This window comes from Bubalus bubalis, chromosome 9, assembly GCF_019923935.1.
Source record: "Bubalus bubalis isolate 160015118507 breed Murrah chromosome 9, NDDB_SH_1, whole genome shotgun sequence".
NCBI classification, from domain to species: Eukaryota; Metazoa; Chordata; class Mammalia; order Artiodactyla; family Bovidae; genus Bubalus; species Bubalus bubalis.
In genome coordinates this window covers 94,171,308-94,312,082 of record NC_059165.1, presented here as the reverse complement: position 1 = coordinate 94,312,082, position 140,775 = coordinate 94,171,308, and the positions used below count along the sequence as shown (strand labels likewise).

The 140,775-nt window shown below is 48.9% G+C and overlaps 5 protein-coding genes and 2 non-coding genes across 13 annotated transcripts; 2 read left to right on the top strand and 5 right to left on the bottom strand.

The window, feature by feature from the left end:
* Positions 1-6,231: 6,231 nt before the first annotated feature.
* TRNAE-UUC lies at positions 6,232-6,304 on the bottom strand. Its single transcript has one exon. It is a non-coding gene; the product is annotated as a tRNA-Glu (tRNA).
* A 34,997-nt stretch (positions 6,305-41,301) lies between these two features.
* Positions 41,302-76,403, top strand: CERS4 (ceramide synthase 4). 3 transcript variants are annotated; one of them, XM_006046728.4, is made up of 12 exons: positions 41,302-41,507; positions 49,451-49,569; positions 68,052-68,225; positions 70,799-70,916; positions 71,729-71,847; positions 71,949-72,006; positions 72,612-72,662; positions 73,016-73,108; positions 73,304-73,432; positions 73,800-73,906; positions 75,507-75,663; positions 75,910-76,403. In XM_006046728.4, exons 3-12 carry the CDS (start codon positions 68,053-68,055, stop codon positions 76,084-76,086), a joined length of 1,182 nt encoding a protein of 393 aa, XP_006046790.1. In that variant the 5' UTR covers positions 41,302-41,507; positions 49,451-49,569; position 68,052; the 3' UTR covers positions 76,087-76,403. The 3 variants fall into 3 exon arrangements, with proteins under 3 accessions (XP_006046790.1, XP_006046789.1, XP_044804011.1); XM_006046727.4 differs by lacking the exon at positions 49,451-49,569 and having other exon boundaries at positions 41,303-41,507; XM_044948076.2 differs by lacking the exons at positions 41,302-41,507; positions 49,451-49,569 and adding an exon at positions 55,950-56,152.
* A 19,810-nt stretch (positions 76,404-96,213) lies between these two features.
* Positions 96,214-100,924, bottom strand: CD320 (CD320 molecule). The gene is made up of 5 exons (XM_045166698.1): positions 100,706-100,924; positions 97,806-97,931; positions 97,270-97,473; positions 96,825-96,983; positions 96,214-96,669 (listed from the first exon to the last, which is right to left on the bottom strand). Exons 1-5 carry the CDS (start codon positions 100,842-100,844, stop codon positions 96,530-96,532), a joined length of 768 nt encoding a protein of 255 aa, XP_045022633.1. The 5' UTR covers positions 100,845-100,924; the 3' UTR covers positions 96,214-96,529.
* Positions 100,925-104,599: 3,675 nt separating this feature from the next.
* Positions 104,600-111,928, bottom strand: NDUFA7 (NADH:ubiquinone oxidoreductase subunit A7). Its single transcript, XM_045166696.1, has 4 exons — positions 111,787-111,928; positions 111,326-111,375; positions 106,571-106,720; positions 104,600-104,814 (listed from the first exon to the last, which is right to left on the bottom strand). The coding sequence occupies exons 1-4, from the start codon at positions 111,835-111,837 to the stop codon at positions 104,724-104,726; spliced, it is 342 nt and encodes a 113-aa protein (XP_045022631.1). The 5' UTR covers positions 111,838-111,928; the 3' UTR covers positions 104,600-104,723.
* On the top strand, positions 111,913-113,101 carry RPS28 (ribosomal protein S28). The gene is made up of 4 exons (XM_045166697.1): positions 111,913-112,042; positions 112,137-112,184; positions 112,694-112,827; positions 113,025-113,101. Exons 1-3 carry the CDS (start codon positions 112,004-112,006, stop codon positions 112,814-112,816), a joined length of 210 nt encoding a protein of 69 aa, XP_045022632.1. The 5' UTR covers positions 111,913-112,003; the 3' UTR covers positions 112,817-112,827; positions 113,025-113,101.
* Positions 113,102-113,270: 169 nt separating this feature from the next.
* KANK3 (KN motif and ankyrin repeat domains 3) lies at positions 113,271-124,720 on the bottom strand. Of its 5 annotated transcripts, none has more exons than XM_045166691.1 (13): positions 124,650-124,694; positions 123,645-123,817; positions 121,235-121,375; positions 120,845-120,911; positions 118,765-120,054; positions 118,587-118,686; positions 118,189-118,380; positions 118,007-118,091; positions 117,323-117,539; positions 114,821-114,963; positions 114,492-114,692; positions 114,319-114,417; positions 113,271-113,524 (listed from the first exon to the last, which is right to left on the bottom strand). In XM_045166691.1, exons 4-13 carry the CDS (start codon positions 120,876-120,878, stop codon positions 113,447-113,449), a joined length of 2,439 nt encoding a protein of 812 aa, XP_045022626.1. In that variant the 5' UTR covers positions 120,879-120,911; positions 121,235-121,375; positions 123,645-123,817; positions 124,650-124,694; the 3' UTR covers positions 113,271-113,446. The 5 variants fall into 5 exon arrangements, with proteins under 5 accessions (XP_045022626.1, XP_045022628.1, XP_045022625.1 ...); XM_045166693.1 differs by having other exon boundaries at positions 123,645-123,715; positions 124,650-124,684; XM_045166690.1 differs by having other exon boundaries at positions 123,645-123,829; positions 124,650-124,665.
* A 7,470-nt stretch (positions 124,721-132,190) lies between these two features.
* On the bottom strand, positions 132,191-132,263 carry TRNAR-CCU. Its single transcript has one exon. It is a non-coding gene; the product is annotated as a tRNA-Arg (tRNA).
* Between the last annotated feature and the right edge of the window lie 8,512 nt (positions 132,264-140,775).

Here is a 140,775-nt window from a genome sequence, read left to right as displayed (position 1 = left end):
TGAGGGAAGGGGAGAGAGGAGCAACCCAGATGGTAGGGAACAGCATGTGCAAAGGCCCTTGTGAGTTGCATGACTGGAGCACAGGGAACAAAGGGAATGACGAGTGAGAGGTGAGGCAATGGCAATCTATGGGGATTTTCTTGCTATTTAAAATCATCTGGGAGGGACTCCCCTGGTGGTCCAGTGGCTAAGACTCCATACTCTCAACACAGGGGGCCCAGGTTCAATTTCTGGTCAGGGAACCAGATCCCACATGCCTCAACCAAAGATCCTACATTTTGCAACAAAGATCCTGAATCCTGCAACTAAGACCTGGTGCAGCCAAATAAATAATTAAATGATTAAAAAAAATTTTTTTTGATTTTTTAAATTTTAATTTATTTATCTGTTTGTTTATTTTCTTTTTGGCCATGCTTGGTTGTTGTTTCTGGGAGAGAGAGCTTTCTCTAGTTGCAGCAAGCAGGAGCCACCCTCTAGCTGTGGTGCTTGAGCTTAGTTGCCTCTTGGCATGTGGAATCGTTCTGGGACGAGGGATCGAACCCATGTCCCCTGAATTGGCAGGTGGATTTTTAATCACTAGACCACCAGGGAAGCCCCAAAACAATTTAAAAAATATTTTAGGGACTTCCTTGGTAGCCCAGTGGCTAGGACTCCATGCTCCCAATGTGGGAGCCCTGGGATTGATACCTGGTTGGGGAACTAGATCCTACATGCCTCAACTAAGACCTGATGCAGCCAAATAAATAAATAATAAAAATAAAAGATAATCAAATTTTTAATAAAAAAATTTTAAATTTTTGAAAATATCTTTAAAAAGTCAACAGGGAGCCATTGGCAGCTTTTATGCAAGGGGGTGATTGCAAGTGGGTTCTGCAAAGACTGGGGCCACTGGGCCAGGTATGGGTTAGTCCTGTGGGAGAGGGGTACCCACTCCCAGCCCTGCCATCTGCACCCACCTCTCTGGGGCTCTGGTGTTTGCCTCGCCTGTCTCCCAGTGGTCCCATCCACCCCAACCCCAGCTACTGTTGGAATCTCTGCTTGCAGTTTCTTGCCCTGCCCCCCAAGCCTGGAGGATGGCACTAGTTCAGTCAACATCTTTAAAGCACCCATTGTGTGCAAGGAGCTTTACATTTGTTATAACACTGAGTTCCCCCAATAATCCTACCCAGGCTTCCCAGGGGGCACTACTGGTAAAGAATCGACCTGCCAGTTCAGGAGATGAAAGAGACATGGATTCAATCCCCGGATGAGGAAGATCCCCTGGAGGACGAAATGGCAACCCACTCCCATATTCTTGCCTGAAAAATTCCATGGACAGAGGAGCCTGGCAGACATGACTGAGTGATTGAGCACCCATGCAATCCATCAATAATCCTACTAGGGAGGCGTGAAGCCCAAGATCAAACTCGAAGACTGATGCCCAAGGAGGCAATTGGTTAAGTGAAGACTGTTGGTTCTGGAAGCTCAAACACTACTGACTCTCCGAAGATACCCATGAGCCAGGGTAACCTCTGGGTCTTCGGTGAACATTCAGTGAATCAATCAATGGATGAGTGAATGGTGGGCAAGTCCAGTGAGGCTAGCGGGAAAGACTGGAAATTGCCTATGGAGAGGGGTAAGCTGGACCCAGATTGAGAGGGGCCTTGAAAGCTCAACCTGGGGGGTATGGGTATGATGTGGTGGCCGCAGGGAGACATCAAGTGTTGTAGGCAGGGATCTGTTTTTGAGTTTGGACCCAATTGCCAGGAAGGGTGGAGTTAAGTGGGCCTGCCACTAGGGGGCACTCAAGTCTTCCCAGAGATTGTCTTCAGCGCGGCACTGTGGAGACGGTGGCCACTGGCCACAGGAAACAGTGGAGTTCTTGGAATGTGACCAGTTTGAACAGAGATTTAAGTGTGAAATACGCACTGGATTCTGAAGACTTCATAAGACAAAAGAGTGTCGCTTGCCTCACTGATGCTTTTTAAAATATCAATGACATGGAAATTTCCTGGCAGTCCGGTGCTTAGAACTCGGTGCTTTCACTGCCAGATGAGGGTTCAGTCCCTGGTCGAGGAACGAAGACCCTGCTAGCCGAGTGGTGTAGCCAAATTAAAACGTGTGTGTGTGTGTGTGTGTGTGTGTGTGTGCAATATCTAAGTCGTGTCCGACTCTGCAACCCCACGGACTGTAGTCTGCCAGGCTCCTCTGACCATGGAGTTTTCCAGGCAAGAATACCAGAGCAGGTTGCCATTTCCTACTCCAGAGGATCCCTCAGACCCAGGAATCAAACCCGTGTCTCTGGCGTCTCCTGCATTGGCAGGCGGATTCTTTACCAGTGCGCCACCTGGGAAGCCCTATATATATTAAATATGTATGTGCACTTTTGCGGAGAAGGCAATGGCACCCCACTCCGGTACTCTTGCCTGGAAAATCCCATGGACGGAGAGGCCTGGTGGGCTGCAGTCCATGGGGTCGCTAGGAGTAGGACACAACTGAGCGACTTCACTTTCACTTTTCACTTTCATGCATTTGAAAAGGAAATGGCAACCCACTCCAGTGTTCTTGCCTGGAGAATCCCAGGGACGGCGGAGCCTGGTGGGCTGCCGTCTATGGGGTCGCACAGAGTTGGACACGACTGAAGTGACTTAGCAGTGCACTTTGTGCCAAGTGGCTTGAGTCGTGTCCGACTCTTTGCCACCCCATGGACTGTATAGCCCACCAGGCTACTCCTCTGTCCATGGGATTCTCCAGGGAAGAATACTGAGGTGGGTTGCCATGCCCTCCTCCAGATCTTCCCCACCCAGGGATCGAACTCATGTCTCTTGTCTCCTGCGTTCGCAGGTGGGTTCTTTACCCCTAACGCCACCTGGGAAGTCCTATATATTAAACACATACACGTACATATGTGTATCAATGACATGTTGAGATATATATATATCTATATATAGATATATATATAGATATATATATATCAGTGACGTGTTGATGATATTCGGGGCACATGGGCTAAATAAATTATTAAATTTTGTCTGTTTTCTGTTCCACTTTTTTGCAATGTGGTTCAGATGGCATACATGGGTCATATTTATATTTCTGTTGGACGAAACTGGCTTAGAGAGAAGACTTACTGTTTTCAACAGTTGCCGGGGGCAAACTACCCTCTCTTTTTTTCTTATTTTCTCTTATACTGGTCATCCTTCAAGGTGACCATCTTGCAGTGTGTCTCACCAGGTTATTCTTACTCATTGACTAAGAGTACATAACACATAAATAGACCAAAAGTAGAGAGTAAAGGTTACTGTTTCATAAATATAGAATCATATTAGATACACCTTTGTATTCAAGGTATCTTAAGGGAACTGCCCAGACTACCTGCTGAGGTCCTAATTCACTCTTCCGACTTGCTTGATAACCTCCCATGGTGTGGATGAACCATAATTTATTCAACCAAATTCCCATGAACTGGTTTTCCCTTGGCTCACAGGTTTTATTCCCTCCACTACCAAAAAGAAAAAAAACCCTACAATACTCTTTTTTTTTTTCCAACTTCACAGTATGTACCATCTTATTTCATACATGGAAATACGAAATAAGTATTGGACTTATTTCATTGGCATGGACTCTTAACCACTGGACCTCCAGGGAAGTTCCTAATAAATATTTTATACCTATGCCCATAAGTGAAAGTCATTCAGTCGTTTCTGACTCTTTGCAACCCCATGGAGTGTAGACTGCCAGGCTCTTATATCCATGAAATTCTCCAGGCCAGAATACTGGAGTGGGTAGCCATTCCCTTCTCCAGGGGATCTTCCCAACCCAGGGGTCGAACCCAGGTCTCTCGCATTGTGGGAGAGTTCTTTACTGACTGAGCCATCAGGAAAGCCCAAGAATACTGGAGTGGGCAGCCTTTCCCTTCTCCAGGGGATCTTCCTGACCCAGGAATCAAACCGGGGTCTCCTTGCAGATGAGGAGAATTGCAGGTGAATTCTTTACCAGCTGAGCTACCAGGGAAGTGCTACCTATGCCCATATGTGCTGATGATTTATTTCTAAAGGAAAGATTTCTAGGAATGAGATTGCTGGGTGAAGGGCTTATGTATTTTTAATGGAGTTTGTCAGGCTGTAGATATCAATGAATTGACTCTAAAATCTCTTTGAAAAGACAAAGACCCATAAGAGCCAGCACAACACTGAAGAAGAACAAAATCAGAGGGCTGAGACCACCTAATACCAAGACTTTGTATAAAGCTACAGTAATCAAGACGGCATGGAACTGGCAACAGAATAGACACATAAATCAATGTAAACAGAATAGAAAGCCCAGAAACAGGCTCACACAAATGTAGTCAATTGATCTTTGACAAAGGAACACAGGCAATTCAATGGAGAAATGACAGTCTTTTCTTTCTTTAAAAAATGTTTGTTTGTGCACCAGGTCTTAGTTTCAGCATATGAGATCTAGTTCCCTGACCAGGAATTAAATCTGGGTCCCCTGCATGGGGAGTGTGGAGTTTTAACCCCTGGAGCAGCAGAGAAATCCCAGGACAGGCTTTTCAACAGATGGTGTTAGAATAATTGGATGGCCATATGCGGAAAAAAAAAAAAAAAAAGGGAGGGAGAAGAAGAATCTAGACACAAACCTTATACCTTTTACAAAAATAAACTCAAAATGCATCGTAATGAGTTACCTTGAAGAGGCAAATCCATCGAGACAGAAAGTCAGAGGTTATCAGATGCTGGAGGAAGGTGATATAGGAAATTATCGTTTGATGGGTATGGTTCCTGTTTGGGATGATAAAAAGCTCCAGAAATAGTGGTATGATTGTACAACATTGTGAATGCAGTGAATACCACCGAATTGTACACTAAAAAATGGTTAAAGTAATACATTAAGTATTATGTATATTTTACTCCATGTCCCCCACATGTAGAATCATACACCTGGATGTAAAACACGAAACTAAAAAACTCCTAGAAGAAGACCCGGAAACAAATCTAGGTGACCTTTGTTTTGGCAATGGGTTTTTAGATACAGCATCAAAAGCATAATCCATGAAAGAAAAAATCTGATGTTGAAGTTCCATAAAATTAAAAGTTTTGCTCTGCAAAAATATGCTATTAAGACAATGAAAAGACAAGTTGTAGACTGGAAGAAAATACTGCAAAATGCAGTAGCCTCTGAAAAAGGATTTACATCAAAAATAGATGTTGCCAGAGCAAAATAGCACATTTCTGTCAGTCATGCCTGAGAACACTTTTCCCCACAGCTTCACCAGCAATGCGTGTTACAACTTTTTAAAATTTGTGTCAGTTTGAGGAAGTGGCATCTCACCATTATCTCAATTTACATGTTCTTACCCACAGCCCATCTGAACATCTTTTCATCTGATCTGGGGACTTGAATTTACTTTTCTGCGTAGTACTTATTGGGCTTCCAGGGTGATGCTATTGGTAAAGAACCTGTCTTCAATGCAGGAGACATAAGAGATGCGAATTCCGTCCCTGGGTAGGAAGATCCCCTGGAGGAGGATATGGCAACCCACTCCAGTATTCTTGCCTGAGAAATCCCATGGACAGAGGAGCCTGGTGGGCTACAGTCCATGGGGTTGCAAAAGAGTTGGTTGCAACTTATGGACTAACAACAATAACATAGAGACATGAAGTAAATTGGTGGTTACCCAAACCTGAGGCGAAAGGTGAATAAAGCCTGAATGATTAATGGGTACAGAGTTTTCCTTTAGAATGTTGAAAATGTTTTGAAACTAGAGAAAGGTGGTGGTTGCATAACATGGTCAGTATAGCAAATGGTCACTGAATTGTATACTTTGAAATATTTTGTGAATTTTTACATCAATAAAGGAATATTTGAAAAGAAAAGAGGTAAAATGCCAACTTTTCATGTATTCTGGGATATCTTTCTGGATTTTTATGATTTTTTCTTACTCATCTATTTAACTATTTTAACTTCAATTGACTCATCCCCCTATTCATTTTTAACATTTGTCTTGGCTAGTCTTCCATATGATTTTTATCCAATTCAGGAAAAATAATTATGCCTGTCCCATTGGAATGCTTAATGTAATTGTATTAAATTTATAATTTTGGATAACATATTTTATCAATGTCAACCCATCAAAGCAGTGTATGTCTTTCCATTACTTCAGATTTTGCTTTATCTCTTTTAATGAGATTTATGATTGTTTTTCTTTCCTTTTTTTTTGGCCATGCCTCGAAGCTTGTGAGATCTTAGTTCCCCAACCAGGGATTGAACCCAGGCCCTCAGCAATGAAAGCGCTGAGTCTTAACCACTGGACCACCAGGGAATTCTCTAGATTTTATTATTTTTTTAATACAGTATCATATACACTAAATATAGTATAATATTTACTATTAATCTTAGAGTAATTGCCGGGAGCCTGCATATCGCATACCAAGTGCATATTGCATATTGCATATTGAGTGCAGCACTTTCCACAGCATCATCTTTCAGGATCTGGAATAGCTCAACTAGAATTCTATCACTGCCGGGAGCCAGAGTGAGGAACTCCGCCCATGGCAAAGGTCATGAGGAAGGAGGCTCGGCATACGCAAAGGCGGGATCGAGCCTCAGGAGTCCCCCTGGAAATTCTCGAGCGTCTACCCCCAAACCAGAGTCTGCCTACTTTCTGCTTTGTGCTTTCACCTACACCTCTGACTTTACGGGGGCTGTCCCCCACTATCTCTCTCTGAAAAAAGAGTTAGCTTACAGCTCCAGTTAATAATTCCTGGGTGTGACAGTGTTTCAACCTACAAACTTCTTTGGAAATCCTCTAGCCTGCCTGAATAGGTTTTTCTGGCCACATGTAATTGTTCAGAGCCTCCCAACTGTGAGAGGCAGGAGATGTTCTAAACTGTCTAAACACAGATTCCTTTGAGTAGTTAAAAGATTGATTAGAAATTGTATTGGTGAAGGGTTTTTCACTTATTGGGCCAATGTTTGCTGCTAAATCTCCATACCCCTTACCTACTGTGTCCTTGGCAGTGTATTGATTGATATAATGGGTGTATAGAAATGTAAGTAGTGGCCTCAATGTTTGTAACGTTGGACCCTTGAGTTAATTCTTTTCTTGATTGAGCCCACCTCACCTTTGCCCTATAGGAATGCAGCTTTGTCCAATGCTTTTTTGGAGGCTGGCGCCTGACTTTGGAATAATCACCTTTAGAGAAAAATAAGTTTCTTAAAATGTTAACAGGCCTCCGGGCCAGAAGATGATGCAAATCACCTAAACTTTTGCATATGATAAGTTTGTAGGAAGAAAGCCTGGCTTACTGCATGACTCTACCCCTTCCCCCATTATCCTCTATGCATAACTTAAGGTATAAAAACTACTTTGAAAAATAAAGTGCGGGCCTTGTTCACAGAAACTTGGTCTCCCCATGTCGTTCTTTCTCTTCTGGCTGAATTTCCACTGAGTTTTTCTCACTGAAATTTTCTCCACTAAATTTCCTCACTGAGCTATCCTTATTTCAACACTCTTTATATCCTTAATTAACATTTAATTAAGCAATTGTTTCCTGATCACCGATGCCGTCTCTCCTTCGAATACCCTGGATCAGCTGGGGCTGGACCCTGGCAAGTAATTACTTTTATATTTAAACAATTCCTTTCTCTTTTTTAAAAATTTTACTTCACTTTCACTAAAAAAAAGCCTGCTAAATTTTATCAAACAGTACCTGTTAATACGATCTTGTGGTTTTTCTTATTTAATCTGATAGAGTGCTTTTTACTGTAACTCTGGTATTTTGAAAATAAAGCTGTGTCAGACTGTAGCTTCTCTTTTGGACGCATGACAATATTTGATAACATTAAAAAATTTTTTTCTATGTGCTTAGATGAGGTTGATCTGTATATTTCTGTCCTGTCATTATTAAGCTTTGGAATTGAAGTCTTGAATTCATAAAATGCAGTCATAGATGCATTGGGTGAGTTTTCTGTATTTTTCTATGGAGTAGTTTTAATAATTTGGATTGTGATTACGATTATTTAGTTTAGAGAAACTTTCCCAATATAGTTCTTTAATCACCTTGCTAATATGTTTTATTTGAGCAACTGAACTGAACTGAACTGAATATCTTTTATAGTCGTTGACCTAACCAGACGTTCCCCTTGGGTCAGTGATCAGACTGTGCATTTTTCTCAGAAATCATTTCCTTTAGGTTTTCCAGAACATTGCCTGGGCGGCATGTACAATTCTCTTATTTGACTGTTTACGTCTATGCTGACACTTAATCGATTCCAAGGTCCCTAATGGTGTTTATTTTTCTCCTTGCTCTGATTTATAAATTAATCAGTCTGGTACGAGGTAATATTTCATTGGTTTTTAAAGAATCCACTTCCTTTCTCACCCTATTTGACCTTCCCTTCATTTGATTCATTTCCATTTTTCCTTTCTATCTATTGCATCTTCCTAATATCCCCCTTCCCAGGGGCTTCCTTGTTGGTCTAGTTTGCTTATTTATTTATTCTGATTCAGGTATAAGTTTGATCCCCGGTCAGTGAACAAAGATCCCACATGCCTGGCAACGTGGCCAAAAAAAAACAAAACAGTAATTTCTTTCTTCTTAATTTTTTTTGCTCTTAGTCTAATTTGTTAACACAGTTCCTTTATTTTCATTTTCTCTTTTTCTTTTTTTTGGCTGATCTTATTTCGCCCACTAGAGACCAAACTCAGGCTATGGCAGAGACAGCACTCAGTCCTAACCACTGGACTGCCAGGCAATTCCCATATTTATTTATTTATTTTTTCTTTAACAACTGGAAAATTGGGCTCTGAGCATTTCTCCAAGATCAGTTTTATATGTCTCAGGGATTTGTATGTAAAATGTTTTTTTCACTGTTTCTGAATCGTTTACCAGCTCACTTTTGGCCTCCTCTGTCATTCAAGTCATTGGCTTTTGTGGCCGCTGGTCTGTTTGGGGCAAAGAGGATGACAGGGATGTGGAATAGGGATGGGGTTATGAGAGAGGTTATGGGTGGCGTCTTTGTTCTCTTCTTTTATTTCTTTTATCCCTTCCATTCTAGAACAATACTCATCCTAGACAGTTTAGAGTGTATCTTTTTGTTTGTTTCTGATTCTGCAAGATGTATATTTTGCTCTGTGCCTGTTTCCCGTATGCCAAAATGAAGCTGTTCTCTATCTCCCGCTTTGTCCTTTCTCTCTCATTTCTTCCCTTCTCTATTGGCATTTTATTTCAAATAAAATTGCATATTATGTATATTTGAATCAGAATCTGCATTTTTTCCCCTTAAGGTTTAATTCACATAGCATAAAATGCACACAATCCAATTTCAGAACACTTTTATTACCCCCTAAAGAAACCTCACACCCATTGGCAGTCACCTCTCATCCCCTCTTCCCATTGCCCCAGGCAACCTCAACTCTACCTCTGTCTCTGTGGATTTGCCTGTGTGGGCAGTCAAGTAAATAGAATCATGCCACATGTGAATTTTGTTATCTGGCTTTTTTCACTCACCATAATGCCCTCACAGTCATCCACGTTGCACTGTGAATCAACATTTCATGGCTGGATAATATCTCATTGCATGGAAGGATTTTTTATTATCCTTTTATTATCCATTCATCAGTTGTTTCCACTTTTCGGCACCTTGTTAGAAAAGTTTATCCATGTTGCTTCATGAGAGGTATGTCTGTTACCTCCAGCTGCTCGCAGGACTTCTGGCCATATGTCCCCAAGTTTCACCATTCATCTGCTCCGCCAGCAATGAACTGGGTGTGTATGTACATGTGTTAAGTCACTTCAGTCATATCCGACTCTTTGCATTACTATATATTATAGCCCACCAGGTTCCTCTGTCCATGGGAATCCAGGCAAGAATACTGGAGTGGGTTGCCATGCCCTCCTCCAAGGGAACGTCCCGGCCCAGGGATCTAACCCTCATCTCCTGCTTTAACAGGTGGATTCTTGACCACAAGCGCCACCTGGGAAGCCCACAATGGACCCTAGAGCCATTCAAATCCCTGCTAGGCAAAATGATTATACAATGAACTGGATTGTTCCTCTTTTTTATTTTTAGAGCAGCAGATTGCTATTATTGATCTAATCAATATATCTTCTGCTATTTCCCTAATGATAGTTATTCAGTGGGGTTGTGTTACTTTTTTTTTCTCCTTCAATTGCTTTATTTTCCTGGGTTTGTTTATTTTTCCTGTGTTTATTCTGGTCTCTACCTTTCGTTTTGGAGGTTTCCTTAAATTTTATATTTGAATGTGAGGTTTAAGGCCTGACATGGTGGCGGACGGTGGGGTTGGTGTCAGTGGGGAGTTTCACCAAAGGCAAACTTTTCCAGAGGTCTCTCCCAAACGTCAGTCTCTATAGGTCTTTTCTCTGAAACCACTGGGTTTTTTCCAGAGAATACTCTCAGTCTCCTGTGTGTGGGGGTCAGAGGTGCTTTCTTTTCCAGAGAATACTCTTAGTCTCCTGTGTGGGGGGAGCAGGAGGCAGAGGAGAGCACCTTTGGCTTTCTTGGCACCCAAGAAAGTTTGGGGCTTCCCAGGTGGCTCAATGGTAAAGAATCTACCTGCAATGCAGGAGATGTGGGTTTGATCACTGGGTCGGGACAATTCTCTGGAGAAGGAAATGACAACCCACTCCAGAATTCTTGCCTGGAGAATCCCATGGACAGAGGAGCCTGGCAGGCTATAGACCATGAGGCGGCAAAGAGTTGGACACAACTTAGCGACTAAACCACCACAATAGAAGCTGTTTACTTAATACAACAAAATAGCCGGTTATGTTACTAGCAGAATGGATTTATTTAAGAGCAGCTAAGAATTGCAATTCAGGATCTGCAACTGTGATGAACCACATGTAAATCCATTAAAACAAAGAAGAGGAAACTCTTTTATAGAGGAGAAGGGGAAGTTGGGAGAGGCTGTTGTAAATAAAAAGGCCATTGGAGGAAACTGGGAGTTAGAAATATTGTTGTTTAGTTGCCAAGTCATGTCCAACCTTTTATGACCCCATGGACTGCAGCATGCCAGGCCTCCCTGTCCCTCACCATCTCCCCGAGTTTGCCTAACTTCATGTCCATTGAGTCGGTGACACCACCCAACCATCTCATCCTCTGTCACCCTCTTCTTCTGCCCTCAATCTTTCCCAGCATCAGAGTCTTAAAATACCATTCTGGGGAGACAAATTAATGGAAAAATCCATGTGCAGCAGCCAGGCTGACCATGAGAACACCCCAGGCCCTGGAGACAGTCTGTCTGCAGCCCCAGACAGGAAGGATGGGGCTGGTGGGGTTGGAAAGTGGCTGTGCCCTGCCAGGTGTAGGGACACAAGAAACAGTCTTCCCAGAACCCAGAAAAAAGCAAAGAACTATTGCTGGAATTAAGGAGCTTAGCCATGGCTGAGGTATCCTCACCAGTTTGATTGAGGTCAAGGGGAAGGCCTCTGGGGTCATGCGCAGGTGGGATACACTCCCTGCCCATCTCTCTATAGCTCTAGGCTCTCAGTTTCAATCTCCACAACTCTTTTCCTTATTTATGCATTAATATTTGCTTCTATCTACTGATTTAGCTGTGCTGGATCTTCGCTGTGGTACACAGGTCTTCTGTCTTCGTTGAGACGTACAGGATCTTTAGCTGTGGCAGGCAGGATCCCCCCTGAGACGTGTGAACTCTTAGCTGCAGCGTGTGGGATCTAGCTCCGTAACCAGGGAAGGAACCTGGGTCCCCTGTATCGGGAGCTTGGAGTCTCAGCCACTGGACCACCAGGGAAGTCCAGAATCTCCATGACTCCTGATCTCCCCTCTGGAAGATGCAAATAATATTAATCCCGGCCTCCCAGGGTCCCCAAAGGGGCTCAAGATTACGTTTGAGCATGAGACATTACAGACCAACAACAATAATTCTGAAGTAACAGTTAAGAATCAGAAAGTGCTTTCCCTGTGCCAAGCACTGTCTTTCTTCTTGATGTATATTATCTGATCACCACGACATCGCCACAACAGCCCCACACAACCGGTGTTGCTGTCAGGCCATCGTGCAAAAGAGCAAACTTTGTGTTTCAAAGAACTTGAATAGTCCCCTGGCAGAGCTGGGACTTGCAGTCTGCCCTGCAACCCCACAGCCCCCTTGCCTCTTTGAGGGCAAAGGATTTTGTTTTTGTTTTTGTTTTTTTGCAATCTACCCAAGACAACCTGTGTCCTGGTGAAGGGGGGCAGGGGAGGGTCTTCCATGGGGAAGCTTAGACACATTGTAACAAATTATAATCAAGTTCACCCATTGCTACTAGGTCTCAACTTCATCCGACTCCAAGAAGGTCTAGCTTCAGTTCAGTTCAGTCACTCAGTTGTGTCCAACTCTTTGAGACCCCATGGACTGCAGCACGCCAGGCCTCCCTGTCCATCAACAACTCCCGGAGTTTACCCAAACTCATGTCCATTGAGTCGGTGATGCCATCCAACCATCTCATCCTCTGTCATCCCCTTCTCCTCCCACCTTCAATCTTTCCCAGCATCAGGGTCTTTTCAAATGAGTCAGCTCTTCGCATCAGGTGGCCAAAGTATTGGAGTTTCAGCTTCAACATCAGTCCTTCCAATGAACACTCAGGACTGATCTCCTTTAGAATGGACTGGTTGGATCTCCTTGCAGCCTAAAGGACTCTCAAGAGTCTTCTCCAACACCACAGTTCAAAAGCATCAATTATTCGGCACTCAGCTTTCTTTATAGTTGAACTCTCACATCCATACATGACTACTAGAAATATGATTTTGGAGCCCCAAAAAACAAAGTCAGCCACTGTTTCCATTGTTTCCCCATCTATTTGCCATGAAGTGATGGGATCAGATGCCATGATCTTAGTTTTCTGAATGTTGAGCCAAATTTTTCACTCTCCTCTTTCACTTTCATCAAGAGGCTCTTTAGTTCTTCTTTACTTTCTGCATAACAGTGGTGTCATCTGCATATCTGAGGTTGTTGATATTTCTCCCGGCAATCTTGATTCCAGCTTGTGCTTCATCCAGCCCAGTGTTTCTCGTGATGTACTCTGCATATAAGTTAAATAAGCAGAGTGGCAATATACAGCCTTGATGTACTCCTTTTCCTATTTGGAACCAGACTGTTCTTCCATGTCCAGTTCTAACTGTTGCTTCCTGACCTGCATACAGATTTCTCAAGAGGCAGCTCGGGTGGTCTGGTATTCCCATCTCCTTCTAGCTTGTGGGTGTGCAAAGCCGATGCTTTTTCTGATCTCTGGGGACCATGCTGCAGCCCCTGCCATGCCCACCAGTGCCTGTGGTTAGGAGTTTGGGGTTGGTTTCCCAGCAAGAGTGCTCTGTCATCTGCCTGGGAAATGATGAGGGGAGAAGCAGGAATGAGCAAGGGGCCCTTGCAGGCAAAACCTCCTCTCTTTCCAGTCTGAGCCTCTGCCCCCGGGTCTACCCTGTGACCAGGTAATCTGATACTCTTCTATCTGCCTTCTTTTTACTCTGTTCCCATCTGACAGACACTGAAGCTTCTCTGGAGTGGAGAGCCTCTGTGTTCTGGGTGCCAGCAAGTTGCATAAACCCAGGTATCTTGAGAATCTACCCTAGCTGTGGCCAGACCTGGGCAGCTTCAGGCAACAACAGGTCCACTGAAGCTTTGCTGTATGTTGACATGGTTAACACTGACCAGTTACCAGAGACAGAGTTGGCCCTAAAGCGTGGAAGAGGGCATTGCTTTAAAGTATAAACATTTCAGCAGCATTAAGTACATTCACTTTGTTGTGTAATCATCACCGTCTATCTCCAATTGCACAGGAAAACTGGTCTTGAGTTGAATTTTTTTTTTTACTTTAACATCAAACATTGATTGAATTTAAAGTGACTGGATATACATGAAAACGTGCTAGGCACTAAACAAAATGATCAAGACATAGTCCCTGACTTCAAACATACACAGTCAAGCAAATTAATTCCACTGAGTGGGCACAAACACCAAACCTCTAACTTCAAGCATTTTCTGAACCAGATGCACCCATGATGTTCATTTAATTCCTCTCTGTTTGTGGTGTGATAATGGTAAATATAGGTAGAGAAAGAAGCTTCAAAATAAACAATAACCCTGACAAATTAAATGTAGAATGATAGAGATTCAGGAAGAAATGAGCTGTCTTGCCACCCTCTCAGCTTCTCAAAAAATGTTTTCTTCGCTGTTTTGGTAGGAATCATATGTTAATTAACCAGAACAGAAAAAATAAAAAAGGAAAGATAAGAGCTAGAAGGTCAGAATCGAGATCAAGGAAAACGAGCGCAGAAACAAATTATAAGAGAGAGGAGGAAAGAATTTGGAAAGTTAGAAAAGCCAAAATAATTGCTTGTTGTTTAGCTAAGTCGTGTCCAACTCTTGGTGACCCTGTGGACAAATGGACTGTAGCCCACCAGGCTCCTGTGTCCATGGGATTTCCCAGACAAGAATGTTGGAGCAGGTTGCCATTTCCTTCTCCATTAAACTGCATTTTACAGATGGCAAAACATGGAAGAAATTTGGTCCAAGCATACATAGATGGGAAGCAAAAGAATCACCAACGGCTCTCTTTCTCTCTTTAACGCAGCATTGGGCTGCATCATCCAGGCTGGAACAAAGTTCTGCAGCCCCGTCCTGGGCATTCCAGTCTCCGCTGACAAATTCCATAGCTACTTCTTACTGTGCTACAACTTGAACTTCCTTTTTGTAAGTCACGTGGTTGAAATTGATGGAGAGAGGGTGGATGTTGGGGTAACCCAGAAGCATTTGTTCACGTATGTTTTTTTCCCCTAGCACCCTTTATAATTAAAAAAGAAAATCTTAATAATGTAAATAAGAAAAACCTTATTTATTTTTAATTTTTGTATTTTTTTAAGCACCAAAACATTTTGTATTGGGTTCTGGCTGACAGGAAAAACCTTATTTAAAAAGGAAAAATGGAAGCTACAAAAATGGCTCTCTTCAGGGTAGGCAATGCTAGGTTCCATGCCTGAGTTTTGTCCCTGGGTTCCATGTTGGTTTCTGTGATTGGGTTTTATGGCTGGGTTCTGTGGCTTCTTGCTATAGTGGGGTTTGTGGCTGGGTTCCATGGTTGAATTCTGTGGCTGGGTTTTGTGTTGGGTTCTATAGCTAGGTTTTACGACTGGCTTTTATGTTGAGTTCCATGATGGCGTTTCATGGTTGTTGTCATTGTTTTAACCCTACAATTCTTTCCTTCTTTTCACTTAAAAATTTTTATTCATGGTTGCCTTTTGTTCTTGGGCTCTGTGGATGGTTTGGGGCTTCAAAGTCTCTACAGCTTTTGCTCTTTTGCCTGGGAAGTTTCAAGTTCAGGTGAAGATACTGCAAAGACATTTTATAGTATGAAGTAATAAATTAATGAAGACATCCACAGGCTGGATCAGATTTGAATTAGGTTAAAAGTGACCTCTCAGGAGCAAATGCTTTCATCTCAAAGGAAGAGGCGGTACCCAGAGTTTGAGGCCAGAGACTGGGCACAGAGGCAGGAGAGGTTTATCTGGGGTAGGGATTAAATCGGGATGACTGCAGGCTGTATTAGTGCTCTGGGGACTAAGTGCCGTGGGTTTTGGTGCTCTGCCCTCAACCTTATTTTCCCTCAAGTATTTTTTGTAATTGGGGCTTCCCATGTGGCACTAGCAGTAAAGAACCTGCCTGCCAATGCAGAAGACATAAGAGACACAGGTTTGATTCCTTGGTTCAGGAAGATTCCCCTGGAGGAGGGCATGGCAACCCACTCCAGTATTCTTTCCTGGAGAATCCCACAGACAGAGGAGCCTGGTGGGCTACAGTCCACGAGGTCTTGCAGAGTTGGACATGATTCAAGCGACTTAGCAAAACATTTGAATATGTTTAATATGTTATTATAATTAAAAGCCTATTCTAATGTAAATAATACATTATTTATTAATGTATTATTATATTCTCCAGCCAAGAATACTGGAGTAGGTAGCCATTCCCTTCTCCAGGAGACCTTCCTGATCCAGAGATCAAACCCAGGTCTCCTGCATTGCAGGCAGATTCTTTACCATCTGAGCCACCAGGGAAGCCCCTATTATATACATAAATACATAAATAATATCCTGTTATTTGAGGGGTGGGATTTTTTTTTCAGGAAAACATTGGAATGTTCTGGTATACGTTCCTGATATGTGGTCACCTACTCTGTGCCAGGCACTTTTTTTTTCAATTTGGCTGCACCTGGTCTTAGTGGTGGCACTCAGAATCTTAGTCGCAGCAGGCACTCTTAGTTTCGGCCTATGGGATCTATTTCCCTGACCAGGTAGATTCCTTACCATCTGAGACACGAGGGAAACCCTCTGTGGGGTGTATTTCTCTCTAAATAAATCCACTTCTTACCCATCACTTTGTCTCTCACTGAATTCTTTCCGTGATGAGACATCAAGAACCTGAGCTTTATTAAGTCCTGGTGTGTGATCTCAGTTAAAAGACCAAGGGTTCAAGTCCTAATCTGAGTTACACGGTTTCAAAGGGGTTTGCCGCTTCCTGTTCAGAGGCTTGGGCAAAGCTGTCATGAGGATAAAAGGGGCAGAAAAATGAGGGCCCTGTGGAAGATTAGCAGGTAGAGGTCACGGGAAGTGGGAGCCTGGACTTGAGTGAATCCATCTGACACCAGGGTCTCTGCAGGGGTGAGTGCTTTGGCAATTGCCCTCTGCATCACAGGTGCTTGGGCTTCTCTAGTGGCTCAGTCAGTAAAGAATTTGCCAGGAGTTCAGGAGACCTGGGTTCAATCCCTGAGTCGGGAAGAATCCCTGAAGGAGGAAATGGCAACTCACTCCAGTGTTCTTGCCTGGGACATCCCATGGACAGAGGAGCTTGGCAGACTATCAACCATGGGATCACAAAGAGTCAGACACGACTCGGACCTGTTCGTGACGAACTCGGACCTGTTTGTGACTAACACGAACAGGTGCTTGCCCTGTGGAATCTAATATTTCCCTCTGCCCAGGAAAGTTCTGGGTTCCTTTCAGAAGCTGTCTGGGAGCGTTGACCACTACCCAATCCGCCTCAGTTTCCCTGGAAAGCCTCCGTTTCCAGTAAGGGTGGCGAGAAGGGGGAGCAGGGCTCGTGGGCATCCTCCTTCGACTGCCTGATGCTCTTTGCCACACCTCGAGTTGAATCTAGGTAAGAATGCTACCTTTCCAGGATACTGACATGCTGAAGAGGAGGCAGGACCATGGAAGAGTTAAAACAGGGAATTCCCCGGTGGTCCAGCGGTAAGGACTCTGTGCATTCACTTCGAGAACCTGGGTCAATCCCTGGTTGGGGAATTAAGATTCTGTAAGCTTCGTGGCACAGCTGAAATAAAACAAAATTAAAAAACTGTGACTTTTTAAAAGAATTACAGAATGTTGCTCCAACTTGCAGCTTTCAGTATTAATAGCCTTCGGAGAAGGAAATGGCAACCCACTCCAGTGTTCTTGCCTGGAGAATCCCAGGGACGGAGGAGCCTGGTGGGCTGCCATCTATGGGGTCGCACAGAGTCGGACACGACTGACGTGACTTAGCAGCAGCAGCAGCAGAGAGCATTGGCAACATGTACCAATCCCAGGTGGCTCAGCAGTAAAGAATCCACGTTCAGTGCAGGAGACGCCTGTTTGATCCCTAGGTCAGGAGGATCCCTGGGGGTAGGGCATCGCAACCCACTCCAGTATTCTTGCCTGGAGAATCCCATGGACAGAGGAGCCTGGTGGGCTACAGTCCATGGGGTCACAAAGAGTTGAATGCTGACTGAGCACACACACACACACACACCAAGAATCATGTTTGTCTTTTTCAAGCCAATATTTCCACTTCTAAGAATTCATCTTGAATAAATACAAGAACTAGGCAAACATTTGCACATACCCAAAGATCCCCGGAGAAGGAAATGGCAACCCACTCCAATACTCTTGCCTGGAAAATTCCATGGATGGAGGAGCCTGGTAGGTATAGTCCATGAGGTCTCGAAGAATGGGACATGACTAAGCGACTTCACTTTGACTTTTCAAACACATGGTAGTGTTTTTTTTAAAAAAAACATTTATTTTATTGAAGTATAATCGATTTACAGTGTTGTGTTAACTTCTGCTGTATAGCAGAGTGATTTAAATATATGTAAATACATGTTCTTTTTCATTTACTTTTCTGTTGTGGTTTATCACAGGATTTTGAATGTGGTTTCCTCTGCTATACAGTAGGGCCTTGGTGTTTATTCATTCTGTGTATAATAGTTTGCATCTGCAAAGCCCAAACTCTGAATCCATCCCGCCTCCACCCACGGGCAGCATTATTCCAATATTCACTTAGCCAAAGCTTACAGTGCCCAGTTAAGTAAACTGTGATATTATAACATGATCACATTGGCTGCTGCTGCTGCTGCTAAGTCTCTTCAGTCGTGTCGGACTCTGTGCGACCCCATAGACGGCAGCCCACCAGACTCCCCCATCCCTGGGATTCCCCAAGCAAGAACACTGGAGTGGGTTGCCATTTCCTTCTCCAATACATGAAAGTGAAAAGTGACGGCTAGACAGTCATTAAAAATGCTTTTAATGCTTTTTAAGTGCATGAAATGATTTTCTAACGACACAGAAAGATTTTTTTTAACAATATGACAAGTGTGTGTGTTAGTCGCTCACTTGTGTCCAGCTCTTTGCGATCCCCTGGACTATAGCCCACCAGGCTCCCCTGTCCATGGGGTTCTCCAGGCAAGAATACTAGAGTGGGTTGTCATTTCCTCCTCCAGAAGATCTTCCTGACCCAGGGATTGAACCTGGGTCTCTTGCATTTCAGGCAGATTCTTTACTGTCTGAGCCAGCAAGTGTTTTTATATATAGTATTCTAAGGAAAACATGCATGCAGGTAGAAGCCAATATTTTTTTCTAGATTTTTCTGTGATTAAAGATCCCAATGGGGCTTCCCTGGTGGCTCAGTGGTGAAGAATCAACCTGCCAATGCAGGAGGCAAGGGTTTGATCCCTGGTCTAGGAAGATCCCACATGCCACAGAGCAACTAAGCCCATGTGCCACAACTGTGGATCCTGTGCCGTAGACTCCAAGAACTGCAATTAATGAAGCCCGTGCGCCCTAGAGCCCACGCTCCACCAAAGAGAAGCCACCGAAATAGGACGCCTGTGCACTGCAACGAAGAGTAGCCCCTGCTCACCACAACTAGAGAAAAGCCCTCATAGGAATGAAGACCCAGCTCAGCCAAAAAAATAAATTAATTAATGTAATTATTTTTTAAAAATCCCACTGCCAGGAGTCCCCTGGTGGTTCAGTGGTTAAAACTCTGCACTTCCACTGCAGAAGGCATGGGTTTGATCCCTGGTTGGGGGACTAAGATCCCACATGAGGCACAGCATGGTCAAAAAGGAGAAGAAAAAAAAATCCCACAGCCTATGAAGCAATAGGAATTCTCATTCAGTGCTGGTGGGAAGGCAAAATGGTCTAATCACTTTGGGAGACTGTTTGGCAGGTTTTTATAAAACTAAACATATTCTTTTTAAAAATAATTTATTTATTTTGGCTGTGCTGGGTCTTCACTGTTGCGTGGGCTCTTCTCTAGTGGGGTGAGCAGGGGCTGCTCTCTGGTTGCGGTGCTGGAGCTTCTCACCGTGGTGGCTTCTCTTGTTGCGGAGCTCAGCCTCCAGGGCGTGTGGGCTTCATTAGCTGCAGCTCACAGGCTCAATGGTGTGGTGCCCAGCTTAGTTGCTCCATGGTGCGTGGGATCTCTTCCATGGCCCGTGTCTCCTGGGTTGGCAGGCAAATTCTTTACCACTGAGCCACAGGGGAAGCCCCAAACTTATTCTCATCATACGATCCAACAGTCACCATCCTTGATATTCTCCCAAGTGAATTGAAAGTTCTTTCTACACAAAACCTGTGCAAAGATGTTTGCAGGTTTATTCCTAACTGCCAAAACATAGACGCGACCTGGGTGTCCTTCAGTAATTGAGTGAATAAATAAACCGTGGTACATCCAGACAAGGAAATAATATTCTTCATGGAAAAAAAAAAAAAAAGAACTGCATCTTCTCTGTCCGTTCATCTGTTGTTTTGCATTTGGGTTGATTCCATGTCGTGGCTATCGTGAATACTGCGGCAAAGAACACCGGGGTAGTGGTGGTGCTGGTTTAGTTGCTGTCCTAATTCATTTTGAATTATGGTTTTCTCAGGGCGCATGACCAATAATGGGACTACTGACGCACATGCTAGTTCTTCCCAGACGGCGCTAGTGGTAAAGAACCCGCCTGCCAATGCAGGAGACATAAGAGATGTGGGTTTGATCCCTGGGTTGAGAAGATCCCCTGGAGAAGGAAAAGGCAACCCACTCCAGTATTCTTTTCTGGGAAATCCATGGACAGAGGGGCCTGGTGGGCTACAGTCCATAGCGTCGCAAAGAGTCAGACATGACTGAGGCAACTTAATATAGCACTTGTATTTTTTTTTTTTTTGGCTGCTTGTGGGATCTTAATTCCCCAACCAGGAATTGAACCTGGGCTCCCTGCATTGGGAGCATGGAGTCTTAACCACGGGACCACCAGGGAATTCCCAACTACCTGTACTTTCGGCTCAGTTTTTTAATATCATCATTATAAAATTTTTTGGCTGTGCTGGGTCCTCGTTGCTGCTCAGGTGTTTCTCAAGTTGTGGCAAGCAGAGAATATTCTCTAGTTTTGGTGCACAGACGTCTTGTTGTGAAGCACAGGCTCTAGGGCACTTGGGCTTCAGTAGTTGTGGCTCCAGGCTCTAGAGTACAGGCTTGGTGTTGTGGTACATGGGATTAGTTGCTCCATGGCATGTGGGATTTTCCCACATCAGGGATGGAACCCACGTCTCCTTCATTGGCAGGTGGATTCTTTACTACTGAGCCACCAGGGATGCCCTCTGCTCAGTTTTGTTGTGAGGCTACAACTGCTGTAATAAATAAAGCCTATTTTAAAAAATAAAATCCTGGAAACTATATTCAATATCTTATAATAATCTATAAGGGAAAAGAATCTGAAAAAGAATATTAGTTCAGTTCAGTCGCTCAGTCGTGTCCGACTCTTTTCGACCCCATGAATCGCAGCACACCAGGCCTCCCTCTCCATCACCAACTCCCGGAGTTCACCCAGACTCACGTCCATCAAGTCAGTGATGCCATCCAGCCATCTCATCCTCTGTCGTCCCCTTCTCCTCCTGCCCCCAATCCCTCCCAGCATCAGAGTCTTTTCCAATGAGTCAACTCTTCACATGAGGTGGCCAAAGTACTGGAGTTTCAGCTTTAGCATCATTCCTTCCAAAGAAATCCCAGGGCTGATCTCCTTTAGAATGGACTGGTTGGATCTCCTTGCAGTCCTAGGGACTCTTAAGAGTCTTCTCCAACACCACAGTTCAAAAGCATCAATTCTTCGGCACTCAGCTTTCTTCACAGTCCAACTCTCACATCCATACATGACCACAGGAAAAACCATAGCCTTGACTAGACGAACCTTTGTTGGCAAAGTAATGTCTCTGCTTTTGAATATGCTATCTAGGTTGGTCATAACTTTCCTTCCAAGGAGTAGGCGTCTTTTAATTTCATGGCTGCACTCACCATCTGCAGTGATTTTGGACCCCCCAAAAATAAAGTCTGACACTGTTTCCACTGTTTCCCCATCTATTTGCCATGAAGTGATGGGACCAGATGCCATGATCTTCGTTTTCTGAATGTTGAGCTTTAAGCCAACTTTTTCACTCTCCACTTTCACTTTCATCAAGAGGCTTTTTAGTTCCTCTTCACTTTCTGCCATAAGGGTGGTGTCATCTGCATATCTGAGATTATTGATATTTCTCCCAGCAATCTTGATTCTAGCCTGTGCTTCTTCCAGCCCAGCGTTCCTCATGATGTACTCTGCATATAAGTTAAATAAGCAGGGTGACAATATACAGCCTTGACGTACTCCTTTTCCTATTTGGAACCAGTCTGTTGTTCCATGTCCAGTTCTAACTCTTGCTTCCTGACCTACATATAGATTTCTCAAGAGGCAGGTCAGGTGGTCTGGTATTCCCATCTCTTTCAGAATTTTCCACAGTTTATTGTGATCCACACAGTCAAAGGCTTTGGCATAGTCAATAAAGCAGAAATCGATGTTTTTCTGGAACTGTCTCACTTTTTCCATGATCCAGCGGATGTTGGCAATTTGACCTCTGGTTCCTCTGCCTTTTCTAAAACCAGCTTGCTGAGCCACTTTGCTGTGCACCTGAAACTAACATGACATTGTAAATCAATTACACTTCAATAAAATATATATATAAATTAAATTAAATTCTGTTGCCGTTATGCTAAATGAAAGAAGCCAGTCTCAAAAGGCTACACACAGTGTGATTCCATTTATATGACAGTCTCAGGAAGACTAAACTCTAGTGCCAGAGAACAAATCAGCAGTTGCCTGGGGACCACAGAAGAGGAGAAGGTTGAGGTTACAAAGGCACACTGCAAGGCAATTTTGTTGAGTGATGGAACATTCTGTATCTTGACTACTGTGTTGATTTTTTATGAGCATATTCAAATGCACAGAGCTACATAACAAAGAGAAAAAGCCAATTCTACTTTAAAATAATTTTAAAAGATTTTAATACGCTGAAGAAGCTGAAGTTGAACGGTTCTATGAAGACCTACAAGACCTTTTAGAACTAACACCCAAAAAAGATGTCCTTTTCATTATAGGGGACTGGAATGCAAAAGTAGGAAGTCAAGAAACACCTGGCTGCTGCTGCTGCTGCTGCTAAGACGCTTCAGTCGTGTCTGACTCTGTGCGACCCCATAGACGGAAGCCCACCAGGTTCCCCCATCCCTGGGATTCTCCAGGCAAGAACACTGGAGTGGGTTGCCATTGCCTTCTCCAACGAATGAAAGTGAAAAGTGAAAGGGAAGTCGCTCAGTTGTGTCCGACTCTTAGCGACCCCATGGACTACAGCCTACCAGGCTCCTCCATCCATGGGATTTTCCAGGTAAGAGTACTGGAGTGGGGTGCCATTACCTTCTCCGAAGAAACACCTGGAGTAACAGGCAAATTTGGCCTTGGAATACAGAATGAAGCAGGGCAAAGGCTAATAGAGTTTTGCCAAGAAAACGCACTGGTCATAGCAAACACCCTCTTCCAACAACACAAGAGAAGACTCTACACATGGACATCACCAGATGGTCAACACCGAAATCAGATTTATTATATTCTTTGCAGCCAAAGATGGAGAAGCTCTATACAGTCAGTAAAACAAGACCGGGAGCTGACTGTGGCTCAGATCATGAACTCCTTATTGCCAAATTCAGACTGAAATTGAAGAAAGTAGGGAAAACCACTAGACCATTCAGGTATGACCTAAATCAAATCCCGTATGATAAAACAGTGGAAGTGAGAAATAGATTTAAGGGACTATATCTGATAGATAGAGTGTCTGATGAACTATGGATGGAGGTTCGTAATATTGTACAAGAGACAGGGATCAAGACCATCCCCATGGAAAAGAAATGCAAGAAAGCAAAATGGTTGTTTGGGGAGGCCTTACAAATAGCTGTGAAAAGAAGAGAAGTGAAAAGCAAAGGAGAAAAGGAAAGATATAAGCATCTGAATACAGAGTTCCAAAGAAGAGCAAGGAGAGATAAGAAAGCCTTCCTCAGTGATCAATGCAAAGAAATAGAGGACAACAATAGAATGGGAAAGACTAGAGATCTCTTCAAGAAAATTAGAGATACCAAGGGAACATTTCATGCAAAGATGGGCTCGATAAAGGACAGAAATGGTAGGGACCTAACAGAAGCAGAAGATATTAAGAAGAGGTGGCAAGAATGCACAGAAGAACTGTACAAAAAAGATCTTCATGACCCAGATAATCACGATGGTGTGATCACTCACCTAGAGCCAGTCATCCTGGAATGTGAAGTCAAATGGGCCTTAGAAAGCATCACTACGAACAAAGCTAGTGGAGGTGATGGAATTCTAGTTGAGCTCTTTCAAATCCTGAAAGACGATGCTGTGAGAGTGCTGCACTCAATATGCCAGCAAATTTGGAAAACTGAGCAGTGGCCACAGGACTGGAAAAGGTCAGTTTTCATTCCAATCCCAAAGAAAGGCAGTGCCAAAGAATGCTCAAACTATCACATAATTGCACTCATCTCACACGCTAGTAAAGTGATGCTCAAAATTCTCCAAGCCAGGCTTCAGCAATACGTGAACCGTGAACTTCCATATGTTCAAGCTGGTTTTAGAAAAGGCAGAGGAACCAGAGGTCAAATTGCCAATATCTGCTGGATCATGGAAAAAGCAAGAGAGTTCCAGAAAAACATCGATTTCTGCTTTATTGACTATGCCAAAGCCTTTGACTGTGTGGATCACAATAAACTATGGAAAATTCTGAAAGAGATGGGAATACCAGACCACCTGACCTGCCTTTCGAGAAATCTATATACAGGTCAGGAAGCAAGAGTTAGAACTGGACATGGAACAACAGACTGGTTCCAAATAGGAAAAGGAGTACGTCAAGGCTGTATATTGTCACCCTGCTTATTTAACTTATATGCAGAGTACATCATGAGGAACGCTGGGCTGGAAGAAGCACAGGCTAGAATCAAGATTGCTGGGAGAAATATCAATAACCTCAGATATGCAGATGACACCACCCTTATGGCAGAAAGTGAAGAGGAACTAAAAAGCCTCTTGATGAAAGTGAAAGTGGAGAGTGAAAAAGTTGGCTTAAAGCTCAACATTCAGAAAACGAAGATCATGGCATCTGGTCCCATCACTTCATGGCAAATAGATGGGGAAACAGTGGAAACAGTGTCAGACTTTATTTTTGGGGGGTCCAAAATCACTGCAGATGGTGAGTGCAGCCATGAAATTAAAAGACGCCTACTCCTTGGAAGGAAAGTTATGACCAACCTAGATAGCATATTCAAAAGCAGAGACATTACTTTGCCAACAAAGGTTCGACTAGTCAAGGCTATGGTTTTTCCTGTGGTCATGTATGGATGTGAGAGTTGGACTGTGAAGAAGGCTGAGCGCCGAAGAATTGATGCTTTTGAACTGTGGTGTTGGAGAAGACTCTTGAGAGTCCCTAGGACTGCAAGGAGATCCAACCAGTCCATTCTAGAAGAGATCAGTCCTGGGTGTTCTTTGGAAGGAATGATGCTGAAGCTGAAACTCCAGTACTTTGGCCACCTCATGTGAAGAGTTGACTCATTGGAAAAGACTCTGATGCTGGGAGGGATTGGGGGCAGGAGGAGAAGGGGACGACAGAGGATGAGATGGCTGGATGGCATCACTGACTCGATGGATGTGAGTCTGAGTGAACTCTGGGAGTTGGTGATGGACAGGGAGGCCTGGCGTGCTGCGTTTCATGGGGTTGCAAAGAGTCGGACACGACTGAGCAACTGAACTGAACTGAACTGAATGCAAGAAAAGGAAAATCTTGTTGCCAGATATTCAGCTGTCCTCAGTTGACCCAAAAACTCTGCTGTGTTTGGGACTCTGAATCAAGGTGTTACATCTGAACCTGCTCCAAGCTAGAGATTCTCAGAAAAACGCACAAGGCAGCATATCTTACAAATAATTTCTGAGGTCCTCAGCCCACCCAGGCATCCCTCTTTGTGGATCCCCACTTTGTCCATGGGACCCTAGGCCAAAATCTAATGACTCTTCAGATCCAGCAGCACCTTCTTCACCTGTGGCTCCTCCCATGATCCCACCTCACCAAAGTTCCCCTCAGTCACCGTGATGACACTTAGCCAGAAATTGGCACATCTTTTTCCATTCCTTCCTTTCCCTTCCTCCAGTCAGTTGCTTACATCTGTTGACCTTACCTCCTGAATGCCTCCCAAAACTTCTTCCAAAATATCTGCCCCAGAAATGTAGCTGACAAAGAACCTGTGGTCCAGCATATACAAAGAGCTCCTACAAATCAACAAGAAAAAAAAGCAGGAACCCCAAGGGGAAAATGGGCCCCTGCCAAAGGATTATCTCCAAATGGCCACTGAATGGAAATATTTCTTGTGGAGGCAGCAAGAAAAGTGAAGAGTGGGTTTTAAAAGGAAATAACTTTCTGACAAGTACTAAGGAGACAGTTATAAGGACTTTGTTGCAGTGATGTTCATAAGAGTCAAAAGCTAGAAGTCACTGCAATGTTCACCAGTGGGCTAGTAGAGAAATGGAAAAGAGGATGGTCCTGTGATGGAATATTATATGGGTGTGAAAGGGGAACAAAGAACTTCATCCATCTCTGTCTCTACATACGTGGATCTCAAAAAGATACTGCTGAGTGAAAAATGAAGAACCTGTTTGTGATAATAGTGTGATACTATTTATATAAATTAAACACTGAGCTGTGTTGCTTCCACATATATCTCTGCCTGCTTAAGTAAATACAGATCATGAAAGTGGTTGTCCTTGCTGGCAGTGTAGTGATTTTGTTCTGGGTGCTTTCATCTTTCAAGCGTGTCTCCCCACACTTGTCTCCCCGTTGTAGCTCAGTTCAGTTCGGTTCAGTTCAGTCGCTCAGTCGTGTCCGACTCTTTGTGACCCCATGAATCGCAGCACGCCAGGCCTCCCTCTCCATCACCAACTCCCGGAGTTCACTCAGACTCACATGCATTGAGTCGGTGATGCCATCCAGCCATCTCATCCTCTGTCGTCCCCTTCTCCTCCTGCCCCCAATCCCTCCCAGCATCAGGGTCTTTTCCAATGAGTCAACTCTTCACATGAGGTGGCCAAAGTATTGGAGTTTCAGCTTCAGCATCAGTCCTTCCAATGAACACCCAGGACTGAGGGGAGGGGCAGGGCACAACCTTTAAAAGAATGACAGAGACATAGGACATGACGAAAACTGGTTAGAACCAACTAGGTCCGAGATAGCAGAAGATCTGACTTCCGGTATTCCTTGAACCTCATCATATACTCATTGTAACACGTTAGCATCTAAATGACACACCCACCAGCACCATGATGGTTCTGAGGTCAAAAAGTGAGTGGTGGCCCAATTCCTGGAAATCACTGACCCTTCCCCCAAATAATTGGAATAATCCTCCCATTCATCAGCCTATGAAATTACCCAGCTCATAAAAAAACTAACCACATAATATTTTGAAGCTGTCTTTCTTGGTTTCTGAGATGGCTCACACTCTATCTGTGAAATGCACTTCTTTCTAAAAAAAAAAGCCACTTCTTACCTATCACTTCGTCTCTGAACTATATCATGATGAAGCAAGAACTTTAAATTCACTGGCAACAACCGGAGTCCAATGGCCAGAGTGGAATGCTACCTGATAGTCAAGGCAGCCAGGCACATCAGTGTGATGGAGGTGGCCACTGGGGCCAGAGGGACTACAGATGGCCCCAATACCACCATATGTCCATCATATATAAAGAGCTCTTACCAATCAACAAGAAAAAGGCAGAAACAGCATAGGGGAAAATAGGCTTTTCACAAAAGGGAATCTCCAAATGGCCATTAAATTAAAAGATGCTTGTTATCATGAGTCGTCAGGGAAATGCAAGCTAAACCAAAATGCCATGTCACCTACAAGAACAGCTAACATGAGAAAGACCATACCAAGTGATGCTTCTATGCTGCTGGTAGGAGAGTAGAATAACGCAGCCACTTTGGCACACTGGCAGGATCCACAAAGCCTAATTAACACCTACACTAGGAATAAACTGAAAAGAAATGTGGGACTTTTACTCTTGGAAAAACCTACAAGAATGTTCCTAACACCTCTGCTTGTAAGAACCCCAAACTTGAAACCATCTAAATGTAAAAAAAAAAAAATTATCAATAAATTGTGGTAATTTCACAAAATGGAATACTATACTGTAGTGATTTTAAACTGGGGGTGATGTTTACCCCTGAGGGAATATTTGGCCATGTTTAGGGACATTTTTTGGAGAAGGCAATGGCACCCCACTCCAGTACTCTTGCCTGGAAAATCCCATGGACAGAGGAGCCTGGTGGGCTTCAGTCCATGGGGTCGCGAAGAGTCAGACACAACTGAGCGATGTCACTTTCACTTTTCACTTTCATGCACTGGAGAAGGAAATGGCAACCCACTCCAGTGTTCTTGCCTGGAGAATCCCAGGGACAGGGGAGCCTGGTGGACTGCCGTCTATGGGATCACACAGAGTCGGACACAACTGAAGCAACTTAGCAGCAGGGACAGTTTTTAGCTTCCCAGTGACTCAGACAGTAAAGAATCCAACTGCAATGCGGGAGACCTGGGTTCTGTACCTGGGTTGGGAAGATCCCCTGGAGAAGAGAACAGCTACCCACTCCAGTATTCTGGCCTGGAGAATTCCGTGGACAGAGGAGCCTGATGGACTATAGTCCATAGGGTCACAAAGAGTTGGACATGACCGAGCGACTAACACTTTCACTTTCAGGGACATTTTTGACTGTCAGAGCTTGGGACATGTGCTACCATCATTTCATGGGTAGAAGCCAGAGATGCTGTTCAGCATCCTACTTCTTGGACACCCCAAGAAGTATTCAGCCACAAATGTTAGCAGTCAGTTAGAAACTCTACAACCATGACAATGAATGTGCATTATGACCCAGAACAAGGGGGAGAAAACTTGCCAATCCAATGCTGCCTGAAAGAAGGCAGAACAACCCGTCTGCTTCCATTTATAAAAAGTCTGAATGACAGGCAAAGTGGTTCTGTACTACTCAAACTCAGGTTAGGGGTTACCCTGAAGGGGAGCGGTGTGTGCAGCGGGGGCACTGACAGAAGAAGGTACAGAGAAGACATCTGAGGATTGGTGACGTTCTGTCCTCGATCCATCAGGGTGCTATACAAGCTTGTTCACGGTGTGAAAACTTTGTAATGTACATTTGTGACCTGTGCATTTTTTTTTTTTTGGCATGTGTGCTATATTGAAATAAAAGATTCTAAAAGTTGAATATTTTCCCTCTTCCTTCCACTCCTCTGCCCTTTGCAGGCCTTAACAACTGTGCACTGGGTGATTGCCCCACTTCTCCGCAGCCCGTCCTCCAGACAGCAGCCAGGGAAGTTCCTCCCTGCTCTGAACTCCACCATGGCTCCCTATTGCCCTCCCCAAGGTTAGATCCAAGACTTTAAGGACTTCCTGGGCACCAGTGCTGCTTCTTTGGCAGTCTCCTATCCACCTCGTCTCTCTGCTGCTTGCACCATTAAGTTAACGAGCAACGCAGAACATACGGTTCAGACCTCTGGGTCTTTGTACCCACTGTCCTCTGCCTGACTGCCCTGACACACTCTTGCCCTCCAAGATGCCCTTGCTTCGGAAGCCTCCCCCAGCTCTCATAACTGGGGCCAGCTGGCTTTTGGACCAGAGAAGATTTTTTTTTGGCCTTGGCTTGCAGGATTCTACTTTCCTGCCCAGGAGTCTCACCTGTGCCCACTGCAGTGGAAGCGTGGAGTCCTAACCACTGGACTACCAGGGAATTCCCCTTGAGATTATTTTTCTTCTAGTCAAAGCACACACACACACGCACGCACACACACACACACACACACACACAGTCTGTAAAATACAACAGAAGGCATTGAGTACTATGTGAAAGCCTAGACCCAATCCTCAGAATCTTTGTCTCCAGGGAAGCCCCACCCCTCTGGGACTCTCCATGGTAGGGGTGGAGGGTCTGAGAAATTCCCCGGCTTTGCACAAAGACCACCTCTCCCCGAGTGGTAGCAAAAGGGGAAGTGGGGTGAGGTGGGGACGTTTCCAGGGAGGTAAATTTAGGTCAGTCCCCCACCCATCAGCTCACATCCCCAGTCTGGCTCCCGGGCAGACCCCTGGGAGACTCAGCCAAGCCTGTCTCCTGCTATCTGCTGCCTCTCAGCCCATATACCAGGCAGGCTCCACTCAGAGCCACTAGCTTTGCACAGACAGAGTCACTGGCTCACAGCTGGCCGAGCAGGAACACGCTGCCCAGGTTCCAGCCCCAGCTCAGCCATTCACAGGCTGTGTGACTTTGGGCCAGTGCCCTAACCTCTCTGTTTCTCAGCTGCCTCACTTGCAAAAGCATAAGAGTACCCGCCTCACAGGGCTGTTGAGGGATCTGATAAGTTCATTTAAAATAGTGTCTGTCGCTTATTGTCCCATACGGTTTCTGGTCGATGTTATTTTTAATAGATGAGAAATGGAGGGCAGGCACTGCCTTTGAGAAATGGTCAGTAAAGGCCATTTCCCCCTCCCCACTCCTCGCTTTCCTCCTGCCCCAGGAAGGTGCGGAGGTCAAGCTCAAGGTCTGAATTGATCTTTCAACTCTTGACCTTCAGCCTCAACTGTCCAGCAAAGCTGCTCAGTGAGCCTCCCCTACCTGGGTGCTGAGATGGCCCCTTGCAGCTTTGGTGGGGTGGAGAGGGAGGGAATCCTCCTCCTCTTGCCCACTCCCCCTACAGAGGCTGGCCACCATGGGGCCTCCTACCACCCCATGCCTCTCCCCTGGGCTGACACCAGGGACCCTGCACCTCCAGCTCAGACACACTGAATCTCCAGCGCATGCCTGGATTCTCCCGTCCAATCTGGCCTCTTCCCTCCCAACCTGCCATGGCCCTGAGCCCACCACCACCACCGCCCCTCACCCACTCAGGGACACCCACATGGCCGTCTGGCCAGAGAGGGATACCAAGCTAGCTGCACAGTCAAGGCCTGCCCTGTGACCTCCCTCCCACCCCCGTCTCCTTCCTTGAGCCTCCAGATACCCTCATCTCAGGAAACAAGCTTCTTTCACTCTGTTCTCCCCGTGCACCGCCCACGCTGAGCCCTGTGACCCTCCAGATGGCTAATCAGAGCTTGATGCTCTCCTATAAAAACTGGCTGTGGCTCCACTGAGTCTGAGCCCCAGGGCTCCCAGGCCTGAGAGGACAAGGCCGCCTCCAGCAGCCCCCTTGGGTCACACTGGGCTTTTGTTTCAGTGGAACCCCCCGTGGCCCAGCCCCCTGCATCCCTACCCACTGTCCTCCTCGGCTGAGGGACATTCACTCCTTGGGAAGGTTGTCCTGACCTCCTACCCACGTCCTGGACACCCCATTCTCACCCCCACACCCACCCGCTGCAGTGACCTGGAATTACCAGGGGGCCTTCTTATTAGCTTCGGCTCACAGGTCCCAGAGAAAAGCCCCTCCAATTAACAGTGGCCCCAAAACCCCAGGGGGCGGAAATAAAAGGGCTGATTGGAAGGAACCGTAACTTTCTGAAAAAGTGTCCAAATTGTGACAAGGAATTCATTTGAACAAGATGTGGGTTATAATTGAAACTACAGCTAATTCTTGAAACACATTCATTGGACTTTTGGCAAGGAGCATTCCCTTCATAAGCATCCTCCCTTGGACAGCAAGGAGATCAAACCAGTCAGTCCTAAAGGAAATCAACCCTGAATATTCATTGGAAGGACTGATACTGAAGCTGAAGTTGGCGCTCCAATCCTTTGGCCCCTGATTCAAAGAGCCGACTCATCAGAAAAGACCCTGATGCTAGAAAGATTGAGGGCAAGAAAAGAAGGGGACGACAGAGGATGAGACAGTTGGATGGCATGACTGACTCAATGGACATAAGTTTGAGCAAACTCTGGGAGATAGTAAAGGATAAGGAAGCCTGGTATGCTACAGTTCATGGGGTCTCAAAGAGTCAGACGTGACTGAGTGACTGAACAACAACAAATTTCCCTCACAAATTTGTATTTAATAGTTTAGTAATATTCCTGGTGGCTCAGATGGCAAAGAATCTGCCCATACTGCAGGAAACTCAGGTTCAATTCCTGGGTTGGAAAGATCCCCTGGAGAAAGGATAAGCTACCCTCTCCAGTATTCTTGCCTGGAGAATTCCACAGACAGAGGGACCTGGTGGGCCAAAGCCAATAGGGTCACAAAGAGTCAGACACAACTGAGCAAGTAACATACATGCTATGTAATATTCCAGTAGTCATGTAAGAATGTGAGAGTTGGACCATAAAGAAAGTTGAGCTCGGAAGAGTTGATGCTTTTGAATTGTGGTGCTGGAGAAGACTCTCGAGAGTCCCTTGGACTGCAAACGAGATCAAACCAGTCAATCCTAAAGGAAATCAGCCTTGAATATCCATTGGAAGAACTGATACTGAAGCTGAAGCTCCAATACTTTGGCCACCTGACGTGAAGAGCCAATTCATTGGAAAAGACCCTGATGCTATAAAAAATTGAAGACAAAAGAAGGGGGAGGCAGAGGATGAGATGGTTAGATAACATCACCAACTCACTGAATCTGAGCAAACTCCAGGAGATAGTAAAAGACAGCGGAGCCTGGTGTGCTGTAGCCCATGGGGTCTCAAAGAGTCGGACACGACTTAGTGGCTGAACGACAACAACAGTGTAATATTTTAATAGCATTCTGGAAAAAGTCATTTTGGGGGGAAATAGACACACACAAGAAAAACAAAACAAAACAAAAATACCTGCGGGGGCTATTGTGAGTTGAATTGTGTCCCCAGCAAAAGATAGGCTGAAACCCTGACCTCCATTACTCTCAGTGTAACCTGATTCAGAAATAGTCTTTGCAGACGTCATCAAGGTAAGAGGAGGTCACCCTGGAGTAGTGTATGTTTAGTTGCTCAGTCATATCTGACTCTTTGCAACCCTGTGGACTGTAGCCCGCCTGGCTCCTCTGTCCATGGGATTTCCCAGACAAGAATTGAGTGGGCCCTAAATCCAATGACCAGTGTCCTTACAAGGGAAATTTATGGACTTCTCTGGTGGTCCAGTGGTTAAGAATCTGCCTTGCAATGCAAGGGATTTGCAGGATTGATCCCTGGTTGGGGAACTAAGATTCCATACGACACAGCACAACTCAGCCCAAGAGCCACAGCTAGAGAGCCCACGTGCTGCAACAAAGATCTGATGCAGCCAAGTAAAGAAATAAACAAGAGAAATCTGGACACAGAGAAACAAACACACAGAGAAGTGAGGACAGGCAGAAACTGGAGGGAAGCTCCTGCAAGCCTAGGTCAGTCGGCAGCCACCAGAAGCTAGAAATAGGCAGGAAAAACATTCTTTCCTAGGGCCCTTGGAGGTAGCATGGCCCTGCCAACATCTTGATTCCAGACTTTGAACTTTCAGAACTGAAAGAGAACAAGTTTCTGTCTTTAAGCCATCCGGTTAGTGATACTTTGTTACTGCATCTTCAGAAAAACTACACACAGGTCTTTGGGTCTGATTGTTCTGGTGTTTTGAGTCATCTCTCCCTGGAGCAGCCAATCCTTCCTTTGCCCGTGGCCCCCTTCTCCACTCTTTCTTGGATTGACCAGCAAGTCTTTCTTTGGCAATGACTTATCAGCGTTTTTGATCTCCATCCCACAGTCTCTTCCTTCTCACCAGGCTGCAGGGCTTTTCATATCGTTTTGCAGTGGAATTGCATCGTGCTAGCACTGCTTTGTGGAGAAGGCAATGGCACCCCACTCCAGTGTTCTTGCCTGGAAAATCCCATGGATGGAGGAGCCTGGTGGGCTGCAGTCCATGGGGTCGCTAAGAGTCAGACACGGCTGAGCAACTTCACTTTCACTTTTCACTTTCATGCATTGGAGAAGGAAATGGCAACCCACTCCAGTGTCCTTGCCTGGAGAATCCCAGGGACGGGGGAGCCTGGTGGGCTGCCGTCTATGGGGTCGCACAGAGTTGGACACGACTGAAGCGGCTTAGCAGCAGCAGCATTGCTTTGTGGATTGTTTATAATATCCTGCAACCAGAGGACTGATTCCTCTGTCCTCCCCACTCTCCCCAGAGAAAGTCATGTTCCATGGGTGTAGCTCATTTCTGGGAAAAACAAAAACAAAAATCCTGGAGGTTTGGGTATCAGGTTATTTCCTCTATCATCAATTTAGTAGTAAACAGCCTTCATATTGTGACAATTCTAATGTTTCTCCACAAAACTACCCTCCTGGCAGACGTGGCAGCTCTAGGGATCTTCCCAAAACTGCATCCAGGAAGGTGGATGAGGGACTTCCCCGGTGTTCAGGTGGCTAAGACTCTGCACAACGAAGATCTGGCGTGCCACAGCTAAGAGCTGACATGGACAAATCAGTGCTGTTGTTGAGTTACTAAGTCTTTGTGACTCCAACCCAGGAATTGAACCCATATCTCTTGGGTCTCCTGCGTTGGCAGGTGGGTTCTTTACCACTGAGCCACCTGGGAAGCCCAACAGATACCATATGATTTCACTTATGTTTATGGAATCTAAAATATGACATGAACGTATCTATGAAACAAACACCAGATTCACAGACACAGAGAACAGACTTGTGGTTGCCGGGGGGGCAGGGTAGAAGAGGAACTGAGTGGGAATGCAGGATTTGCAGGTGCAAACTATTAAATATAGGCTGGCTGAACAACAAAGTCCTACTGTGTAGCACAGGAACCTATATTCAATATCCTGTTGTTCAGTCGCTCAGTCATGTCCGACCCTTTGCAACCCCATGGACTGCAGCACCCAGGCTTCTCTGTCCTCCACTATCTCCTAGAGTTTGCTCAAACTCATGTCCGTTGAGTCGGTGATGCCATCCAACCATCTCATCCTCTGTCACCCCCTTCTCCTCCTCCTGCCCTCAATCTTTCCCAGCATCAGGGTCTTTTCCAATGAGTCAGCTCTTCACATCAGGTGACTGAAGTACTGGAGCTTCAGCTTCAGCATCAGATCTTCCAATGAATATTCAGGGTTGATATCATTATCCTATGATAAACTATATTGGAAAAGAATATATATATATATGAATGAATCACTGCTGTACAGCTGAAATTAACACATTATAAATCAACTATACTTCGATAAAATGAATTTAAAAAAATACGGTGGGGTGTGGACATGGCAGCTCTTATCAAAGAATAGTTAATCTCCTTAATATTTAAAAAAGAGTTTCTAGGTGTATCTTACCATAAATTTTTAAAGCCTCTATAACTATAAAACAAACAAAAAAAACTAAAACAAGAACATTTTTCCAGGAAAAGAATATAGAAATCTACTTTTTTTATTGGGAGGTGGTGGTCCTCTCAGTGGGGCTGGTGGGACTTTAATTCCCCTGACCAGGGAGTAAACTAGGCCCTTGGTGGTGAGAGCGGGTTGCAGAACCGCCAGGACGTTCCCTTTCTTTGTGGGGGAGGGGCAAGAGCCACCTTTTAAAAACGGAGAAGATGTTCAGCCTCACCCAAAATGATGCAAATAAGAAATACAAGGTTTTTAACCTCTCAGATTAGCAAAGTCTGATAGTGCTGCCATGGTGGAGGTCAGGGAACCACGTGGCAATGGCTATCAAATTTCTATCCTCACACATGCCCTGACTGGCAATTTTACTTCTATGAATTTGTGGTGATCTATTTAACCCTGACTCAACCTCAGCCCTGCACCAGGTTACTCATTATACCATTGCTCAGATTAGAAGCACCCTTCTTGCCCATGGATAGGGGACTGGTTCTCTCAAAAAGAACACTGTGGAAGGGACTTCCCTGGTGGTCCAGTAGCTGGGACTCCAAGCTCCCAATGCACGGAGTCGGGGATGGGGGTGCTGAGTTCAATCCCTGGCCAGGGAACTAGATCCCACATGCCTTAACTAAGATTCAGTGCAGCCAAGTAGAGAGAGAGAGAGAGATATATATATATATATATATTTTTTTTTTTTTTTTAAAAACACAGTGGCAAAAGCTGCCCAACTCTGTGGCTTTATTAAAAACCCTTGACTTGACACTGTAAATTGAGGAATTGGATAGTGCGTAAATTATATCTCTAAAGCTATTACCATAATAATAATAATAATAAACCAAAACACTCCTTTTTTCCAAAAAACAAAAAAGAACAAGAGATTTCTTTTTGTACTGATATCAAAGCACTCTTAAAAGTATTACATTAAAAAAAAAAACAACAACACAAGATTCGGGGACTTTTGTGGCAGACCAAATGATTAAGACTCTGAGCTTAATCATTTAAGGTGGCACGGGTTCTGTCTCTGTAACAAGAAATTGAAGTCAAGAGGCAGAATACAGAGGGAGAGGCAGAGAGGAAGTAAAATCAAAAGAGTCTTCAGTCTTGCAAAACATCTTTTGGGACCTGGAAGGATTCCCCCTTGCTGCAACAAAATGGGGATTTTCAATGCACTTGCTTCACAGACAGGACTGCACAGGCTCATCTCTGGCACCAACCTGGTTGTGCAACTCAAACCAGTGAGCGTGGGGCCTTGGGAGCTGAAAGGGCCAGACTGGTGCTGGAGAGAAGCCAGGTACTCTGAGCAGCTGGGGCTTTCCTGGTGGCTCAGACAGTATATTTATCTTGCCTGCCTGCAATGTGGAAGACCTGAGTTCCATCCTTGGGTTGCGAAGATCCCCTGGAGAAGGAAATGGGAACCCACTCCAGTATTCTTGCCTGGAAAATCACATTGACAGAGATGCCTGGCAGGCTACAGTCCATGGGGTCGCAAAGAGTTGGACACAACTGAGCAATTAACACTCTCTGAGTACCTACCTTGCCCTCAGGTGAGGACACAGGCACCGAGACAGGAGGGTGCTGGGGTGGGGAAAGGGGGAGGGGAAGCAGCAGGATAAGAGAGGAGCTGGACACTGCTCTGGTGGAGGGGGCAGGGGAGAACGTGAGATCCAGAGCCCCCGAGCAGGGGAAAGCAAGGCTTCAGTCTGTCCATGCTCAGACACACACACACAGATACCTTCACAGACAGACTGACACCAGATGGACACACACACACCTAAAGACACACCCAGACAAATAACCAGAGATGCACACAGACAGACAGACAGACTTCCAGACACACAGAGAAACACACAGAAACTCAGATGGACATAGAGGCACACAGACACACCCAGCAAGCCCTCTTTCTAAGTCTTTCCTGGACAAAATCCATATCTTGTCTGGCCTCTCCTCATCCCCTCTGCCCTTAATAAATGTTTATGAAGCACTGCTGTAGGCCAGGATCTGTTCTAGGTAGCAGAAGGTGGGTTTGATTAAAGAATCAAGTGGTGGGGGGCTTCCCTGGTGGCTCAGTGGTAAAGAATCCACCTGCCAATGCAGGGGACATGAGTTCGATCCCTGGTTCAGGGGAGGATCCCACATGCAACTGAGCCCATGCTCCAGAGCCAGGAGAACTGCAACTACTGAGCCCCTTGCACAGCAACTACTGAAGCCCTCACTCCCCTCAGCTAGAAAAGACCCAACACAGCTGAAATTTTGTTGTTCAGTCGTGTCCGACTCTCTGCAACCCCATGGACTGCAGCATGCCAGGCTTCCCTGTCCTTCACAATCTCCTGGAATTCGCTCAAACTCACGTCCATTGAGTCGATGGTACCATCCAACCATCTCATCCTCTGTCACCCCCTTCTCCTCCTGCCCTTGACAGCCAAAAAAAAGTAAATACATAAGTAAAATCATCAATAACTTAAAAAGAAAAAAAGGAATCAAGGGGACCCCATGGACAAGCAGGAAGAGTATTTCAGCAGAGGAACAGCCAGTGCAAAGTCCTCTCCTCTCCCCCATCCTCCCCACCCTATCGCCTCCCCAAGCCCTGACTCAAGCCATTTGGAATGGGGGAGAGGGTCCCTCTAGGATCCCCCCACTCCACCTAGCCTGATTATCTTCCATCCTATAGAAGAGGATCCCACGGGACTCAGAGAGGCTGTATCACACACCCAAGGTCACACAGCATGAACATGGGCTCAGATCTGTCTGAACCGAGGGCCTCTGTCATCAGGAAGAGAAGCCCCTCACTGAGGGCAAGAACCCTGAAGGGCAAAGGCTGGGCCAGGGAGGTCAGTCAGCCAAGGGCTTGGGACACCTATCCAGTGTGAGGAACTGGAGTGAGAGTCATGAACTGGACTCTCCAGGGCACGGAGAGGCAGTGACAGACAGATACCTGTGACTTCAGTCCCTGCCCCACCAGGCCAGGGAGCAGCAGCCCCTGAGGCCACTAGAGTGGGCACCGAGTCCAAGAAAATGGGTGATGGGGACACGTAGCAGGGGGTGTGTGTCTGACCTGGGTGGGTCCTCAGACCCTGGCTGGGTTGTGGGTGCTGATTTTGAAATCGTGTCAGGATCAGAGGGGGGCGGGGTCTGACAGAGCAAGCAGGACTCTGGATGGGAGGTTGGGGCTCTGTCTGGGTCTTCTGCTACAGTAACAAATCATCAGAAATTTGGTGGCTTAAAACAATTCGCATTTACTATCTGACAGTTCTGGAAGTAGGAACCAAAATAGGTCTCACGGGGCTAAAATCAAGAGGTCAGTAGGGCTGGATTCCTTTTGGAAGTTCTAGGGGAGAATGTGTTTCCTGGCCTTTTCCAATTTCTAGAGGCTGCCTGCCTTCTTCCTCCACCTTCAAAATCAACAGATCAGCATCTTCCCATCTCTTTCCCTCTGACTCTCCTCTCTCTCTCTTATAAGGACCCTTGTGGGCATTCCCTGTTGGTTCTTCAGTGTTAGGGACTCTGAGATTCCGCTGTGGGTGGTGCAGGTTTAATCCCTGGTCAGGGAAACAAGATCCAATGTGCCGCACAGTGAGAAGGGCATGGCAACCCACTCCAGTATTGTTGCCTGGAGAATCCCCATGCTATCCTGGTGGGCTACAGTTCTTGGGGTTGCCGAGTCGGACACGACTGAGCGACTAACCACAACCACCACATGCCATACAGTGCAACCAAAAAAAAAGGAATACTAATAATGACCCTTGTGATGTTGTTGGATAATCCCCCCATCTCCAGATCCTTAACTTAATCAGCCATGCAAAGTCCCTTTTGCCTTGTAAGGTCACATATTCACAGGTTCCAGGGGTTAGGATGTGTGGGCATCCTTTTATTCCGTCTAGCACAGGGCTCATTGTCCAGGGTCTAGAGTCCAGCCTCCAGGCCTGGCCATGATGACCTCCAGGGTCTGGAAAAGGCCACTGGGACCAGCCATCTGATGGCGGGTGGGGGCACAAAAGGGACAAAGAAGCCCTCAGTTTATTACCTGGATCAGGTTTATGAGCCTCCCCAATCCTACCTTCCTGTCCCACCCTCAAGTACAGAGGGTGTGAAAGTCTGGAATGAAGGAGGCAAGGAGCTTCTCAAATCTCCCTAGGGTCCCCCTTCCCACAACCCAGACACCCTACATTGGACCCACCAACTTAGAAATGACTCCATCCCCCTACTCTTACCACCCAGGACCTGGCCTCCTCTGATTCCCCCATACCCTGGCGATTTTACTGCTAAATCCGTCTGGAGTTCCTCTCTTCACTCCTGTCTACAATTCCCAGACCAGACCCCAGCTGCTCCTGCTGCTGTCCCATTTTAAATCTGATTGTATCTAACTTCAAATCTGACTGTGCCTCTCCCCAGAGAACCCTGGAGGGCCTTTAGTGACTGGTCCAGCCCTGTCCTCTCCTCACTCACCATTGGGCCCTAATTCAGCTGAATCCCCCTGGTTACAGATGTCACCTCTTCCAGGAAGCCTGCCCTGAACACTGCATGCTCACAGCTGGAGTGGGGAGTGGGTGGTCACAGAAGGGCAGGGAGTAGTGGAGAAGTGGCCCATGTGCAGAAGGTCCAGCTTGCATCTCTTTTTGCCAGGTGGAGCCCTTCTTCCCGCCTCCCCACCTCTGCCCAGAAATCTCTCCCTGACCCCAGCCCACCCAAATCCTCTTTTGAGGACCTCCCCTCTACACCTCCAGGAACCTGCTGCTCCTCCTCTGGGGCCCGGACTGCCCCTATTCTACCAGGTCTCTGGGGTCATTATTAATCCAAATGGCTCTCATGTTCTGCACACCCCCAGGTGCAAGGTACCGTGGCCATGACTAAGCGACTGAAAAACAAAATTTTCACAATGCTGAGAAAAGAGTCTTTATTGTTTGACTTTTCCTCGTGTGCAAAGGAGCTCTTGGGCTTTCCTGGAAGCTCAGCAGTAAAGAATCTGCCTGCCATTGCAGGAGACAAGGGTTGGAACCCTGGGTAGGGAAGATCCCTTGGAGAAGGAAATGGGAACCCACTTCAGTTTTCTTGCCTGGGAAATCCCATGGACAGAGGAGCCTGGTGGGCTACATACAGTTCATGGGGTCACAAAAGAGTTGGACAAGATTGAGTGGCTAAACAATAAAAGAGCTCTTGGAGGAAGGGGAGAGAATAAAAGGGCAAATATGGATGGTGGGGCAGAGGGGAAAGGGGGCTCTGAGGACTAGACTGAGAGCTGAAGAAGAAGGATGCACACATTTGGGACAAGAAGGGACAGCCCAGCAGAGGGAACAGAAGGTGCAAATTCAGGGAAGCTGGATGGAGTGGGACAGCTTCAACCATGCTTGCAACAGATATCTGGCTCTGCTGTCCTCCTCCTTTGTGTGTGTGGAAATCAATCTCAGAAGATGTGAAGCAACTTGCCTAGGGCCCCACTGTCAAAATAACCTGGGGTTCACCCATCTCGCCCCGGGTCTGCTACAGGGAGCGATTTATTGTTCAAAGGTGAGCCACTTGCCTAGACGTCGTGGGGTTGGCCGGTGGTTCTGGAACCCTCTTCCCTTCAAACTGGCGACAGCTGGACTGCAAGTCTATTAGATGCTGCCCAGGTGCTCACAGACTACCTCTGCACCATGCGGGATTGCCCAGCATTCATGGCTTGCCCTGGCTCTCTGCCCCTGTGAGCCGGGGGGTCACCTTCTGTTCCTCCCTACAAGAGGGAGCCTTGGGTTTCTCTGCCACCAACACTGTCCTACCTCCCCGCCTTTATCTTCCCAGCTCTGCCGCCTATCTCTGCACCCCACTGAACCACAGACTCACCCACCTGCCCTATAGGCCTCCCAGCTCGCAGGGGGGTTCCTTGGCTTCCCAACTCCGCAGTCGGTCCCATGAACCAAAAATTGGACCAGCTCGGCCTGAGAGCTGGGACAGGTCACCAGACCTTGGGGGCACTGGGGGTGGCCTCCGAGGTCTGAGGTGGTGAGTCAGGGGGCCTTCTGCACAACACCCAGCGGTGCACTCAGGCGGGTCCAGGAGCGCATGGTGTGTCGGCAGATATACGGATGGATCAGAGCCGGGCCAGCAAAGAGGACCCCGGAGGGCGCTGGAGAGGACTTGCAGAGAACGGAAGAGAAATGGGGGCCGGACTGAGCGCGCAGCAGATGGGAGTAGGTTCAAAGGAAAGAGCTACAGCACAGCGAAGAAACCTGTGGTGGGGTTCAGGCTAAACAGCGCCGCGGGCCGGGGCGGGGTGGGACTGGAGGCGGGGCCACTTATGCGGGGCGGGGGTCTAGGAAGCGGCCTTGTCGCACAGAGGGGCCCGAGCGCTTCTAGGACCCCGAGCCTCGAAGGACTCAGCCCGGCCCCGCCCCGGCCCCGCCCCCGATCCCGCCCAGCGCTGCCCCCAAAGCCTGCTTCCCGGCCCCCCGCAGAGGCGGTGCCTGGAGCAGAGTCCGGGTGCCTGGTGCCGGCTGCGCGCGTCTCCTCCTCCGCATCTGCGCCAGGCTAGCTGTCCGCCACCCACCCCACCGCCGGCCCCTGGTGCTCCCGGCCGCCTGCGCCCCCCAGGTAAGTGAGACCCCAGCGCTCCGAACGCGGCCCGGAAAGCCACCCTAGCAGCGAGCTCCGGCCTTGCCTCCACGGCTATGGCGTCCGCGGGGGTCCCCAGACACAGCCGCTGTCCCCCATCGCCTCGTCCGGGACGGCCTCCCGGGGCTTACCGTCTGGTCCCAGGCCCCGGCCGCCTCCCTGAGAGAGCCCCGCTCCCCCGAGGGCCGGGACGCAGCGAGCGCAGGAGGACGCGGCGGCTGCGTAACGGGCGGGCGGGAGTGGGGACGAGCCTAGCGTGGCGGGGGCGGGGGTCGTGGGGAGTCCGGAATGTGTGAACGAGAGGAGCGCGATGCGGGGGTCTGTCGGTCGGTCACCAGAGAATCTCTACCTGCTGGGGATGCAGCCGGGGCCCTAGCCTCAGAGCCCGCAGCCCGGCCGCGTAGAGTGCTAGGACCTGCGTAAACAGACACGGATTATGCCAGTCCATGCACAGTGCGGAGAAGACCACACCTCTAGGAGATGGGCTAGGGTCACGGAGGAATTCTCGGAAAAGGTGTCAGCCGGGCCTGAGAGAACCAGACAGCGAGGGGGTTTTAGGCCCAGAAAACAGCAAAAGATTATGAGGCAGGGCCCAAATTGGCATGTCTGCAGAGCGGAAAAGAGGCGAGTGTGGCTCAAGTTCAGTGAGCCGGGTATCAGGTGCGAAGACTTTGGCCTCGGGCCACGAAGATAACGAGCAGTGTGTGGATTCCGTTCTCAGGTCTGTGGGGACCACGGAGGCTTAGGACAAAGTGAGTGACCGGGTCCAGCTGTGTCTTAAAAAGATCCAGCAGCTACTCTGCCCCCAAAAAAGAGATGGGAGGAGGAGACTGTTGGTTTGGACCCGACAGGAAGGGGGAGATGGAAAGTGGGCGGTTTGGGGTTCTTCTTTGGCAGAGGGACTTCGCCTGCATTCCCTGCCTGCTCAGAAGTGGGGCAGAAGAAAGGTGCATGGAAGAGATTTCTGGTGTGGGCAGCTGGGAGTGTGGAAGGATGGGGAAACCGAGGGAGAAACAGGTCAGGGGTGTGAGGCTGTTGTGACTCAGACTGATTTGAAAAACCTGAGATGCCACCCGAGGGGGAACGTCCTGAAGACACCACTGGGAACCCAGGCCAGGTCCAAGGCATCTGAGTGCAAGGCGGCAGCCTGGATCTGTCGTGTGGGGCCACTTGAAATAGAAATTCTGGAGTGTAGAGGTGTCTTTGAAGCCCCCAGAGTCCCCAGCCTCAACTCAGCCCCCTTCCAGGAGCGTGTGTATGTGCTCTGTTGTGTCTGACTCTGCCACCCCATGGACCATAGCTCGCCAGGCTCCTCTGTTCATGGAATTTTCCAGGCAATAATACTGGAGTGGGTTGTCATTCCCTTCTCCATGGAATCTTCCCGACCCAGGAATTGAACCCGTGTGTCCTGCCTTGGCAGGTGGATTCTTTACCACTGAGCCACATGGGAAGCCCCTTCCAGGAGCAGCTGCTATGAATAAACTTGGCAGTGATGGGAGTTCCTGGAACCTCACTCAGCATACCTGGGTCCCCGAGGCCCCAGCCAGGCTGCAGGGAGGAGACAGTCAGAACCTTCCTTGCCTGGCCTTCCCACTCACCTATTTCCAGCTGGGAGGGAGCCCTGGTCATTGCATTGGCCCTGGGGCCCTAGAGAAAGTTTTCCCGGCTTCAGTTTGCCCATCTATAAAATGGGTCCATAGGACCTGTATCTGGGAATGATGTTCCAATCAAAGGCAGCCTCAGCTAAGAAATAAAAAGGGGTTTGGCTAATCCCAGGGGCAGCGTTATGCCTCGACTGCAGCCCTGGTGGGAGTTCAGGGCCCACTGAGTCTCCATTTCTTGCTCTGAGAAATGGGAAGAACTCATAAGCGCGTCCACCTCCAGAACCCACAGGCGTCAACAGATCAAGTGAGTCAGGCATGCAAAGTGTTTGGTTGGCCCAGCGCCCAGCGCGAAGTGCTCACTGGGCACAGAAACTGCTGTCATGATTGTAGTTGGCCGTGGGGAGCGGGCCAGTCCTCCCACCCACCTGGGACTCCCACAGGAAGGCAGGTGCTGGGGGGGGGCATGCTCCTGTCTTATCTGGGCACTGCAGGCTGTCCCCTCTCTTGCTGCTGGAAGCTGCCTCCGAGCTCATCCTGCCAGTTTGAATGCAGTGCTCCCAGGCTAGTGACTTCGCCTCTGGTTCAATTTCTTCACCTGTAAAATTGAGAATAATAGCAGTCATCACCTCAGAGGTGAGCGCAATGCCCATCTGGTTATAATAACCACCTGGTAAAGCAGAGTGGATGCCTTGGGGGGTGGGGGAGGCAGGAGGAGGAGCCCAGAGAAGTGACCTGACTCAGCCTCGGGAGGGGTCAGGAGTCAGGCTTCTTGTTGGAGGTGACCATTGGCCTGGTTACTAAAGGTTGTTAAGAGTTCATGGGCAGGACTTCCTTGCAGGTCCAGTTGTTAAGAGTCTGCCTGCCAATGCAGGGGATGTGGACTCGATCTCTCTTCAGGGAGGAGTCCATGTGCTGTGGGGCAACTAGGCCTATGCACCACAGCAGTGGAGCCCATACTGCAGAGCTGTGACTACTGAAGCCTGCGCCATAAAGTCCGCAGCAAGAGGAGCCACTGCAATGAGAAGCCCGCGTGCCACGACTAGAGAAAGCCTGTGCACAGCAACAGAGACCCAGCACAGCCAAAAATAAGCAAACAAATAAAAACTTTTAATTAAAACAGTAGAGTTCACGGGCAGAGAGACCAGTGAAGAGAGATGTGGAGGGGAGTCACCTTGGGTAAATGGGAGAAGCTGGGGGCATGGAGCCAGGAAAATCAGCATGAGAGAGACTGCGCTGGTCCAGACCATGATGAAGCTGGACCAGGTGGAGGTGTGGTTGAGTGAGAAGTGAGTAGATCCTGGATAGACTTGAAGTTGGACTTCCCCAGTGGCTCAGCGGTAAAGAATCCGCCTGCAAAGCAGGAGACACAGGAGATGCGGGTTTGATCCCTGGATCGGGAAGATCCCCTAGAGAAGGGAATGGCAACCCACTCCAGTATTCTTGCTTGGGGAATCCCCATGGACAGAGGAGCCTGGCAGGCTATGGCCCATAGTGTCGAAAAGAGTTGGATGTGACTGAAGCAATGCATGCACACCTTTGTCAGTATGATTCTGTCACACCGGGTCTCCACCCTGAAACAGCAGGAGTGCAGCCCTCTCCCCACATCCTCCTAGGCTTCCCAAATCATATGTGGCTTCAGGGCCCCGTGAGTATGTCTGGGGAGGGGGTCAAGCCCCTGCCAGCCAGCCCCTGGGGATCCCCTTCTACCTTGTGCTGGTCCCCAGTTCCCACCCACCCCGTCTGTCATTGATTCATTCAGTACGTGCTGATGAAGCGTGCGTGGTGGGAGGCAGTGGGGGCTAACAGGGAACAAAATGAAGCTTCTTTGCCACCCGCCCCCCACCACCAGCTCATGGGTGGAGCGGATGTTCTGGGAAGGGGGCCAGAGAAACCTGAAGGATGAGAAGGAGCCGGCCAGGCGGACATCTGGAGGAAGGGCATTTCAGGCAGAGGGACCAGCACATGCAAAGATCCTGAGGCAGGACCCAGCCCGGCATGTTAGAGGTTTAGCAAAGAGGCCCGTGTGGCTGGAACAACATGAGCCAGGGGGAGAGTGTCAGATGAAAAGACTGAGGGTCCTTAGGGCCCCTCAACCCAACAGCTGCAGACCCTGGGTGGGTCCCTGCTCAAGGGGGAGTGAGGTTGCTGGGCCCACTGCTGTGCAATCTGCTTTGGCGTGTTGTTCCCTGTGTGGAGAGGACAGTGTGCCCCAAAGGTGGAGGAGGCTGGGGGGAGGAAGGAGGAGAAGGCCAGCCCTTTCCTGGTGGGCAGTGCTGATGCTGGGAAGGATTGAAGCAAGAAGAGAAGGGGGTGACAGAGGATGAGATGGTTGGATGGCATCACCGACTCGATGGACATGAGTTTGAGCAAGCTCTGCGAGACAGTGAGGCACAGGAAAGCCTGGCGTGCTGCAGTCCATGGGGTCGCAGAGTTGGATACAGCTGAGCTACTGAACAAGAACAAAGCTTCTCCCCTTCCTGCTGCACATGCTGGGGCCTCTGATGACCTGGGAGGCTTCCTGGAAGGGCTGGAGGGAGTGGAAGGAAGGAACAAGGGGGAGGGCGCTAATGGAGGCAGAGAAGGGGACCAGGGAGGAAGAGGAGGACGCAGAGCCCAGAGCTGGGTGTTGGGGCAGCATGTTCACAGGGAGGTGACAGGAGATGGCAGGCAGGGGCCGGTTGAGCCTTGAGGACGAGCTGCAAAAACCCATGCAGGTGTATTTTGAGGGTGGCCCCTCCCCCAGCCCACAGTCACTCCCTTTCTAGGTGTAGGAGAAAGGGTTTGGCGTCCCGCCCTAAACCCCCTGTAAACCTGGTCAGCTACACCTGTTCACCCTTCCCACCCTCACCATTCACCCGGCTGTGCACCAACCCCTCCAGTTTCAGACACTCAGTGGTTGTGGTGCATGGGCTTAGTTGCCCTCTGCAAGTGGGCCCTTAGTTCCCTGACCAGGGATCGAACCCTGAGGTCACAAAGAGTTGGACACGACTAAGCATGCATGCATGCATGAACACAGGCCTGCAGACCTGTCAAGGGGCCAGAGGAGCCAAGGGTTGAGACAGAGGCAAACCGCAAGCTTTGGAGAAAAAAAGCCAGCCTGGACAGATCTGCTGTTGCATTGCAAGGCAAATTTTTAACCACTGGCCCACCAGGGAAGTCCCTGAAGACAGGCTTAGGTTTCAATGAATCCCAACTCTCCACTTCCTACCCGTCCCCTCCCCTGTGCCTCAGTTTCCCCAGCTGCAAAATGGAGATGACAGAAACACCGGGCACCAGCCACAGCTTCCTGGGGGCCTGACCAGGGAGTGGAAGGAGTTGGGGGCAAATTAGACCCTGGGGCGGGACACTTAGGACTTTCCTGTGTATTCCTAGAATTTTTCAGAAATGTGTGAAGAATGAGGGGAGGGGGGGCTACTTTACTTCTGGTAGCCCAGTCTCTCTTAAAGGTAATATGTGTGTGTGTGTGTGTGTGTATATATATATATTTTTTTTCCCCCCCTCTTCGTAGGTTTTGAATCTTTCATTTTAGGATAAAAAAAATTTTTGGAACCCATTCTTCAGGACAAATGCCACAACCCTTTAGGATGTATGTGATCAGTATGTTACCTTCCAAATGGCTAATTTCTGGCATCCAAGTCCAGTTTCCCCTCTTCTGCTGAGTGTCAAGTTTTCTCTTGTCCTAGAGGCTTCTCTGGGCTGCAGTTTTTGTTTTTAGAGTTTTATTTTATTTTGAGGTGGACCATTTTAAAAAATCTTCATTGAATTTATTACAATATTGTTTCTGTTTTATATTTTGTTTTTTTGGCCTTGAGGCATGTGGGATCTTAGTTTCCTGACCCAGGGTGAAACCCACAACCCCTGCATTGGAAGGCAAAGTCTTAACCACTGGACTATCAGGGAAGACCCTGGGCTATAGATTTTAAGGCTATTCTTAAAGGAGGTATCAGGCTGTACTCCAGTACCTGCTTCCTCTGATGTCGTTCTCACTGGCAAAGTAGTAACTCTGAATGTTGAAACTGTCACCTTTTCTACACAACCAAATTCGCATGACTCCACACACGTGTTGAGGTTTTATAGAATAAGATGCATTCATTTGATCTAAGATCCTGGCTTCCCAGGTGGCACTAGTGGGAAAAAACCCACCTGCCAATGCAGGAGACATAAGTAACGCCGGCTTGATCCCTGGGTCAGGAAGATTCCCCTGAAGGAGAGCAGGCAACTCACTCCAGTATTCTTGCCTGGAGAATCCCGTGGACAGGAGAGCTTGGTGGGCTACAGTCCATGGGGTCACATAGAGTCAGACACGGCTGAAGCGACTTAGCACGCACACACACGAAGAGCCCTCAGAGAAAGCCTGAGTTGTGGGTCCTGGGTTTGCTGAGGTTGACTCCGAGGTTAAGGATTTTCAGAAGCTTTTCCAGGGGTACAGCTATGGACTATAGTCTTTGTGCTTGAGTTGATAAAATCAGGAAGATGCTTGCAATGATGTCTACAAACCAAATAGCTGCAGACGCTTGCCTGTTTCAACCCGTTTCAACCAGTGACACTATTCAGTCAAGGCTCTGAGTGAAATTAACCGACTGAAATTTTAAAACTCGATGAAAAGGTCATGACTTCAGACCTTGGGAAGTCCAAAAAGCACACAAGGCATCTGCATACCAGCCTTGCTCAAACATTACCGAGAAATAGGTCAAAAAATAGTGAGAAACCATCACTGTATGGACATTTGCAGCCACAGCTTTCTTCAGAGCAGTCCTTTTTTGTTATCATTTTATTCATTTCTGGCTGTGCTGAGTCTTCGTTGCTGCACGGGCTTTTCTCTAGTTGCAGCGAGCGGAGACTACCCTTCTTGCAGTGCGCAGCCTTCTTATTGAGGTGGCTTCTCTTGATGGGAAAGGTGGGCTCAAGGTCCCTCGGGCTTCAGTAGCTGTGGCTCAGGGGCTCTAAATCACCGGCTCTGTAGTTGTGGTGCACGGGCTTCATTGTTCTGCGGCATGTGGTATCTTCCTGGACCAGGGATCGAACCTGTGTCTCCTGCATTGGCAGGCGAACTTTTTAGGAGGGCATGGCAACCCACTCCAGTATTCTTGCCTGGAAAATCCCATGGACAGAGGAGCCTGGTGAGCTACAGTCCATGGGGTTGCAAAGAGTCAGACACGACCGAGCAACTTAGCACACACGTGCTGCATTACAGCCATGTTTCTGAGTTTGAACAGACCTCAGGAATCGTGGCCATGGACTCCAGGCTGAGAAGCATGGGGTCTCGTGGCTGAAGGAGGTCGGCGGGGTAGCGGGGGCCAGGCCAGAGCCAGATCATATAGACCTTGGTGATAACCCCAGGCACGAAGGAAAGGTTGACTTCCCACCCCAAGCAGCCCCAGTCTCCAGTGTGGGGGAAGGCTTTTAGAGTGAGACTCTTTGGGACTGCTGTGGGGTGGATGGGGAAGAGGAACTCTTGTAACAGAAACACCCCTGGGTCTTCAAGGGCCCACACACAGACTCCCCCTGGGGACTCTTCCCTTGGCTTTGGAACCTCCACCCACCCAGAGGGTGAGCCTTCTCACACAAGCCCAGCTTGGCTCCCCACCCTTACCTGGGAGAGCGGGTAGGTAGGCAGTGGGGTAATGATTCTATCACTGAAGGCACTGCTAGCCTGGGGCCACCCAGCAAGAGTGGATCTGCCCAGGCTGGTTTTTTCCTCCGAACTCACAGTTTGCCTCTGTCTCAACCCTTGGTTCCCTTGGGACCCTGACAGCGCTGCAGGCCTGTGTTCATGCATGCGTGCTCAGTTGTGTCCAACTCTTTGTGACCCTGTGGACTGTAGCCCTCCAGGCTCTTCTGTCCATGGGATTTTCCAGGCAAGAATACTGGAGTGGGTATCCATGTCCTCCTGGATCGGGGGATCGAACCTGGGTTGCCTGCATTGGCAGGTGGATTCTTTACCACTGAGCTACCTGGGAAGCCCTCCTTTAGGTTACTCGCTTTAATGCTGTTACCAGAAAAGTAGCATTCCATTTCACTTCTCCTTGCTTCTGTTCCCTGTTGTAGAATACTTTAGAAACAACATCTACTAATTGAGAAGGGTTCAATTCAAATACACTGCCAGGGTCCTCTGTCCTTGGGATTCTCCAGACCAGAATACTGGAGTGGGTGGCCACGTCCTTCTCCAGGGGATCTTCCCAACCCAGGGATTGAACCTGGGTCTCCCGCATTGCAGGCGGATTTCTTTACTGTCTGAACTACCAAACTACCAGGGAAGCCCATACACCATCTAATTTCTGTAATGTTTTAATCTCTGGGGCACTTCGCCTGATGCAGGTCATCTGAGGTCCCAAGGACAGCCCACGTGACAGGACTATTCACAGGAGAATCACCCCCCTTCTGGGAACATCGAGGCCCAAGGCTCCTGTTGCTGCTGCTGTGTCGTTAAGGCCCAGGTGACAACATTTGCCAACTTCTGCTTGAATGCTTGAACCAGGAGGGCTCAGACCTGGGCTGGCAGGCTCCCTAGAGTTCAGTACCTGCCAGGACCAGATGTCATCCTACTTACCTTGTGTTTGTTTTATGGCCACTGTCTGCTTATGAGGCTGACACTGGCTCTTTTTTCCTCTCCCATTAAAATGTATTATGATATTGCATACAGTTCCCTGTGCTATCCAGTAGGTCCTTGTCGTTTATCTGTATATAGTAGTTTGACTCTGCTAATCTCAAACTCCTCATTGATTCCTCCCCTCAGCCTTTTCCCATTTGGGAACTGTAAATTTGTTTTCTATGTCTGGGAGTCTGTTTCTGTTTTGTGAATAAGTTCATTTGTATCCTTGTTTTAGAGTCCACATGTAAGTGATATATGGTATTTGTCTTTGACTGACTTCATTTAATATGATATCTAAGGTCCCTCCATGTGACTGCAAATGGCATTATTTCATTCTCTTTATGGCTGAGTAATATTCCATTGTTAATATGCACCACATCATCTTTATCCATTCCTCTACTGATGGACTTCTAGGTTGCTTCCATGTCTTGTTTGCAAATGGTGCTGCTGTGAACACTGGGATGTGTGTATCTTTTCAAATTAAAGTTTTCATATTTTCTGGGTACATGCCCAGAAGTGGGATTGCTGAATCATATGGGAGCTCTATTTTTAGTTTTTTCAGGAACCTCCATACTATTCTCCATAGTGGCTACACCAATTTACCTTCCTATCAACAGTGTACAAGGGTTCCATTTTCTCCACACCCTCTCCAGTGCTGGCTTTTCTCTTTCGGGGAAGGAAATGTGGATGGAGGGAGGCAGCCTGGGGAAAACCAGAGGCAGGGGACTTCCCTGGTGGTCCAGTGACTAAGATTCTGAACTCTCAATGCAGGGGGATCAGGGTTTGATCCCTGGTCAGGGAACTAGATTCCTCATGTGGAAACTAAGACCTGGTGCAACCAAATAAATAAATACAAATAAATATTGATAACATGTTTAAAAAGAAAAGTAATACCAGAGGCAGAGAGATCAAGGTGGAGGTAACCACGAGAATTGAGATCAGAGAAGGGTCCTTGGTAATGGGAATTGAGTGGAGAAGAACTCGCTTGATTGTTACGGGAGAGACAGATGCAATTGCAGGACCTGGAGAGTAGCTGAGTGTCTGGGGTGGTGGGGGGCGGGGGTGATGAGGAAGGGTCTGAGATGACTCTCAGATTCTTGTCCCCAAAGACTGGGTACATGGTGGGATGATGGCCAAGAAGCACACTTACAGTGGAGGACGAGTTGAGTGAGATATATCTGGGCAAGGCATAGCCAGGTGCTGTTGGGTTAACCATTTTGGCGTTGGGAGAGAAACCTGGAAACTGCAGGAATCTGGAAAACCAAAGCACAGGCTCACTGATAGTGGGGGTGAGGTTTCCCAGGGAGAAAAGCTGGTGTGAGAGGGTTCAGGACTGGCCTCATTTAGGGTCATAGGGGAAGAAAAACGGCTTGGATTAGATTAGCCAGGATGCCGTGGTTCTTGGAAGGAGAGACAGACAAAGGGGGCAGATAGACCACTAGGAAGAATTGATGCTTTTGAATTGTGGTGCTGGAGAAGACTCTTGAGAGTCCCTTGGACAGCAAGGAGATCAAACCAGTTAATCCTAAAGGAAATCAGTCCAGAATATTCATTGGAAGGACTGAAGCTGAAGCTCCAATACTTTGGCCACCTGATGCAAAGAGCCAACTCATTGGAAAAGACCTTGATGCTGGGAAGAATTGAGGGCAGCAGGAGAAAGGGACGACAGAGGATGAGATGGGTGGATAGCATCACTGACTCAATGGACATGAGTTTGAGCAAACTCTGGGAGATAGAGAAGGATAGGGGAAGCCTAGCGTGCTGCAGTCCATGGGGTCTCAGAGGGCCGGACATGACTTAACAACAAGAACACACACTAGGAGGTCAGGAATCCACAGACAGAACTGACCACTGGAGTTGGTGTGGGCCAGGGGGTAGTCACTGAGGATCCAGGCAAAGCCCAGAGTAGATGGGGTGAAGTGTAGGCATAAAGGCAGCAGGTCCTGTTTTCCAAGAATGCAGGGGCTGATGTTCCGTGAGCCCATGTCCATCTAGAACACCGGGTGGTACGGGGCTGAGCTCCCATGCAGCCTGGTCAGTTACCAGCTATGTGGCCCTGGGTAGATAAGTCAGTTCATCTGTGACAGGAGAACAGTAACTGCCTTTAGGATGGTGCATTTTATGTTAGGTGAATTGTGCAATTAAAAAAAAAAGATTAAGTCACCTTGAAATACACCTCTTGTAAAAATCAGTGACTCACAAAATAAGTGGACCAGCTTCCCCCATCCCCCACCTTCCTGATAGAATACCTCTCCGGAGTGTGGACGATATCCTTTAGAGCACTCCAATTGCACATGTGTTGGATCTTTTGATGTTGTCCCAAGGTCACTGAGACTGTATATTTTTTTAAATTGTGGTAAAATGTATGCAAGCTAAACATTTTACCATTTTAACCATTTTTAATTGCATGACTAGGTAGCATTAAGTACATTAACAATATTGTCCAGCCACCACTGTCCATTTCTAGATACACATTTTTATTCAATCTTTAGTTTTTTCTTTTCACTTCTTCTGTTCAGTATTTGTTATTATCAGTCTCCAAATTAGTTAGCTGTCTTTTCTACCATCTCCAATCTGCTATCAAGCCCACAGTGGGGGGGAGAAAAACACCAAAAAACTTTTTTTGGCTTTTTTTCTGGATACCTAATGCTTTCTTTTTCTTCTTGTACAATGTATATTGTATTTTATCTATTTTTAAAGGTATAGTTGATGTACCGTATTATGTTTCAATGTTATATGAATCACAGTATAGTAATTCACGATTTATAAAGGTTGTATTCCATTTGTTATCATAAAATATTTACTATATTCCCTGTGTTGTACAATATGTCCTTGTAGCTTATTTATTTTATATATAGTAGTTCGTACCTCTTCATTTCCTACCCTTCTCTTGCCCCTCCCTCTTCTCTCTTCCTACCAGTAACCACTAGTTTGTGGGTCTGTTTCTTTTGTGCTATATTCACCCGCTTGTTTTATTTTTTAGATTTCACATATAAGTGATATCATACAGTATTTGTCTTTCTCTGTCTGACTTATTTCACTAAGCATAATACCCTCCAAGTCCATCCATGTTGTTGCAAATTGCAAAATTTCATTCTTTTTATGGCTGAGTCCACAGTCAATTTTTCTATTTTTCTATTTCAAATATTGTATTTTTCAGTTTTAGAATCTCCATTTGGTGCATTTTTTTTTTTAATAATTTCTGCTTCCCTACTGAGGTTTTTGTTGTTGTTCATTCATTAGGAGGTACTTTTCCTTTACATCCTTGAATATATTTATAATAGCCACTTCAAAGTCCTTATCTGCTCATTCCAACATCTGGGTCATCTCAAGGTCGGTCCTCAGTAATTTCCGTCTTTCTTGGGCATAGGTCATGTGTTCCTGTTTCTTCACATGTCAAGTAATTTTGGATTGTATTCTGGACATTATGAAAGATACCTTGTAGACACTCTGGATTCTGTTGTGTTCCTCTGAAGAACATTGATTCTTCCCCACATCCCTTTTTTAAATTTTCACAGGCAATTAAACTGTCTGAACTCAAGTTCCAAAATCTCTTTCCCCTGGGGTGGGAGGAGGGTGATATCTTACTTTTCTTTAGCTTTACCCAGGCTGGTTGGAGTCGGCCCTGCACATGGTTCAAGGGTTAGCAAGAGACTTGCACAGCAATTTTGGATAGAATTTGAACCTGATTTTTGGTTGTTGCTTTTTGGCTTTTTCCTTTCCTGTGTGTTCTGCCCCATTGTTGAACTGTTACAGTCCCTTTGGATTCTGTCTTATCATTTTTCAATCCAGTTTCTATTTCCAGTGAGAAATGGGAAGCTCACCCCATACCATTCCCTTAGAACAGGTAGAGACTCCCCTCCAACTTTTGCCTATTTTTGGTAACTCTCTAGAGCTGTACTGCCCAGTAGAATTTTCTGCAATGATGGGAATGTTCCATACCTCCACTGCCCAATATGGTAGCCACAAGCCACATGTGGCTATTAAGTGTAGAAATGTTCATAATACAACTGAGGAGCTGAATTTTAGATTTTAATTTTAATTAATTGGAAGTTAAATGAGCACATGTGGCTAATGGATACCATATAGGATGTTGGGACACCAAAACTTCAAGGTATAACAGTTTTTTAGCATATAGTCCAGAGTTTCTCATTATTATCTCTGAGAGGGCTGGTCTGATGCAGCTAACTCCACTGTTATAAATACCAAGGACAGAACTCTTTTGGTGGTTTTCCATTACATGAATTACATATCAGTCCATTAGTGTCTCTGGATTTTGCTTTCATTTTTTCAACTCAGTGATCCTACCAAGTCCATGAGCATAGCTTTCCCTCCTCTCTTCATCCCAATTTGATAATTTTCTTAATTAAAAATTATTTTAATTGTGGTAAACCACATATAGCAAAAAAAAATTATCATCTGGACCATTTTATACAATATTCACATTGTCATGTAACCCATCTCCATGACTTATTCATTTTCCAAACAGAAACTGTTTTTATTGAACACTTAACTCCCTTATCCAGCTACTCTAGCCCCTGGCACCCATCATTCTACTTTCTGTCTCTATAAATCTGACTCCTCTAACTAAGGACCCCCTATAAGTGGAATCAGATAATATCTGTCTTTCTGAGATTGGTTTATTTCACTGGGCATCATGCCCTCCAGGTTGGTCTTCCTCCTCCTTTTAAATGCTTATGTAATATTTCATAGTATGGAATCCTGAATTTCTGATGGAATTTCTGATCCCCAGCATTGGGCATCCAGGTTGCTTCCAGTTCTCACTGGAAGGGAGAGAGGGAGGAACTCCAAGGGATGCAAGAAAACTTGGGGAGTGATGGATATGTGTGTGCTCTTTGCTATCTCATGGACTGTAGCCTACCAGGCTCCTCTGGCTATGAAAATTTTCAGGCAAGTGTACTAGAGTGAGTTGCCATTTCCTCCTCCAGGGGATCTTTCTGACCCAGGGATCGGGCCCACAGCTCTGGATTGACAGGCAGATTTTTTCCCACTAAGCTACCTGGGAAGCCTATAGTGATGGGTATCTTGATCGAGGTGATGAGTTCCATCAGTCCATACATATGTCAAATGCATTGACTCACACACTTTAAACATGCATAGTTTTTGTGTGTCACTCAATAAAGTCATGTTTTTGGTTTTTTAAAAAAAATTTTGGCTGCATCACATAGCATGTTGGATCTTAGTTCCCCGACCAGGGATCAAACCCATGCTGTCTGCAATGGAAGCACAGAGTCTGGACCTCCAAGGAAGTCCCAGAGTTGTGTTTGTTTTTAACTAATTGCCCGAGCAGGAGGCATAGGAGATGCAGGTTCGATTCCTGGGTCAGGAAGATCCCCTGGAAAAGGAAATGGCAACCTGCTCCAGTATTCTTGCCTGGGAAACCCCATGGACAGAGGAACCCGGAGGGCTCCAGTCTATGGGGTCACAAAGAGTCAGACACGACTGAGCACACACTCAGCAAGCACTCTCCTTACAAGCCCATCAGTTTGCTTGACCTCTCTGAGTCCTGTGCAGGTAACAATCAGATCCTGCTGCCCCACCCCCCTTGCCTCTGGGGCTGGATCTGCTCACTTGCCCACAAAAACTTCCAGAGACCTGATCTCTCTTCCCTCCATCCTTCTTGAAACTACCCTAACCAGCTCCCAACACACCCCTACACTGGATGATGCTGGGGACCCCACAGGTCACTTCCTGGTCTGACCCTCACTCTCTGGTAGGAAGGCTCAGCTCTCTAAGCTCCGTGGGGCCAGCCAGGGCTGAACAGAAGCTTTGAAGAAAGGCCCTGGTGGGGTGGGCGGGACTAGGGAGGGAGCTCTGCTTCCTTAGGGTGGGAAGGATAGAGAAGGCCTCTTAAGTAGGGAATTTAATCTGACCCAGATCTTAAAGACTAGTACAAATGAGCCCAGTGAAGGGGGTGCCTAGTGAAGGGGTGCGGGCACTTAAGGAAAAAGGCACCACCTGTGTAAAGACTTTGCCGCCACTGGGTGGCGCCCTTGGGGGCTCTAGCACCTGGGATATTCCAGGGGCTGTAGGAGGGAGGGAACAGATTCCAAGAGGGTGGATGGATGTCCCACAGTCAGCTCTCAGGCATCTGCAGATCAACCCTCACAGCCCTCCCTGATGGTTACTTTATTAGGGGGAGGGGGCAGTGGTAGGGGGTTGCATTGCCAAGGGGTGATTCTGAGAAGGTGCAGCCAGGGAACCTGGAGAAGCAAGCTGTAGTGATGAGGGGTGGCCAATGGGCTGGGGATTCCAGGGAACATGGGCTAAGACTCTATGCTTCCAATGCAAGGGACCAGGGTTCCATACCTGGTCCAGGAAAATCCCATGTGCCACGGGGCAACTAAGCCCATGTGCTGCAACTACTGAAGCCTGCACACTGCAACAGAGACTCAGCACGGCCAAGAGTAAGTAAAGAAATAAATAATTGTAAGCGTTTAAAAAAAAAGAAAAAAACAGTTCAAGTGGGATGACAGGACTGAAGCAACAAAATTGGGTAAGGAGATAGAATAATATGATGGCTTCTTTGGTAGTGATCTGAGAAGAATTCTCCAAGGAGGTAACAGTGAACCAAGATGTGAATGATGAGACAGAGATAGACAGGGGTTGCCTGGGAGAACAGCATGTGCAAAGGTCCTGAGGCAGGAATGAACTTGGTGAGTTGGACAAGCATATGCAAAGCCCCTGAGGCAGAAATGAGCTTTGTGAGTTGGTCATAGCACATGTAAAGGTCCTGAGATGGGAGTGAGCTTGGTGAGTTTTGGACACAGCACATGCAGACCCTGGAGGAGGAATCTGATTGGTGAATTGGAAGCCCACCAAGCAGCCATTGCAGTGAATTGAGTTGGGGGAGGGGTGTACCAGCAGGGCCAGAGCATGAAGGGGAGAGGCAGAGCCCTGGACTTGGGACCCACCCCCCTTAGGATCCTTGAAGGTGGTATCTCCTGGCCTGGCTACATCTCTGGTCGTGAGCACCCCACAGGGACCCTGCTCAGAGAGGCCAAAGTGGAGGAGCTGAGGCTAGGTGCAGGAGTGGCTGTGGTTATCTACAAATAACCCCCTCTTAGCCCATCACGTGCTCCCTGCCTGGGCCTCTAGCCGAAGGAGTCAGGTGACCCCAAGCAGGCCAGGCTGTGGGGGCAGTGAGTGAGTATGTGTGTGTGTGTCTGTTCTTCGCTGCACAGCCCAGACAAGCCCTGCACTTCCAGCTAGGTTTAAAATAAAACGTGTGTGCACAGCTCTGCTCTGCTGTGTGTTGCCAGGGCCTTTGCAGGGGGGTGGGGTGGGGAGTTCAGGGGTGCTCTGCTCATCCTCCCCCTCCCTGTGTCAGCACAAAGCCCTGATCGCTGTCTTCTACTTGCCCCTCCAATCTGGGGATATTTTTAGGCACTAAGAAGGATTATCAGAGTCTGGCTCCCAGGTGGCAGGGGCAGGGCTGGGAGTGAGGCCAAAGTGCCTTTGAGAAGCAGTCCAGGCTGGGAGACCAGCTTGGGGAAGAAGGGGAGGAACTCGAGGGTGGGAGGGGAGATGAGGATAAAACCTCAGGCTGGTTAGGCCTGACCAGCTGCCCGCTTGGTGATTCTCCAGATGACCCCTCAGCAGCCATCCTGAGCTCATTCATTGGCTACAGCTTTAAGGAAAGGCTGCAGAGGGAGGCGGGGGAGGAGCATGGATGGGAGGATGTCCCCAGGAGAACCACTCAGAACCTGCATGGATCAGTGCCCTGGTTCCCAGACTGCTTCCCCCACCCAGCTGCTAACCGTAACTACATGTTTACTCAGAGCTCACTCCACCCCAGGCATCATTCCCAACCCCTCCCCTACATGGCGGGCGGCAGCGGGGGTGGGGGGTGGGGTTGGGGGGTGGAGGTGGCATTGTTATTCCCATTTTACAAATGAGGAAACTGAAACAGTGGTGAGGTCAATGGCAGGTAAATTGGAGGAATCAAATCCATTGCAAGACCAGCGTGGAGCACTTACAAGCCACCCAGTTTCCTGAACCTGTACAGTGGTGCAGCAAAGCAGAAGATCTGGCTGTACCCATTTTTCAGATGGGGCACCTTGAGGCCCAGAGAGGCAGAGGGTCCACAGGGAACAAGCAGAGGAGCTGGAGTCCAAAGGAGAAACAAATGAAAGTTATCCCTCACCACCCTGAGCCTTGCTCCCGCCTGCCCCTTCAGAGGAGGGCATCTGTTGGAGGAGGGAGTGGAAAAGAAGTTTGAGGCTTGCGGGCCATTGATGCCTAGTTACAGCCATACCTGAGCCCCTTCTGCATGTCAGACACTGCCCATGTTTTCCACATGCAGGCTCGCTGGCCTGCTTGACCACAAAGCAAGGAGGTGGGTGACTTCTCAGAGTTCAGTGTCTCTTCTTTATCAAGAGAGTGAAGGGGGTGAGTGAATAGACAGACACAGTTTAGAGAAAGGGTTTTTCCAGTAGTCATGTGTGGATGTGAGACTTGAACCATAAAGAAAGCTGAGCACCAAAGAATTGGTACTTTTGAACTGTGGTGTTCGAGCAGACTCTTGAGAGTCCCATGGACTGCAAGGAGATCAAACTAGTCAATCCTAAAGGAAATCAATCCTGAATATTCATTGGAAGGACTGATGCTGAAGCTGAAGCTCTGATACTTTCACCTGATGTGAAGAACTGACTCATTGGAAGAGACTCTGACGCTGGAAAAGATTGAAGGCAGGAGGAGAAGGGGACGACAGAGGATTAGATGATTGGATGGCATCACTGACTCAATGGACATGTTTGAGCAAGCTCTGGGAGTTGGTGATGGACAGGGAAGCTTAGCATGCTGCAGTCCATGGGGTCATGACGAGTTGGACATGACTGAGCAACTGAACTGACTGAGTGAGGAGGTCCAAGGCTGAGTCTTCTACAGTCTGCAGCCCCCTTTGGAAGGCTCTGAGATTTGGAAAGTGCATTTCTGTTTTCCCTTCTGACTTGGGGACCAGGCAAGGCTATGCCTGCTTCAGCTGAGAGGACTAGGGTTTGAGGTTGGTCATGCTTCCTTCCTTCTCCAACCCCCCTCTAAAAAAGGGCTGTCTGGCCAGCTTCCAACATCACAGTGAATGAGGCAGGGCTGGCAGAGGGTGCTTTAACTGGATCTGAGGTGGGAGCAATTGAGAGGTGCCTCCAGGAGGAAATGGCAACTGAACTGGGTTTTGAAGGATGTGTAGGAGTTTGCCAGACAGACAGGAGAGGTACGTTCACCCTGTGAGGGCTGAGACCTTACCAGTTTTCGTCACCATTTTGTGTTCTCACTACTCAGCATGGGGCAAAAAATATTAGATGGTCATTCTAGGCAGAGGATGGCATTCATAAAAGCTGGGGTGTGTGCTGGGAGCGGAATGTATCAAGCAGTGGAAGTGGGCTTTGAGCTGGGGACGTGGGCAGAGGCCTGGGATTATGGGATGCCACCGCTCGCGTGCATTTTCACTTGTCCCCAAAGCTCATCGTGACATGCCAGCACCATGGGTGCAGGGGACTCAGATCTTGGGAAGAACATGCGGCTGGGGGCCTGGACTTCTGAGTTCTGGCTCCAGCTCTAGCTGGCTGTGGGCCTTCCCAGGCTGCCCAGCCCGCTTACATCTGTACTGAGGGGTGTTCAGATAGGTGTGAGGGCCCTTGAGAAGGCTATAGATACCCTGTCATGAACGTAGCTCTTGCTGGGAGGTTGTGTGGGGGTGAGGCCAGAAATTCCGGGCTGGGCATGTGCACTCATGCCCCTGTGGGTGCATGGGATCAGGCCAAATTTTCCTGTTAGTGAATTGTTCATGTGTTTTTTTTTAACCATTTTTAAAAATTGAAGTTTTGTTAATTTATGTGTTAGTTTCAGGTGTATAGGACAGTGATTCAGTTTATATATATATATAGTTAGTTAGTTGTGGAGAAGGAAATGGCAACCCACTCCAGTACTCGTGCCTGGAAAATCCCATGGATGGAGGAGCCTGATAGGCTACAGTCCATGGGGTCGCAAAAGGTTGGACACGACTGAGCGACTTCACTCACTCATGGTTAGTTGCTCAGTCATGTCCAACTCTTTCCGACTCTATGGACTATAACCCTCTAGGCTCCTCTGTCCATGGGATTCTCCAGGCAAGAATACCGAGTGGGTTGCCATGCCCTCCTCCAGGGGATCTTCCAACCCAGGGATCAAACCCAGTCTCCCACATGCAGGCAGATCCTTTACCATCTGAGCTACCAAGGAAGCCCAAGAATACTGGAGTGGGTAGCCTATCCCTTCTCCAGGGCAATCTTTCAGACGCAAGAATCGAACTGGGGTCTCCTGCATTGTAGACAGATTCTTTACCAGCTGAGCTACCCAGGAAGCTATATATATATACTTTTTCAGAATTCCTTAAGTTTTTATATATATATATATTCTTTTTTAGATTCTTTTCCATTCTAGTTATTATAAGATATTAAATACAATTCCTTGGGGTATACAACTGATCCTCTTGTTTATCAATTTCATATTTGTGTGTTTAGTTGCTCAGTCATGTCCGACTCTTTGCGACCTCATGGACTATAGCCCACTAGGCTCCTCTGCCCATGGGATTCTCCAGCAAGAATGCTGGAATGGGTAGCCATTACCTTCTCCAGGTCATCTTTCTGATCCAGGGATCAAACCCGGTCTCCTGCATTGCAGGTGGATTCTTTACTGTCTGAGCCACCAGGGAAGTAGTGTTATCTGTTATATGTTAATCACAAACTCCTGATTTATCTTTTTTTAAAGACATCAACCACTTGGGCAGAAGTCCCTCCATCCTCCTATCCATCTGTCTGTTCTGTCTGGGTCTCCTGAACCTTGTGGGTCTAAACTAACCACTGTCACACACCTGTCTTAAGGAAAATTGCACAAGAGGAGAGCTGTGAGTTTACTTTTTATTCAGAGTCTTTATATGTGTGCTCAGTCATGTCGGACTCTTTGCAACCCCATGGACTGTAGCCCGCCAGGCTCCTCTGTCCAAAGGATTTTCCAGGAATAGAGGTGTAGGTTGCCATGGCCTCCTCGAGGGGATCGTCCCAACCCAGGGATCAAACCTGTGTCTCTTGTGTCTCCTGCATTGCCAAGGGGGTTCTTTACCACCGCACCACCTCAGGGTCTTCTGGAGACAGCCACTTGGTAGCTCTGAGTAAACAGCTCTGAAGATGAAGGGGAGGAGCCAGAATATACATGAATTTTGGGGGGTAGGAAATACATGCAGTCCAGCACACACCTTGGGAAAATATGATTGCCTGTCACGAAGAATAGATAAGATAATCATTCTCGTGCTTTTCTGTGTTTGGGAAGATGCAAGAATCTGAGGTCATTGAAATTCTTCTGGCTACGAGTCTAACTATCCAGGGACCCTTTCTGTCCAAAGCACAGAATGCCTCATCCTGTTTTTCTTCTATCCTGAATTCCCCTGTGGGCTCACTGCCTGTAGGTTGCAATTTAACCCTTCATATAACTGGATGGTGAGCAGCACTCTTTGTTCCCTTTTTTTTTTTTTTTTGACACTTTTGCCCATCTGTCAGGCTGGTGCCTCTTGGTGTCCCTCCCATGCCAGAGTGTGGTCGTGGCTACTCTTCATCACTTCACTGATGCCTGAACTCGAACGCCCTCTGCCATGGTCTTTGGGCTGATTCCTCATGTACACTTCCTCCCTGGGGGATTTCATCCATTACCTGCCCCAACCCCGGAGGAGCTCCAGCCTAATCCGTGGCCTCAGGGACATCCAAGTCACGGCCCTCCAAATCCACCCAACTCCTGCCCCCCAAATCCACTGTCCACTGAAAAAAAAAAAAAGCACAACCTAAAAGCTGAGAATTATATTTTACTCTGTGGACATTCTGAGGACTTCAAGCCCAGAGATAGCCTCTCAGATAGCTCTGAGGAAGTGCTCTGAAGAGATGAGGGAGGAATCAGGATATATAGGAATGTTTGCAACAAAGACCAGGTAGTCGGAACTTCAAAAGATTACTGCTAGTTAAAACCAGGGCTTCCCTGCCAGTCTAGTGCTTTAAGAATCCACCTGCTGATGCAGGGGACATGAGTTCAACCCCTCACCCGGGGAGACTGAATGTGGCAGAGGACAACTGGCCCGGTGCCCCACAGTGACTGAAGCCCATGCTCCGTAACAAGAGAAGCCAAAACAATGGGTCCTAGATTTTTTCCAAGGCAGATGTTTTAATCTGCACAGAGGAGGGGCGCACAGCATGGAAGCACAGCTCAGCGCGTTTTCTCAACCAGAATACCACATGCATCAGGAGACAGGACATTCCAACCCCCAGCAACCTCTCCTGGCCCTTCTGATCCCTGCCTGCTCCTAAGAGTAACCCCTCTTACCTGGCAATGTGCGTGGGGAGAAATAACACCCCCCTTAATGACGTCTGCATCCTAGTCCAGAACCTGGGGGTACGTGCTACCCAATGTGGCAAAGGGAAACTGAGCTTGCAGGTGGACGTAAGGTTGCTAGTTGGCAGATCTTGGTGGGGAGGCGGGGAATGTAGTAGCTTCTCCTGGTTTATCTGGGTGGGCCCCTATTCTGGCCTCCAAAGCCACTTCCTGTCTGGGAATCCACCCCCGCCCTTGCCATCTCACCTAAAATAAAACTGAGGGCCATAAAACTCCCAGACTTCACAAGATCAAGTGTAAAATGGTGCAGCCACTCCAGAATACAATTTGGTAGTTGCTCATCAAGGAAGATATGCAGTGAAAGTAAAAAAGTGAAAGTGTTAGTCACTCTGTCACGTCTGATACTTTGCGACCTCATGGATTCGGGGAAGAATACTGGAGTGGGTTGCCATTCACTTTTCCAGGGGATCCTCCTGACCCAGGGATCAAACCCAGGTCTCCTGCATTGCAGGCAGATTCTTTACTGTCTGAACCACCAAGGAAGCCCAAGTATGACCCAGTAATTCCACTCCTCCAGACAGACCTAGGAAACAGAAAGACATCTATTCACACCAGACTGGGGACGTGAATGTTCTGAACAGTTTTGCTCATAACTACCCCAAACTGAATGCATCTCAGATGTCCATCAACAAGTGAATGATAAGACTTTCTTGGTGGTCCAGTGGTTGATTGGATCCCTGGTCTGGGAGGATCCCGCAGACTTCGGAGCAACTAAGTCCATGGGCCACAACCACTGAAGCCCGCGTGCCCTAGAGCCCGTGCTCCTCAACAAGAGAAGCCGCTGCGACAAGAAGCCTGCTCACTGCAATTAGAGAGTAGCCCCCGGTCACCACAACTAGAGAAAAGCCTGCATGCGGCAACAAAGACCCAGTGCAGCCAAAAAAATAAATAAAACAAATACATTTAATAATAATAAGTAAAAGTTAAAAAAACAAGCGAATGCCAACCAAGTGTGGTATATTCATTTAGCGGGGCTTCCCTGGTGGCTCAGATGGTAAAGAATCTGCCTGCAATGTGGGAGACCTGGGTTTGGTCCCTGGGTTGGGAAGATCCCCTGGAGAAGGGAACGGCAACCCACTCCACTATTCTTGCCTGGAGACGTCCATGGATTGAAGAGCCTGACAGGCTAACAGTCCATGGGGTCGCAAAGAGTCGGACACGAGTGAGCAACTTTCACTGTTCATTTAGTACCAACAATTTGAGAATTAAAGCTACTGAACTTGCAACCACAGAGGTGAATCTTGAAAATATTATACAAGTGAAAGAAGCTAGACACAAAGATGGGGTTTGTGATTCCATTTATATGAAGCTCTGGAACAGACAAAAGTAACCCCCAATGGAAAAAAAAAAAAACTGGAGCAGAGGTTACCTTTGGACGGTGGAGATGGAGGTTGACTGAGAAGGGGCTGAGAGAGAGAGAGAAGGTGATGGAGGGAGGAGAATGTTTGTGGCTGGAGGTTGGTTTACATAGGTGCGTGTATTGGTCAAAACTCAGCAATTGTGCACTTAATGTTGATGCATTGTGCTCTAGTAAATTTTACCTTCAAAGAAAAAAAAACACATAAGTCAATATTGAACTCTAGTTAATGATCTGCATGCTGAAATATTTAAGGGTGATGTGACTTGATGTCAGCTACTTTTTAAAAAGAATTTATTGAAGTATGGCCCTAGTGGCAGTGGCAAAGAATCCGCCTGTCAGTGCAGAAGATGCAAGAAACTCGGGTTCAGTCCCTCAGCGGGGAAGATCCCCTGGAGGAGGAAATGGCAACCCACTCCAGTATTCTTGACTGGAAAATTCCATGGGCAGGGGAGCCTGGTAGGCTACAGACCATGTGGTCGCAAAGACTTGGACACACCAGTGTGCATATACATGGACACACCAGTGCATACATGGTTGATTTACACTGTTGTGTTAGCTTCAGGTATACTGCACAGTGAACCAATTATACACGACATATATTCTTTTTTAGATTCTTTTCCATTACAGGTTATTACAAGAAATTGAGTAGAGTTCCCTGTGCTATTCAGTAGGTCCTTGTTGGTTATCAGTTTTATATATAGTAGTATATTGGCACCCCACTCCAGTACTCTTGCCTGGAAAATTCCATGGACAGAGGACCCTGGTAGGCTACAGTCCATAGGGCTGCAAAGAGTCAGACACGACTGAGCAACTTCACTTTCATATGTATTTTAACCCCAAACTCCTAATTTATTCCTCCCCCTAAGCTGCTTATTTTGTGGGTTTCTGTTTGCTTTGAATGCAAATTCAGATCAGATCAGATCAGTCGCTCAGTCGTGTCCAACTCTTTGCGACCCCATGAATCGCAGCACAGCAGGCTTCCCTGTCCATCACCAACTCCCAGAGTTCACTCAGACTCACGTCCATCGAGTCAGTGATGCCATCCAGCCATCTCATCCTCTGTCGTCCCCTTCTCCTCCTGCCCCCAATCCCTCCCAGCATCAGAGTCTTTTCCAATGAGTCAATTCTTCGCATGAGGTGGCCAAAGTACTGGAGTTTCAGCTTTAGCATCATTCCTTCCAAAGAAATCCCAGGGCTGATCTCCTTCAGAATGGACTGGTTGGATCTCCTTGCAGTCCTAGGGACTCTCAAGAGTCTTCTCCAACACCACAGTTCAAAAGCATCAATTCTTCGGTGCTCAGCCTTCTTCACAGTCCAGCTCTCACATCCATACATGACCACAGGAAAAACCATAGCCTTGACTAGACGGACCTTTGTTGGCAAAGTAATGTCTCTGCTTTTGAATATGCTATCTAGGTTGGTCATAACTTTCCTTCCAAGGAGTAAGCGTCTTTTAATTTTATGGCTGCAGTCACCATCTGTAGTGATTTTGGAGCCCAGAAAAATAAAGTCTGACACTGTTTCCACTGTTTCCCTATCTATTTCCCATAAAGTGGTGGGACCGGATGCCATGATCTTCATTTTCTGAATGTTGAGCTTTAAGCCAACTTTTTCACTCTCCACTTTCACTTTCATCAAGAGGCTTTTTAGTTCCTCTTCACTTTCTGCCATAAGGGTGGTATCATCTGCATATCTGAGGTTATTGATATTTCTCCCGGCAATCTTGATTCCAGCTTGTGCTTCTTCCAGTCCAGCATTTCTCATGATGTACTCTGCATATTTATTATTAATAGTATACCAATTTTATGCTAACATCACAGGATTTTACAACTTAACAAATAGTTATAAAAGTACATTTAGAAAAGAAATGTCAAAGAATTAAAAGGTAAGATAAAAAGACAGCAAATCAAGACGTGGTAATGGTGTAAAGATGGAAATATAGATAAGTGCAACAGAAGAGAAAATTCCATAAATAGATTTTTAAATATAATAACTTTTTAAAAGCTAAAACACTTACTAAAACAAGATAGGAAAGGTGAGCTACTAAGTGGTACTTAAAGAACAAATTGAGAAAAAAGTTCTGATTCCCAGCTTAGTTGTCCCAGCCAAATAAATTCTAAGTAAAGTCTTAAATACACATGTATATGTATGTGCATATATAAAATCACATTGTAGAAATTGTAGTAATAAAAATAGAATATGTATTAAATTGGAGGGTAAATCACAATCTCTGAAGCAGCAGATAAAATCTTGAGAATAAGTCTTTTTTAAAAAACCATATTATTTAATCTTGAAAGAAGTAAGGTGTTAGTTGCTCAGTCGTGTCCAACTCTCTGCAACCCCATGGACCCCATAGCCCGCCAGGCTCCTCTGTTCATGGGATTTCCCAGGCAAGAATATGGAGTGGGTTGCCATTTCCTCCTCCAGAGGATCTTCCCAGCTCAGGGATGGAACCCAAGTTTCTTGCATCTTCTGTATTGGTAGGTGGATTCTTTACAGCGCCAACAGTCTGAACCTGGGTCTCCCGCATTGCAGGCAGATTCTTTAACATCTGAGCCACCATGGAATGATGTCTTAAGATTAAAACAGCATTAAGAGGAGCTGTTTCTTTTGTTGGTTCTCTGCTGTCATAGACTTTGGGGTGATAAAAATTCTCCTGGGCTGAGCAAGAAGCAACGTTGTGGTCCCCCAGCTGTTTTTTTGAAGTCCACCCAAAAATGCACTGGTGGGTGGATAGAGGGATGGATGGATGCATGGGCAGATGTGTTATAAAGCAACAGAGCAAAACGCGAATGGTAGAGTCTAGTGGTGGGTATATAGACACTCACTGTAAATTTGGCTTTTCTGTAAGATGTTGGAGGAAATCATCTGATTCTGCCTCACAGTCCACAGAGCATGACCTGCCCCCACCCTCTTCCTGCACTCACCTCCTCCCACTCTCTCTCCTTGCTCACTCTGCTCCAGCCACAAAGGCATCCTTACTGGTCCTCCCCGGCTCAGTGTTTCTCAGTCCTGCCTCAGGGCCTTTGCACCTGCCACTCTGGAAAGTCCCTCCCAGCCCCTCTCCCACCACCACTACCCACTTCTGCACATACCCAAGCCTTCCTCATCTCTAGGTCTCAGCTCAGATGGTGTTTCCTTAGAGACCTTCCATGATAAATCATGTCACCCTGTTTCTACCAGGCGCCATCACGATGTGTTGTCTTATTTATATATGAATCTGTTTACTTGTGGTCTGGCTACCTCCTCCTGCTGGGCTGTGAGCTTCATGGGAACAGGAATGTGTCTGCTTTGTTCCCTGCTGTGTCTCCAACATCCAGCCTCAGGCTCTGGCATGTATAAGCCACTCAGAGAACATCTCATGGATGGATGGGTGGATAGGTAGGTAGACAGATGGGTGGATGAACAGATGGATGGGTGGATGGATGAACAGATGATAGATGAATTGATGGGTGGGTAGATGGCTGGATGCATAGATGTAAAGGTGGGCAGGCATGTGGCTGGCTGGCTGAACAGATGAATAGGTGTGTGGAGGGATGGATGGATGAATAGATGGACAATGGGTGGGTGGATGGATGAACAGACAGGTAGATAGGTGGGTATGGATGTGTGGACAGGTGGATGGATGGATGGGATGATGGACAGGTAGATGGGTGGATGGATAGGTGAATGGATGGATGGATGGATGAACTCGTACATGTACAGGTGGGCGAGCAAATGATATGGCTGGATGGATGAATAGTTGAATAGGCGGACTGAACAGATGGATGAGTGGGCTGATGGGTGGATGGATGGATGGATGGACAGACAAATGAATGAACAGACTTTGCAAGTGAGGACCAGTATGGGGGTTGGGGCACTTGTTTTAAATCTCGGGAACCAGAGAAGCTATTTGGGCTCCTCAGGACAGCTGGGGCAGCTCTTGGTGGAAAGCTGGCCTGCCTTGACCATTGCTCCATTATCTGGCAGCAAGCTCGGTTAGACTGTAGGCACTCTTGCCCAGCCGTGGCCAGGAGAAAGTGAGACAGCTGACATTCACACCTCAAGGAGAGTCCATGCGTGGAAGGATGGCCAGGGAGGGAATTGTGGAGTCCTTAAATCCTTTATCTTTGGGCTGTTTCAGAGGAACCTCCCTGCAATGACAGAAAAGCTTCCCGGCTGCTTGAGGACTCAAGGTCATCACCCTAATCAGCCCCTCCCTTCTGCCTGCCTTTCTCATGTCTGTAAAGTACAGTATAATAACTATCATCATGAGCTACATTTAAGGGTCAGTAGTCACCAGGCTAAGCACTTTGTGCACCTTATGAAGCTGGGCTGCGAGGTGGGTATTGCCATTCCAGTTTTACAAATGAACTTGAGATTCAGAGAGGTCAGGTCATTTGCCTGAGGACACACAGCCCAAGTCTATCCTTCACACTGGCTCTAATAAACTCCAGGTTGCCAGGGGCTGGGGGGAAGAGGGCACATTGCCCGGTCCTCCCACTCAACGTGTCCTGTGTGCCGAGCTGTCCATTCACTGGACCCTGTGTCCACAGGATGTGGTCCAGCCTGAACGACTGGCTGTGGAACGAGAGGTTGTGGCTCCCCGCCAACATCTCATGGGCTCAACTGGAGGACCACGATGGCCTGGTCTTCCCCCACCCCCAGGACACATTGATGGCTGTACCCCTGGCGCTGGCCCTGGTGGTCGTTCGCTTCACCTTCGAGAGGTAAGTGACTGCGCCACCCACCCTGTGCTCTCCCATCTGCAGGATCGCATCCTCGCATGTCCCTGGAGGGAGCCTGGCTTTGAGTCACAGTGCTCTTCTGGCTCCATCCTGCCCCCTACCCCAGCTGCCGCCACCCATATTCTGAGGGTCTCCGAGGCCTGGGTCATTGGCTGCAGGTTTCTGGAAGTGCCAGCATCTCAGAAAACAAGTGGGGGCCATGGGAGGGCGGGGGATGCTCTTGCTTTGCTGACCTGGGATGGGTCTGCAGAGACCGGTCAGTAAGTGAAGGAACTCCCACCCACTCCCTCGTCCTTCCTTCCTGTATGAGTGCCTCTCCTCCCTCTCTGGGCCCCACTCTTCCCTCCTGGTTCCTTCCAATGCCTCCCCTTTGATCTCCTTTGTAGCCAAAGGAAGGGCTAGGGTACTCCAGCCCCCACTTTGGGACCCCCTGCCACTCAGCTCCTGTAGCCGGGCCCCTGGCCCTGAGTGTATGCTGAACGCACCCATGGGTTTTCAGTTATTTCTCATGAGATCCAGACACTGCCCCAGACTGCAGTTCTTCTTTCCCTGGCCGTCTGTCTCCTGGGTCCCTTCCCTCTGTCCCACGCTCTTCTACCTGACTTATGCTGTGGTCACAGCTCCCACATCTGCCTGGCCCCCACGGCCCACCCCCCACAAGGTTTGCCCCCCTCAAAGCTTCCCGCTTGGTGCTAGGGGCCCCTCCCACTCCCCTTCCTCCACAGCTCACATGTGATTTCAGATTCCACCTTTTTCTAAAAAATATGTATGATCTTCGCTGCAGGATGTGGTATCTTTAGCTCCAGCATGCAGCAGCTGTGGCATGTGGGATCTAGTCCCCTGACCATGGGTTGAACCTGGGCCCCCTGCATTGGGAGCATGGAGTTTCAGCCACTGGACTGCCAGGGCCATCCCAGGTCCCCAACCTTCTTTGCAACCCCCTGGCGTTTCTACAACGTGCCTGTCCCACTCACGAGGAGCTTCCTGGAGTCAGGGTTCCTGGGACACAGGCTAGATATGGGGAACCCAGGGCCCATTCATTGACATGTTAACTCCTCCCAAAGATATCCCTTGCTTTTCTAAAGGGCAATGAGGTTGTAAGTAGCTTTTCTGGGGTCAAACACAGGCAGAGGTTTTCCCATTAAGGGAAAGTGAATCCTGGGTCTGCCTTTCGCTTGCTGTGTCACCTGGGGTGGATCTCTGGCCTTTCTGAGCCTCAGTTTGCCTATCAGGACAATAGGGACAATAATAATAGGATTAAGTGAGCCGGCACACAAGGTGGACTTAGACACATGCTTGGCAGATCGTAAGTTTCAATAAATGGCAGTCGTGGGACCTCCCTAGTGGTCCAACGCTTAGGAGTCCACGGTTCAGCTGCAGAGGGCCAGGGTTCCATCCCTTGTTGGGGAACTAGGATCCAGAATGACCTGAGGCATAGCCAAAAGAAAAAAACAAAACATGGCAGTCATATCCCATTCCTGCCTCCTCCCTCCCTGCCCCCCAGCATGAGTGAGTCTGGAATGAGTCCCTTGCTGGGCTGCCCTGAACTTCAGTTGCCCCCAATGTAAGGTGATATTGACACGGTGGTCATGCAGCTTGGTCCTGACCCTGGTCTTGGACGCCCCCTTGTGGGCACTGTGGTGATTGCCTCACCAGGGTCCCAGCTCCTCCAAATGTCCACAAGGGAGGAGGGGATGCGGGGAGGGAGGAGCCCTGAGAAGGTGCAGACCTGCTCCTGCCTATGGGGGCCCCCCACCCAGGTTGGGTGGCGGGGCAGATCAGAATTCAGGCAGTGAGGGTATGCTCATCCCCACTTTGGGATGGAGTGAAGGTGCCTGCTGTTTAGTCACTAAGTCATATCCAACTTTGCCACCCCATGGACTGCAGCACGCCAGGCTTCCCTGTCCTTCACTATGTCTCGGAGTTTGCTCAAACTCATGTCCATTGAGTCTATGATGCCATCCATCCATCTCATCCTCTGCATCCCCCTTCTTCTGCCTTCAATCTTTCCCAGCATCAGGGTCTTTTCCATTGATTCAGCTCTTCATATCAGGTGGCCAAACTATTGGAGCTTCAGCTTCAGCATCAGTCCTTTCAGTGAATATTCAGGATTGAATTCCTTTAGGATTGACTGGTTTGATCTCCTTGGAGTCCACAGGACTCTCAAGAGTCTTCTCCAGCACCACTGTTCCAAAGCATCAATTCTTCGGTGCTCAGCCTTTTTTATAGTCCAACTCTCACATCCAGAGGTACCTGAGTACCACCAAAGTTGATCATCTCACATCCTGAAGACCAATCCAACTGCCTTTTTTTTTTTTTTTTTTTCAATTTTTGGCCATACTCCGAGGCATGTAAGAGATCCAACCTGTGCCCCCACCATTGGAAGGTGGCATCCTAACCACTGGACCACCAAGGAAGCCCCCCCAGCTGTCTTTCTTAGGTCGTGCCCATTGCAACAGCCAGGCTACCCCCTGCAGGCTCCCAAACTGTGGCCTGGCCCCAGTGACCCCTGTTTCCCCACTTGGACTGACAGGCTTTGTCTCCCTTGCACCCAGATTCGTCGCCCTGCCCCTGAGCCGGTGGCTGGGCGTGCGGAACCAGATCAGGAGGCCAGCGGACCCCAATGCCACGCTGGAGAAGCATTACCTAATGAAAGGGCGGGAGCCCACGGAGGTGAGATCCCTGACCCTCTCCTCCATCCCCGTTGGCCTGCTTGGGTGCCCTGGGGGTAGCTCTGGAAGGGGTACAAGAAAACCCCCACCGCCAACCCCTTGAATCCCAAGGCCCATCAGCCTGTGAGCAGGACTGGGTTTTGGTTTTTATCCTTATTTTCGGCTGCGCTGGTTCTCTTGTTGCTCTGCACAGGCTTTCTCTACTTGTGGTGAGTGGGGGGAGGGCTGCTCTCTAGATCGGCGTGCAGGCCTCTCATTGTTTTGGCTTCTCTTGTTGCATGGAGCACGGGCTTCGGGGCGCTTGGGCTTTTGGCACATGGGTCTGGTGGCCCTGTGGCATGTGCAATCTTCCTGGACCAGGGATTGAACCTGTGTTCCCTGTGTTGGCAGACAGACTTTTAACTGTTAGACCATCAGGGAAGTCCCAGGGCTGGGTTTTTATAAGGCCTGCTTTGGGGGGCTCCACCCTATGGACTTCCCCATGGCTCAGCAGTAACAAATCCACCTGCCAACGCAGGAGACTTGGGTTCAATCCCTGGGTTTGGGAAGATTCCCCTGGAGGAGGAAATGGCGACCCACTCCAGTATTCCTGCCTAGAGAATCCCAAAGAGTTAGACATGACTGAAGCGACTGAGTACACACACATCACCCTGTGAAACCCCCTATTCCGCTATCAACATAGGTAGACCACCCCACAGGTGAGGCTTAGGACCACGGCGCGGGGAGCGGGTATGCAGAGCTGGGTCTTGGCTGTCCTGGGACAGTGGCGGGAGGCCACCTCTGTGACCCTGGCCCCCATGACCCGCTCTCCAGTCCCAGATGAACCTCCTGGCCACGCAGTGTGGCCTCACGCTGCGGCAGACTCAGTGCTGGTTCCGGAGACGCCGGAACCAGGACCGGCCCTGCCTGACCAAGAAGTTCTGTGAGTCCAGGTAAGCCCAGGGTGGGGCTGGTGAGGCGGTGTCTGGGGGTGCTGTGAGGGGGCGTCTGCTCCTTTGGCAGCTTGCTTCATGGGCTCCCTCCCCACCTGCAGCTGGAAGTTTGTCTTCTATCTGTGCTGCTTCGTCTGTGGAACCATGGTTCTTTATCACGTGAGTGTACCTGATGTGTACCTGCCGTACCCCACAAGCACCTACTATGTGCTGGGCCCAGATTGGATTGGGGAGGGATATGTGGGGCTCAGGCAGAGGGGGAAACGTGCAAAGGCACAGAGAGGGCGGGAGGAACGTGGCAAGGTTACGGTGAACATTCACTTGATGGGTGGCCTGTTGAGGACCTACTGTGTGTCAGGGCTGGGGATTCTGAATAATAAGCCTCTGGTGTACAGTGGGGGGCCTTCCAGGTGGCGCCAGTGGTAAAGAATCTACTTGCCAATGCAGGAGACATAAGAGATGAGGGTTCAATCCCTGGGTCGGGAAGATCCCCTGGAGGAGGGCGTGGCAACCCACTCCAGTATTACAGTCCATAGGGTTACAGTCCATGGGGTCACAAAGGGTTGGACACAACTGAAGTGCCTTAGCGCACACACACTCGTGCCCATACCCTACAGTGAGAGCAGGGCTGTAGATGGCAGGAAACAGCCAGCCTGAGTGAGAGCAGCACGTTGAGAGCCAGGAGCCCGGGAGGAGGACCCAGGCCGGGGTGGGAGCTCTGGTGCTAACCTTTGGACATCCTCAGACTCCCCCCGTCCCTGCAGGAGTCGTGGCTGTGGACGCCAGTCACATGCTGGGAAAACTACCCACATCAGGTGAGTGCCAGGGGGGGCGTTTGGAGGCTGGTGGGAAGATCAGCATGGTCAGAGTTCCTGTGGTCACAGGCAGGACAGCCAAAGCTGGACATCCTACCATCATTCCCCTCTGAGTCCCACTCTATTTATTGGCTCCCTTGTGGAATGGAGAGGGGCCAGGAGTGAGGACACTCAGAGCAAGAAACCACAAAACCACCACCCTTGGTTACCTCTACAGACAGGGAGCTCATGCCTTCCTCACTCATTGAGATTCATGTGTGGTGGGTTTGAGCAAATGGGGAGGGCCTTGCCCCATACCCCATGCCCTGTGGGCGCCTCTACTCCCCACAGCTAACCTTGCACCCCTGCCACAGCCCCTGAAGCCAGGCCTGTACCACTGGTACCTCTTGGAGCTGAGTTTCTACGTCTCTCTGCTGATGACACTGCCCTTTGACACCAAGCGCAAGGTGAGGCCAGGCCAAGACTCTGGCTGAGGAAGTGATGCCCCAGTTCCAGGTGGGGAGGGGTGGCCTTATCCCACACCCCAAGAACCTTGGCACCTCAGGGAGGTGGCAGGGTATCCATCCTCCAAGCAACCTCCCTGGGAGGGCCTGCTCCAGCCACCCAGCGTCATCCCAGCTGTGACCCTCCCTCTCACACAGGACTTAAAGGAGCAGGTGATTCATCACTTCGTGACCATCATCCTGATCAGCTTCTCCTACAGCTTGAACCTGCTGCGCATTGGCTCTCTGGTGCTGCTGCTGCACGACTCCTCCGATTATCTGCTAGAGGTGGGCGGGGCCCAGCCTGACTCCTTCCGGCTTCCACACCCCCCCCACCCCCCGCCCCACTCTCCCAGGTGCCCCTGGGGTTGAGGCCCCACCCCCTGTCAGCCCCTATCTGCAGGGATCTGAGGCCCCACCCCTTGTCTATCTTCAGGGAGCTGAGACACCACTCCCTGTCAGTCTTCAGAGAGGTGAGGCCCCCACCCCCGTCACCCCTGCAGATCACACTTTACCTGTCTAGGCAGTTCCTAGAGATAAGACCCTGCCCCAACTCACCTGGCCCAGCCCTGTGGCCCTTTTTCCCTGGGAGGAGGCCCTGCCATTTCTTGGCCCTGCCCCTCCCACGTCTATTTCTCTCTGCTGCCCTCCCCAGGCCAGTAAATTGTTCAACTACATACACTGGCAGCGCGTGTGCGACACTCTGTTCATCATCTTCTCGCTGGTTTTCTTCTACACTCGCCTCGTGCTCTTCCCCACCCAGTGAGTCAGCCCTTCCGCTGGGGGGCGGGGCGGGGGGAGCGGTGGAGGGTCGGAGGGGAGAGGTGGCTGAGATACGGGTCTGCCTCGCCATCGGTTCTTGGGTTCCCCAGTCCAGGGAACTGGGGCTGTTGGCTGGGAAAGGGGTTTCCAACACAGGGCACAGCCTATGCAAAGGCCCAGAGGTAGGCAAACAGAGCACTGGGCTTAGCCATCATCAGCCCCGGGTGCCTGGAACACGGACTGGGAGACCTGGTCGGGTCCCCGTTGGGTCAAGTCTTTGCTTGGGAATTTGCTGAGCCTCCCGCCTCCCTCCTCGTTCACGCCAGCAGAGGGAACAGCGGGAAGGTCCCGGGAAGCTGACACTGGTGGATGGAGAAGTATAATAGGCAAACAAGTGGGCTTCAGAATATGTGCGGCAGTGATTGTGCTAAAGAGAAGAAAAGTCAGGAAGGGCACAGGAACTGTGTGGAGAGTTGGAATTAAGGTGGTTGGAGAAGGCCTCACTGACAGCATTCTAGAGGCAGGACAGTGTCCAGCATGTTGGAAGAACAGAGTAGAAGACCCCCATGGGGGAAGCAGAGGGAGAGAGGGAGGAAGTGAAGGTGGAGAACGACGGGACAGAGTATGCAGGGCTTTGGGGAGAAGTGGGCCTTTATCCCAAGTCACTTGGGAGCCCTGAGAAGAGGACTGGAGGGACCCGATGTGGGTGCTCACAGGCTCCCTCTGGTGGCTGCAGGGGGAATAGCTGGTAGGGGGCTGGGGCTGAAGCTGGCGGCCAGGGCCCAGATGACAGCGCTGGCCCAGGTAGCCAATGATGGGGCAGACCCGGGCAGGTGGGAGAAGTGTGTGGGCCCAAGGAGATGACTCAAGGGTTATGAGACGAGAATGGGGTCAGAGTTGCTGCTTGAGGAGCAGGAGCTTCGCTGTGACCGTTCTGGGTTTAAGGGGCTGGCAACACCCCCAGTCACCACCACAGCCACCGAAAAGTGGAGGAAGCGGTGGACAGCAGCCTGGGGTCCTGGGGGGAGAGGCAAATGTTCAGTGTTTTCATCCACGAGACTGCATGGGGTCACCGGAGACCAGGTGTTGGCAGAGAGGCCCGGTTCTGGGGTTGTGGGTCAGGGGAGCCTGCAGAGGAGATGGAGAGGGAGCAGCCATGAAGTGGGGACCTGGGAGTGTGGGTCCCTGAAGGTTCAAGGGGAAAGAGGAGGTGGGCGGGCCAGCCAGGTGCCTGCTGTCTGATCAAGGCAGGTCACTGATGACCCTACAGCTGATCTGGGTGGGAAATGACGGGGACCTGAGAAGGTGTGAAAGGACCACCCAGGACAGCTACTGGGACACTAAGCTCCCCCTAGGGGTTCACGGATAAGGCTCGCCAGTTGGCCAGCTTGTGCATTCTATGAATTGAATATAATCAGGTGAGGGGATTACTGAAGTGCCCAACTGAAGAGCACAGGCATTACTCTTTGGTAGGAGGAGAGTAATGGGGAGCCATAGAAGGTTCTAGAGCAGGGAAGGTCATGCAAGTTAGAGATTCCCAGGACTGGGGGCTACAGCAGCCAGTAAAGCCCTGCCTCTCCCTCCTGCCCACCCACCATAGGATCCTCTATACCACTTTCTTCGAGTCCATTGCCAACTTCAGCCCCTTCTTCGGCTACTACTTCTTGAACACACTTCTGGTGATTCTACAGCTGCTGCATGTGTTCTGGTCCTGGCTCATCCTTCGCATGATCTACAGCTTCATAAAGAAAGGCCAGGTAGGGAGTCTGGTGGTTAAGACTTCATGCTGCCAATGCAGGGGGCGCAGGTTCAATCTCTGGTCAGGGGAACCAAGATCCCTTGTGCGGTGCTAGAGGCCAAAAAAAAAAAAAAAAAGGAAAGTTAATTAACAAATAAATTTAAAAAGGAAAGAAAGACCAGATAGGGCCGGGGTAGTGTTGGCTAGCAGCATGCCTCCCTGGGGCCCCAGCCAAGCCAGTCCCCTGCCTCCTCCTCTTCCCCAGATGGAGAAGGATGTTCGCAGTGACGTGGAGGAGTTAGACTCCAGCGATGGGGAGGCAGCCGAGGAGTGTCCTCAGATGAAGAATGGGGCGGCACAGCGGCCCGGAGCAGCCCCCACTGACGGCCCTCGGAGCCGGGCAGCCGGTCGCATGGTCAACAGGCACACACCAGCCACGTAGCCGGCCAGAGGACTGGCCGCGAGGGGGGCTGCCCCAGCGTCGGGGGCAGCTCTGATTTGTGGGGCGGCTGGACTGCGGGATCTCGGGCAAACTTTGTGGAGACAAGGGAGGGCCCCAGGTGGGGCTGATGATCGGTCTCCAGCCCCTTCCTTCAACCCACCCTCCCACCTTCTCTGAGCAACCAACAGAGCTGGGGGAGGAGGGGCAGCGGGCAGCTACAAGGACACTCCAGCCCGCCAGCGCCACCTGCAGGCTGCAGCTGGCAACTGTGAAGAGCCCCGGGCCGAAAAGGGTCCAATAAACCTTGACCGGAGCCAGCTTCTCTGCCTGAGAGCTTGTGCCCCCCTTACAGCTCCTCATCCATCCCCAGAGGCCCCAAGGCAGCCAGGACTTGGGTACCCCACCAACGGGACCCTCAATGCCACCCCAAGACACATGCTCACCCCTTGGAGACCCAGAGAGCAGGCAGTGCGTAGGGACCCCTTTGAGTGAGTCCCCAACTCTCAGCCAGCGCCTGAGCCAAGCCATCTCCTCCCACAGCAGGGCAGCCCTGCATTAGCTACTCACAGACCCTGAGTACAGATGAGCAGGTACTGAGCTCAGACAGGCAGAATCCTTTGCCCAAGGCCACACAGGTCCAAGCAGATGGGCAGAGGGGAGACTCACGCCTGTCCTGCAGTTCCCTTTCAAGGCCATCTCCAAGGTCCCCAGGACCCCACTGAAGACAGTGAAATAGTGGTGGGGGTGGGAGAACGTACTGCAGGCCCCTTCTCAAGGGTCCACCTGGGAGAATTCAGCATCTTCTTACGAGCTGTGCAGAAGGGTACCCCCACCCCAGTGCTCCAGAAACCACAGCCACAAGGTTCCACGCAAGACCAGAAAGGAGTGCCTTCTGGAAACACCAGAGACGGGGTTGGAGAAGAGAAAGGGTAGGGACACCAATCTTGCCTTCTGTGCTTCTCAGCAAAGAGGAGAGGATGGGAGTAGGGAGAGATGGCAAAGAGGAGAAAGGTTCCTGTTCTGTGTCCACTGAGAGACAAGGACAGAGGGAGAGGAAGGCAGAGAAAAGAGATTCATGTGATCCAGCAACCCCAATCCCGGGCATATATCCAGGCAAAACTAATTCAAAAAGATCCATGCACCCCTGTTTATAGCAGCACGTTTACAACAGCCAAGACATGGAAGCAACCTAAGTGTCCTTCCACAGATAAATGGATAGAAAAGATGCATATACACACAATGGAATATCACCCATAAAAAAGAATGAGATAATGCCATTTGTGGCAACATGGATAGACCTAGAGGCTATCTAGATAGACCTAAAGTACAAAAGTGAAAGTGTTGGTCACTCAGTCATGTCTGACTCTTTGCAACCCCATGGACTATAGCCCACCAGGCTCCCCTGTCCTTGGAATTCTCCAGGCAAGAATACTGGAGTGGGTAGCCATTCCTTTCTCTAGGGATCTTCCTGACCCAGGGATCTGCTTGGGTCTCTTGCATTGCAGGCAGATTCTTTACTGTCTGAGTCATTTATATGTGGAATCTAAAATATGACACAAGTGAACTTATATTTATGAAACAAATAGACTCAAGGGGGCAGGGGAGGGACATATTGGGAGTTTGGGATTGGTAGATGTAAACTGTTATGTAGAGGATGGATCAACAGTAAGGTCTTACTGTATAGCACAGGGAACTATAATGTCCTGTGCTAAACCATGATGGAAAAGAATATGGAAAAGAATATACATATCTGAGTTACTTTACAACAGAAATTAACACAACTTTGTAGATCAATTATACATCAATAAAGTAAAAAAAAATTTAAAAGAGGCAGGTGTTAAAGATGCCAGAAAGAGGGACTGAAAAGATGAGAAGGGAAAACAGTAAGAACAGCTGAAATGGCATGGGAAGGAACAAACAGGAAAACAGAAGGGACAGTGTGGGAGGCAGAAGAGGAGGGAGAGCAGACTAGGAGCTTGGTGGATGCCATCTCTGAAGATGGAGTGACCTAGAGGGAAGAACAGGAGAGGAGAGGAGAAATGGGGGGCAAGGAACAGAAGAACGAGCTGTGAAGGGTTGTCACGCAGAAATGTGAAACAGGAAATGTGACGAGAAAGAATCAGATCCTGAGGGGAGAGAGGGATGAAAAGATGCGCAGTGGTCCACACAGGACAGAGGTGACAGACAAAAAGATGCTCAGGCTCTCTTGATCTACTACTGCTACTGCTAAGTCACTTCAGTTGTGTCTGACTCTGTGCAACCCCACCAGGCTCCCCTGTCCCTGGGATTCTCCAGGCAAGAGTACTGGAGTGGGCTGCCATTTCCTTCTCCAATGCATGAAAGTGAAAAGTGAAAGTGAAGTCGCTCAGTCGTGTCCGACTCTTAGCGACCCCATGGACTGCAGCCCACCAGGCTTCTCCGTCCATGGGATTTTCCAGGCAAGAGTACTGGAATGGGCTGCCATTGCCTTCTCCACCCTTGATCTGAGTAAAGCGCAAATTAAACCGAAGATGAATGCCGGTTCTCCTTGCTGTCCCAGCAAAAACACAGTGACAGCACCCTCTGTGGATGAGATTTGCAGGGGAAAAGGATAGACTTGGACCACGCCCCACCCCACTCCACCCCGGTGTGCGAGCACACACACACACACACACCCCTGGGGGTTTAGGCAATAAACAGAAGGGTAAATGCCTTACCTCTTTATCCCTAAAGATACATCCAGTTTTTCCTAGTACATCTACAGCTCAGTCAGAAAAGGACAACTGACCTAAAAACAAAACAGAAGCAAAAACCACAGTGGGCATTTACAGAAGAGATGTTGCTGTTGCTGTTGCTAGATGTTGTTAAGTCGTGCCTAATTCTTTGCGACCCCATGGACTGTAGCCTGAGATGCTCATCTGTCCATGGGATTTTCCAGGCAAGAATATTGGAGTGGGTTGCAATCCTTACAGCCAATGAGCATATGAAGACATACTCAAATCCCAGTATCAATCAAGGAAACACAAAGCAAGACGGTGAGATACAATTTCAGACCCATTCAATTGTCAAAAATAAATTGGCCAAAGCAAGTGTTGGAGAAGATGGGAATCAATAACCTCACATATAGGGCTTTCTCTGGTGGTCTAGTGGTTAAGAATCTTCCTGCCAGTGCCAGGGGCATGGGTTTGATCCTTGGTCCAGGAAAGATCACATATGCTGCAGGGCAACTAAGCCCACGCACCACAATTACTGAGCTGGAGCGCCTAGAGCCTGTGCTCTGCAACAAGAGAAGCCATGGCAATGAGAAGCCCGGGCCCCTCAGTAAAGAGTAGCCCCTGCTCAATACAACTAGAGAAAGTCCACATGTAGCAACAAAGACCCAGCACAGCCAAAAATAAAAATTAATTAATTTTTTAAAATTTAAAAAAAAATTTAAATAACCTCACATGGGGGCTTATAAATTGGTGCAACCACTCAGGATCTATAAAGTTCAGAGACAACTCAAACAAAATGATGTATGGTTTAGGCGTGAACATCTATTAGTAGAATTATTTCTGTAATAAACAGAAAACAAACACAAAATTCAGAAAACTCATATCACTTTTGATCTTGGGAGGCAGGGGGATGGGATTCAGGTAGATTTAAATTACTAGCACTGTTGTAGCTTTTGAAGTTGTGGGGTGTACAGACACCCATTCTATTATTAATAAATACAACTTAAACGGGACATGCAAAAAGACAACCAGCAGGGTGGGATAAAATATTCACAAATCTTATATCTGAAAAGAGTCTCAGTTCAGTTCAGTTCAGTTGCTCAGTTGTGTCTGACTCTTTGTGACCCCATGAACACACCAGGCCTCCCTGTCCATCACCAACTCCTGGAGTCTACCCAAACGCATGTCCATTGAGTCGGTGATGCCATCCAACCATCTCATCCTCTGTCATCCCCTTCTCCTCCTGCCTTCAATCTTTCCCAGCATCAGGGTCTTTTCCAATGAGTCAGCTCTTTGCATCAGGTGGCCAAAGTATTGGAGTTTCAGCTTCAACATGAGTCCTCACAATGAACACCCAGGACTGAGCTCCTTTAGGATGGACTGGTTGGATCTCCTACAGTCCAAGGGACTCTCAAGAGTCTTCTCCAACACCACAGTTCAAAAGCATCAATTCTTCTGCACTCAGCTTTCTTTAGAGTCCAACTCTCACATCCATACATGACCACTGGAGAAACCATACCCTTGACTAGACGGACCTTTGTTGGCAAAGTAATGTCTCTGCTTTTGAATATGCTATCTAGGTTGGTCATAACTTTCCTTCCAAGGAGTAAGTGTCTTTTAATTTCATGGCTGCAGTCACCATCTGCAGTGATTTTGGAGCCCCCCCAAAAAAGTCTGACACTGTTTCCACATCTATTTCCCATGAAGTGATGGAACCAGATGGCATGATCTTCGTTTTCTGAATGTTGAGCTTTAAGCCAACTTTTTCACTCTCCTCTTTCATTTTCATCAAGAGGCTTTTTAGTTCCTCTTCACTTTCTGCCATAAGGGTGGTATCATCTGCATACTTGAGGTTATTGATATTTCTCCTGGCAATCTTGATTCCAGCTTGTGCTTCTTCCAGCCCAGCATTTCTCATGATGTACTCTGCATAGAAGTTAAATAAGCAGGGTGACAATATACAGCCTTGACATACTCCTTTCCCAATTTGGAACCAGTCTGTTGTTCCATGTCCAGTTCTAACTCTTGCTTCCTGACCTGCATACAGATTTCTCAAGAGGCAGGTAAGGTGGTCTGGTAGTCCCATCTCTTTCAGAATTTTCCACAGTTTATTGTGATCCATACAGTCAAAGGCTTTGGCATAGTCAATAAAGCAGAAATAGATGTTTTTCTGCAACTCTCTTGCTTTGTCGATGATCCAGCGGATGTTGGCAATTTGACCTCTGGTTCCTCTGTCTTTCCTAAAACCAGCTTGAACATCAGGAAGTTCACGGTTCACATATTGCTGAAGCCTGGCTTGGAGAATTTTGAGCATTACTTTACTAGCGTGTGAGATGAGTGCAATTGTGTGGTAGTTTGTGCATTCTTTGGCATTGCCTTTCTTTGGGATTGGAATTAAAACTGACTTTTCCAGTCCTGTGGCCACTGCTGAGTTTTCCAAATTTGCTGGCATATTGAGTGCAGCACTTTCACAGCATCATCTTTCAGGATTTGAAATAGCTCAACTGGAATTCCATCACCTCCACTAGCTTTGTTCATAGTGATGCTTTCTAAGGCCCACTTGATTTCACATTCCAGGATGTCTGCCTCTAGGTGAGTGATCACCATTGTGATTATCTGGGTCATGAAGATCTTTTTTGTACAGTTCTTCTGTGTATTCTTGCCACAGAGTCTAGTAAATAGCATATGTAAGGAACACTTACAACTCAATAACAAGAAAACATTTTAGAGATGAGCAAAGGACTTCAATTGACTTTGCTCTCGGAGTTGATTGCCATTTCCTGCTCCGGGGGATCTTCCCAACCCAGGGACCAAACCTGCCTCTCCTGTGTCTTCTGTATTGGCAGGAGGATTCTTTACTGCTGAGCCACCAGGGAAGTCCAACTGATACAACGGTATTATCCAAACTACAGACCATCAGAGTTTTCCAACTGTCCCCCTCATATGCTATATAGGATGAAACCCAGGGTCACATGATGCATTTAGTTATCCTTTGTCTCATCAATTATCTTTTTCAATTTCATCTAACCTGGAAGAATTCCTCAGGCTCTATGTCTTGAGTAACTTTGCCTCCTGATCAGCAGAAGTCTGCTGTCTTTGGACACACACTCTCATCATGTCTTAGGTGAATACATGATGTCCCAAACAGGGGACTCGATCAGGCCTCCTGTGTCCCAGGAGAGGTTGTGGCTCATCGGTGGAAGGCAAGGCTGTGTGGAGCCTGCTGGGTGGACCTGAGGTCTCTGAGAGCTTCCGATGAAACCTCAGAGCCCTTAGACCACTAAGAGGATTCGGGGACATCCAAGGGGAAACTGAGGAATGGGAGCAGAGTTGCAGCTGCAGGAACAAAGGGGAAGGACCAGCCTGGACTCCCCCAGGGTCAGCTGGCAAACAGGGATCCAAGGCTTCTCACAGACCCAGACACCCCCTGTCCCCTAACAAGGAATCCTGCTTCTAGTGCTGGCCCCTGCCTCCAGCCAGTCCTCCTTCCTGTGCCTGTAGGCTTCCCCTTTCTCTTGGACATGCAGACACCACCAGTACCTTCAGCCTCACCCACCTCAACCCAGGCAGTGAGCACCTCTGCTTCCTGAAAGGGAAGAACTCCAGCCTCCCTCCCAGAGAGAAACAAGATTAGGGCATCAGGCCTTTTCTCTGTTCACCGACCTCTGATATGATACAGCACTCCTGGATCTTGCCTGACCTGAAGGTGTCCTGTCCATCTAGTGCCCCATACCCTTGGCCCACTAGCTCCTCAGGAATTAGGAATTCTGGTGATTTTCATTCACTGCTGCTTACATCCTGCAGCTGCTCATGTTTGTTCCTCCGTGTGTATTCTCATGGGTCCTGTGGGCTTGTGCATATTATCATGTGTGTGTTGTGTGCTTTCCCCACAGAGGATGTTTTATTCTACTGAGAATGTTTGTGTGCATCTTTATAGGGGGCCTATATGGAGGGCCCACAAGTCTTCTCCAAGGTGCTGAAAGTTCACCATTCAAGACCCACATCCACTCAGCTTCCCAACTGAGTTACTCCTCCAAGAAGACTTCTCGGATTGCCCCCACCTCCTCTTCAACTAGGGGGGATGCGACATCCACTGCCTATGCCTTCAAGCCCCCCAGCCTCCCTCCCCTGCACTTGGCCCTGCAAAGCCTGGCATCACCTGTGCAGACCCGAGATTCACAAGTCAGGACTGAGAGCCCATCAGCTTGACCAGGACCTCCTGACTGGACAACAAGCACCTTGCCAGGGAGGGAGGCTGCACTCAGCCAGAGAGGTGACCTGGCACCAGATTAGGACACGCACAATAGAGCAAACCCAATGACACAGGAAAATAGGGAACTAACACAGATTAAAGAAATCAACAAAACAGAGGGCAAAGGAACAAAACATGGCAAGGATAAAAATTCTGACTCTTTGGGAACATTAATAAGAGAACCCCCTGAAGAGAATGAACAAGAAGGAAATGAGAGTTTTTAAAATACATACGGGAAGACTAAGAATAATTATGTATCAAAAAGACAAGAGATAACAAATGTTGGTGAGGATGTAGAGAAAAAGGGAACCACACTGCACTGGCGGTAGGAATGTAATCGATGCAGCCACAGTGGAAAACACTACAGAGATCTCCCCCAAATTAAAAATACAATACCATTTCTTGTTGGGGTTCAGTCGCTCAGTTGTGTCTGACTCTTTGTGACCCCATGGACCGCAGCACCCCAGGCCTCCCTGTCCATCAGTACCTCCCGAAGTTTGCCCAAGTTCGTGTCCATTGCATTGGGGATGCAATGGACATCTAGCCATCTCATCCTCTGACACCCTCTTCTTCTTCCCTCAATCTTTTCCAGCATCAGGGACTTTTCTGATGGATCGGCTGTTCGTATCAGGTGACCAAAATACAGTTACCATCTGATCTAGCAACTCCACTTATGGGTTTTTATCTGAAGGAAACAAAATCACTGTCTTAAAAAGATAAATGCACCGCCCCCCATTTCCACAGCAACAGTATTTATAATAGCCAAGATATGGAAACAATCTTAAGTGTCCACTGACAGATGAATAGATAAAGAAGATGTGATGTATATACAAGGGAATATTATTCAGGCACAAAAAGGAAATCCTGCCATTTGCAACCACATGGATGGATCTTAAAGGCATTATGCTAAATGAAATGTCAGAGAGAGAAAGACAAATATTGTATGATCTCACTTACATGTGGAATCTTAAAAAGAAAACAAAAACCAAGCTCATAGATACAAAGAACAGATTGGTAGGTACCAGAGGCAGGGGAGGGAATGGGACAGACAAAATGGTTGAAGGCAATTTTTAAAAACTATATAAACTATATGCTAATAAATTTGAAAATCAAGATGAAATGAATTTATTTATGGGGAAATACAAAATGCAAAAATTGTATCATGAACAATCAGAACACTTGACTAGACCCATAAATGTCAATAAACTTGGAATAATGGTAGAAAACAGAAACCTATCTCTCCTTAAAGCACAAAACCTAGAGGATTTTACAGTCAAGTTTTATCGCCATTACAAGTAGCACATAATTCCCATCTTATTCAAATTGATACCACGATTAAAAATAAAAAAGTAGGGTGCAGGACTTCCCTGGTGGTCCAGTGGATAAGAATCTGCCTGGCAATTCAGGGGAGATGGGTTCGATCCCTGGTCCAGGAAGTTCCCACATGCCATGGAGCAACAAAGCCCAGGCACCACAACCACTGAGCCAGTGCTCCCGAGTCCGTGTTCTGCAACAAGAGAAGACACCGCAAACAGAAGCCTGTGAACCGCAACTAGAGAGTACCCCTCGCTCGACACAAGGGAAGGCTTGTGCGGCAACAAAGACCCAGCCCAGCCTAAATAAATAAATAAATATTTTAAAGTAGAGGTAGGGTAGAATACCCAACTTCTTTTAAGAGGATGATAAAGACTACAAACCATAACCAAATAGGGCTACAACATGGCCAAACCTCGAAAACCCAGTATGCCAAGTGAAAGAAGCCAGATTTAAAAGGTTACATATTGTATAATTCTGTTTATATGAGATACCCAGAACAGGTAAATCTACAGAGACAGAAAGCAAATCGGTGGTTACTACGGGGAGGGGAGGAGAAGGAATGGGACATCTGTTTAATGAGTACAGGGTTTCCTTTTGGGACAATGGAAATGTTTTGGAACTAGACAGAGGTGATGGTTGCTCAACATAGAGAGTGGCCTAAATTAGTCCCGGAATTGTTTGCTTTCAAAAGGTTGATTTTGTTCATGTGAATTTTACCTCAATGAAGAGAGATAAATATGGAGCAAGGTAGGAAAATTCACACCAGTTTTCAGTGATGTCCACAGAAGCAAAAATCTTAGATAAAATACTACCCACAGATATGGAAGCAACCTAAATGTCCATTGACAGATAAATCGGTAAAAAAGATGTGATACATATAAATTATAAATACAATGGAATATTACTGAGTTATTTTTTAAAAGAATGAAATAATGCCATTTGCAGCAATGTGGATAGACCTAGGGATTATCACACTAAGCAAAGTAAATCAGAAAGAGAAAGCCAAATATCACATAATATCATTTATATGTGGAATCTAAAAAAAAAATGATACAAATGAACGTATTTACGAAACAGAAATAGACTTTACAGACACAGAAAACAAATTTATGGTTACCAAAGAAGAAAGGGAGGGAGAAAGGATAAATTAGGAATTTGGGATTAACATATACACATATGTAAAACAGGTAACCAACAAGGACCTACTGTATAGCAAAGGGAAATATACTCAATATCTTGTAATTGCATGCACGCATGCTCAGTGACTCAGTCTTGTCCAACTCTTTGCAACTGTAGCCCACCAGGCTCCTCTGTCCCTGCGATTCCCTAGGCAAGAATCCTGGAGTGGGTTGCCATTTCCTCCTCCAGGGGTATCTTCCCTACCCAGGGATTAAACCAGCATTTCCTGCAGCTCCTGCGTTGGCAGGAAGGTTTTTTTTACCACTAAGCCAAAAGAATCTGAAAAAAAAAAAAAAAAAGCAAAAAGAATCACTTTGCTATACCCCTGAAACCAACACAAAAAATGTAAAGCAACTATACTTCAATAAAAATGTTTTTAAAATACTGCTACTCAAATCTCACAGTGTGGGGAGGAAAATTACATCATGGCCAAGGACAACTTGGCCAGAAGAATATGGAGGAGTCAGCCTCAGAAATCCAAGGCTGATTGATCTCTGTCAGCAAATGGACTTGCTTCTAACATAGATGCTTATTTTTGCCTCCGCACCACATGTGTGTTCCACGATCTGGGGACCTGAGAGGGTTAGGACTGGTGCAGGAAGCGGGGGTTGGGGTGGGGTGGGGGCGGTGTCAGGTCAACATCCTGGCAAGCCTGAAGACAAAGCCTTAACAAGAGCAGAAAGGAGCTTAAGAAGAACACCAGTAGAGTTTAAACGTTGAATTTTTAACTGTTACATTTCAAATAGGCATCAAGAAATATAGGAACTCGTCTTTTTAAAAAATTCAGAGGGCTTCTCTGGCGGTCCTGTGGTTAAGACTCTGTGCTTCCACTGTAGAGGGCAGATAAAATAAATAAATATGAATAAAAATTAAATAAGTTATAAATAAAAGAAAGTGATTCAGAAATTCTGACATATGCTACAACATGGATGAACCCTGAGGACATTATGCTGAATGAAAGAACCAGTCACAGAAGGATAAACACGGTATGAGTCCATTAATGTGAGGTGCCCAGAGTAGTCAAATTCATAGAGACAGAAAGTTAGAACAATGGTTACCAGGGGCTGGGGAAAGGGGAATGGGGAGTTAGTGTTTAATGAGCACAGAGTTTCAGTTTTGCAAGATGAAAGGAATTCTGGAGCTGGATGGTGGTGATGCTTGCAGAAGATGAATGTACTTAATGCCACTGAATTGTGCCCTTAAACTGGTTAAAACGGTAAATTTCGTGTTACGTATAATTCACCATGAAAAAATACAAAGGTGGAAAACCAAAACAACAAAGAAAAACAATTTTTAATAAAGATAAAATAAAAACCCAAAGGTGAAGGTCGCTTGATGGAAAACAGAGGAAGGATGCAGGCAAAGGGGAGTGAATAAACGCCCTGCGGGGTAGAAGCGGAAAATAAGCACGTGGGCAAAAGGAAACCCATGGCTGGATGGACGTCAATCGCACGCAGAGAGCGCCACCTACTGGTGACTTCCTGTGTTCGTCAGTTCAGGTCAGTCGCTCAGTCGTGTCCGACTCTTTGCGACAAGAGGCTGAAAAAGCAAGGTTAGAATTCACTGCCATTTCCTCCTTATACCAACATCATTCCCACCCCCGCCTCCCCAAACCGTTTACCAACCATTGTGGCAGAACAGACAGCATGACTGAGAAAACACAAACCAGTAGGAAAAAAAACTTCTATCGCCGCCACCCCCCGCACCGCCGCCACCTCCCGCCCCACCAACCTGCCGACCTGCCTTCAGAACCATGCACCAGCCCATCCCCCCTTCCTGCTTCTATGAGGAAACAATTTGCCCTGATCCCAACAAATCCAGGCCACCTCCACCAGCTCCCACCGGACTGTTTAACGAGTCACCCCAACAGTCCTCCTTCTCCGTTAGATTATTCCCACCAGCAAACAAGTATGCTGATTCATTTTTCACCTTTTTGTTTTATTATTGAGATGAAATTGACATAACATAAAATTAACCATTTAAAATAAACGTCAGGGGCTTCTTTTGTGGCTCAGTGGTAAAGAATTCACCTGCCAATGCAGGAGACACAGGTTCGATCCCTGGTCTGGGAAGATCCCATATGCCTCGGAGCAGCTAAGCCCGTGCACCACAACTACTGAGCCTGTGCCCTAGAGCCCAGGAGCCACAACTATCGAGCCCACATGCGGCAACTACTGAAGCCCGCACACCCTAGAGCCGGTGCTCTGCAACATGAGAAGCCAGTGCACCGCAAATAGAAAGTAGCCCCTGCGCACCACAACTAGAGAAAAGCCACGCAGCAACGAAGACCCAGCACGTCCAAAAAATATAATTATTAAAAATAAGATAAACTTCAGTGCATTTAGTATATTCATGAAACTGTAGCTGTCACCGACATAGAGTTCCCAACATGTTCATAGTGCAAATGAGCGCATGAAAAGATGCTGCACATGTATTATCCGGGAATTGCAAGTTAAGACAACAAGAAACCAGTACACACCTATGAGAATGGCCCAAATCCAGAAAACAGACACCACCAATTGCTGGTGAGGGATTGGAGCAACAGGAACTCTGGCTCATTGCTGGTGGAATGCAAAATGGTCCGGTCACTCTGGAAGGCAATTTGGCAATTTCTTACAAAACTAAACATACTCTTACCATATGATCCAGCAATAGCACTCCTTGGTACTTACCCAGAGCAGCTGAAAACTTACGGGCACACAAAAACCTGCACACAGCTGTTTACAGACGCCTAATTCATAATTACCAAGAGTTGGACACAACCAAGACATCTTTCAGCAGGTGAGTGGATAAACTATAGCACATCCAAACAATAAAATGTTATTCAGAGCTGAAAAGAAATGAGCTATGAGGCCATGAAAAGACATGGAGGAGACTTAAATGCATATGACTAAGAGAAAGACGCCAACCTGAAAAGGCTGCTGCTGCTGCTAAGTTGCTTCAGTCATGTCCGACTCTGTGCGACCCCATAGACAGCAGCCCACCAGGCTCCCCCATCCCTGGGATCCTCCAGGCAAGAACACTGGAGTAGGTTGCCATTTCCTTCTCCAATGCATGAAAGTGAAAGGGAAGTCGCTCAGTCGTGCCCGACTCAGCGACCCCATGGACTGTAGCCCACCAGGCTCCTCTGTCCATGGGATTTTCCAGGCAAGAGCACTGGAGTGGGGTGCCATTGCCTTCTCCGCTGAAAAGGCTACATACTGCATGATTCGATCTCTATGGCATTTTGAGGAAAGGCAAAACTATGGAGACAGTAACAAGATCAATGGTTTCCAGGAATCAGAGGGCAGGGAGAGATGAATAGGTGGAGCACAGAGGATTTTTAGGGCAGTGAAAATATTCTGTATGATACTGTAACGGTGGATACACATCATTATTGTTGTTGTTGTTTAGTCACTAAGTTGTGTCTTTGCCACCCATGGACTGCAGCACAACAGGCTTACCTGTCCTTCACCATTTCCCAGAGTTTGCTCAAAATCATGTCCATTGAGTTGGTGATGCCATCCAACCATCTCATCCTCTGTCACCTCCTTCTCCTCCTGCCCTCAGCCTTTCCCAGTATCAGTGTCTTTTCCACTGAGTTGGCTCTTCACATCAGGTGGCCAAAGTATTGGAGCTTCAGCTTCAGCATCAGACCTTCCATTGAATATTCAGGGTTGATTTCCTTTAGGATTGATTGCTTTGATCTCCTTGCAGTCCAAGGGACTCACAAAAGTCTTCTCCAGCACCACAGTTTGAAAGTGTCAGTCCTTTGGTGCTCAGCCTTCTTTGTGGTTCAACTCTTACACCCATACATGACTACTGGAAATACCATAGCTTTAACTATATGGATCTATATGTCGTTATACATTTGTCCAAACCCATAGAATGTACAGAGCCAAGAGTGAACTAGAAGGCAAACTACAGATTTGGGGTGATAACGACATGTCACTGTAGGTTTATGGATTGTAAGAAAGGTACCACTCTGGTACTCATAATGGGGGAGGCCATGCATGTGTGGGGCCATGGAATATAGGGGAAGTATCTGTAGCTACCTTCCTCATTTTCCTGTGAACCTAAAACTGATCTAAATACAAAGGTTTTCAAATAGTTTTTATCACCACTTATTTCTTTTAAAGTTTTATTTATTTTCTGGTTGTGGTGGGTCTTCTTTGCTGCACGAGGATTTTCTCTAGTTATCTCAAGCAGAGGCTACTCTTGGTTGTGGGGCAAGGGCTTCTCACTGAGGCAGCTTGCTGCTGTGAGGCACAGGCTGCAGGCTCACGGGCTTCAGTAGCTGCAGCAACCGGGCTCAGGAGTTGGGGCACATAGGCTTAGTTGCCCTGTCGCATGTGGGATCTTCCCAGACCAGTGACTGAACCCATGTCCTTTGCATTGTGAAGCAGATTCATAACCCACTGAACCACCAGGGAATCCCACCACCTATTTAGTAAGCGGTTGTTTCCCCTTACCTGCTCCCCACCAGCCCCTGGCAACCACTGATCTACTTTCAGCCTCTCTGGATTTATCTATTCTGGACATTTCACAGGCTAAATGAACTCATATACCCTGACTTTTTGCCTCTAGTTTCTTTTGCTCTGTGTACGTATTAAAGGTTCAGGCACATTGTAGGGTGTGTCAGAACTTCCTTTGTTGTCATGACTGGATAGCACTCCATTCTGGTCAGACCACATTCTATATGTCCATTCATCCACGGCGGGATACATGAGTTGTTCCCATCTTTTAAGTAATGTGAATAACGTTGCTAGGAACAAGCAGGTACACGTATTTGCCTGAATACCTGTTTTCAGTTACTTGGGATACATTCCTAGGAGTGGAATTTCTGGTGATGTGGTAATTCTTTTTTTTTTTTTTTTTTTTGATGTGGTAATTCTATGTTTAACTTTTGAGAAAGCGCCAACTCTCTTCCCCAGCGGCTGCATCCTTTACACTGCCACCAGCAACTTACCGGGGTTCCAATTTAGCGGTAACCCCCACCTTCACTTATCTTCTGTTTTTGCTCCCCTCCCCCAATTAGAGCCGGTCTCCTGGGCATCTTCCACTTTAAGGCAAAAAAAAAAAGAGAAAGGCTGAGCGCCCTCCCTGTCTAGCCTCTGTCCTAGTCTCAGCCTCCACTCTGCCCCACCCCAAGAAAAACTGTAGAAAAAGACACCCACACACCCTTTCTCCTTCTTACTTTATCTTCAGCCTGTGGCACTGCTTTTGCCTTCATCACCCCCATGGTGTTAAACCGCAGGTCTCCCTCTCTCAGGTTTTACGGGAAGCGTCGCAGCCTGGGCCCCGATGGTGCTCTTTTATCTGATTCACTCCTTCCTGAACTCTCCAGGTTTCCTTCTCATCCCTATGGTCGCTCCTTCCTTCCTAATTCTTCCTCACCCCCAGAAACCGCTAGTTATGGGGACACTCCCTCCTCCTCTCCAATCCAGGGACACCCACTGAGACAACTAAACTTCTCTCTCCAACCCACAGTCCGAGCGCCTTCCTGATCTCTCCACGTGGTGGCCTCGCAGGTCCCGAGCTCTACTCCCAGTGGTCCCCTCTCCGTCCTCCCCGCCTTCCTCGTCTTCCTCCCCGCCTTCCTCGTCTTCCTCCCCAGCTATGCGGGCTCCATCCTTCCGCAGTTCACCCCAGGTACCTCGGAGGCGCTCTTGCTTCCTCTTTCTCAGGGCCACAGGAGATGGACTTTCCCCTGGAAACAAATAGAGAATCCGACCACTTCTCACCACCTGCACGGTCCCACCCTGCACCAGCGCCATGCCGCCCTTCCTGGACCAACATGATTGCCTCCAGGCTCCCACTTTAGTGCCCATCCACCGTAACAGTGTCCCCCCTCCACTATCATCAGAAACACCCTCCCCACTTTTAGGGGGTCTTTTTCCTTTATTGCTGTATCCTGCGCACCTAGAACAGTGCCTAATACCTAGTATAATACCATTCAGCTATCTTTTTTTTTGGACTTGGCTTTTGGGATCTTAGTTCCCCAACCAAGGATCCTACCCCAGCGGCACCCCCCTCTGCCGCCCCCCGCCTGCAGTGGAAGCATGGAGTCCTCACCAGTGGACCACCGGGGAAGTCCCCAAAAAATATCTTTTTTTTTTTTAAATTGCATCAGTCTTAGTTGCAGCAAGAAGGCTCTTAATTCTGAAGCATGGGCTCTAGAGTGCCTAGGCTTAGGGGATGGGGGAAGGAATGACCACAAATGGGGAGGGAGTTTCCCTTTTGGAAGATAAAAATGCTTTGCAGCTAGATAGTTGAGGGTCACACAACACTGCAAGTGTACTAAATGTATGGTAGACTTTAAAATTGTTGTTTAGTCACTAAGCTGTATCTGACTCTTTGTGACCCTATGGACTGTAGCCCGCCAGGTTCCTCTGTTCATGGCATTTCCCAGGCAATAACAGTGAAGTGGGTTGCCATTTCCTTCTCCAGGGGATCTTCCCGACCCAGGGGTTGAACCTGGGTCTCCTGAATTGACAGATGGATTCTTTTATCGCTGAACCACCAGAGAAGCCCAGACTTTAAAATAACTAATGGCTAATTTAACGCTATGTGAGTTTCCCTCAAGGGAAAAAGAGAGAAATGGTGAGAGCTGGAGAGATATATACAGATGCACACACACACCCTGGACCCCCTCTCTATCTTCACCACTGCAGCCCCCACCCCACTCCATCCCTTCACTTCTCAGGCCCATCAGAATTCCCCAAGTGCCAGGACCCAGGCCCACTGACCATGTTCCCCTCCTTGTGGGTACCCCCTCAACATCCCTCCTCCCTTTTCAACCTGGACCCTCCCTGGAGTATCCTGAAAGTGACTCACTGGGCTTGTTGCCCACAGGACAGGATGGGTAACTGGCAGCACACGGTGACCCTGCTCAAGAGAACAAAGGCTGCTAAAATCCCGGCCTGCTCATGCGAGACAGGTGTTTGTAACCATGGCTGCCCCAGTGTGCCAATGACAAAGCTGGCCCTCGGACAGCAAAGCCACTTGCCCACGGCCACTCAGCAGGCTCCGGTGGCCAGGAGTCACCCACTGCAGCCTGCCCATTCCCGGCCCTCTGTCCCCTTGGTGGCCCTGATGAACCAGGCCTCCCTGGCATTCATGCCCTTGTGGGGTCACCACCTCTGCCCTTGACACACATCTGGGCTGACCTGAAACTCCACTGAATCAGCAGAACACGGAGGAACTGGTGGCCCAGTTCTATGTCTGAGTGTTAGAAGGTCTGGGAGCTTCGGCTCTCTACTTTGGGGGAACCCCGAGTTGTCAGAAAAGGACTTTGGTCATCCCCCTCGGGTGATCACATAGAAGGGCCAACTGGAGGAGCCACGCAGAGGGAGAGGCCCAGCTGTCCCAGGCACCCCCACCCACCTGTGCACCAGACATGACCCTGGTGCCGTCCAGTGACACAGTGACATCCAGCCAGTCCAGCCCCGAGATGCCAGCAGCCACCATTCACGGGAAAATAAAGAGACACAGCCAGGTGAGAGAATATACCAGTGGGAGTTTGGGGCCGGTGGGTACAGAGTGGTTTGTGCCACTGATCACTGGAAACCCAGCTGACACCTGAGGAAGATCCAGACCTTAGACCTCATCAGCTCAGGTGGCGTCTGACACCAGCCTCGCACCCCCTGACCTGCCTCCATGGCCTACTCTGGCTGGCCACACCTGAACAAAAATGAAGGTAGAAAAAAAAAATCTTGAAAAAAAAAAAAAAGAAAATTCTACCCTCTGGCATAACTCCTTCCTGACAACCAGAAGCCCATCAGTGTTCCAGTTCTGCAGCAGGAAACTTGGGCCCAGCTTGGGGGCTGGGGGTGCCCAGCGGGCACCAAGGGAAGGCCTTGTACCCCAGGAGGCTGGGCACCCTCTGCTCCACTGTTGATCAAGATCCCCTATTCTGGCTGCAGCCCACCTACCAAGCCCCCACAGCTGCCTGACAGAGAACTTGAGCTCCCAACACGCTGCCTGAGGCCCAGACTTCAAATCCTATGGGCAACTGCCCAGTGGTCTAATGGTTAAGACTCCACACTTTCACTGCCAAGGGCGCAGGTTAAATCCCTGGTCAGGGAACTAAGATCCCTCAACCCTCACTGCACAGACAAAACAAAACAAAAACAACCCATCTCCTATGGGAGCAGGGTCCCAAAGCTGAACTTTCATACCCCCAGGAAACTCTGTCCTCTCCCAGCATCTTGTCATCAGGGGCCAGCTCTCCGCCTGCTGGATGTCCGAGCCCCAAGACACTGTGTGGGTACCTGGGTGCTTCCCCAGGCTACCAGGGCCCCGGCCGCCCCATTAGGACATGAAAGAAATGAGAGTCAGAGAAGTCTGTCCTCATCACCCCACAGCTAGATATATTAAGCACACTTCCTGTATTCTTTGTTTTTTTGGCTGCACCACACAGCCTGAGGGATTAGTTCTCTGACTAGGGTTTGAACCCACAGCCCGGGCAATGAAAGCTCAGAGTTGTAACCACTGGACTGCCAGGGAATTCTCCCTTTCTATAGTCTCAACACCCTGGCAGCTGGGGCCTCACTGCCCAGGAACGGACTATCCCTCAAGGAGTAAGCGAGTTACTGGAGATAACTATCAAGTCACCAGTGACTTGTGCCTCTCGTGTGCATACCAACCAACCCAGAGCCACCATCCCCCTGCGCTGCTCATCCCTGGGGCCAGTGCAGTGTGACTGCCTGACGGTAAACTTTTCTCCTTTTTCGGCCACGCCACTCAGCATGCAGGATCTTAGTTCCCCGATCAGGGATCGAACCCATGCCCCTGCATTGGAAGCCTGGAGCCTTAACCACTGGAAGTCCCTGACACTAAGCTTTCGATTGCTGACGTCCATCGTGAATGTTGTGAACAAATGCCTCACCAGCTGCACAACACAGCTACTAGCCATACAACCTACCTGGTTATTACGTGACGCACCCATGAAGGTGCCCCTTTTAGAAACCCTGGGGAACCTGGATAACTGATAACTTAGGTGATCAGTTACCACCTGATTTCCTTCTGGGACCCTAATTCCAGCTCTTGTGCTTTAATCAAGAGTGAACTTGAGACTCCTGACCCTCAAACCCTAATATAGGCAGAGCCTATAGGTCTGCTTTCCCTCTCTCTCTCTCCCTCCAAGGATCTTTAAAAAAAAATTTTTTTTATTTGTTGTTGTTAAGTTGCTCAGTCATGTGCAACTCTTTGCAATCCCATGGACTGCAGCACACCAGGCTTCCCTGTCCTTCATCATCTCCCAGAGTTTGCTCAAACTTGTGTCCATTGAGTCGGTGATGCCATCCAACCATCTGGCCCTCTGTCATCTGCTTCTCCTCCTGCCCTCAATCTTTCCTAGCATTGGGGTCTTTTCCAGTGAGTCAGCTCTTCACATCAGGCGGCCAAAGGATTAGAGTTCCAGCTTCAGCGTCAGTCCTTCCATCAATTTTATTTAACTTGGCTGCTTTGGGTCTTCACTGCTGTGCACCAGCTTTCTCTAGTTGCAGCAAGTGGGAGCCACTCTCTAGTCGCTATGTGAGGGCTTCTCATTGCGGTGGCTTATCTTGTTGCAGAGCACAGGCTCTGGGACACGGGCTCAGCAGCTGTAGTGCATGGGCTTAGTTGTACCAAAGCATGTGGAGTCTTCCCAGAGCCTGGATTGAACCCATGTCCCCTATACTGGCAGGCAGATTCTGGACCACCAGGGAAGTCCTCCCCACCTTGATCTCTCTCAGTGGGGGGCCTGCCATGTACCCTCCAGGACCTTCAGGACAAATCTTGTCCCTCAAAGTTCCTTGATGGCCAGGACTTCCCCAGTGGTCCAGTAGTTAAGATTCTGTGCTTCCAGACCAGGGGTCATGCGTTCAATTCCTTGTCGGGGAAGTTCTGCATCACACAGAGTGAAGCCAAGTGGTTTTTGCGGAAGTACATCCCGCACTGGTCCAGCCACCACACTGGCTCTGGTTGGGGAGCATCTGTCGGGGTCTTGCTGTAACAGGGCCCCAGCGGGTGCCCTAGGTGGTGCTCTCTGATAGCCTCGCTGTTGACAGGCTGAGACATTTATAACAGTCCGTGCCGACACCCCAGCTGCTGCTGCTGTTCAGTCGCTCAGTTGTGTCCAACTCTTTGCGACCCCATGGACTGCAGCACACCAGGCTTCCCTGTCCTCCACTATCTCCCAGAGCTTGCTCAGATTCATGTCCAGAGTCGGTGATGTTATCTAACCATCTCATCCTCTGCTGCCTCCTTCTCCTTTTGCCCTCAACCTTTCCCAGCATCAGTCTTTTCCAATGAGTTGGCTCTTTGCATCAGGTGGCCAAAAGATTGAAGCTTTAGCTTCAGTATCAGTCTTTTCAGGCCTCAGCATGCCTGAATAATAATAAAACCTACATTTTGAAACAAGGTGGAGACCAACCGGGGGACATCCAGCTTCTGTCTCAAAGACAGGAAGCCGAAACAGATGGAGGCCCCCCAGCCAGCACGCCAGGAGGCACCACCCAAGATCTGCTCCTCTCTGGGAATGCAAACTGTTCCCAGCCCCACCGTCCCCTGTCCTGATTCCAGGAGGCAGAGTGGCCAAGAGGATGCCCAGGGCTGGGTCCCTGAGTCCCACCCTCTATAGGCAGGCACTCCCCCACAGAGAAGGGACTGCACAGAGCCCCCAGACCACCCAGGCAGAGGGAGACAGAGGCCCAAAGGCAGGCAAAGGATGTGAACTAGCTTTAATTACTACTCTCAAACAGAGGTAGCAATAGTATCTGAGTAAGGGGGCCACCCCAAGAGTGATCCAGGGCCGGCCCCTCAGCTCCAGCTATGGCATGTTCCCCATCCAGGCTCCTCGTGTCCAGGGGAGGGTCCGGGCAACCCCAGCCTCCAGGGTCACCTATCCAGGAGCACAGGTGCTTGGCACTGTGAGGACAGAAGAAGCCAGGTCTGGGGGCTGATGTGGTAGCAGCCACATGTGGGTCCCCTCTACCTGCCATACTCAGGGGACGTATGATGTGGGGGTGAGAGCGCATGCTCAGAGCACCGAGGTCTTCTTCTCTGGCTGCAGTGACCCCTTCATGGACACCAGCAGCCCCAGCGGGGCCAGGCATCCCTGGGCACAGAGCCGGGACAACGCGAACAGGATGCCGGCAGCCAGACTGACACTGAGCACCGCTGTGGGGAAAGAGAGAGGGGAGTGAGTGAGGGGGTACCGGGAGCCCCCCACATCCACCAAGCTCCTAACACACCAGAAAGGGGAGTATGTAGCTTGTCCATTCTCCAGGGCAGCTTCCAGGTGTGGGAATGGGGGCAGGAGCTGTTCACATTACCTACAGCTGCAATAATCCCATAAACACTTCGGTTTCCAGACTGAACGGAGTCCTGGTCCTCAATGGCGGTGACTGTGGCATTACTGAGATAAGTGACATTCTCCAGGGTCACAGGAGTGCCCGTGGACATGGTCTTCCCCTCCTCGTGGGTCTTGGTTCCTGCAACAAGTCCAGGCATTCAGCAGCTGGGCAGGGAGCCCTGGGGCTGGAACGATGAATGGGTGTCCCAGTGCCCCAGGGTGAGGGAACTTGGGACTCATCCTCCGGCCCCAGACTGAGTGAGCAAGGCTGGTAAGCACTTGCTGCCCGAGTGCCCTCCTGCATTCCCATGGATATGCCGGGTCAGGCAGACACACATGTGCACGCTCCCAGCCTCGTCACACACTGGAAGGTGTCAGGCATCCTGCTCTACTGACCAAGCCTCCCTGCCCCCATAGCCACACACCGCAGCCAAGCTCGTCGCTGTAGTCGGAACAGTCCCGGTGGCCATCGCAGAGCCACGTGCTTGGGATACACAGACCGTCCAGCGGGCAGCACAGCTCGCCTTCTGGGCAGGGCTGGGGCCCGCAGTTGAGAAGATTCTTGTTGCGGTCAGGGCAGTCATCCATGATGTCACAAGGGGAGGGGCTTCCATTGGGTACCTCAGTACCTGGGGGTACATGGTGAGTCAGGGCAAACACCCACCCAAGAGAGCACGGGTACTCCCCACCCCCCACCCCGCTGCGAGCCCCACCTTCTGGAGACTGACTGACTCTATAAGGTCTGCCCATCCCAAGGGCTCTGCCCTTCTATTAGCACCACCTTCCAACCAAGACCCCACTAACTTGCTGCCCTGCAAACCCATCTTTTAACCCAAAGATCCAGCCGACCCTCCTTGAGGCCCCGCCCACCCCAGAGTTCCTTGCCTGAAACCCACACCCCTTCCACAAGCACCTCTTCCCATGGCCCTGAATAGCCCCACCCCAGGGCATGGCCACTCACCACACTCTTCTTCATCACTGCCATCAAGGCAGTCCTGGTCAACGTCGCAACGCCAGATGAGGGGCAAGCAGCGGCCATCGCTCCGGCACTGGAAGTTGGTGGGCGGGCATGAGCCTGTGCTGGGGCCTGAGGAACGCACACAAGTGGGAGGTCTGGACCCTCAGCTAGGAGGACAGTGTCTCAAGCTGCGACCACCAGGAGAAAGCCAGGTCCCAGGAACTACACTGGTGGTCACCACCTTTGCTAAGGATGTTCTGTTGGGGGTCCTGAGCCCAGCAGTTCACAGCCTCACCAAGAGCCCTACTGGTCAGATTCTACAGCCATGCCCATTCTACAGAAGACACACAGGAGAGGAAAGGCCTGAGGCTACAAGCTAGTGGCAGAGTCAGGGTTCAAACCCAGGTCTCACTGATCCTGGGGTCTTTACCAGGCTCCAAATAGCCAGATGGTCTCCCCAAGGGTCTCTCCAAGCTTGTGGTTAAACAGACTAGGGGAGGGGCCATCTCTGAACCTGGCCTGGCTCAGGCCCACCGTCAGGGTCAACAAGGCCTGTTATGTCCCAGCTATCCTTAGCAAAGGAGAAGACTCTTGAGAGTCCCCTAGACAGCAAGATCAAACCAGTCAATCCTAAAGGATTATCTGATTATCCCAACCCTGAATATTCATTGGAAGGACTGATGCTGAAGCTGAAGCTTCAATACTTTGGCCACCTGATGTGAAGAGCCAACTCATTGGAAAAGACCCTGATGCTAGGAAAGATTGAGGGCAGGAGGAGAAGGAGATGACAGAGGATGAGATGGTTGAATGGCATCATTGACTCAATGGACACAAGTTTGAGCAAACTCCAGGAGATGATGAAGGATAGGGAAGCCTGGTGTGCTGCAGTCCATGGGGCTGCAAAGAGTCAGACAAGACTGAGTGACTGAACAACAGCAACTTAGAAAGTTGCTGTTGACCATGGCTTGTTGACCCACCCACTGAATTCCTCCCAGAACTCTGACCACTTTCCCCATCCTGACTGTGCCACCTCTTCCCCAGGTTCCCCAACCCCATCTCCCTCAGACACCAGAGACCTGTCAGTCACACCATTAGGCCACCCACCCTTGCCTGCCCTTTGCTCAACCTCTCACAGCCTACATCCTGTATGTGGCCGGTAAGTCCTGACCAGCCCTGAACCCTTCCTGGACCTTGCTTCCTCCTACATTCCTCCTCTTCATCAAGCTCCCTCTGGCCTAGCCACCATGCTGCTGTGGCAAGAGGCCTGGCCCATTTCCACCTTTTGCCCTTGCCGTTCCCAGGCCCAGTACTCCCTCTCCTCCCTCCTCTCTGCACTTCCATGATTTCCTCCTCAGACTTCACGTCTCCAGCTTATTTCCTGGGATGGGTCTCAGGTCCCTCTCAGAGACCCCTGAAGCCCAGCATCTTAGAACAATGGCCCTTGAACTGGTACCTGTGTAAAGTGGATACTTAGCGATGGTCAGGGCCATGACCTTTTGACTGTAAACCCAGGGTACTGCCTGATGATAAATGGACACAGCTCACACAACGGTCTGGGCTGTATCCAGCTGAGATATGAGCCTTCCGGGACCCTGAGCAGGAGAGACACAGAAGGGCCTGGAAGCTGGGCCAGCAGACTGGAGTCTGAGGGACCTAGGAAGGGAGTGGCCTTTATAGCTTCCTCCTGGGTGCAGCAGGGTGGGTGGCAAATACCTGGCTTGGCCCCAGCCTAGCTCTGTTCCATTTGATTCTGGTCCACTTGCCCCTTCCACCTCTGCTCACAGGGGCAAGGTTGAGTAAAGCCCCATTCCAAGCCCCCACCCTCCACAGCCAGCCGGTCTGCAAGCTGGCCTCCAGGCCCAAATAACCTGTGGACCCCACCGTCCCTGAGCTCTGTGGAATGGCCTAGAGCCGACTTCCTTCCCTTCCATGGGAATCTGAAAGCCTACAGCTCCCTCCCCAAGTCTTGCCCCTCTCCGTAGCAACCTCTGACCTCCCTCCCTGGAGTCAGGGAGTGTGTGTGTGTGTCCTATAAAGTGGGCATCAGAGCAGAGCCAACCGGGCCTTACAGGGCCGTGGTTTGGCGAGATTAGTGACTGCCCCTCCCAACCTCATTTCCCCACCTGGGAAAGGGGCCACGCTAGGAGTCCCTACCTCAGGGTGCTGAAGGGAAGAGACTGCTTGGGTGTAAAGGGCCTAAGCTTGGTTAATGTCTTGATCCTTGAAGGCAGGAGGAACACTTAGCTTGAAAAGGCAGGAGTAAGAAGGGGAACCAAGTAAGACAGGACCCGCGGGTGTGTGAATCTGAGTCTACAGCTGAAAGTCGGGGGCACCAGTGTGCACAGGGAGGTCATTCTAACCTGTCCCACTGCCTCTGGGAACCTCTGAGAGAGCCACCTCACTGAGGCCAGGGCAAACGTGTCCTAGGACCTGGGGTTCCAGGGAAGATCTTTCTTTTTCTCATAAGTCCAGAGAAGGAAGGTGCAGAGGTTGAGAGGGCGGGAGATGGTCGCCGAGGAAACTCAGGCAAATCGCCCCGGGAAGCAGGCGCCAGATAACCAGCCGCGTTAAGGTTGGAGGTCGGACAACCAGAGTCTGTAAAGAACTTTCCTGCTTGTGCTGGGGTGAAGGGCAGCTTGGAGGTGACAACGGGGCACGACAAAGCAGAGCAGGTGCCGGGTGTGAGAGGGCCGAAGCAGGGCAGTTAAAGGCAGGCACAGCAACCCGGGCGAAGGGTCCACCACTGGGGAAGGCTCTTTCAAGGGCTAGGCTCCCCTAGACCCGCGTGCGGAGGGAGTGTCCTGGACAGACTTGCGGCGTAGCCAATGGTGAAGCGCTGCTGGCGGGCGAGGGCGGAGCTAGACTGCAGGGGTAGAGGGCTCGCGGGCTGCAAGTTCACTCACCTGGGGCCTGGGTCGGGGACCAGGCCTGGATCGGAGTCGGGGCGATCTCCAGGCACAACCCGAAGCAGAGAAGCACCCGCAGCCCCAGGCCTAGGGCCGCAGCACGCCGCGCTAGACCCCGAGCCACCCAAACGTTCATCGTACCACCCCAGCTCAGCGCCGGCTGGGTCCACGCGCATTCCCGGCCTCTCTCTTATCCTCGCGCACGCCTGCGCACATATCCGGAGGGCGGGGCCCACACCCGGGGCGGGGCCTACGGCCAGAGATCCCGCTGCAGCCCCGGGCTTTGAGTACCGTAAGTGTCTGAATACCAGGGGACCCCCGATTTGAGAGTCTTCCCCTGTTTTCCCAGTGACAGACATATCGAAAGGTATGGGGCCTATTTGAAATTAGAAACCTCTGGAGATGCAAATGAACTCGTACTGACAAGTATTGTCATCTTACGATAACGTTCCACATGCACCAAATGTTCTGCCTAATTATATTAGGAATGCCTCATCCCCTCCCTGCTCCTTCTTCTTTCGTGCGCCCGAGCTTATTATATATTTTATTTACTAATAGTACTTTGATTTATTGATTCCCCACTAGAATGTCAGACCCAGGAGGGCAGGAATACTGTGTTGCTCCTTGTATCCCCAACGCCTGGAACAGAGCCTGATAAATCAACGAAATGTCAGTTCTTGGCTTTCTTTCTGGGTTCTCTGTCCCTAGCCCCAGGATGTTCTCACTACCTCCTAATCCTCACAGACTTCACAGGGTGGGTCTTACATTTAACTTCCGAAGCAAAACAAGCGAAAGTAGCCTCAGCTTTCTCTTCTCACGCACACCCCTTAGGCACACAAAATTCAAACTTACAGGTTTTCTACCCAGCTGCTGTGTTTTCTTCTTGACAATAAAAACTTTTACCCGCAGCTCTGTCCTCAGCAGAAGCAGGGCTACTGCACAGCAGGCCCCCAGGCAAGTCGCCATCCTCAGCTGTGCGTGTTTCCTGTGAAGCAACACTAACGCGTCCAGATTTTCACAGCAGGGGCTCTACTTGCAGGTTGACGACATGCTTACTATTGAAAACGTTGGCGATGGGCTTTCCTGGTGGCTTAGTGGTAAAGCATCCACCCACCAATTCAGGAGACACATATTCCATCCCTGATCTGAGAAGATACCAGGTGCCCTCAGGCAACAAAGCCTGTGCACCGCAACTGCTGAGCCTGCGCTCTAGAGCCCAAGAGCCGCAACTACTGAAGCTCTAGAGCCCTTGCTCCACAACAGGAGCAACTACCCCAGTGAGAAGCCTATGCACCCCCAACTGGAGAAAAGCCCTCCTAGCAACAAAGACCCAGGACAGCCAAAAATAAAAATTAAAAATAATGTGTCATATAAAATGGTGACTTAAAAAAAAGTTGGAGATTATAGCGGGGGGTGTGTGTGTGTGTGTGCGCTTAGAATAATCTCCAATTCCCAGGAGAAACTGGGTAAGAGACAAAGAGGCAGTGGTGCAAATGCAGATGAGAAGGGCAGCAGGCAGGACTGCCTGAGGGAGGGGAGAGGAAGTGTCCCGCAGCACCACCTGTGGGGCTTGGCATCTTGGTGAGGTTGGCCTCTGGGATCCAGGGAGAAGTGTTGAAGAAGCTCTGGGTTACCCAGCTGGCAATGTGTAGTCGTTGAACGCAGACTCCTCAGCAGCTGGGTTCAGGCTCAGCTCTCAGGGAGCCTGAGAGAGTTCTTGGTCTCGCCACACCTGTTCTTCTCTCACTATGACCTCACAGGGACGCCCCAGGTGGCTCTAGTGGTAAAGAACCCACCTGCCAATACAGGAGACTGAAGACGTTGAGTTCGATCCCTGGGTTGGGAAGATCCCCTGGAAACGAGAGGCAACCCACTCCAGTATTCTTGCCTGGAAAAAAACCTTGATTAGATGGACCTTTGTTGGCAAAGTAATGTCTCTGCTTTTTGAAATGCTGTCTAGGTTGGTCATAATTTTCCTTCCAAGGAGTAAGCATCTTTTAATTTCATGGCTGCAATCACCATCTGCAGTGATTTTGGAGCCCCCCAAAATAAAGCCTGCTCCACTGTTTCTCCATCTGTTTGCCATGAAGTGATGGGACCAGATGCCGCGATCTTAGTTTTCTGAACGTTGAGCTTAAAGCCAACATTTTCATTCTCCTCTTTCACTTTCATTAAGAGGCTCTTTAGTTCTGCACTTTCTGCCATAAGGGTGGTATCACCTACGTATCTGAGGTTATTGGTATTTCTCCCAGCAATCTTGATTCCAGCTTGTGCTTCATCCAGCCCAGTATTTCTCATGATGTACTCTGCTGCTGCAGACTAACTCACTTCAGTCATGTCCAGCTCTGTGCGACCCCACGGACGGCAGCCCACCAGGCTCCCCTGTCCCTGGGCTTCTCCAGGCGCACTCTGCATAGAAGTTAAATAAGCAGGGTGATAATATACAGCCTTGACATACTCCTTTTCCTATTGGGAACCAGTCTGTTGCTTCATGTCCAGTTCTGTTGCTTCCTGACCTGCATACACAGCACATATCTGGCACACAGGATGAGCTCAAGACGTCAGACCTCTTCCCTACTGCATTCCCTTGCCAAATTTCAAGTCTAGGTTATAACACGTTTCTTTTTTCTTATTGGCTTACAATTTATTTTCTCACAATTCTGGTAAGTTCAGGATTATGGTGCCAGAATAGTCATCCTCATTGATAACCATCTTTTCACTGCGACCTCACTTAGCAGACTGGGTCACTAACTTTATCCAGAAACCTTCAATGGCACATCTCACCCAGGGTTATTAAAAGTTCTTTGGTGTTACCTCCTTATTACCTCTGCACACTTTGCCCAGTCTTCTCCCTCCTGATCTTTCTAAATTCGATTTCATCCTTTGCTCAAACCAGAATCCCCCCTCTTCCAGGAAGCCTTCCCAGGGGTTTTTTCCTCCTGATAATCATTTAGCATTTGTACTACCCACTCTTGGAGCATGTATACCTTCCCCTATGACTGTGACCTTTTCCCTCCTTGCTCCAAGCTTCCAGAGGGTGAGGCAGCCTCAACACTATCCTGGCACACAGCTGGACTTCACCCACTGACAGGTTTTGGGGGTTCTTCCATGGGCACTCACAACCCTGCCACACTGGAAGGCACTGTGTGGCCCCCCTCTTCGCGCCTGTGACCAGATGAAGGCCACTGCCTTTTCGGCTTTCACCCCCTGGTCATTCCTCTGTGGGAAGCAGCGCTTTCCTCTCCTAAGCTAACCCCACCCCACACCCCCAGGCCTGCGCAGTCAAGTTTCTGGTTCAGGGAGGCCTTTCTGCAAGGGCCCTGGGTGAAACTTCCTTGTGAGCCACCTCACCATCCCCTGGGGCCCCTGCTGGTCAAGAAAAGGTGGGGGCCCTGGTGGGAGGTTCTGGTGAACATCCACACTAGTGATGGCTGGGGCGGGGAATGGGGGTGGGGGAGGCATCTCTTAGGAGAGGGAAGTGAGCAGGTTTTGTTCCCCCACCACCACCCTTTACAGTGAATGCCCCCTAGACACCCTGGAACCCGCTCCACCGCTCTGAAGGGTGGAGCCAGGCCCTCAAGGAAGGGACGGTGACATCTCCGTGCCCAGTGAGAGCACGTCACCCTAGAACTCCAGAGCCATTCTGCCCTGTTCCGGCACGCTCACAGGGTTCAGAGATTCAGGATACAGCACCAGGAATGCCCTGGCAGTCCAGTGGTTAGAACCTGGCGTTTTCACTGCTGGGGTCTGGGTGCAACCCCTAGTCAGGGAAACTAAGATTCCACAAGATGTGTGGTGTGGCCAGAAAAGAAAAAAAGAGATGTGGCACCAACTTCACCCTGAAGTCCAAGTAAGCCCATATGTCCTTTCAAAAGTAAAAACAAGCGATTCTTGGGAGCACAATACATAATTTTTATAAATGAGGTCATGTTCTGCCCGGAGGGAATCAAGGAGTCCAAGGAGGAAGAAGCACTCTGGTGGCCCTGAGGGCTCAGCCTGGCACCCCCAGCCAAAGTCACAGGTAAGGCTCATCCTGGGACAGCTCCCACCTCTTTATGGGAGGAGCCGGTGACACAGCCTTCTTCTCAGAGGCTGCTACAGCTGAGCTGGAAAATGAAGAGAGACTTGAGTCAGCAGTGGGGAGCAACCTGAGGGAGCACCCCGAGGTAGCAACATATCTGCTGAAACCGGAGATGTGGAGGCCAGATTGCAGGGTGTTTCAGAATGCACAGGCCTCTCTAGTGGGGTTCCCCAAAGGGTCGGCTGACCACTTTCTGCCCCCAAGCAGTAAGACTGTCCTGGTTCCTGGTCTCAGAAATAGTGTGAAATGCTGGACTCTTCCTCCAGCACCCCTTCCCACTGGCCCCCCCTCCCGCTGCCCCAGGGCAGAACACTGGCTCCAGAAGGGCCAAGCAATCAGATGACCCATGTCCCCAGCAACTCCTCCCCTCGGATTCTGAGCACCTGCTACATGGCAGGCACTGTACACAGGAAGTGCTAATGAGATGAGGGCCAGCCAGTCTAATGGGGCTGAGTTAATACGTAGTCAAAAATAAGACCTTTTGGTCCAGGGTAAGGCCTAAGGAGACACTGTGCCAGCAGATTTAAGGCAGGGACCCACCCGGCCCCTGGGGTTCCAGGGCTTCCCCTCCTCCCTTCCTCCACCTGAAGGAAGTGGAAGAGGTAGAAGGCAGCCTCCCTGGGAAATGCAGACACCCTGGGGGCAGGTGAAGCGGTGAGGGGGAGTGGGGCAGCCTGCCAGTCTGGGGCTGGGCTCTGGTGAATCTGAAGACTGCAACACGGGCCATTCATTCACTGAGTTCTAAGCCACTTGGCAGGCCCGGCCGCATCACCTTACCAATCTCATCACACTGCAAGCCCACCAACCCCATCTTACAAAGCAGCAGTTGAGGCTCAAGAAGGCCAAAAGACCAGTCCAGGACCACAAGGTGAATCAGCTGCAGAGCCCAGATACCACTGGGAGGGATGGGACAAAATGCTGTGAAACTGCACTTCTGCCACCCACGATCTGTGTGACCTACGCAGAGCACCTGGCCTCAATTTCTTTTTCTCCAACAGAGGTCATCATTGCCTAACTTGTGGAATTATTAAGAGGCAGACGTGCCACTGACTCCATTCTAAGAGCTTACAAATAGTTCATTATGTGAATTAAGCCTCATAATGACCCTGCTATAGACAATGTTTGTTTCCACACAAAATCCATACATTAAAATCCTATGCCACAGTGTGACGGCGTTAGGAGGTGGAGCCTTTGGGAGATGACTAGCTCATGAAGGTGGAGCCCTTATAAGAGACCCTTCAGACCCCTGACGCCTTCCCTCATGTGAGGACATGGCAAAAAGATACCACCTAGAACCCAGGAAAGCGCCCTCACCAGACACTGAAGCTGCAGGGGCCTTTTACTTGGACTTTCTAGCTTCCAGAACCATGAGAAGCAGTTTTCTGTTGATTATAAGCCACCTGGTCTGTGGGAACCTGTCCTAGCAGAACTCTTAAGTAAACACCACTACTCCTCCTATTTAACTAAGAGATACTGCCTAAGGTGAGGGACCAAAGTGGGTTTTGAGAGGCCTGAGGTTTACACAATTCTCTCTCAAGAAGGACATAAAATTACAAAAACAACAATGCCTGGGTTTCTTCCAAAGCCCTTGAAGGCCCCATGAAGCTTCCTCTGCTTTGCAGGAAACCCACCCCAGGCTGGGTGGGGATTTATTTGCTCCTCAGATGAAAAGCCCCCAGTAGGACATTTCCTGCCACAGCTGATGCTAGACAGACTTGGGAACTTGAAAAGCACAAGCAGGATAGGGGGTGGTCTCAGAAGGGGCACTGAGGCGTCCTCACCTCTCTGCGGGCTTGCCTGCCACCAGCACCTTCTGTGAAGACATGACAATCGAGGGCGGCATGGCTTCCCGGCGACCGTCGCGAGTACAGTAGTAATTGTTGGAGAGTTTGTGGCTGGGGCCCACGGGGAGCTTGGGAGGAGGCTGAGTTCTGAGAAGAAAAAACATGGGCGCTAAAGCAAAGTGATAGTTGTTCTCTCCGCACAGCTGGGCTGCAGCATGGGCCCATCACCTCAGGCACAAGGCCTGGCGTGGACAGCCACTGGAACGTGCTGGCGGCCAGGGGTATCCCTTGACACACTGCTGGTGCCACAGGCCTGGGGAAGGGCCGGGCCCTGAAGCTGGTGGAAGCCCCGGCACTGTATGCGAAGGTGCTGGGAGGCGAGGTGTGGGTCTGCCCCAGAAGTGGAAGGCATGGAGGAGCCTTTTGTGAGGGAGGCCTGTTCCTACCCCTGAGCGTGGCCAGAGCTTGGCAGCAGGCTTCATTTCCACCCGCAGGTTCTCAGGAAATGAAAAGGCTCTGTCCACTACCTGTCAAGCAGGCATGGTCAGCAAATCAACACTGGGGCAACAGCCACAGACTCCGCTCATTCTGAGGGGCCTTGTCCCCAAGGGCCAGCCTGCAGAACCTCTGGGCTTGCAGTTCTTTCAGAAGCTCTCTGAAGAACTCTACAGAAGTGAAAGGAATTCTCCAGGCAAGATAGTAAAGTGGGTAGAACCAAACCTGGGTCTCCTGAATGGCAGGCACATTCTTTAACATCTGAGCCACCAGGGAAGCCCAGGGGATCAGGGCTTATTACTCAGAGCAATTTGTCCTCTGAGGTTTCTGCTGCCACCTCGTGGCCGCTGCCCCCAGAGGAAGGGTAAACAGAGCTCGTTCCTCACTTGGGTTAAAGAAATATACAAAGTTTGAGGCCTGAAAACGAATCGCTAATCTTGCTAACCCCATGGAAAAGAAATGCAAAAAAGCAAAATGGCTGTCTGAGGAGGCCTTACAAATAGCTGTGAAAAGAAGAGAAGCGAAAAGCAAAGGAGAAAAGGAAAGATATAAGCATCTGAATGCAGAGTTCCAAAGAAGAGCAAGGGGAGATAAGAAAGCCTTCTTCGGCGATCAATGCAAAGAAATAGAGGAAAACAACAGAATGGGAAAGACTAGAGATCTCTTCAAGAAAATTAGAGATACCAAGGGAACATTTCATGCAAAGACGGGCTAGATAAAGGATAGAAATGGTATGGACCTAACAAAAGCAGAAGATATTAAGAAGAGGTGGCAAGAATACACAGAAGAAGTGTACAAAAAAGATCTCCACGACCAAGATAATCACGATGGTGTGATCACTCACCTAGCCAGACATCCTGGAATGTGAAGTCAAGTGGGCCTTAGAAAGCATCACTACAAACAAAGCTAATGGAGGTGATGGAATTCCAGTTGAGCTATTTCAAATCCTGAAAGATGATGCTATGAAAGTGCTGCACTCAATATTCCAGCAAATTTGGAAAACTCAGCAGTGGGCACAGGACTAGAAAATTGTCAGTTTTCATTCCAATCCCAAAGAAAGGCAATGCCAAAGAATGCTCAAACTACCGCACAATTGCACTCATCTCACACGCTAGTAAAGTAATGCTCAAAATTCTCCAAGCCAGGCTTCAGCAATATGTGAACTGTGAACTTCCAGATGTCCAAGCTGGTTTTAGAAAAAGCAGAGGAACCAGAGGTCAAATTGCCAACATCCGCTGGATCATCGACAAAGCAAGAGAGTTCCAGAAAAACATCTATTTCTGCTTTATTGACTATGCCAACGCCTTTGTGTGGATCACAATAAACTGTGCAAAATTCTGAAAAAGATGGGAATACTAGACCACCTTACCTGCCTCTTGAGAAACCTATATGCAGGTCAGGAAGCAACAGTTAGAACTGGACATGGAACAACAGACTGATTCCAAATAGGAAAAGGAGTACGTCAAGGCTGTATATTGTCACCCTGCTTATTTAACTTCTATGCAGAGTACATCATGAGAAACGCTGGGCTGGAAGAAGCACAAGCTGGAATCAAGATTGCCGGGAGAAATAGCAATAACCTCAGGTATGCAGATGACACCACCATTATGGCAGAAAGTGAAGAGGAGCTAAAAAGCCTCTTGATGAAAGTGAAAAAGGAGTGGAAAAGTTGGCTTAAAGCTCAACATTCAGAAAACTAAGATCATGCCATCTGGTCCCATCACTTCATGGGAAATAGATGGGGAAACAGTGGAAACAGTGTCAGACTTTATTTTTGGGGGCTCCAAAATCACAGCAGATGGTGACTGCAGCCGTGAAATTAAAAGACGCTTACTCCTTGGAAGGAAAGTTATGTTCAACCTAGATAGCATATTCAAAAGCAGAGACATTACTTTGCCAATAAAGGCCTGTCTAGTCAAGGCTATGGTTTTTCCAGTGGTCATGCATGGATGTGAGAGTTGGACTGTGAAGAAAGCTGAGCACTGAAGAATTGATGCTTTTGAACTGTGGTGTTGGAGAAGACTCTTGAGTCCCTTGGACTGCAAGGAGATCCAACCGGTCCATTCTAAAGGAGATCAGTCCTGGGTGTTCATTGGAAGGACTGATGCTAAAGCTGAAACTCCAATACTTTGGCCACCTGATGCAAAGAGTTGACTCACTGGAAAAGACTCTGATGCTGGGAGGGATTGGGGGCAGGAGAAGGGGACGACAGAGGATGAGATGGGTGGATGGCATCACCGACTGGATGGACATGAGTTTGAGTGAACTCTGGGAGTTGGTGATGGACAGGGAGGCCTGGAGTGCTGCAATTCATGGGGTTGCAGAGTCGGACAGGAATGAGCTACTGAACTGAACTGAATCTCCCTAGCAAAAGATGTTAACAACAACAAAAATCACTAACAAAAGATGAGCTTTCCTAGAAACTGTTGCAGAGAGGGAGGGCAGAAAAGAAAGAAAAATCATAAAAGGATCAGGTTTTCATTCACTGGGGTTTTACCAACTTTTTCCTGATAACTCCAGTATTTAAATTTTTCTTAAAACAAGTGATAGTTATGTATCGAGTGGAGAAAAAAATACAGAAGAAACAAAGTTTAAAAACTTAATATTAAAGGACTTCCTTGGTGGTCCTGTGGCTAAGACTCCTTGCTCCCAATGCAGGGGCCAGGGTTCAATCCCTGATCGAGGAACTAGATCCCACAGACTGCAACCAAAGATCCTGCATGCCAAAACAAAGACCCGGTACAGCCAAATGATAAATATTTAAAAGAAAAAAAAAAAAAAAAAGAAGCAACATCCTGTGTTGAAGTTAGAGTCTGCCTAATCCCTAGAGTGCAAAGAAGACCCTCTGCTGGGTATGGATCTATAGAAAACAAGTACAAGCACTGTGCTCAGTCATGTCTGACTGTTCAGGACCCCATGGACTGCAGCCCACCAGGCTCCTCTGTCCACAGAATTTTCCAGATAAGAATATTAGAGCAGGTTACCATTTCCTTCTCTGGGGATCTTCCTGAGGCAAGAATTGAACCCGAGTCTCCTACATCTCCTGCACTGGCAGGCAGATTCTTTACCATTGAGCCTCCTGGGAAGCCCCAGAAAACAAACACAGAAAGGGTAAAAAGAACCTTGACCAACTGAAAAGGCCCCAAGGAAGCACCAGGGGGCACCATTATCCTTTAAAAAAAAAAAAAAAAAGTTGAAAATTTTACAAAACTGTTTCCTCAACTGGGTCACCAGTTTTCCTAGGACAGAAAAGTACTTTAAAACTTCTGATATCTGGAATCAGTCACAACATAGAGATATTCACATAGATTTGGTTATTTTAAGGCTATTGTTCTTCCTATCCTGCTAGTCCTCCCTGGCTGCCTTACCTCTGCCTGTGGCATACACACACACACACACACACACATATATAATATATATATACACACACACACACACACACACACACATATACCACTATTCCCCATTCTTCAAAGTGTTTCAGCCACACTAGTCTTCTTCCTATGTCTGGCTCTGTCGGGCTGCACAGCCTTGGCACTTACTGCTCCCTCTGTCTGGAATGTTGTTTTAAACACTATCCTTTGGCATTTCAGCTGACTCCAAAGCCAATCTCTGAGACCTTTCCTGATCACTTAACCTGAGGTAGCCACTCTCCATCTGGTCCATTTTGTTTTCTCTTCAGAGCATTCTAAAACGGTGTTTTTTACTTGCTGTGTTTATTTCCCTACTATGTTATGTCTCTGCCTCCTCCCTTGGATATAAGCTCCAAGAAAGGAATGAGAAGAACTTTTCTCGTTCCCCTAGGACTCCCAACGGCTGAGGACAGAGCCCGGCCTTGTAAATGTCAACTAATTTTCGTACTCGAGTTAGAAATCAAAGACACTTCTGGGTTCAAATCCCGACTGTCAATTTCTGGCTTCTGAGTGATTTTAAGCAAATGATTTCGTTTCTCTGAGTCTCAAATATTTTCATACGTAGCTTGGGAATGATGATACAGTCAGGACCACACTGGAGGCTGCAAATCACGGAAAATTCCCACTCAGAATTCACGCCCCATCTGGTTGTGCAGAAGCACGACAATGTCTGACACAGTGCAGCAAGATGAAAGGCAAACCTCTGCCTTCAGAGGCAGCTAAGGGACTGGAGCCAGGATCTCGGCCCAGCGTTTCAGGGGTCTAAAAGAACAGGGGTTTGGGGTTTTTTTTTGATAGACGGAGGGCAGGATTGGGGTCTGGGCAGCGAGCGGGGTTTGCTCACCGTTTGGAGATCTCCTGGTAGCGCAGCTGCAGTTTGGCCTGCAAGTCTCGCTGTGGGAGAAAAGATGGAGATCAGTCCCTAGCGCACCCCAGAAGAGAAAACCAGCTAACGGGCATTCCTGCACAGGACAAATTAAGAGAAAGGTGGGACATGGGTCTTTGAGGACAGGATACGGGCCCTGGAGGTGAACAGGGGAGCTGAGGGCCGGAACAAGATCCCGAAGCTAAGAAGGTACGGGCCTAGGGAGACCCCAGGCCTGAGGGGTACCACAGCCAACGGCTAGGGTGTCCTGGGTTGAAGGGGTCACGAGTTCGGGGTTCCAGGCTGAGAATTCCCTTAGGGGAATCTCGGCACTAATGGCCTCAGCCCCAGAGATGCAAAAAGGAGGTGAGTAGTGGGAGCGGGTCAGGGCGCGCAGAGCTTGCAGCATCCACAGCCCCTTCCCGCCCCACCCCGCGCACCCCGGATGCCCAGTTCCGCAGCCGCTGGATGAAACGGGTAGCGGACGCCATCTTTCACCGGCGCTGAAGGGCGCCGGTGACGTCTCTACTGCAGGGACTGCTGGGAACGTGGCGTACGGTCTCGCGAGAGCGGGAATGGGCGGAGCTAGGGAGTCGTATAAATACTCTCTCCGAAACACGTGACTCCTCTCCGCTCGACCGCCGCCGCGCCGCCATCATGGACACGAGCCGTGTGCAGCCCATCAAGCTTGCCAGGGTGAGGCGGAGGCTCGGTTTTGAGGGCCCAGATGAGGGAGGAGGGAGTAAGGGAACCGGGTGGGCTAGATCTGATTCCAGTTTCTTCCCCCAAGGTCACCAAGGTGTTGGGCAGGACCGGTTCTCAGGGACAGTGCACGCAGGTGAGCGGGGGAGGCGGGGAGCGGGGGGATGTTTGCGGGGTGGGGCTTCTAAAGTTTGAATCTCGAGGATACTTTCTGTTCCCTGGGTTTTGTTCCCTGGTATCTGGGAACCGATACGTTCCCTATTTCCCGGAGCTTACAGAAGGTCGAGGGTCGGAACTTAGGCAAGGCCCTGCCCACTGGATCTGAGCTCTGGCGATCTCATTCCCCGTGTTCTGACATAGTTCGTTGTCCTGGTTCAGTCTGTGCCAACGACCACTGTAGCTCCATGCCCTCACGACAACCCCCAGTTGTCTCCCCTGGTGGCATCTTCTGGCGCTCGGGAGCTTTGTTCTCCACGCCTCGGCCTCTCTCGGGCTTGTCTCCTATCCCAGTCCTGCCTTCCCAGTCTCAGCCCCTTTTAAGTGTCTAAGCAGAAGCGTTGTCTGGATCGACATCAGCCGCTTATCCCACGGATCCTATTCTCAACCGACTCTGACTTCTTCCCGTCCCTCCTGTGGGCCCCGTAGGTGCGCGTGGAATTCATGGACGACACGAGCCGCTCCATCATCCGAAACGTGAAAGGCCCCGTGCGCGAGGGCGACGTGCTCACCCTGTTGGAGTCAGAGCGAGAGGCTCGGAGGCTGCGCTGAACTTGTGACTGGTGAGTGCACAAATGGAGTGGGAAATTGAGCAGCTCCTTGTTAGACCCTTGCCTGGGGGTGGGGAGATTTCGCCAGGGCTCAAGGATCAAGGGCTGTTGGTCGGGGGTCTGCTGAAGTTAGCAAGATGGGGAAGGGAGTTTCCCTGTTTGGGGTGGGGGCACCTTGTCAGCATTTCAACACTTGGGTTTGTTTACAGGGTGCTGGATGTCTGGGTTGACGCCTTGGCCCACCAGGATGATGTGCTGTTAATAAAGTGTTTGTATCGTATGTAAACCTGAGGTTTTGTCTGGGTTGTCATTAGATTTCCAAAGTCCTTCTGTGGGGCCCCCAGGTGGTCACTGACCCAGTATACTCTGAAAGTAGGGGGTGTTCCCCAACAAGGCATTTTCTTTGTGAGGAGGGAGAACCATGTGTCTATGTACACCTCCAAAACGGGCCAAGATGAGTTAGGAAGGTTTTATTAGGTAAGAAGCCTGGAGGAATGGGTAGACTAGGGGCTGTGTCACTCCCTCAGCTGTCGCCTCACCCTGTGTGGTTCAAGCTGAGCCTCTGACCACAGACCTCTGCCCAGAGATCAAGACCTGCCTCCGCCTCCCCGACCCAGATGTGTTAGGCCAGTCACTGGGGCAGGGGGTCCTCTCCACTGTCACTGCAGCCTCCTCCACCAGGCGTGGCCGTGGATGAATCAGGGGACAGCTGGTGAGAGAGGTGGGGGGGGGTTCCTGTCAGTCTCCTGCAGACAGGACACTGGGGTTCAGCTCCCCTTAACACTCAGAGATGCTTAAGCTACTGGAGGTCACTTGTCTTCACTGACCCTAAGTGGAACCCCACCTTGCACAGTAGAGCCAGGCTGCCAGGATTTGAATCCAGCCTCTGTCCCATCTGACCTGGAAGAGGCGCTTGACCTCTGTGGTTCTTTTCCCACACATGTACAGGAGAGTGCAGGAAGGGGAGGCTGGTAGGGCAAGTTTAATTAGGAAAATGCTGGCACTTTTGCTTATAAGCACCTCCCCTTTGGGGACAGACTGAATCCTCTTGCCCTGCTCCCTAACTCTAAAGCGAAAGTGTTAGTGACTCGCTAACTCAGTCATCTCCAGCTCTCTGCAACCCCATTGACTGTAGCCTGCCAGGCTTTTTTATCTATGGGATCTCCAGGCAAGAGGACTAACTCCAAAGGATGCTTTTATTCCTTTGCTCTGGGCCTGTAATGGGAGTCCACATATATGATAGTCTGAGCTAGGTCTAACAGCTCTTGTCTGACCTTAGGGCAAGCCTCTCTGGAGGCCTCAGGCTCATGACCTTCACTTTACATGTGAAAGTGTGTCTAACCCTTGGGGTGTTCTGAAGGTTGAACATCAGACCCAGGTTCCCGCCACCCAGTGCTCCCTCTGTGGGTGCACAAAGAGAAGCCTCTTTTCTGGGAGCACACTTGGTATCCTTGAGCTGTGCAGCTGGTAAACTCCGTTTCTGCAGGATGGGGTTGCACTCACCTGGGGGCCAGGCTGGCCTGAGCTCAGGTGGGCATGCAGCAGAGCGGCCACCTCGTCCTGCTCAGCCTCCAGGGCAATGGCCAGGGCGCTGGTGCCCTCCTGAGGGATCATGGAGACCGTCAGGTCCCTGAATCAAGGCACCACTACCCCACACCAGCCCCATGGTGGCTCACGTTGTCCAGGAGGGCAGGGTCACAGCCTGGCTGGGCCAGCAGCAACCGCACAGTGTCTAGGCGCCCATACTCGCTGGCGCACATCAGCGCCGTGGCTCCGTCTGCATCTTGCACATTCACGTCTGCCCCGCACGCCAGCAGGGCAGCTACCATGTCCTGGCGGCCGTGGCTGATGGCCAGCATGAGGGCTGTCTGTCCCGTCTGGGGAGAGGGAAAGAAGAGGACAGGGCTGGTGTGGGCTCTGCAGGAAAGGGAGGGGTGTCCCAGAGACTTGGCTCCGGAAGTGAAAGTGCCACCTGGACTCAGCCAGGGAGGAGGCATCTATGCACCTGGCTGGCCTTGGCATTAACATTGCCCATTTGAAAGAGTCTCTGGACCACAGCCATGTCCTCCTCTCGCCCCACAGAAGTAAGTGCCGCCAACATGAGGGCAGAGTAGCCAGCTCGATTCTGGTGGTCAATCTTGCAGACCCCTAGGAGAGAGAAGAGGCATTGGTTCAAGAAGCCGACACCTAAATTTGTCCACTCACTTCCCTCCAAGCATCAAGTTCACCATCTGTTTAGCCAGCTTGGTCACTGAGGGTCATGCATGATTTTACTTGTTCCTCTGCCTTACAAGGCTCTTCCCTCTCCAAGAGCCATGTGGCCCTTCTCACCTTTAGAGTTCTGTTTCCATCTCATTGAAAGGTTTCCTCACTTCCTATTACAAACTGGTTTGGAGACTTGGTTCTGTCCAAACTATCGTATCCCCCAGTACCTAGAGCAATACCTCCCACCAATTGTTCAGTCACTCAGTCGTGTCTGACTGCAACCCCATGGACTGTAGCACACCATGCCTCCCTGTCCTTCACTGTTTTCTGGAGTTTGCTCAAGTTCATGTCCATTGAATTGGTGATGCCATCCAACCATCTTATCCTCTGTTGCCCTCTTCCACCTTCAATGTTTCCCAGCATCAAGGTCTTCTCCAATGAGCCGGCTCTTCGCATCAGGTGGCCAGAATACTGGAGCTTCAGCATCAGTCCTTCCAATGAATAGTCAAGGTTGATTTCCTATAGGATTGACTGGTTTGATCTCCTTGCAGTCCAAGGGACTCTTTGAGTCTTCAACACCACAGTTGGAAAGCATCAATAAAAGGATTACTGTCCACAGAGCCACCATTGTTGGTCCCCCAGAGAACTATCAGCTGGGCCCCACTGGTGTCCCAACTCCATTCCAGTTTCCACGCAGCAGCCAGAACAGATCAAAAGAAATTTGGCCCCATCACTTATGAATTTGAGCAAACCTCCAGGACAAAAGAGCCTGGCATGCTGCTGTCCATGGGGTCACAAAGAATCAGACACGACTGAGCAACTGAACAATTCCATATGACTAGTATCCTCAGAAGAAACAGAGAGATCGCCATGTGATGCTGAAGGCAGAGATGAGCTGCCATCAGTAGAAACTTGGAGAAAGGCATGGAATAGTTTCACTCTGACCCCTAAGAATGAACCAGTCCTGTGAACTTAATGGCCTCCTGAACTGCAACACAATTTGTTCTAAACAAATTGTGGCACTTTGTGGTACTTCTTACAGCAGCCCTGGGAAACGGCTTGGTTGTTGCTGCCTGTCCTTTACAGATGAACACAAATGTCAGCTCCATTTCCTCTAGGGTCAGTTCTGTTGCCATCTTGGCCCCCTCCCACACATCATAGCACCTACCTCTGGATCTCATTCCCCAGGGTGTTCAATGCTTGGGTACCCCCACCATTCTGAAAGCTCAAGACTAGGTGCAGTTTGGGGAGATGAATGGTGGGAGAGGTTTGGGGAAAGAAGGGGATCAGGGTATTGGAGTAGATGTCCTAGTCAGAGGAGATCTGAGACAGTGGGCTGAGAAGTAAACAGTTTTAAGTCACAGGGCTTCCTTGGTGGTACAGTGGTTAAGACTGTGCTGCCAATGCAGGGGGCCCGAGGTTCCATCCCTGTTCAGGGAGCTAGATCCCACATGCTACAGCTAAGATTTCGCATTTCACAACAAAGATCCTGCATGAGACAAGACCTGGTACAACCAAGTAAATTTTTTAAAAAGGTGGGATGGTTAAGTCAGGACTAAGGGCATCCCCCAGTTGTGTGGCCTATTGTCTAGGTGTCCATTCCTCCCACAAGCTTCTGTGACCCTGGTGGAGGATGTTAGGTGCAGAAGGGGCTCAAAGTAACCACAGTGGGGTGTCTGCAGCTCGCCAGGCACCCCACCTATCTTCCCCACCTGCTTTTCCCTTCTGAGGCCTTGTTAAGGAAGGATCCTAAACTAAAGGATTACCCTGTTTCTTGATTCCCTTCCCTGGTTTTATCTTGTCATGGCCCTTACCTCTATTGGAAATTATGTTTGATACTTATCAAGTAAAACTGATCCTTCTCTCCACTCCCTACACGCACCCGCCCAGAGCTCCCATTCATGAAAGCTCATTCATTCAACGAACACCAGAGGGTCTACTGTACGCCTCAATGAAGTCTGATAAGCAAGCAGGATGAAGTGAGGGAAGGGCAGCAGGAGGATTTTGAGAGAGTACATAAAGGAGGAGTTAATAACAGGCCAGAGGGTGAGCAAGGAGACAGTGCCGTGAAACTGGGTGGGAGCAGTGGCTACTGGTCCCACGAGCCCCAAGGATTGTGGGAGTCGGACAACAGGAGACAGTGACCTGAGATGATGGGAGGTGAGAGTTTAGGTGAGAATGCCAGTCCTCCTCTGCATCCTTGGCAGGTGCAGGATGGCAGTGCCAGCCCAGCACTACCCAGATTCCCCCTTCCATGGGTCCCTATTCTCTAGTGCCCTCCCCACCCCTCCTCAATGCTGACCCGTATCCAGCAGCAAGCTCGCGATGGCCAGGTTCCCATGGGACACGCTGTAGTGCAGGGCTGTGTTTCCGTTGCCATCCGCCAGGTTCACCACGTGCTCCAGCAGCTCCCTCCCCAGGCGCGCTACCGCGCCCAGAACCCCGGCCACGGTCTCCGCTTGAGAGCGCCGCTGGCTCGACACCCGAAACCACTCCTGGGCCACCAGGCGCGCCGCGCCCTGCCAGGACAGGAGAGAGACATCAGCGAGGGTCCAGGGCAGGTGTGGGGGCGGGTCTGGGAACCCAGGCAGGGGGGGTTGGTCCCTCCGTATTTGAAGAGGGGCGTGGACTCGTGGGCCGCACCCCTTTGGAGGAGGGAGTAGTGTCAGTGTGGGTACTCGGCCCCAGAGGGCAAGGATGCTCCCCTTCCCGAGAAGAGCCTTCCAGAGACCCAGGAGTGAAGGAAGACGGTGAGCGCTTGTCTTTGGGGAGTCCGGGATGGGGTTGGGGCCTGGGGTGGACCCTTCTGGGGAAATCAGAGAAAGATCAGCCCTGTTCTGGGGCGGAGATCCCTTTGGAGACCTTGGTATCCATGGAGGGCCCTGGCGCGAGGTGACGGAACTTGGGGCCACCTTAACTCTAAAGAAGGCGATGCTCTTCCCTAGGTGGGCATCAGACTCCTGTGACGGGCTCTCTATGCACTCACACTGTCGCGGGGGACCCCGCGGGGCCGGCTCAGCTGCCGCTGCAGCGCTGCACACGCCTCCCTCAAACGCGGGCTCAGTTCGCACCTAGGAGACGGAGAGGCTCCAGGAGAGGTCGGGATGGAGAGTGGGAAGGCGGGGGAAAGAGCAGCCGTCCCCATTCCGTGTCCCCCGCGCGGCTCACCTCCCCTGCGCACCCGGCTGAGGTTCCTGCTCTGCCTCCGGCTCAGCGTCCCGGTCCTCCTTGCCGCTGGGAGCGCCAGGGGTCTCGGAGTCGGATGCCGCGCCGCTGTCTTCGCCTGAGCCCGAGGAACTGCTCCTCGGGGGCTCGGCAGTGCCATCCTCGCTGTCGCCCTCGCTGGACGAGCTCTCGTACCTGGGGGCAGGGTGGGAGGCATATGCTGAGCCTCCCCCGTGGGCTTAGTCTGGTGTCCTGCGAGGTGGGAAGTGGCTGTCCCCATTTTACATATGTGGACACTGAGGCCTGCCAAGACCACGCTGCGAGCGAGGGGCAGAGCTGGGATTCAAAACTCCAGTCTATGTCCCAGCAGATGCTGCCATGGGGAGGGGAAAAGTGCTCACTCTCCATTGAGGACCCCAACAAACTGCAGGCTCTTTGGTCCGGGGCTGGTTTGGCCACCAGGTTTACCATCTTTCCTCTTCATGATGGATTTGAGGGTGCCTGGCGGAGATCAGATGAGACACTGAGTTCGAATTCAGCGGCCAGCAAGCCAGGGCTCAGCGAGAGACGGGGACTCACCCGCGGGTGCCAGGGCCCTGTCCCCATCCGTGGATCCGGGGGGGTTCTCCGGCATCGGGGCTGGGGCCTCCTCTGGAGCATCGGTCTGCGTGGTCTTCTCCACATAATCCCACGAGGTCTGGGTGCTAGCCACACACGGCTGGGGCCGGGACGCCTCGGCCTCGGCCTCGGCCTCGGCCTCGGCCTCCTCAGCAGCCTCGCGGGCTTCCTCCAGCTCGCACAGCCGGCCCCGCAGAAGCTCGCTCACCCCGCGCTGATGCTCCAGGCTGGCGCGAAGTAGCTCCAGCTCGCGCTCGGCGGCCGCGGGCAGCCCCAGCAGAGCTTCCGTCACCCACGCCTCCGCCTCGAGAGTCTCAGGAGCTGCCCCCACGCCGGCCTCCTGGGTCTCCGGCACCGCCTGGACTCCTGCCTTTTGGGTTTCCGGCACGATCTGGGTGCCTGCCTCCCGTGTCTGGGGCGCCCGGTCGAGACCCGGCGGCGCACCCTCGCTGTGGCTAGAAGCCGACCCGTCCGGGCCGTCAGCCCCGGGGCTGACCCTGGCGCGAACGCCGCGCTCAGAGGTGGCCAGGCGCTCGGTTAGCCGCCGCAGCTGAGCAAGCTTGTCCGGGCGCCCCTCGGCCTCCCCGTCGGACTCCGGCTGCCGGCGCGCAGCCAGCAACCGCGCCTTCTCGGCGCGCAGCGCGCGCACCTGCTCCTGCAGCTCGGGCAGCGCGCGCGCTTGTTCCTCGAGCTCGCGCAGGCGCCGCAGAGCCGCGGCCATCTGTTCGCGCACCAGCTGCAGCTGCGCGGGGCCCGGCGAGGCCAGGGCCGGGTTGGGGGCGGGGCTGCTGTGGCCAGACCCGCGCGGGCTGCGCGGGGCAGCGCGGGCCGGGCTGGGCGCACCCTCTTGCGCCTGCGCTAGCTCCAACCGCCGGCTGGTCTCCAGGAGCGTGCGCTCGACGCGCGGGTTGCGCACGGGTGCGCGCGGGGACAGCGGCGGCAGCATCAGCGTGGACGGCGCACCCGGGGAGAGTGCGCCCGGCGCTGCGCCATCGTCACTAGCCAGGGACTCGCTGGAGGTCCAGGCGCCTGGGCTGCGCGCACCTGCGAGGCCGGCCCGGGGCGCGCGGGGACGGCGCGCGGGCAGGGGCCCCGCAGCGCGGCGGGCAGCAGGGCCGCGCTCCAGCTCCTCCACATACTTGAGGAAGTCCAAGTCCAGGTGGAAGCCGTAGGGGGTCTCCACCGAATAGGGCGAGCTCGGGCTGCGGGCGCCCCCAGTCGCGCTGGGGCACAGGCGAGGGCCGCCCAGGTCTGCGAACATGACAGGGGCGTGGAGGAACGTCAGGCCGAGGAGACGCAGAGAGACTAACAAAAGGAGCGCCTCCCCACCGCCCCACGACATGCTTTCACGACGCCACCTGCTCCAAACCCTGCACACCTGCGGTTGCACACCGAGGTTTATACACCTATCTGCACCCCAAAAGTTGTGCATTCACGTGTTGAGCACCTACTGTGTACCAAACGCTGAGGACATAGCAATGAACAAGGCAAGCATCCTTGCCCACTTGTAGGAGACAGATAAACACAAACGTTCAAAAAAGGTCCTTAGAGCAATAATAAAAATTTCAAGATGAAACAGAGAGCAACTGACAGGCTTTGTCTCTGGCTGTCCCAGCAGATTTCTGCGGAGGGAACTTAGAAGTTGAGCCCTGAATGAGGAGAAAGCAGCTGGGACGGGAGGTTCCTAAAAGAAAACAGCGCGTGCAAAGGCTCTGGGGTGGAATGAGCAAGGTGGACCTAAGTAAAAGCGGGATGGAGGTGAGAATGTGCAGAACAGAGTGAAAGAAGGGAGGAGGAGAAGACTAGAAGAGGTGGACTTGGGCCAGACTGTGAGGAACCTTCTGGGCCACCGTGAGGAGCTGGAGTTTTATTCCACCTGTAATAGGGCACCAGAGGCAGATTTTAAGCAGGGCCAGGACATTATCCACCTTTTTAAAGGGCCCTCTGACCACTCTGCAGGGGAGGGAACTGCAGGGCTGTGTGGGCACCTGGGCGCCGGGTGTGGATCTGTACACACGCAAACACCATTTTGCACACTTACCTGGCAGGTTCTGATTCAGGGCAAACTTGGCCATGTTTCCCGGAATAGCAGCCACCTTTTTCACACCCTGAAAAAGGCCCCCAGAGGGGTGAGGGTGGGTAGGGCTGGACCCTGCCCCTCTGGCTGTGCCTCTGGGGTCTGTCTGGACTCTGCATGAGTAAACAGACCCAGCGCTCCTCTCCACCCCCCAACACCCCCACCACACACACACAGGTCCTCTCCTCCCTCCTCTCTCAAGTGGCCTTGAAAGTTTGGAATGAATGACTTTGGGGGCCCTCCTGTGCCAGGCCTCCTCAGCCTGCTGGGCGGGAAGGGCATCAAAAGAAGAAGGGATGGTGATAAGAGAACCAGAGCAGCTGGGGGTGAGGCAGGGGGCGGTGCTTTCCAGACCTGCGGAGATTTCTGTCAGTCCCTGAGGGAAATTAGAAACTGACGCTCAAAGGGGTGGCGTGTGATCATTCAGAGGAGGAAGGCGAGAGTTGGAAGCCTTTCGTGGGCTCATTAAAAACTCATCTGGTCAGATTCTGCATACTGAAAAGAAACAAACAGAAAACAGAATTCTTACACTTTTTTTTCCTTAGAGTGCAAACAAAATATAATTGTACATCCAAATTTATATCAGTGTCACTTGTGAGATCCTTTAGGAATGATGAAGAGTTCTCCAACAGAGGCACCAAGGATGCAAAGTCTCCTTGTGATGTCTCTACTGGGTGCCACAGGGCTCTGCCATTAGTTTGTGAAAAATTGTAGTGGAACCACAAGCACCCAGATTGTGAGAGCTGTGGCTATGTTTGGGGCTAAAGGGAGAGAGACTCTTCAGGTGATGTGATGGAGGCTCTAAGAAACTGAGGGAGGGGCTTCCCTGGTGATCCAGTGGTTAAAAATCCACCTGCCAATGCAGGGGACATGAGTTCAATCCCTGGTCCAGAAAGATCCCACATGCAGTGGAGCAACTAAGCCCCGTCTGCCACAACTACTGAAGCCCACATGCCTACAGCCCACGCTCCACAGTAAGAGAAGCGACCACAATGGGAAGCCCGTGCACTGCTGCAATGCAATGAAGAGTAGCCTGGGTGTGCCGCAACTAGAGAAAGCCGCAACAACAAAGACGCAGTGCAGCCAAAAACAAACAAATAAAAATAAATAAATCTAAAAAGGAAACTGAAGATTGGGTCATATCTAATAATGTGACTTAACAGGGATTTTTCCAGAACTTTGTTATTGAGTCCACCACAATCAAAGTTACTGTGCTTTGTTTCAGAAAGCACAGGGCAGGAAAGATGGGGCTTTGAAGAGCCCACATGAAAAACCCTCAGAGAACTGCAAGCAGCTTGTATCGAGTGCCTACTCTATGCCTGCTCTCATTTAATGTACCTCCCCCAGTATAAACCTGCAAGGAAGGATGGTTCCCCCTTTTCCAGATGGGGAAGCTAAGGCATAAAGCAATTAAGTCAATTACCTATAGGAAATGTCCTCAGACTGGGTTCCGCTCAACTTCTGGGGAACTCTTGTCTGCCCAGCCCTCCACCAGCAGGTGCCCACCAGCCCCAATCTGTACGCTTCCTGACCTACTGCCCATCTGCACTAACCACCTGGCAAATTTCCCCATCACCTCTTCAGGTCTCTTGCACTCCTGATGACCACCTGCGTACCTAACACCCACCAGCCACCTGTTGGCCCACCTGACTCATTTTGCTCCATGGCTGGGCAGATGAGCCCACTCGCCACCTCTGTCCAGCCTGGGTCCCTGACATCTCCTCCACCCCCACACCCCAAGGGAGGAGGGAGTGGCGGGGAACTTGCCGTCCTGAAGCAGCTGTTTCCCGTCCCTCACACTGGCTATAAGGGGCCGGCCAGCTGAGCAGCACAGAGGACAGTCAGTGCCTCTCAGAACTTGTTTTCAGGAAGCTCTCTGGGAAGAGCTGGGTCATGGAGAAAACCTGGACTGGGGCTTAGGGGTCTGGGCTGGCCTCACACACAGCTGGCCAACTGCCTCAGTGGGATCAGCCCTTTGCTTCAGGGAACTGGCCACACCCAAATCCAAGACCCTGGGAATTCAAACAAACAAAAAAACAGCTCTGGGCCATTCCTAAGACCCAAACCAGCTGGAGCAGCCTGACCCAGAAGTTGGCCTGAAAAATGGGTGGATGCCCCCAAGAAGATGCTTTCCTGGTGGCTAGATGATAAAGAATCTATCTGCAATGTGGAAGACTTGGGTTCGATCCCTGGGTCGGGAATATCCCCTGGAGAAGGGCATGGCAACCCTTTCCAGTATTCTCGCCTGGAGAGTACCCATGGACAGAGGAGCCTGCAAGGTTACAGTCCATGGGGTCGCACAGAGTTGGACACGATTGAAGTGACTAAGCAACGCAGCAGCCCCAGGAAGAGTAAATAGCAATATAACAAAAACGTTTGCATTTGCTATGGGGGTAGCCTCGATTCTAAGCAATTTCTGGGTATTAACTTAGTTAAAAAAAAAAAAAAAAACTCCTAGGCCCTTTGAAGTAGATTTTCTTAGCATTATTCTTACCCCCCCCTTCCCCATTGTGCAGATGGAGAAACTGAGACTCAGAGATGAAGCGACCCAGCCAAGGTTGTACATGGGCAGAAACAGGTTTTTGAACCCAGCAGCTTTGCCAGTATTTCATTCTTGCCTGGAGAATCCCATTGCTAGAGGAGCCTGGCGGGCTACAGTCCATAGGGTGGCAAAGAGTCGGACACGACTGAAGCCACTTAACACACACACCCACTGCATTGCCCACTCCACTTGATGGCTTTCTATAAACAGCCCTCCACTCACCATGAGGGGCAAAGAGCCAGAGGGGGTCGGCCCTCCCAGCCTGCACTCCTGCCTGTTTCCTTCGTGTGTCTCTGATGGGAAGAGCAGGGCCAAAGTCTGATGACTCCAGGGGTTGTACCCTCGCCAGAGCGGGGGCGGGGGGCGTGCAACTGCTCTCTCTTGTCCTCCGCTCCCTGCCCGAGGAGCTGTCACGGTTAGATCCACATCCTCTGCCTGAGACCCCTCATTAGGCCGTCAGAGTCGACGCCACACGCCCCCACTCCCGCCCCAGGGATTATTTTGGGACTCAGAGCTGTGATCGCAAAACCTGAGGGGTAGGGGAATACGGAAGGCAGTTTAGACCCCGGTCTTGGGGAGGGGGGCGTCTTCCCAGATTGAGGCTCTGGGTGGAGGCACCCCCTCTAATGTGGGGAGGGACTTTCAGACCCCTGAAGTGGGGCTGGAGGCTGATGATGGTGCCAGGGGAGAGGTACTGAGGTCAGCACCCCGTCACCCCCATGTCCCCTTAGGACAGCCTCACAGAGACAGAGCAGTTTCCTGCAGGAAACGCTGCCGGGCGGTTCCATCCGCTGCCCATTGTCTGCCGGCCCCGGGGGCCATCCGTCCCTCCTCCCAACGCGGTTTCCGAATCACCCTACACACACACACTCAGGTCCAGAGCGAGGGGATGGACTCGGGTCCCCCAGCTGTCCCGGAGCGACTCCGGGAAAGGATCCCGAAGTCGTGGGAGCACAGGGGGCGAACGACCCCTCCCCCACACACTTCGCTCCTGAAGGGCGGGAGAAATGAGACCTCACGAATCCACAGGGCCCCAACTCTGCTCGCTCCCCACCTGGGGCTCCCAGTGTGGGAGTGGGGGGGTCCCAGGCAGAGAACACTGCGCCCTCCCCATCGCTGCGCGCTGAGCCAGCAGAGGGGCTGGAAGCGCAGCGCCCCGTCCCGGTGCGTACCCCTGATCCCCGCCCCCCAGATTCCCCATCGGTGCCCAGAAAGCTGGTGCTTTACCTGAAGCCGCAGCCCCAGCCGCGCCCGCACCCGAGCCCGCCCCCTCGATGTTCGGGGACGGGTTATCAAGGCCTGGACCCTAACTGACAACCACGTCAGCCAACCAGGGCCCTATGCTCTCCGAACTGTCCAATGGTGAGGCGGGGTGGGCCGCACTGGCCCGCGCCTAGGGTTTGGGGGCGGGGATAGGGGCGGGGCCTGGAGTGACGGTCTTTGAGGGCTTTCTGTCCAGGGTGGGGAGCTGAGTGCTAACCCGCTCAGGGCTAAAGGGCTTGGATCTGATCCACCGGGGACAGGGAGCCATGGGAAGACTCCAGGTAGGAAAGTTACCCGGTGGGACTTGTATATATGGAAGATCCCTTAGGTGGAAGCTGGAAGGACTGATGCTCCTTTCCCAGTTTCTGGGTGAGGGATCCGGACCCTGGATCTTTTTGACCTCAGGGTCTTCGTGCATGCTCTTCCATCTTCCTGAAGTGTTCTTCCCTGCACCTGTTCACTTGGCCACCTTCTCCTATCTTTGGGGGCTCAACTTATGTGTTTCTGTCCTCTAAAGACCTAACGTGGACCTTCTCCAGTTACGAACCTGATAGCTACTTTCACTATCTGAAAAAAAAAAAAAAAATATATATATATATATATATATATAATTTATTTGTATACTTGTTTGCCATCTGTCTCCCAGTAAGGACAGGGAATTGATTGATTTTGGTCACTGCTTTATCCAGTGCCCCGAGCACACAGTAGGCACTTAATAAATGTTTATTGAAGACTCACAGACATAGAGAACAGATGTTGGTTGCTAAGGAGAGGTTGGGAGAAATAGGAAAAACTATTATATAGAGAATAAGATAAACAATAACATCCTACTGTATAGCACAAGGAGCTATATTCCATATGCTAAGTCACTTCCTTCCGACTGAGTGTCCAGCTCTTTTGCGACTCCATGGACTATAGTCCTCCAGGTTTCTCTGTCCATGGGATTCTCCAGGCAAGAATAGTGGAGTGGGTTGCCATGTCCTCTTCCAGGGGATCTTCCCGACTCAAGGATTGAACCCGTGTCTCCTGCATTAGCAGGCAGGGTCTTTACCTCTAGAGCCACCTGGGAAGCCCATGCTATATTCAATACCCTGTGATCATCCATAATGGAAAAGACTATGAAAAAGAATACATATATATATATATATGTATAACTGAGTCATTTTGCTGTAGAGCAGAAATTAACACAAAATTGTAAATCAACTACACTTCCAAAAAGTTTTTAAATGTTTGTTCAGAGAATGATTTGACATTACATTGAACTCTGTAACCCAGTTGGAATATAGTATGATCTAAAGTGACCCTCTGGATCTTTTTCTCAATTAATTTAGCATTTATTGAGCACATACAGTGTTCCAGGCACTGTGCAAGTCCTTGAGGGGAACATAGTCCTTGCCATCCTGGGCCTCAAACCTGAGAGGAGGAGATAGACTTTCAAGTTATGGGTTATGCTAAAGGGGTGAGAGGGGTGGGAGCTGGAATCTATGGGAACAGAAAGGGGGGCACATCGTTGACCTAGAGTGTCTGGGTAGGCAGCCTGCAAGGATGACACTTAGGAAAGGTGCTCCAGATAGTAGAAATTGCACATGCAAAGGGTGATACGGTGAAATTTGACTAAGTCGTGATGTTGGTGGGAGGCGAGCTGGAGGGACAGGCAGAAGGGTATGTCTGAAGCAGCTCAGACTTAATCTGCTAAAATGGGGCCCACTGGAGGTAGGTTACTTTATTTCAGAGATTCATCCATTTGTCCCAGTGCCACTCTGTTTTAACCACAGTATCTTTAGAATATATTTTTAACATCTAATACTCCACTTTTTGCAAAATTCCTGGGCTGTTTCCATTGTCTTTTTTCTTCTTCCAGATAAGCCATAGAATACTGTTGTTTTCCCCATAAAAACTATACTGGAATAGATAGATAGATATTACAAAACAGAAACATACTGACAGACTTCAAAAACAAATTTATGATTACCAAATGGGAAAGGTTATGGGGGAAGGGTAAGGGGGGAGGGATAAATTAGGATTTTAGGGTTAACATACACATACTACTATATATAAAATGGGGCTTCCCAGGTGACGCTAGTGGTAAAGAATCCACCTGCCAATGCAGGAGACGCAAGGGACTCGGGTTCAATCCTTGGGACAGGAAGAGCCTCTGGAGTAGGATATGGCAACCTGCTCTAATATTCTTGCCTGGAAAAATTCCATGGACAGAGGAGCCTGTGGGCTACAGTAATAGATAAACAAGGACCTACTATATAGCACAGGGAACTCTACTCAGTATTCTGTAATGACCTGTATTGGAAAAGAATCTGAAAAAGAATAGGTACATTTTTAACTGAATCATTCCGCTGTACACCTGAAACTAACACAACATTATAAATCAACTGTAGCGCGCTCTCTCTGGAAGTCACTTGGTGTCTGACTCTTTGTAACCTGCCAGGCTCCTCTGTCCATGGAGTTCTCCTGGCAAGAATACTGGAGTGGGTAACCACTCCGTTCTCCAAGGGATCTTCCCAACCCAGGGATTGAACCTGAGTCTCCTGCATTGCAGACGAAGTCTTTACCAACTGAGCCACCAGAGAAGCCCTAAATCGACTATCAGTTCAGTTCAGTTCAGTTCAGTCGCTCAGTCATGTCCGACTTTTTGCGACCCCAGCATGCCAGGCCTCCGTGTCCATCACCAACTCCCGGAGTTCACTGAGACTCACGTCTATCGAATCGGTGATGCCATCCAGCCATCTCATCCTCTGGCGTCCCCTTCTCCTCCTGCCCCCAGTCCCTCCCAGCATCAGAGTCTTTTCCAATGAGTCAACTCTTCGCATGAGGTGGCCAAAGTCCTGGAGTTTCAGCTTTAGCATCATTCCTTCCTAAGAAATCCCAGGGCTGATCTCCTTCAGAGTGGACTGGTTGGATCTCCTTGCAGTCCAAGGGACTCTCAAAAGTCTTCTCCAACACCACAGTTCAAAAGCATCAATTCTTTGGCACTCAGCCTTCTTCACAGTCCAACTCTCACATCCATACATGACCACAGGAAAAACCATAGCCTTGACTAGACAGACCTTTGTTGGCAAAGTAATGACTCTGCTTTTGAATATGCTATCTAGGTTGGACATAACTTTCCTTCCAAGGAGTAAGCGTCTTTTAATTTCATGGCTGCAGTCACTCCAATATAAAAATTAAAAAGTAAATAAAGTGCATGCACACACAGAGTCAGATCCAAGAAAGCACACAAAATAGATGCATAACTTAAGACATTCCTGAGTGACAGTTCTCAACCAGGAGTGATTATGCCCCCTGGGGAACATTCAGCAATAACTGGAGCCCTTGCTGACTGTCAGGATGGAGTGGGGGAGGGCTGTTCTTGACCTCTACTGGGTGGAGCAGGGATGCTGCTAAACATCTCGTGATGCACATGACAGTCCCACACAACTAAATGTTATCTGACCTGAATGTTGATAGTGCTGAATCTGGGAAACTCACCTGGAAGACAGACATCATTCTAACCCCCACCCAGGTCCACAAAGAGCAAATCACCAGCAACCCCAGACACCCTTCCGACAGGCTGCGTCTCAATCACGGTGCTTCCTCACTCTGAAAAGCAACCACTGTTGTGACTTGTGTAATAATCACTGCCTGGTATTTCTGAGTAGTTTATCATGCAAGTTTGAATCTCTAGATACTGTGGTTTAGTCTTGCCCGTGCAAAAAAAAGAAAATGATATGTCTTTTAAGTCTCTTTTAATTCATGGGTTCCCCCCCATCCCTTTTCTCCATTACAAATGAATCAGTTGCACAATTCAGGCTGTTTCCCACGGTCCGGGTGGTGCTGATCCCATCCTCATGGTGCACGCCGGCATGGTCCTCTGCCCTTCATCTTTCATGCAAATTGGCAGTTGTTTCCAGAACCAGGATTAGACTAGGGTTTAATGCCTTTGACCCGATGGTGAGTGTTGTTGGTTCCTTCAGATCAGGCTCACTCTCCTTGTCTCTCCTTGCATGAGGTTAGCAGCCATGGATGACGAACTTGTCGGAGGTTGCAAAGTAGTGTTGTGTTCCTCTTCGCATTTTGTCCTCCTTTATTAGCTAAACTTCTTCCCTTGCAGATGCTTCCTCTTAAATTCCATTTGGTTACACTTTTCATGTAAAAGTGCTTGATTCTTTCCTTTTAGAGACTACTTTTCTAAATAGTGAATTAATTCCCCATAAACCTCTGAAAGTGACAGTCTTTTTTTTTTTTTTGAAGTTGGTTTAAAAATGGCCACCCAATCCAGTATTCTTGCCTGGAAAACCCCATGGACAGAGGAGCCTTGCAGGCTACAGTCCTTGGGTTGCAAAGAGTTGGACATGACTGAGTGACTGAGCATGGATGCATTAGTTTAAGATGTACAGAAAAGTGATTCTTTTCCATTACAGGTTATTACAAGACATTCAATATAGTTCCATGTATTATATAGTAAGTCCTTCTTATTTATCTATTTTGTATGTAGTGTGTGTGTGTGTGTGTGTGTGGTGTATGTCTTTTAAACTCAAACTCCTAATTCATTCACCCCTATTTCCCTTTGGTAACCATAAATTTGTTTCTCTCCCCCTTTTTTTGGCTGCACCATATGGCTTGTGGAATTTCATTTCCCCAACCTGGGACTGAATCTGAGGCACAGCAGTAAAAGCACTGAGTCTTAAGCACTGGACCTCCAGAAAACTCCCTCCATAAGTTTGTTTCTATGTCTATGAGTCTGTTTCTTATATATTCCTAACTAGCTGCTTTTAACATGTTAGGGTGCTATTGGGATTGTGTATTTGTGTTCCTTTGTTGTGTCCTGCCTTTTCTTAGACAGAAAGGAGAACAAACCAGTCAATCCTAAAGGAAATCAACCCTGAACATTCATTGGAAGGACTGATGCTGAAGCTGAAGCTCCAGTACTTTGGTCACCTGATGAAAAGAGTGGACTCATTGGAAAAGACCCTGATGCTGGCAAAGACTGAAGGCAGGAGGATAAGAGGGTGACAGAGGATGAAATGGTTGGAGGGCACCACGGACTCGATGGACATGAGTTTGAGCAAACTCTGGGAGATGGTGAAAGACAGGGAATCCTGGCGTGCTGCAGTTCATGGTGTCACAAAGAGTCAGACACAACTGAGCAACTGAACCACAACAACCTTTTTTAGAAACACCAAATGAGATAAAGGTGGGGAGGTGAAAAAGAGATGGAGCTGGCAGTGGAAGGGGAGGCGGATGGAGGTGAGACTTGCGAGGTGATAAAGACAGGGCTTCAGGCTGGGTGGAACTATAACCAGGTTGAAAGGTGAAAGAGGGACCAGTTTAGGGGCAAAGTCATTATCCTTCCTCTCATGGCTCCCATCTCACTTAATATAAGAACTAAAATCAACTTCCCTGGTGGTCCAGTTGTTAAGAATCTGCCTGCCAATGTAGGGGACTGGTCATTCCCTGGTCCAGGAAAATCCCACATGGCATGGAGCAACTAAGCCCCTGTGCCACAACTACTGAGCCCTGGGGTGCAATTATTGCAGCCTGCATGCCTAGAACCTGTGCTCTGGAGCAAGAGAAGCCAGCACACGGCAACTAGAGAGTAGCCTCCACTCACTACAACTGGAGAAAGCCGTGAAGATCCAGAGCATCCAAAAATAAATAAACTAAAATCCTTAGAGTAGTCCACAAGATCATGCCCTTAGATCATGCCCTTCGTGATATGCTCCTTTCACCTCTTTTTAAAATTTTATTTTTATTTATTATTTTATTAATCTTTCGGCCACACTGCATGGCATGTAGGATTCTAGTTCCCTGACCAAGGATCGAACCCATGCCCCTTGTGTTGGCAGCATGGAGTCCCAATCATGGACAGCCAGGGAAGTCCCTCCTGCCACCTGCTGACTTCTTCTCCCCTCTCTCTCACTCTCACCCTTGCTCCTTCTGCTCCACTAGGCACAGTTCTGCCTCAGGGCATTTGCACCTGCTGCTCCATCTATGGGAATGCTCTTCCCATAGATGTCCACACAGCTTCTACCTCACACCTTCTGATCTTTGCTCAAATGTCCCTGTGAGGCTCCCTTGGCTGCCTTCCCTGAATTCTCCACTCAACACACCTCCTTAGCCTGCATTAATTTTTTTTCCCCTAGCACTTATAACATTCTTATACTGTGTCTGTTCCTCACTGGAATGTCAACCCCACGTGAGCAGGAAATTTTTTGTCTGTCTTCCACATTGCCTGGTCCCTAGAGCCTCAAACAATGCTTGGCACACAGAGGTGCTCTATAAATACTTGTTCGATGAATGAAAGGAACAGAAGGTGAGCTTGAACACCACGTGGACCAAGGATTTCCGATAGGGGCTGGATAAGCATCCTAGCCTTGCCAGCCAGCATGGAGATATGTAACAGCAAGAAAGCACTTTGATTGGGTGGGTGAGGGATAAAGATGCAATTAGTTTTTTGTTTTTTGACTGCACAGCAGGTTTGTAGGATCTTAGCTTCCCCACCAGGAATCAAACCTGGGCCCCCCTAGCAGTGAAACCACGGAGTCCTAACTACTGGACTGCCAGGGAATTTCCCTTAGATTTCTCAAATAACTTCCCCACCCATCAGATTCCTGACACCATTCAAGGTAGAACATGTGATGTTTCTCTGCCACCGGCTGAAGCTGGAACTGGAGACGAGGAGAGCCAGGCTCCTGGCCACTCCAGCACACACATGAGCCTCTTGGAAGCCACCGTCAGCCCCTTTGCCAGGTCAAGGGCCTCGGAAATGCCAGAGCAGTCCCCGCCCAGGTCTGGAATGCCTGGCTGCCCCAGAGAGGCTCAGTCTGTCCCTCAACACTCACATCCCCAGCCCCGAGGGCTCATCAGCCCCAGGTGAGGGTCACGGAGGACAGTATCCCTGGATTTGCCCTCCATCCTCCTCCCTGGGTTCAAAATCTAAGCAGTTCACATCCTGTAAGTTTCACCGCCTGAGTAGTTCTGGAATTCATCCCCATTTCCCCATCTAGTAAATCAAAGACCCTACCATCCCAGGCCTGTCTTTTGCCCTCCTGCCCTTACCTCCCAACTCATATTTGCAACTTCGAATAATTTGTATTTATCTCCAGGGGGGAATGTTTTGGGGTTTCACATGTCCTGATGCAGGGCTTACCAAGTGGTCCAGTGGTAAAGAAACTGCCTGCAATGCAAGAGACACAGAAGATGCGGGTTCAATCCCTGGGTTGGGAAGATCCCTTGGAGGAGGGCATGGCAACCCACTCCAGTATTCTTGCTTGGGAAATCCCATGGACAGAAGAGCCTGGTGGGCTATGGTCCATAGTGTCACAAAGAATTGGACATGACTGAAGCTACTGAGCAGGCACTCATATCCTGATGAATCCATTTCTGATCCTGATTGAAAGTTACATGGATGTGCATTTCAACCCTTTGGGGGCTTTTTGTTAGTTTGTTTTTCCTTTTTGTGTTTATTTCTTTGGCTGCATCAGGCCTTAGTTGCAGCATGTGGGATCTAGTTCCCTGACCAGGGATCAAACCCGGGGCCTCTGCATCAGGAGTGCAGAGTCTTAATCACTGGACTACCAGGGAAGTCCCTGTACTTCCTTTTCTTTTTGAGCCAGGCAGCATGAAGGGTCTTAGTTCCCTGATGACCAGGAATCAAGCCTGCACCCCTGTCTTGAAAGCACAGAGTCTTAATCACTGGACTTCCAGGGAAGTCCCATTTCATTGCTACTCTTTCCATTTCACACATAGGTTAAAAGCAGCCTTTTGAGTGTATTCAGTGTTTATGTAGAACAATTATTAAAAGCAACCAATCAGGACAATTGATTCAGGCAAGAATCAGCAATGGATGCTGAAACTGGTGAGTTAAAGTTTCATGAGAAACAAGGTACTTGCGTAGCTTCTCTGTATCTGCCCATAAAATACATATTTATGACAAAGGAAAAGATTGTCATTTCACAGAGGAGAAACAGACAATGTCTTAATCAAGGGATCATAGTTTAAATGACCAGTAATGGAGCAAATGGACAAATCGAATCCTGATACACTGCATAGAAAGGGACACACGATCACTTCTGTGGTATTTCTTCCAAAGATGCTTAATCTGAATCTAATCACAAGGAAAATCAGACAAATGCAATATCTCAGACAAGAACATTCTACAAAACAACTGGCCTATGACCTTCAAAAATGTCAATGTCAAGAAGTCTACAAATAACAAATGTTGGACAGGGGGTACAGAAAAGAGAACTCTTCCATACTGTTGGTGGGAATGTAAACTGGTGCAGCCACTATGGAAAACAGTATGGAGGTTCCTCAAAAAACTAGAGTGCCATATTATCCAGCAATCCCACTCCTGGGCATATATCCAAACAAAACCACATTTCGTAAAGATGCATTCACGTCAATGTTCATAGCAGGACTATTTATAATAGCCAAGACATGGAAACAATCTAAATGTCCATCGACAGAGAAATGGATCAAGAATATGTGGTACATAAACACAGTGGAATACTCAGTTCAGTTCAGTTGCTCAGTCGTGTCTGACTCTTTGCGACCCCATGAATCGCAGCACACCAGGCCTCCCTATCCACCACCAGCTCCCAGAGTTTACCCAAACTCATGTCCATCCAGTCGGTGATGCCATCCAGCCATCTCATCCTCTGTTGTCCCCTTCTCCTCCTGTCCCCAGTCCCTCCCAGCATCAGGGTCTTTCCCAATGAGTCAACTCTTTGCATGAGGTGATCAAAGTATTGGAGTTTCAGCTTCAGCATCAGTCCTTTCAATGAACACCCAGGATTGGTCTCCTTTAGGATGGACTGGTTGGATCTCCTTGCAGTCCAGGGGACTCTCAAGAGTCTTCTCCAACACCATCAATTCAAAAGCATCAATTCTTCGATGCTCAGTTATAGAAGCAATGGTTCTCAACTAGGGGAGAGGGCGGAGATGGGGCACTCTTCTGTCATCCAGGGGACATTAACTAACTTGTGAAGGCATTTTTGGCTGTCTCAACCAGGGATCTAGGGACATGTGCGCTACTGACATCTAGTGGGTGGAAGCTGGGGATGTTAAAAATCTTAGAGTGCACAGGACAGCCCTCCACAGCAAAGAATTATCTGCCATCGGGGTCAAGAAGGTAGAGAAACCCTCTGTAAGAGAAGGTCGTTTTTCTCAGGAAATATAAATTGAAGTATTTAGGAATAAGGAGGAGTCATGTCTATGGCTGGTTTGCAAAAGGTTCAGAAAAACATGTGTATCTATAGCTATACCTGTCTATATTAAACAGAGCAGGACGACTCTATGGTCCTTGCCCCCCCAGCCCCACCACTCCATGTCCTCTGCCTGCCTTTTTAGTCTGTGGAAAACTTTAGTCAAAGAATAAGTTTAATCAGTGAAATGCAGAAACAAAAGAAAACAGTCAAAGGAGGTAAAATAATAATAATGTGAAGCAGAGTCAAGGACCTTTAGTTCTTTCACAAGGGCTGTAGATATCATCTTCTGAGCCACACCCACTGAGCTGTCTTACAGATGCTAAAACCCCAGGTGGAGAAGTTAGCTACATGATGACCAGACTGTACCCATGCCATAAGCTGCCACAAGCTTGATAACTGGCCTCAAAGAAAGGGGCACAAACAGACCCTGGAACTGAAGATTAACTGTACCCAAAACAACCAAGATGACACCGGTCAGACCACCGATGATCAATTTGAAGATGACTGTCAGGAATGACTGTTCTGTTTCTGCATGTGGCCTCCTCCTTCTGTCTATAAAAGCCCTTGCCCCACCAGTTGCTGGTGTTGGGGTAGTGGGCCTTTGGATAGACATCTGTGTGTCCCCCACCCCCAGTTGCTAGCATCTGAAATAAAGCAAACTTTCCTTTCCACCAACCTGGCCTGGTAATTGGCTTTTCGGCAGCAAGCAGTCAGACCCCACACACACTCTTTTGGTAACATATATACTCACCTGTGTGTATATGTTCCTTAACCAGATTCCTCAAATCGTAATCTGTTGCCATGTTTGGGTATTATTCTTTTCTCAGTCTGTCTCTCTCCCCTCCCCCTGACTCCTGTTTCGCCCTGCAGGAACTTCTTAGTGTTCCTCAAACACATCAGAAACCTCAGGCCCTTTGCACTGGCTATTCCTTCTTCCTAGAATGTCCTTCCCCCAGATATCTGCCAGACTTACTTCTTCACCTCCTTTGCCTCACTACTCACACAGCCTCTTCTCCATGATTCGGGTCCAGACTTGTTGTTGTGGTTCAGTCACATGAATTTTTTGGCGCTCAGCCTTCTTTATGGTCCAAATCTCACATCCATACAAGACTACTGGGAAAACTATAGCTTTGACTATATGCACTTTTGTCAGAAAAAGTAATGTTTCTGCTTTTTAATATGCTATCTAGGTTTGTCATAGCTTTTCTTCCAAGGAGCAAGTGCCTTTTAATTTCATGGCTGCAGTCAGGTCCAGACTATTCTATTTCAAATAGCCAGGGGACTTCTTTGGCTGTTCAGTAGTTTGAGCACCGCAGAATTGACGCTTAAGAACTGTGGTGCTGGAGAAGACTCTTGAGAGTCTCTTTGCAATGAGATCAAACAAGTCAATCCTAAAGGAAATCAACCCTGAATATTCATTAGAAGGACTGATGCTGAAGCTGAAGCTCCAATATTTTGGCCACCTGATGCGAAGAGCCGACTGACTGGAAAAGACTCTAATGCTGGGAAAGATTGAAGGAAGGAGAAGGGGACGACAGAGGATGAGATGGTTGGATGGCATCACCAACTCAATGGACTTGAGTTTGAGCAAACTCCGGGAGATAGTGAAGGACAGAGAAGCCTGTCCTATGCACACTGCAGTCCATGGGGTCGCAAAAAATCGGACACGAATGAGCAACTGAACGACAACAGCAATCCTGTTTGATCCCTGGTTGGGGAACTAGGATCCCACCTGCCACGTGGCATGGCAAAGCTTTTTAAAATAAATAAATAAAATTTCCATCCTCCCCTCATTCCATATCTCCTTTCTTCAATTTATTTTTCTTCTTAATACTTATCACCATGTAACATGCTATACATTTTCTCTGTTTACTGTGTCTTTCTCACAGACACTGTGCCAGCTCCATTAGGGCAAAACACGTTTGTCCCCAGTGCTTGGAACGGGGCCAGGCACACAGTAGGTGCTCAATTCATTGACGAATAGATGAATTGCTGTTAAGTAAATGAGATGGTCTAACGAGAAGAGGAAGTGGGTGGCGGGGAGGAAGAGGAAAGTTGTCTCTCATCACGTCCACAGCTCCCTTTGACTCCTCCTTTGAATCGCTTATCTTCCAGGACAAAACCTCGAGGACACCCCCAGGGGACCTCTCAGACTTCAAGAGTCTCGCACAGGACAGGGGGGACTCAGCAGCCGGGAACACCGTCCTTTCCTCCCGGGGGCTGCTCTCTGATTCGCCACCAGGGGCGCTTCTCCCTAGCCAAATCCCAGGGTGCAAGGCTGGTCCAGGTATTACTTGGGAAGCAATTTTTCTTTAGAAAAAAAGAAACAAAAAGTCATATCTAGCTTTTTCTAACTGTTACAAAAATTTTTAATTAGCACCAGCCCACCAATATTGAATCCACCAACATATTTTTACTTGAATCTTTTACGTATTCAAAAATTTTATTTTCACCTTTTAACTTGGAGCAGTGTGAACCAAGAAGTAGGGAGATACTACTCAACTGTACACCTAAAAGGGGTAAAGATGGTAAATTTTGCATGATGTATCTCTTCCTGCTGGTCTTCCCAGTGGTCACGAATGGTTGTGAGAACTGAAACATAAAGAAGGCAGAACAACAAAGAATTGATGTCTTTGAACTGTGGTGCTAGAGAAGACTCCTGAAAGTCCCTTGGACATGAAGGAGATCAAACCAGTCAACCTTTAGGGAAATCAACCCTGAATATTCACTGGAAGAACTGATGCCAAAGCTGAAGCTCCAGTATTTTGGTCATCTGACTCGAACAGACAACTCATTGGAAAAGCCCCTGATGCTGGGAAAGATCAGGGGCAGAAGAAGAGGGCATCAGAGGATGAGATGGCTGGATGGCATCACTGATACAATAAACATGAACTTGGGCAAACTCCGGGAGATGGTGAAGGACTGGGAAGTCTGGCATGCTGCAGTCCATGGGGTCCCAAAGAGTCGGACACGACTGGGCGACTGAAGAACAACAACATATTTTCCCAAAATGAAAAAAAAGATTGTATAATCTGAACACCAGTTATCAAGTCTATTTTGTTTCATCTCCCACCTGGGTTCCCACTTCCTCCCAGTTGGATTATTTTGAAGCAAATCCCGGCCATTTCATTATCAGTAGATATTTGAGTATGCATTCTAGGAGACACAAATCACTTTTTTAGGACATTTCTTTAAAAAAAAAATACCCATATGTTGGGACTTCCCTGGTGGTCCCATGGCTAAGACTCTGTGCTCCCAATACTGGGTTTCATCGCTGGTCAGGGAGCTAAATCACACATGCCACAACTAAGACCCAGTGCGTACAAATAAATTTTTTTAATTAAATTAAATTAAAAAATAAAAACACCCATATAACATTATCACACTTTTAAATTTCTACATCATCCAATGTCCAGTAATTTAATGTCCATAAATTTTATGATTTGTTGTTATCCTTTGTTTTATTATTTTAGAGATAGTTTGAATCAAGTTTCTCAAATATCCATACGTTACCTTTGGTTGAAATGTTTTTAAATCTCTTTTGGGGACTTTCCTGGTGATTCAGTGGTTAAGACTCTGTGCTCCTAGTGCAGGGGGTGAGGGTTTGATCTCTATTCAGGGAACTAGATCCTACATGCCACAGCAAAAGCTCCTGTATACCTCAACTAAGACTTGGTGCAGCCAAATAAATAAGTATTTTTTAAAATTGCCATTAAATCTCTTTTAAACTAAAAATTCCTTGACACACCCCTTTCCCAGTTTGGAGGCAGTTCATTGTTCCATGTCCACTTCTGCTTCTTTTTTTTTTTTTTTTACTTTACAATATTGTAGTGGTTTTGCCATACATCAACATGAATCTGCCACAGATGTACACGTGTTCCCAATCCTGAACCCCCCTCCCACCTCCCTCCCTGTACCATCCCTCTGGGTCATCCCAGTGCACCAGCCCCAAGCATCCTGTATCATGCATTGAACCTGGACTGGTGATTCGTTTCACATATGATAATATACATGTTTCAATGCCATTCTCCCAAATCATCCCACCCTCTCCCTCTCCCACAGAGTCCAAAAGACTGTTCTATACATCTGTGTCTCTTTTGCTGTCTCGCATACAGGGTTACCATTTTTCTAAATTCCATATATATGCGTTAGTATAGTGTATTGGTGTTTTTCTTTCTGGCTTATTTCACTCTGTATAATAGGCTCCAGTTTCATCCACCTCATTAGAACTGATTCAAATGTATTCTTTTTAATGGCTGAGTAATATTCCATTGTGTGTATGTACCACAGCTTTCTTATCCCATTGTCTGCTGATGGACATCTAGGTTGCTTCCATGTCCTGGCTATTATAAACAGTCCATGTCCACTTCTAACTGTTGCTTTTTGACCTGAATACAGATTTCTCAGGAGGCAGGTAAGGTGGTCTGGTATTCCCATCTCTTTAAGAATGTTTCAGTTTGTTGTAATTCACATAGTCAATGGCTTTAGCATAGTCAATAAAGCAGAAGTAGATGTTTTTCTGGAACTCTCTTGCTTTTTCTCTGATCCAATGGATGTTGACAATTTGATCTGTGGTTCATCTACCTTTTTAAAATCCAGCTTGAACATCTAGAAGTTCTTGGTTCACAGACTGTTGAAGTGTACCTTGACTGAAACTAAAATTGTCTCACCATCTTTTTGTTGTTTTTAGTTTTCTACTTAAAAAAAAAAAAAAAGATTTGTCCGCTAGTATCTCTCACAGTTTGGATTGGGCTGACCCCCACCCCTGTGGTGTCCTTTAAGATGTTCCCCTGTCTTCTGTATTTTGTGAAAATTGGCAGCTGGATCTAGGTCTAGATCTAGACCAATGCTGTGTAATAAAAATATAACGTGAGCCACAAATACGAATCACAAGTTTAATTTAAATTTTTCTAGTAAATTAAATTTACTCTACTAAAAGTAAATTAAAGAAGACAAAATTTGTTTTAATCATTTGTAACTATTTATTTATTTATTTTGGCTGTACTGGGTCTTCCTTACTTTTGCCTGGGCTTTCTCTAGTTTCTCTCTCCATCACAGAGCTCAGGCTTCTCATTGCAGTGGCTAGTTTCGGAGCACAGGCTCCAGGCACTCCGACTTCAGCAGCTGTAGCACATGGGCTCAGTAGTTGTGGCCAGCAGGCTTAGTGGCTCAGCGCCATGTGGGATCTTCCAGAACCAAGGATCGAACCCGTGTCTCCTGCACTGCAGGCAGATTCCCATCTGCTGCACCACCAGAGAAGTCCCAGTTTTATTCATTTTTAATAATTAATTGTATTGAAATATAACTGATTTATGATGTGTTAATTCCTACTCTACAGCAAAGTGATTCAGTTATGCATACATATATATCCTTTTTCATATTCTTTTCCATTGGTTTATCATAGGATATTGAATACAGTTCTTTGTGCTATACAGTAACGTGTTGTTTACCCAACCTGTATATAAGAGTTTGTATCCTCTAAGCCCAAACTCCCAACCCATCCCTCGCCCACCCCTCCCCTTTGGCAACCACAGGTCTGTCTCTATGTCTGTGAATCTATTTCTGTTTCATAGATAAGCTTGTGTCATATTTTAGATTCTACATATAAATGAAATCATATGGTATTTGTCTTTCTCTTTATTTTCTCTCTTTAGTTTAATCATTAATTTCAATCTAACACACCCAAAATTTGATGATTTCAACATGCAATACATATAAAAAACTTAGATATTTTACTTTTTTTTTTTTAACAAGTCTTCCTAATGTGATGTGTTGTTTATACTTAGAACACATCACATGACAACTTGGAATGGCCACCTTTCAAGTGTCTGACAGCCACAGGTGACTCATTGCTACTATTTTGGATTTTGAACATTCTAGAGATTTTTTTTTAGATTCAAGTTTGATTTTTCAGCAAGGTTACTTCATCAGCGGTGATGGGCACTGTCAAGCAGAGATGCAGAATTTCCTCCTTTTGTAATCCGAACACGAACAAATATCTTCATGAATAAATGAACGGGCCCACAGACATCCTGCCTGAGGTTGTTAATCCATTTCTGTGTTTCTCACCAGCCTCTTTTCTCATAAACATGTTTAAAAAGAAACATTGGAACTGAATCACTTTGCTATACACTTTAAAATAACATAACATTGTAAATTAGCTGTACTTTAACTTTTAAAAAAAGAAAGAAACATTGGAATGTTACTGGACACGCTGTTTGAATTTCTTACTTAACACAGCCTATATTTCTCAGAGGTCACTAAGTACTTCCTTGAAATAATTTGCAATTTGAAAGCGGGTTTGGCACGTTACACTGGATAGCCACACTCTCGTGCTGGAACACTTAGGTTGTTTCCAGACTGTAAGCCAGTCATTTACAATAAATCACTGGTTAGGGAAGTGATGTAATTGATTCATTAATATATTGTTGTTCAGTTGCTGTCAAGTTATGTCTGACTCTTTGTGACCCCATGGACTGCAGTATGCCAGGCTCCTCTGTTCTTCATCATCTCCTGGAGTTTGCTCAAACTCAAGTCCATTGAGTTGATGATGCCATCCAACCATCTCATCCTCTGTCACCCCCTTCTTCTCCTGCCTTCAATCTTTCCTAGCATCAGGGTCTTTTCCAGTGAGTTAGCTCTTTGCTTCAGGTGGCCAAAGTACTAGAGCTTTAGCATCAGTCCTCCCAATGAATATTCAGGACTGATTTCCTTTAGGATTGACTGGTTTGATCTCCTTGCTGTCCAAGGGACTCTCAAGAGTCTTCTCCAGCAACACAATTCGAAAGCATCAATTCTTCAGTGCTCAGCTTTATAGTCCAACTCTCACATCCATACATGACCGCTGGAAAAACCATAGCTTAGGCTATACGGACCTCTGTTGGCAA

Bases quoted from the DNA above. Each gene is read 5' to 3' on its own strand.
- CERS4 (XM_006046728.4), top strand. From the start codon at position 68,053: ATGTGGTCCAGCCTGAACGACTGGCTGTGGAACGAGAGGTTGTGGCTC. The intron at 71,848-71,948 runs GTAAGCCCAGGG...CCCCACCTGCAG, and splicing joins AAGAAGTTCTGTGAGTCCAG to CTGGAAGTTTGTCTTCTATC. The intron at 72,663-73,015 runs GTGAGTGCCAGG...CCCCTGCCACAG, and splicing joins GGGAAAACTACCCACATCAG to CCCCTGAAGCCAGGCCTGTA.
- KANK3 (XM_045166689.1), bottom strand. From the start codon at position 120,878: ATGGCCAAGTTTGCCCTGAATCAGAACCTGCCAG. The intron at 120,055-120,844 runs GTAAGTGTGCAA...TCATGTTCGCAG, and splicing joins CCTGAATCAGAACCTGCCAG to ACCTGGGCGGCCCTCGCCTG. The intron at 117,540-118,006 runs GTGAGTGCATAG...CTGTCCTGGCAG, and splicing joins GCGGGGTCCCCCGCGACAGT to GGCGCGGCGCGCCTGGTGGC.
- CD320 (XM_045166698.1), bottom strand. From the start codon at position 100,844: ATGAACGTTTGGGTGGCTCGGGGTCTAGCGCGGCGTGCTGCGGCCCTA. The intron at 97,932-100,705 runs GTGAGTGAACTT...TGCGTTCCTCAG, and splicing joins GTCCCCGACCCAGGCCCCAG to GCCCCAGCACAGGCTCATGC. The intron at 96,670-96,824 runs GTAATGTGAACA...CTTTCCCCACAG, and splicing joins TGGGATTATTGCAGCTGTAG to CGGTGCTCAGTGTCAGTCTG.
- NDUFA7 (XM_045166696.1), bottom strand. From the start codon at position 111,837: ATGGCGTCCGCTACCCGTTTCATCCAGCGGCTGCGGAACTGGGCATCC. The intron at 111,376-111,786 runs GTGCGCGGGGTG...TTTCTCCCACAG, and splicing joins TGCGGAACTGGGCATCCGGG to CGAGACTTGCAGGCCAAACT. The intron at 106,721-111,325 runs GTGAGCAAACCC...TTTTCTTCTCAG, and splicing joins TACCAGGAGATCTCCAAACG to AACTCAGCCTCCTCCCAAGC.
- RPS28 (XM_045166697.1), top strand. From the start codon at position 112,004: ATGGACACGAGCCGTGTGCAGCCCATCAAGCTTGCCAGG. The intron at 112,043-112,136 runs GTGAGGCGGAGG...TCTTCCCCCAAG, and splicing joins AGCCCATCAAGCTTGCCAGG to GTCACCAAGGTGTTGGGCAG. The intron at 112,185-112,693 runs GTGAGCGGGGGA...TGGGCCCCGTAG, and splicing joins CTCAGGGACAGTGCACGCAG to GTGCGCGTGGAATTCATGGA.